Source organism: Muscardinus avellanarius (genome assembly GCF_963383645.1).
Source record: "Muscardinus avellanarius genome assembly, chromosome: 8".
In the NCBI taxonomy this organism is placed as follows: Eukaryota; Metazoa; Chordata; class Mammalia; order Rodentia; family Gliridae; genus Muscardinus; species Muscardinus avellanarius.
In genome coordinates this window covers 33,810,023-33,954,201 of record NC_137794.1, presented here as the reverse complement: position 1 = coordinate 33,954,201, position 144,179 = coordinate 33,810,023, and the positions used below count along the sequence as shown (strand labels likewise).

General features: G+C 40.3%; 1 protein-coding gene across 1 annotated transcript; it reads left to right on the top strand.

Moving 5' to 3' along the window:
* Window positions 1-72,029: 72,029 nt before the first annotated feature.
* On the top strand, window positions 72,030-128,024 carry SH3BGRL2 (SH3 domain binding glutamate rich protein like 2; the record flags this gene model as incomplete). Its single annotated transcript, XM_080700014.1, has 3 exons — window positions 72,030-72,074; window positions 110,085-110,270; window positions 127,947-128,024. The coding sequence occupies 3 exons, from the start codon at window positions 72,030-72,032 to the stop codon at window positions 128,022-128,024; spliced, it is 309 nt and encodes a 102-aa protein (XP_080556140.1).
* Window positions 128,025-144,179: the final 16,155 nt, after the last annotated feature.

Genomic DNA, 144,179 nt, shown 5'->3' with positions numbered 1-144,179 from the left:
AACACTTTTTTGTGTAGACTCAGCTTATGCTATGAGAAAATTATAACGAAGGACAGTAAGTCTACAGAAAAACATTATTGAATTATCTTTGTGGAATATGATAAACTAATCATAAAATTCATACAAAACAGAAAAAGTCAAGAATAACCAAGGAGACAGGAGAATAGCCAACATACTATTGAAGGAGAGATGCTTCCAGGATTAAAGTGTCACTAATGTGTTGCTAGTACTGGGGCAGATAAATATACCAATGAAATAAAAAATAGTAACACAAGAGACAGAACATTACATATATGTACATAGTCAGAGCTACAATTTTGAAATCGTACATGGATTAGTCAAGGTTCTCCAGAGAGACAGAACCAATAAAACATATGTACAACCATGCACTGTGTAATGACATTTTAGTCAACAATGTGTTGCACGCATGAGGATGGTCCCACAAGGATATAAAAGGCGACATAGTTGGTGTGTGATTTATAATGTTCATACCATAATAAAATCACCAAATGACACATTTCTCAGATTACATCCCCATTGTTAAATAGCACATGACTATATGAGAGGAGATTGACCAGGGGAATTAGCTCCTGTGGTTATGAAGGCTGGACGTCCCATGGTGGACCTCAGGTAAGCTGGAGATCCTGGGATGTCAGTAGCAGGGCTCTGTCTACAGCCGAAGGCCACAGAATCAAGAAAGCTGATAGTGTAATTCTGAGTCTGAGGCCAAAGGCCTGAGAACCCAGAGAGAGGTTATTGGTATAAAACCTGGTGTCCAGCTGGGCATGGTGGCATATGCTAGTAATCTCAGCATCCGAGAGGCTGAGACAGGAGGCTCGCAGTTCGCGGACAGCCTCAGCTACTTAGGCCCTTTGCAACTCAAGTGAGATTCTGTTTCCAAAAAACCCTAAAAATTAGAACCGGGCAGGTAGCTTGGATGTACGATGTCCCTGGGTTCCATCACCAGCACTGAAAACAACAACAACAACAACAACAACAACAACAACAACCACATGGTGTCCAAAGGCAGTTGGGGTTCTGACTCCAAGGATAGGAGAGAAAGAGTATATCCTGATTCTAGAGGTAGACACATTGGACATTTCTGTTTTTGTTCTCTCCAGACCCCTGGTGAATTGGATGGTACATGACCATACTGAAATAGATCTGCCCTACCACGTCCACCCATACTTACATGTCAATCTCTGGGACCACCCTCTTAGACACACCCCAAAATAATGCCTTACCAGGTCTAGGTATTCCTTAATCCAGCCAAATCGATACCTAAAATTAACTTACAGTGTGGAAAGAATGGACAGTTTGATAAATGATGCCTGGAAAATCAGTTTTGTATACAGGTCCACATAATAACCAAAAACTAAACTCTTGATGGATTATATACATACACCTTTTTAAGCCTTCCTAAAGAAAATATATTATCTTTGCAACTATCTATTACAAAAGGATTTCTTTTCTTTTTTTCTTTTTCTTTTCTTTTTTTTTTTGTTGCAGTACTGAAGATGAAACTCAGGGACATTATACCTCCGAGCTACACCCCCAGCCCTATTTTTCAGTCTTTTTTTTTTTTTTTTTTTTTTGCGGGTCTGGGTTGGAACCCAGGGGCATTTGACCTCCGAGCTACACCCCCTGCCCTAGTTTTTATTCTTTGTTTTGAACCAGGGTCTCACTGAGTTGCAGAGGGCCTCACTAAGTAGCTAAAGCTGTCTGCGAACCGCAATCCTCTGGTCTCAGCCTCCCGAATGCTGGGATTACAAGCGTGCACCACCACGCCTGGCTTCAGTCTTTTTTATTTTTGAAACAGGGTCTCATTGAATTGCAAAGGGTCTCACTAAATAGCTGAGACTGTCTGCAAACTGAGATCCTCCAGTCTCTGCCTCCCAAATGCTGGGATTACAAGTGTGCGCCACCACATCTGGCTCAAAAGGATTTCTTAAGACAAACAAAAAAGAGACACAATTCATAAGATGTATCTAAGTAAGAACTTCTGTTGATTAACAATATGAAAAGACAAGCCACAAATCAGGAGAATATATATGCATATATATAATATAAAATATATATCTTTTTTTTTTTGGTGTTGCTAGGGGTGGAACCCAGGAGCTTTCTACCTCCAGGCTATACTCCCAGACCTATTTTATATGTTATTTGGAAACAGGGTCTCACTAAGATGCTAAGAGCCTCAGTAAGTAGATGAGGCTGGCTTCGAACCTGTGCCATCCTCCTGTCTCAGCCTCCCAAGCACAGGGATTACAAGCATACACCATCAGACCCAGGAGGAGAATATATTTTGATATGTACTGGTTAAAACAAAAGATCAGTATTCTGTGTTCAAGCTACAATAAAAGATCAGTATTCAAGCTACAATAAAAGACACACAAACAAAAGAAAAATGGATACACATCTCATAAAAGAGAACAAACCAATGACTACTAGCATATAAAAACATGCTCAACTTCATTCATAACCAGGAAAAGGCTAAAATATCATCTTATATCCAAAATACTAGCCAGAAAAATAAAAAGTGATATCAACATGCTTGTGAGGATAAGGTACAATAAAACTCTCATATACTGCTGATGAGAGGGTACATTTGTCCAACCTGCTTTGAGAATAATTTGGTATTATCTAATAACTTTGAAGGTGCACTCACCTAATACCCAACAATTTTACTTCTAGGTAAAAAACTTAGATTCAAGAAATACTCATGTATATGAAACAGGACACAGGGATTGTTTTTAACATTAAAAGCAGGAACTAACACAAAGGAGCCTTGGCAGGAGATTAGATAAATAAGTTGTGTTATATTCATGCAGTGGGGTGTTTAATATCCCACAGTGAAAATGAATGGACTAGAGCTTCATGTGTCCATGTGAACAATCTCTCACACCTAACACAAACAAAAAAGAAAATGACAGAAAAATACGTGGGTTACAGTTCTGTTCAAAATTAAAAAATATGGAAAACCCAATAAATATATTATTTGGGGAGCATTAAAATTACAACAAAAAACGAAAGAATGATAATCCATAATTTAGGATAATGGTCACCTAGGAAGCCAGAAGTAATTTACATTGGGAGGAATGGTAATGCCTGGTGGGGCACACAGAAGTAGACTTCAAAAACATGTTAGTTTTTATCTTTTCTTATTTTTTACTTTTTTAAATTTTATTTTCAATTTTAATTTAATTTTGCTTTTTTATGGTAAGAGTTTTCACTGATACTCTTAGAGTGTCTAAGTGTCAGTGAAAAACAAGTTTATTTTCTTATCTATACTGCATGGATTTTTTTAATATTCTTAGCATACATGAAATAGTTCAAAGTGATTTTTTTCTTACTATATGTAATAAGTGCTATCTAAATGACTGTGTTTCTGGACTGTTTCTTGATTCTAAAGTGGGTCTGTTTGCCTAAATTATCTGAATGTTGCCCCTACAATAGTCACTGTTAGCACAATTCTGCGTAGGTACAATGGCTATAGGCAAAAGGAATTTACTCTTTACACCTCCATCTAATAGAGAATTTACACCCAAATTGTACAGAGCAAGATTACAGTGCAGAAAGTCAGGATCATTCTGCTGAAATGGAAGGTTGAGATTATGGATAAATGGGGAGATTTCCACTTTGCTTTGTGTTGAATAGTAATGGTCTATGTGTCTACAATTTTAGAATAACATTTTTAAATCCCTTTTCCTCTCTTTTTTTTTACAACTCTCCCCACACTAAGTATCTTTAGGAACATATGGTAGTTCCAAGAAAAAGCCAAATGAATATCTGAAACATTAATGCGCCATGCTGCTATCATGACAAGAATAAAGAAAACTGGGAATCCAGCAATCTCCTAACACAGCAACTGTTGCCTGCCAATTCCTATATCAAATAGAAATCATCACTTAGGGGAAGGCTGCTTGCACAGTGACTAAGCAGACAGATGGCAGGTGTGAGTCAAAACCCTCTGGGGTGCTAGCTCAAATCATTCTGCACTGCTCACAGCTACCTCACCAGTTCGACGAGAAGGGAAAGGCTGGAAATCCAACTCAGAGAAATGCAAAAGGCAGAGAAGACAATCGCAGACAGCTTTAAGGAAGTGTTGCAACTTTAAGCAGAATTCTTTGGCGCTGCCCTTTGATCTTTCTCTGCCTCCCAGTGGTGTAAGCCTCTCCTGCCTTTCCTGCTGGCATTTCCCTGTGAGGCACAAGAATTCATTATTTCTCCACTCTAGTACCTGGGCCTGAGCTGGGACCACCTGTTTCAAAGGTTACCTGGCTGCATTCCTACGGGGCAGTGTTCCAAGACCAGAGATAAGATGTCAACCACATCCTTGCCAGGCAAGCAACCAACCCATCGCGGCTGGGTCGCTGCCTCAGTGTTCAGTTCCTGGGATTGACCGAATCTACTTGTTAGACACACGGTGAGAAAGACAACAAAGAGTTAACCACTCTGTTGTATTTGCATACCTGCTTTACATACTGCCGGCCTGCTGGAGATGATTGGCTGTAATGAATATGCATGTAATTATAGAAAAGGGCCCTAGGTGGAGCCTCAGTACTGGAGGCGACAAATGGAAGCACAAACTGAAAATAAAATAAATCAAAGTCCTCTAAATATTCCATTAGGAATCATGGCATTTTGCAGAATAATCTGTTTGTTGTTAGCCTTCCTCCTGCATAGGGCACAGCTGAATGTGGGAATGGATGCTTTGTTTGGTAAGAATAACTCTCAAAAGAGCATGTTCTGTGGCAGAGTGAAAGCCGGATTCTGTGTTTGAGGCAGTTCCCGTGGGCAAGGGCTGCGGGTGACAGGAATGTCCCTAGCCTGCAGCTCACTCTCCTGAGAGTTTCTGCTTTCTAGAGGAACACCAACACTAATTTATCTATTTATAGATAGTAACATCATCTCACATCACTAGATAGATAATCACACTTTTTTGGGCGGAGGGGAGGCATTGGGTATTTTACCCAGAGGCATTCTATATCTGCCTTGTACCCCAGCCCTATTTTATTGTTTATTTTGAAACACAGTTTTGCTAAGTTGCTGTGGGCCTTGCTAAATTGCTGAGGCTGGCCTTGAACCTGAGGTCCTTCTGTCTCTTGTCTCTGCCTCCCAAGTACAGGGATTATGGGCATATGCCACTATGCCCAGTTAATCACAATTTTTTTTTTTTTTGTGGTACCGGGGTGGAGGGGCTTTTCTACCCCCGGGTTATATCCCAGACCTATTTTATACTTTATTTGGAAACAGGGTTCCACTAAGTTGCTGAGAGCCTCACTAAGTAGCTGAGGCTGGCTTTGAACCTGTGTGATCCTCCTGTCTCAGCCTCCCAAGCGCAGGGATTACAAATGTGCTCTACTGCACCCGGCTGAATCACAATTATTTTTAAGAGCATGTGCCTTTATTAGATTATAAACACAGAAGCCTTAGGAAGTCAAAATTACCTTCTTTTCTGTTTGCTCTGTTTGTGACCACTACCAAAAATTTGAGACAGACTTGTTAAATTTTTCCTGGCTGTATAGAGTTATAATTGACAGATAAAAATTGTATATACTCAGCCAAGCACGGTGACACACGCTTGTAATCCCAGCATTCGGGAGGCTGAGACAGGAGGATCCGGTTTCATGGACAGCCTCAGCTACTTAGTGAGGTCCTCTGCAACTCAGTGAGACCCTGTTTCAAAATAAAGAATAAAAAATAGGGCAGGGGGTGTAGCTCGGAGGTCGAACACCCCTGGGTTCCACTTCCATCCCCAGATCTGCAAAAAAAAAAAAAAAAAAAACCTGTATATATTTAAGATATAAAACATGATGATTTCCTATAGCGAAATGATTACTTTGATCAGATTAATTAAATATATATCACAATCCATAGTTACCATTTTTGTGTGTGGAGTTAGACTTATTAGACTTTGAAACTTTATTTTATTATAAGAAATTTATATAATATATATGCAAAAAACTAATTGTATTCATTATCACATGTAAAAATGATTGATATAAAAATGAGAGTTAGAATTTGAAAATTCTGCACAAACAATGTCAAAGAAAGTATTGGGAAAGCAGAAAAAGAGAAAAGTCTTGCCTTTAATGCAGACATTCGTAATATGAGTAGGTGGTTTGTGGATAGAATTCTTTGTGGTTAGAATTCAGGACATCCATCCTAATACCCTTATTATTTAAAAGTTTTGGTATTTTATTCATCCAAATATTTTTGCCTTTAAAAAATATTGCACTAAAATATTATCATGATTACTGGGTTTTGGGATACACCTCATATTTGCTTATGAAGCAATTGCTTCAATCACCTTACTCTAGCCTTGAACCTGATCTAAAACCTACTGCTATTTTCATAAACCTCCAATTGAAACTTGGCATTTTCTCTCAGTTGGGATATAGGCCACAAACCCTAATAGTGTGAGCATTATAGAAATTACAGATGTTTTCACGTGCCATTATGGTTGTTACGAATATTGACAAATATAATTTATATACATCACTGCTTTCCAACTGTAGTATTTGTTATATCTGCGGTATATCATGATATATTAATATATCACAAATTTATACAGTTCTAACTGTATGTCAATATAATTGGTTTCTTTTCTAATCCTATGTGCTTTATTTTACTTATTTAAATGTATTATTCCTGAATAGAAATTCATAACATGGATAGACTGTCAGAGGGTCCAGAATATAAAAAGAATAAGAACCCTGTATGGGAGAGCTGCCTAGCTAAACTCATTTAGGTTCTCTCTGAGCTGATAACACTCATTAATTCAAGCACCCTAAAACAAAGATATACTTAAATTCATACATAAATTATGAATATATGTAAATTTAAAAAAATTTTTTTTGTGGTACTGGGGTTCCTGGAAGCCCTTCTACCTCTGGGCTACACTCCCAGACCTATTTTATAGGTCTTTATTTTTGGAAACAGGGTCTCTTAAGCCAGCGCGGCTGGCTTCGAATCTGCGCGATCATCCTGTCTCCGCCTCCCAAGCACAGGGATTACAAGCGTGCACCACCACACCTGGCGTAAATAAAAAATTTTAAAATTAACTTATGGCTGAAACAAACCAAGTTAGTTTACCACTCTATAAGAACACTTAAGAGTTTGTTAAAAGTTCAAGTTTCTGGGTCTTTGAGCCCACATCTCTTAGTGCTTTGGACCTGGGGATCAACCTTGCCTAGGAGCTCCACTCCCTTGTGATTCTGAGTCTGACCACTGTCATCCTAACTGCGCCTCGAACTCCAATCCTTAAAGGCTACTGCAACAAGAAACTATTAAAACCAGTTTTTAGTGAAACCTCCAATCATCTAGAAAAAAAGTACTTTAATGTTTCTACATTTAGTACTACTTTTTTATTTCCCTCCATTTCTTCTCTTTCCTTCCTTTTAGAGAAGCTGCCTTTTAAAATTATCAAATATTTCAGACAATTAAAAAGGAAGACATCATTTCTGTGTCTCTATATGTATGCACTACCCCGCTCAAGAAATTAAACATTGCAAGTAACATTTCAGTCTGTCAGCAGCCCTGGCAATCATATGCCAGGCCCTGTGGAATTTTGTGTTCACAATTCACATGTTTATGTGTAAAATTATGCTACCTGTGTATATATCATTAAGAAGTAGTATACTGAATGCTTCTATATTTATATAGTTGGCTACAACTGCTATGGCTTGGATGTTGAGAGTCCCCAAGGGCCCATGAGTTACTGGCTTGGGCCTCAGCTGCGATGGATCTTTAGAAGGTGGGACTAGGAGATCTGTAGGTCACTATGCATGTGCCCTTGAGAGAGACTCTGGGAGCCTGGCCTCCTTGTCTACTTCTCTTGGCTCCTGGCACGAGGGCAGCAGCTCGTCGTCTCTCCACTTACTCTTCCCCACCACGGCCATTTGGACCACACCAGAGACTTAGAAGTAACGGGTTCACCTGACATGGAGTGGAACTTCTGTAGCCGTGAGCCAAACAAAACATTTTCTCTTTATAAGCTGGTTTTCTCACGTACTTTGTTATAGTGATAGAAAGCTGAATAATGCATATGTTGTATATTCTGCAGTTTCCTTTTTTTCTCAAAATATGTTTGTAAGATTTATCCATAATAATACAAATAGCTCTATTCACTCTTTATCAAAAGGAAAATAAATTTTGTGTTTTGGAATAATTGTACACTGACAAAACAGTTGCAAGAGAGAGAGAGAGAGAGAGAGAGAGAGAGAGAGAGAGAGAAAGAGAGAGAACACCATTCCCCATCTCTTCCTGGTTTTAGGTTTTAGTCCAGAATACCACATTGCACTAAGGATTCGTTTATTTTTTTGTACAAATGTACTAAATTAACTTTTCCATTTTTTGTTCATAGATATTAACTTTTGTTGATATCTTTGTGTATATATACATATATATATGTATATATATACATATATATGTATGTATATATATATACATACATATATATATATATATATATATATATATATATATATATATATATATTTGGTGGTACTGGGGTTCCTGGAAACCCTTCTACTTCCGGGCTATATTCCCAGACCTATTTTTTATATTTTTATTTGGAAACAGGGTCTTTTAAGCCAGCAAGGCTGGCTTTGAACCAGCACGATCCTCCTGCCTCCACCTCCCAAGCCCGGGGATTACAAGCATGTGCCACCACGCCCAGCTCTTTGTGTAAATTATGAGGTTCTGTACACATAGATTCTCTCTCTCCTCTCTCCTCTCTCCTCTCTCCTCTCTCCTCTCTCCTCTCTCCTCTCTCCTCTCTCCTCTCTCCTCTCTCCTCTCTCCTCTCTCCTCTCTCCTCTCTCCTCTCTCCTCTCTCCTCTCTCCTCTCTTCTCTTCTCTTCTCTCTCTCTCTCTCTCTCTCTCTCTCTCTCTCTCTCTCTCTCTCTCTCCTCTTTCTTTCTCTCTCTCTTTCTCTCATTTTTGTAATTTTTTTCTCTTTTTTAGTGCAGAAGATTGAACCCAGGGGCATTCCATCTCTGAGTTAAACCTCTGGCCTAATTTTATTTTTGAAACAGAATCTCACTATGTTATCACAGGCTCCTCCCAAGTTCTTGTATTACAGGCAGGTACCGCAGCACCCTGCTCACACACATGTACTATTCAAAGTAGTTATAACAGTATACACTATTATAAATATATGGAAGTTCCCAGTGCTCCAGATTCTTTCCAAATCTTAATATCATTGAACTAAATTTTCTAACCAAATTTATGGGTATGAAAGAGCATTTGTTGTTTTAATTTACATTTTTTATTGCTAGTGAGATTTAACATTTTTTCATGCGTTTCTCATTTTATAAAGTACTCATTTAAGCGGGGTGTGGTGGCACACGCTTGTAATCCTAGCATTTGGGAAGCTTAGACAGGAGGATTCAGGTTTGCAGACAGCCTCAGCTACTACTTAGGACTTTTGCAATTTATTGAGACCCTACTTCAAAATAAAGAATACAAAATTGGGATCCAGGCGTGGCAGCACACGCTTGTAATCCCAGCCTTTGGGAGGTTGAGACAGGAGGAGGATCGAGATTTGCAGACAACCTTAGCTACTTAGGAGGCCCTTTGCAACTCAGTGAGGCCCTGTTTCAAAATAAAAAATAATAAATAGGTCTGGGGGTGTAGTTCAGAGGTAGAATGCCCCTAGGTTCCTTCCCTAGTACCGCAAAAGAAAGAAAGAAAAAGAAAGAAAGAAAGAAAGAAAGAAGAAAGAAAGAAAGAAAGGAAGGAAGGAAGAAATCATATCCATTGCTATTTGATGTTATTATATTGATTTATAGAACTCTTATATGTATACACTTAATACCAAATTTAATGGCCATATGCATTGTAAATATCTTCTCTATTAGTGGCTTGTCTTCTTTCACTTTTTAAGTGTCATTAGTTGCACAGGTGTTTTAAGTGCTAATGTGGTTAAATTGATTCAGTCTTTTGTTTTTTTTTTAAGGTTTCAATTTCTTGATAAGATCTTTCCTAACTCTGAAAACCCAAAAGTATTCTTCTGTTTTTTTTTTCTAAAAGCTTTTTTCACTTTGCATATTTTGATTCTTATTCCTCTTAATACAGATTCTTTTGTGTATGTCATGATGTAGGAATCTAATTTCACTTTTATCCCTTATAGATACTCACCACCCTTGCAGTATTTATTGAATTGTTTATTTTCTCGTACTGATCTACAATACCTCTGACATTAAACTAAGGTTCCACATGTACTTGGATATATTTCTAGATTTTTTTTGTTATTTCTACTGCTCTATTTTCCCCTTTTGCTATCTTAATCATAATTTCATTTTATGTTGTAATATCTGGAGGAGGCCCCATTTGTAGTTTTTCTTCAAATGCCTTGCTTATTCTTTGCTCTTTGCACTTTCGTTTCATTGGAAGGAATCTAACAATGATTCTTTCACTTTAGAATCAGCTTGTCGAGGCCCGCAAAACAAAATGGAAAATGGAGGAATTAGAAACTGCATTGAAGAAAAATTCCTATCTTTGTGTTCTTTCTTTATACCCTCAGAAATGGTACTCTAGTAAGTCTCTTTTAAAAGTACATCAATAAAGATGTATAATTTTTCCAATAAGGTCTGTATAACTATTTGTAAATTAATTTTTAATAGTACATATTTAATTTTAAGTATTACATTTTAAAGGAATTTCCTTGTATAACTATTTGTCGTTGATGTATAGAAATGTAATTGATTTTTATACATTGAGACTTGCTAAATCTATTGTGTCTAATAGTTTATATCTTCAGCTTCTCATAGATTGTCTCTATAGGAAATCATTTTTTGGCAATGACAGTTTTAGGTCTTTATCTGCAACACTTGTATGTTTTATTCATGCATTTCCTTTCAAATCATCTAATTATTATAGACAATAGGATTCTATGTATAACCATTTAGTTTATTTACTGGTGTATAACAAACTTCCCTAAAACATAGTGGTCCTTGCGGAGATGTTAAAGTTCCAGGAATAATATGGTGATCATGGTTGCACAGCAGTGTGAATGTGCTTACTGTCACTGAACCATTTGCTCAAAAATGGCTAAAATGGTATATATCATGTCGCAGCCAATAAGAAAAAGCATAGTGGCATAATACCAATTTGTTTTGGCAGTATATCTTCTGAGTTTGTGGTTAGAAATTTATCCAAGGCATCGCACGGATGGCTTTAGATGTCTGGGACTCAGTAAGGATGAGTCAAAAGGCTGGGGGCTTGAAATGCCCAAGGGCTGGTTGGACATATATTTTCTCTTTGAATAGCCTCTCTATGCCTCTAACTTGGACTTTTCAAAGTATGTGGCTTTAGGGTAATTGGACTTCTTACATGGCATGTTAGTTGAACTAAAGATAAAAACGAAATCTATCAGTTCTTCTAGACTAATCTCTGAAGTACTGAGTAGAGCTTCCAATCTGCCATATTCTATTGATCTAAGCCACCCAGAGGAAATATTCCTCTCTTAAAGAGAAGAATGTCAAAGAACTACAGCCATGCTTATTCAACCATGTTTAAATTCATGTTTAAATAAAGCGTTTTGATTCTCTTATTGGTCAAAATCTTTGATAGTCTTACTAATTCATGTCTGACTGATCTATCAATTTCTGTGGGAGTGGTATTAAAATTTTTATATTATATTGATAGGTTTGTTAATATCTTCTACAATTTTTTTTAATTTTTAAAATGTATTTTTAGCCAGGCGTGGTGGTACACTCTTGTAATCGCAGTACTTGAGAGGCTGAGACAGAAGGGTCACAGGTTCAAGGAGAGGCTCAGCAAATAGTGAGACTCTCGTCAACCTAGTGAGACCCTTTCTCAAAAAAAAAAAAAATAGAACTGGGGGTGTAGCTTGGAGATAGAATACCCCTGGGTTCAACCCCCAGTACCAGAAAAAATAAAATAAATAAAACTGCATTTTTAAGCTAAGAAAGAGTTCATACTTATTTAGAATATTTTAATTTTTTCTATAAATTGTACTTTCTCATGTAATATAATGATGTTACTTACTCTAAGTACCTATTTTCCAAGGAAGTTCTGATTTATGCTTAGTGTCCTGAAAAATTAATAGCAATTTCTCTCACTTTAAAACATGTTCCACTAGGCGTGGAGGTGCACACTTGTAATCCCAGCAGTTGGGAGGCTGAGACAGGAGGACTGGTGTTCAAGGACAGCCTCAGCTACTACTTAGTGAGGCTCTTTGCAACTCACTGAGACCCTGTTTCAAAATAAAAATAAAAATTAGGACTGGTGTAGCTCAAAGTAGAATGCCCCTGGGTTCCATCTCCGGTACTGCAAAAAACAAATAAACAAAAATAAAAAAGCATGTTCCTAATATAACAGATCATTTGTCGACCTTTCTAATTATAATTATTAATTTAAAATTGTATCATTTAGGAACAATTCACCAAGAAGATATAATTATATTAAATGTTTATGCCCCAAATGTGGGTGTACGTACCCACATTTGTAAAACAAACCCTTCAGGACTTCAGGACATCAGATCTCAAATAACCCAAATCCAATAATATTGGGAGACTTCAACATACCACTCATGCCACTAGATTTATCTTTAAGGCAAGAGATGAGTAAAGACCCTTCAGAACTAAAGAAAACTATAAAACAAATGGACCTAATAGACATATACAGAATATTTGAACCAGGAACAGCACAATACACATTCTTCTCTGCAGCCCATGGAACCCTCTCCAAAAAGATCACATCCTGGGCCACAAAGCAAGCACCAGCAAATTCAATAGCTGTAATATAATTCCCTGCATCTTTTCAGACCACAATGGAATAAAGGAGAAATCAACAACAGGAAGAACAAAAGAAACTATTTACATACATGAAGATTGAATGATACACTACTGAATGATGAGTGGGTAAGATCAGAAATAAGGGGAAAAATAAAGAAATTCCTGGAATTAAATAAAAATAGAGACACGACTTACCAAAATCTATGAGACACTTTGAAGGTGGTGTTAAGAGGAAAGTTTATACCATTGTATGCCCACATAATAAGAACAGAGAGTCGCCAAGTAAACAACTTAATGACAGATCTCAAGGACCTAGAAAGACGGAAACAATCTAATCCCAAAGCCAGAAGAAGGTAGAAAATTATTAAAATTAGAACAGAAATAAATGAAATAAAGAATTAAAAAAATTCAAAGAATGAACAAAAGAAAAGCTGGTTCTTTGAAAAGATTAATAAGATTGACAAACCTCTGGCCAACCTAACCAAAAGAAAGAGAGAAGCAAATAAAATTATTAAAATCAGAAATGAAAAAGGAGACATCACCACAGACAGTGGGAAGATTCAAAATATTATCAGAAATTATTTTGAAAATTTATACTCCAATAGACTGGCAAACATGGAAGAAATCGATACATTTCTAAGTATATATGACTTACATAAATTGAAACAAGAAGACATAGCAAGCCTAAGCCAGCCAATAAGAAGTAAAGAAATAGAAACAGCAATAAAAAATTCTGCCTTCAAAGAAAAGCCCAGGCCCTGACAGGTTTCCAGCTAAATTCTACAAAACCTTCAGTGGAGAACTAATCCCAATACTTCACAATTTGTTCCAGAAAAATTAAAGAGATGTAATTCTCCCAAATTCCTTTCATGAGGCCAGTATCACATTAATTCCAAAACCAAATAAAGGTACCTCGAGAAAAGAAAATTACAGATCAATATCCTTATTGATGAACATAGATGCAAAAATTCTAAACGAAATACTAGCTACATGCATTCAAAACCATATCAAGAGAATTGTACACCACGATCAAGTTGGTTTCATCCCAGAAAAGCAAGGCTGGTTCAACATATGCAAATCAAAACATGTTATTCACCACATAAATAGAACTGAGAACAAAAACCACATGATCTTATCAATGGATGCTGAAAAAGCATTTGACAAAATCCAACACCCATTTATGTTAAAAAAAAAAAACACTGCAGAAAATTGGAATAGAAGGAACATATTTCAACATCATTAAGGCAATATACAATAAACCCAAAGCCAACATCATATTAAATGGGGAGAAACTGCAAGAATGTTCTCTAAAATCGGAAACAAGACAAGGATGCCCACTATCACCACTCCTTTTCAATATAGTCCTTGAGACTCTTGCCACAGCCATAAAACAATAGAAGGATATCAAAGGAATTCAAATAGGAAAAGAGGAATTAAAATTATCCTTGTTTGCAGATGACATGATACTTTATGTAGAAGACCCAAAAAACTCAACCAAAAGACTACTGGAGCTGGGCATGGTGGTGCACGCTTGTAATCCCAGCACTTGGAAGGCTGAGACAGGAGGATTGCACAGATTTGAAGCCAGCCTCAGCTACTTAGTGAGGCTCTGTTTCCAAATAAAATATGAAATAAGTCTGAGAATATAGCTCAGAGGTACCACACACACCAAAAAAAAAAAAAAAAAGAAAGAAATTAGAACAGAGACTGTGAAGTTATTAGAGGAGGGAGTAGGCTCAACACTACAGCATATAGGCACAGTTAGTAACTTTCTCAACAAGACCTCCAAAGCACAGGAAATTAAAACAAAAATTAACAAGTGGGATGGCATCAAACTAAAATTTCTGCTCATCAAAGGAATCCATCAAGAACCTAAAGAGAAAGCCTACAAAATGGGAGAAGATTTTTACCAGCCACCACTCTGATAGAGGGCTAATATTCAGAATATACAAAGAGCCCCAAAGACTCTACACTAGCAAAACAAATAACGCAATCAAGAAATGGGAAACTGAATTCAATAGACACTTCGCAAAAGAGAAAGAGATACAAATGGCCAATAGATACATGAAAAGATGTTCAACATCATTAGCCATTAGGGAGATGCAAATCAAAACTATGCTGAGATTCCATCTAACCCCAATCAGAGTGGCAAGCATAAAGAAATCAAATAACAACAAATGCTGGCGAAATTGTGGGGAAAGAGGAACTCTTTTACACTGTTGGTAGGAATGCAAACTAGTTCAGCCGCTAAGGAGATCAGTGTGGAGATTCCTTAGAAAACTGGGAAAAGATCCACCATGTGATCCAGCTATACCACTCCTGGGTATCTTTCCAAAGGAGTTGAAATCAGAGAACTATAGTAACATATGCATACCCATGTTCATAGCAGCACAATTCATAATAGCCAAAATATGGAACCAACAGAGGTCTCCATCAACAGATGAATGGATTGCAAAATTATGGGAAATATACACAATGGAATTCTACTCAGCAATAAAGAAGAACAAAATCATATCATTTGCAAGAAGACGGAAAGACCTGGAGAACATTATGTTAAGTGAGATCAGCCAAGCACAGAAAAAGAAAGGACATATGTTTTCTCAAATATGCTCTAACTAGGGACTATTAGGAATACCAGAGGGACTCCAGATAATGGAGGGGAACCTCAGCAAAGCTGAAGTGGAAGGGTAGGAGATGAAGAAGGCTGAGGTTGATTAATGGAGGAGCTACATTCAAATATGTGTAAAAGTATGAATGTAGCATGGTCAACCTGGACACTCATTGTTGAGAGGTTCGGGTAAGAGGAAGTAGGGGGAGAGGACACCAAGCACTGTGTGAGCGTATGCCATTTTCAATACAATCCACATAAAAATTTAAAAAATGAATTTAACAAAAGGGTATGGAGTAGGGCAGATGGTGTCCACAGCTAGATCCTACCACTGTATCATGAATTTTACTATAAGCAACTCCAGGGAGCCTTTAGTCTGATGCATTTTAGGGCAGATATCCAAGAAAAGAGATTTTTTTTCCAGACCTCAAGGTGGTCTTAACACAGGTGGTTAAATGACCAAACTTTCAAAATTATTGTAAAGAAATTTACCAGATGGTGCCTTTCATCTAAGTACTTAAAAATTGCTATTTTATGTATTTGTGCATGAACTTTCACGTGCATTCTTCATCACAAACCCATGGGATGGGAGACATTGTTCCCATTTTACAGAAAACAAATCTGAGCGATTAAGATACCTCTGTCAATGTCAGAGCTAGATGAATAAAGCAAGGCTTCTGCCATGAAGCCAGTATTATTCTCACTCTGCTGTGATGCCTCATGCCCTCACCAGACCTGCATTTCAATGAGATATCAAGCCATGGTAGGAAGAAAGTGCATTCATAAAGTGAACCTAGTGTACTTAGTGCACGGGTGAATAGTCCTCTATTATTTTAAGGATATTTTATCTATCTTCCTCTTGTCCCTTCTGAAGACTAGAAGAGAGTGAGAGTTAAGGTTACGCTGTCATGGATTGGTTCTAGAATGTCCCCCACAAGTCCTGTGTGCTTAAAATTGTGTTTTGGGGGAAGAGATTAATCATGAGAGCTCTGACCTCCACCCACGGGTGGCTGAGCGGTCTGCTGGGAGGTGAGACCTCATTGTAGGAAGCATGTCACTGGGGGCGGGCCCTGGAAGGGCTGACTCCCCCAACGCTCTCACCCCATTCCGGCTTCCTGACTGCCAAAAGCCGAGCAGTTTTACTCCACCATCTTCTTCCTTCATGATGTTTCTGCCTTGAACCAGCTGACCATGGGCTGAACCCTCTGAAACCAGGAATCAAAACAAACCTTTTATTCTTTAAGTTGTTCTTGTTGGGTATTTTGGCAACAGTGATGAAAACCTGACTAAAACAATTACTTACCTTGGATTACCACATGCAAGCCTGAGAACCACTAGAGTCTATTAAAGTATGTGTAAAGTATATACTTTCAGTTTCCCTCATCTCCAAAAAAAAAATCTCTTCACACCCTTGCACAGGATTATTCACTCTTTCCCATGAGCAGTCACTGCACTTTCTACCCGTCCTCAGCATTTTCCTATATGTTCAACTGTATTATGATTAGGATAATCTCTTCCCAATGGAGCTTATCTAACAGAAAATTGTATGGTATGAAAATGTATATAACTAAGCAACCATGGTAACCCAAATAATTAGAAGTGCACTCCTGGGGCTGTTACTCCAGTGGATGCTAAGAACAGCTCTGGTGTCCCCAGGAACTCGATTCTCAGCCTGGAAGACACATTGCAAGACCACAAGGGATGATCAAGACACTGGAAGTATATAAACAGCATGGACATGGGAAAGTAGCACATTTATATTAGTTATGTTAACTTTAATCAAGCAAAGCAATTTTATCCTGATAAATTTTTGGAGGAAGACACCCTGGAATTTGCTCATAAATAAAAGTGAGTATGTGGGTGTTGACTGTCTATTACCATTGCGGGGAAGGAAAGACTTTTACCCTACCTTGTCAGATTCTGTGGCTGGACCAGAGAATTCAGCTGACAAAAGATAGAGTAACAAGAGAAAAGCATAAAATTTTATTTGAGGTTAGTACTTTCACATGTACACAAATATCTTCACATTTAAAAAAATGAAGACCCTAAATAATTAATTAGTCCTGAGAGCATATATGCCATTTTAACACAGAGCAATAAATTGTGGAGAGAGGGCAAGATGAAGGAAAATGGAGTATGGTACAGGGCTAGTAGACTTTGAGAAAGTAACTACAAAATATATAGGGATAAAATTAACAGAACATAAGGGTCATTTTAGTAAGTTTATTTATATGGATTTATTCTGGCATCTACTCCCCATATCTGGAGATAATAATATTCTCCTTTGCCTGGAATAGAGAGGTCACCTTTTTCATGGGAAATTTATGTTCCACTTTTAGGTAAAAAGGAGGTGGTCAGAAATCTCTTCTTTCATCTGTTATTTCTCAGTTACCTTTAGCTCAAAACAATGCACACACTAAAGTGGCGTATTTGGAAGTGGCATATTCTGATCCTCTTTACCATCGATCATTTAAAACAATTAAAATTACCAGTAATAAAATAGGATTTATGAGAAGAAATTTTGTTTTATTGGAAAAAATATAAATTGCTTTCATAATAATAGTATGAACAATAATTAAGTAAATGTATGCATCCATTATATTATCCATAGATAAAGAAAAGATTACGTTATTGAGTCTGGCAGGCACTTCACAGAATTGTGTCTGGGATGGAACCAGGACAGGGATTTCATGGCAGCTAAAGTCATTGACTACTTATGGCTGGTTCTAGGGTCCCATATATATTATGCCCAGGACTGATGAGCTGTACATAGAGTTCAGAAATGTTTGAGAATTTAAAAAGAATTAATTGGTTCCAAAATAGAAAAAGACACTACCAAAGGAAAACTAATGAATGTTTTGCTAAATGTGTATGAAATGTAATATTCTACCAATTTTATTAATGTACTATTCACAAAAATCTCATTCTATTTGTTAGATGTTATCACTCGGCAAGAATTACAATTATGCTTGATGATCTGTGATAAATCAGAATAAATTGTTCTACAGTGCTTTTTGTAGTCAAATCATTTAACAGGCATAATTATTAATGCTTCAAATTTTTAACTATATATTTATTATGTTAATGGTTACAAGTGAATTTGTTTGAATGTATTTATTAAATTAAGAGGATTAGGCCCTCAGAGAAACAGGGCCTGGGGTTACAGAGTACTTAACATGGCCGTGCTAGGTTCAATATTGTTCGGTGCTTTTATTTATTTATTTATTTATTTATTTATTTATTTATTTATCTAGTGTGTGGTACTGGGGATTGAACCCAGAGGTATGCTACCTCTGAGCTATACCCCTGTCCCTATTTTATTATTTATATTAAAATATGGTCTCACTAAGTTGCTAAAGGCCTCACTAAGTTGCTGATGCTGGCTGCAAACTTGGAATTCTGTCTCAGCCTCACCAAGTATTGGGATTACAGGTGTGTGCCACAGAGTTCAGCTGTTCAGTGCTTTATTGTTATGGGAAAGAGTCCTCCTCCTCCTTTTTGTCCTCTTCCTCCTCCTCCTTCTTCTTCCCTCCTCCCTCTCCTCCCATCCCCCTTCTCCCTCTTCCTCCTCCTCCTCCTCCTTCTTTCTTCTTTCTTCTTTTCCTCCTTCTCCCTCTTAGTTGCCCAGGCTGGCCTCAAACTCGAGACCCTCCTGCCTCAGCCTACTTGAGAATAGCTAAAATTATAGGTGTTCACTACCACACACATTTGAAATAACTTTTTTCATAGTGTAAAGTAACAGTTGTTTGCTGTAGAATATGTTGATACATTTATAATCCTCTGCAGAGGTTTCTATTGCTAACATCTTAAGTGTGTCATTTTTAAATTTTTTGTTTCTATATCCCTAAAAGCACCTCAAAGTAATACCTGTTTCTTAATAACATTTGAATACTAATTTTTGCTTTGTGTGATCCTTACAACTTCATTTAATGGATGTTAAATGAGCCATTATTAGAGATAGAATCAGAATCTAGTATGTTGCGCATCAAATTATAAATACAATTTAGCCTCAAATATGTTGTTGATTCCCATGACAGCTTGACTTTCATATCTGTATTCTAAATAACTAAACATCATTGCAAAAAGATAATCAAAATATCAGTACATCATTAGTTACCAATAATTGTGTGCGTGTGCGTGTGTGTATGTATGTGTGTGTTACTAGGAATTGAACCCAGGGGCATTCATTCTACCTCTGAGCTACACTCCAGTTCATTTTAGTTTTCCTTCTGCCCCCAGCCCTATTTTTTACTTTTTATTTTGAAACAGGGTCTCACTAAGTTGTGAAGGGTCTCACTGAGTAGCTGAGGCTGGCTTCAAACATGCAATCCTCCTGTCTCAGCCTCCCAAGTACCAGGTATGAGCCACCATGCAGGGCTTCTAGTTTTTCTTTTGAAACAGTTTCACTAAGTTGCAGAGGACTTCCCTAAGTTTATGAAGCCACCAAAAAAAATTTGTTTTAAACAATGAGAGGCTTGCTGGGCGTGGTGGCGCACACTTGTAATCCCCCGGCTTGGGAGGCTGAGACAGGAGGATCACACATGTTTGAAGCCAGCCTCAGCTACTAAGTGAGGCTCTCAGCAAGGTGGTGAGACCCTGTTTCCAAATAAAATATAAATTTGGTTTGGGAATATACCCGGAAGGTAGAAAGCCTCTGGGTTATACCACAGAGAGAGGGAGAGAGAGAGAGAGAGAGAAAGAGAGAGAGAGAGAGAGAGAGAGAGAGAGAGAGAGAGAGAGGGAGGGAGGGAGGGAGGGAGGGAGGGAGGGAGGGAGGGAGGGAGGGAGGGAGGGAGGGAGGAGAGAGAGAGAGAGAGGGGCTTTTGTTTAAATCTTTTTAAATGGCAAAAACATACTTTCTCTTCCTTTTATTCAAATAGTCTTCTGAATATTTTCACACCAGGAAGATAGTTAAAGTTGGAGAATTAATTTATTTAATGTATACTTCAATTTAGTAAAGAGCTACTATGTAGAATTCCAGCTCAGAATCACCAGCAACCACAACTCCAATACAACTAAATATTCTGTTTAAAAGAAAAATGCTAAGCTGGACCTGGTAGCCACGCTTATAATCCGAGCATTTGGGAGGCTGAGACAGGAGGATTGTGGTTCATGAACAGCCTCAGCTACTTAGACCCTTTGTAACTCAATGAGATGCTGTTTCAAAATAAAGAATAAAAAATAGGACTGGGGGTGTAGTTCAGGGGTAGAATGCCCCTGAGTTTTATTTCCAGTATCGCAATAAAAAAGAAAAGAAAAAGAAAAATGCTGCTCTTAAACTAATTATGCCATTTAAAATGAATGTTTAGGAAGAATCAAACTCATAAATTCATAGGTCTTTTTACACCAGGCTATGTCAGACATCACTGATTCAACTTTACTATTTCAGTTATTTCCTAATAGGGATTATGAGAGACATAAAAGTCAGTATGACCTTGGCATACTTACATCTGTTAATACGAACACCTTAGGAGTTCCTTTGGGCCAAAAGATCATATCTGAAAGATTGTGTTTTATTCTGATGTTACGCTAAAAAAGAATGTTGAAAAAGTAGCATGATAATACTGGCTCTGTTTATTTAGTAATAATTTATTGAGGCTTCCTTTGTATTGACTAGATGTCAGTAACATAAGGATGAACATGGCAGAGAGCTCTTGGTCTTAAAAGCACAGTTCAGTAGAAGAATATAGCTATGAACTAGCAAATTCAGAGTGCAGTAAGCATTACAAAGTTAATATAAGAGCTTATAAGTAGAGGATTTAGTCTAGAATGTATCTATAAGGAATTAAAGTTAAATTGAGGTTTGAAGTATGGATAGATATTAGCAGAGGGTGTAGGGGAAGTATTTTACTCATGTATAAATACAAAAAGTCGATAAAAATAGAAAGGTTTCTCATTTACCAAAGAATAGAATTAAAGAGAGAGGATGGAAATGAGGTTAAAGAATTTGGCAAGATCAGCTTGGAGAAGATATAAGCCAATTAAAACTTGGGTTTAGAATTAAAACTAAAAGATAATTTCATATCACAACTGTATGGGTTAGGTACTTACTATTTCTATTTTAGAAATGAAGACATTGAGAATTCAGAAATTAAGTGAACTTTCTGAGCTTATGCAGCTAGTAAGCATTAGAGCTGAGAATGAGACCCAGGCCACTCTCTCAGCTGTATGGATCACAAACTTAAATGCCATCAGACAGATCAATGAGAAGAACTCGTGTGTGTAGAACATTAAATAGTGGTTGAGACTGATACAAATGAGAGAATGTAAATCCTATTGATGGATGCCAACCCCTACTTATCTCTAGCGCTGTGAGTGAATGAGAGCCCAATGTTGCTGGACATTTTTATTTTCCCAAAAAAAGCTGAAAATCAAATTCTCATGAAAATCTTATTTTAAAATATTAGCAACCAATTAAAATTTGTAAACAACTGAAAAGTAAAAACCAACTTCATACAGCCATCTCTGGAATCTATACGGAGTTGATTCCAGGACCCTGTCCACACCAAAACCCATAGATACTCAGGTCCCTTACATAAAATGGCATGGTGTTTGCACATGGAACATGAACATTCTAACTGACACTTTCAATCATTTATAGATTATTTATAATATCTAATGCAATGTAAGTGCTACATGAATAGTTGTTATACTGTATTATTTAAGAAATAATGTCAATAAAATTAAAACTTTACACATGATCAGTACCAATTCAACATTTATTTATTTATTTATTTATTTATTTATTTATTTATTTATTAAGTAATGAGGATGGAATCCAGGGATATTCTACCTTCAAGCTACACCCCCAGCCCCATTTTTTTCTTTCTTTCTTTCTTTCTTTCTTTCTTTCTTTCTTTCTTTCTTTCTTTCTTTCTTTCTTTCTTTTTTCTTTTTTTTTCAGTACTAGGGATGGAACCCATGGGCATTCTACCGCTGAGCTACACCCCAGTCCTATTTTTATTCTTTATTTTGAAACAGAGTCTCACTGAGTTGTGGAGGGCCTCACTAAGTAAATGAGGCTGCTTGCGAACCACAATCTTCCCATCTCAGCCTCTGAATGCTGGGATTACAAGTGTGTGCCACCACACCCTGCTATTTTTTATTCTTTATTTTTGAAACAGGGTCTCACTGAGTTGCAGAGGGACTCACTAAGTAGCTGAGGCTGTCCGAGAACCATAATCCTCCTATCTCAGCCTCCCAAATGCTGGGATTACAAGCGTGTGCCACCACGCCCGGCCCTTTTTTTTTATTTTTATTTTTTTTTCTATAGTTGGTTGAGTTACGGATGTTGAACTTGTGCATACAAAGTACCGACTGTACTCCCACTGAACACAGTATGGCATTCTAGAGACAATAAGTTGCTCCTACAAGTAAAATAGGAAAAATGCAAGAAAAATATGAAAACTGGAGATACACTGTTGTGTTTACACAAAAAGTAAGATCCCACTGGGCCAAAAAGTAAAATCTCACAAGGGCCGAAAATGAAATTAAAACAGAAACCCCTAGTGTAACTAGAGAAGATGGAGTGGGTAGGGGGAAAGGTAACACAGGCAACCGTTTTCCCTTCTCTAGAGTACAATCCTGCCCACCCATTAATATTTTGTGATTCCACCTTGATTGCTTCAGCAAGCAGAGTTCAGGCAACAGAAGGTAAAGCCCAGAGTCTGTGTCAGGTGAGGAGTCTAAAAAGAAACACGTACATAAATATGGGACCCCCCTGTATTAGTCTCTGTGATGAAAATACCTGCCAAGAACCACGTACAGGAGGAAAGGTCTATTTTGGCTCATGATTTCAGAGGTGCAGTGCATTATCCGCAGGCTCCAAGGCAGAAACACTATGGCCGCGGGGTGTGATGGAGGAAGGCTGCTCAACTCCGGGGAGCCTGGAAGTAGAGAAAGACCTGATGCTGCTAGGGACAGATGGTCTTCAAGGCCACGCCCCCAGGACCCCCTCCCGCTCCAGCCACGCCCACCTGCCTATAGTTACCACGCAGTGAACTCTTTCAATTATTAGTCCAACAATGGATTAATCAACTGATTAATCTACTGATGGCAGAGCCTCTATTGTTCAACGATTTTACCACTAAACAATACTGCTCTGCCAACACAGGAGTTTTTCTGGAGGGACATTCCATACCCAAGCCATAACAATCCCTAAGGGCTGCCTCTCAGAAAAGGAATGACAGTAAGCCCAGCAATTCGCAGAGGACCACAGGAAGCCAGGCAATTTCAATCCTGGGTTGGGGACAGGAAGGAGAGGAAAAATTAGTGCATGTTAGAAAGTCCAATTCAGTCTTCAAGTTTGCAGTCATTTCTCATGGAAATTGAATGTTTGAAAACCTGAAGTTGAAAATTTCAGGTTAATAGCGCCCCAGAGGACTAACAGAAGTAAATGCAAATCTTTCCGTAGATTCCCAAAGAATCCAATACAGACAAAACCATTTACAATGAACAATCTCAAATGCAAATGAAGTCAAGATGGACAGAGAACAGAAACAAGAGATAGCAGAATTCAGCCTTGAAACTTCAGATATTAAAATGTAGGACTCCAAAAGAATGCTTAATGTATTTGAAGAAGTCATTGAGACGCTCAAATATATGAACAGAAAAATGAGAAAGCATATAGTTGAAATTTAAACCTTTTTGGAATAAAATATGTAACTTAAGAAATCAAAAGAAATTGTTGAACTGGAAGACAAATATGAAGATGTCCTGAGGTGCTTTCCTTTGTCCTGACATCTCTCTTCAAAGATGCTGTCCTTGATGGAGATGCCGTATCAGCTGGGGTTCTAAGCCATCCCTTTGAATTACTACTCGTTGAGCTTTCTTCTGAATGATAAGCACAGCATGTGTCAATAAACTTTTTTTTTGTTTCTTTTGCATCTCAATCATTTTACAGGACCCCATCCCAACTAAGAACTAACATGGGTTAGGGCAAGACCTGCCTCCCCTACAATGGGCAGTGGTGGAGGAGCAGAGACCTGTTCGTTTGCATTGGGCCTGGGTGCCAGGTACATTGTGCTTGCACAGCAGCAGGCATGATAGGACGATGTGGGAGGTGGCACCTCTGTGGGGAGGCCCAGGGCAGCTGGCATTGCCAAGACAGAAGGCAGAAGCTGCAATAGCCATGGGGTCGGGTCATCAGTGCCTTGAGGAGCCCGGGTTGAGGATGCAGTGGAAGGTGAGTCTGAGTGAATCTGAGGAACTGTGTTAGTTGTGTCCAAAATATGCATGATAATTTGACATCTGATTTTACCTTGTATCTTTTAAAATTTTAATTCCTGGTAGATTAGAGATTTGTGAATGGTGAAACTTTATAGGGCAACATATCTTCAGATAGAAGAATTTCTTACCCAAAATGACAAACCACAAGTAAAAATTTTTGCTGGGCCGGGCGTGGTGGCGCACGCTTGTAATTCCTGCGCTTGGGAGGCAGAGGCAGGAGGATCGAGGCCAGCCGCGCTGGTTTAAGAGACCCTGTTTCAAAAATACAGAAAATAGGTCTGGGAGTGTAGCCCAGAGGTAGAAGGGCTTCCAGGAACCCCAGTACCACCAAAAAAAAAAAAAAAAAAGAAAAAAAAATTTGCTGGGCGTGGCAGCACACGCTTGTAAACCCAGTACTTGGAAGACAGAAGGATCACAGGTTCGCAGCCAGCTTCAGCTACTTAGTGAGGCCCTTTGCAACTCAATGAGACCCTGTTTCAAAATAAAGAATAAATGCAGGGCGTGGTGGTGCACGCTTGTAATCCTCGTGCTTGGGAGGCTGAGACAGGAGGATCACACGGGTTCGAAGCCAGCCTCAGCTACTCAGTGAGGCTTCCAGCAACTTAGTGAGACCCTGTTTCCAAATAAAATATTAAAAAGGTCTGGGAGTATAGCCCGGAGGTAGAAAGCCTTTGGGTTCCACCCCCAGTACCACCAAAAAAAAAAAAAAAAAAAGAATAAAAATAGGGCTGGGGGTGTATCTCGAAGGTAGAATGCTGCTGAGTTCCATCCCCAGTACCACACACACACACACAAAAAAAGAACCTATTGTTTGCCCAAAGATCTCATAAAGAGAGAAATTGATTATGGTTGCACAATGCTGTGTACAAACTAAATATATTTTTACCCTTTAAATGAGATAATTATAAGATATGTCATTGTAAAATTTGAAAGTTCTCAATTTCATTTAATATCAGATGGATATAAATTAAAGACAGTGATATTTTACTACAGACAGGTGTCAAAATTTTAAATTTTGGAAAAATGCCAAGTGGTATTATCATGGTGGCAGAACAGTGAGAACTCTCACCTACTGCTTAGTTAGGGAAGTGCAAATTGGAAGCACCACTGCAGAAAACACGTTGGCAATTACTCATACACACTGACCTAGAAAATTCCCTCTCTTGCATTAAGCACTAGCAGACATGTGTAATAATGTTTCTGTGGCTCTTTTCATAACAGCAAAAGATGGGTACAACCCACATGTTCACTGGATGGGTTGGGGCAAAGCAAACACTTGATCCTGGATCATTCCATCAAAACTCTCCCAAGGGGAGAGAGGACATTCTGTGTATAGAAATTAGATGCTCTTAGGAAAGGAGTATGGACAAAAACAACCACCATCATCACAAAGCAAAGACTCTTTGCAACAAGTTTTTGTTTGTTTTTATTCAGTTGGTTCAGATATCACAGGCAATATAGTAAGATTATTGAAATCTCTCAGATTCCTTAAATGCAATGCACCTTATTAGTATCTCATCCATACACCCAGATTCATGGAAAGAAAGAAGAGAGGACAAGGGCTTGGCCATCTCTTGGATATTTTCCAGGGTTGAGGATGGGACTCTGTGCATAAAGGACATTCTGCCCTTGCTCTGCAGAGAGGAAAATGAACAGTAGGCAGAAGGCAGGTCACTCTCCATTTGTCTCCTAGTCATATCTCTTCTCACCCAGAGAATCAGGAAAAGGGACAGAGGAAGACACTGGAGTCTCCATCCTCAAGCTGGGTGAGAGCCTGCAACTACCTTCCTCTCCTCCTCTGTCCACCCACTTGCTCACTCCGGGACTGGGCTGGAATTCAAACTCATCCTCCATCTTCTGTCCCTTTAGGCGTAGAAAGTTGAAACTATCTGTCTTCTTTACTGCCAGGAAAATGTACTTTCCTGTTTCATCTAAACTGGGCTCCCAGCTTCTCTTGCTACTAAATTATTTATTTTCCAAGTGTGACATTTTTCCAGTTGTCCTTTCTATTAAGAAACCTTCGTGTGTCTCACCATCTTCCCAGGTGACAACCAAGTCACTGACTTTCTTCCTCACTACTACTTCTGCTTCTGGCCAGGATACTTAAAATCATCGCAGGAGCTGGAGTCCACTGAAGGTTTTCCCCCTTCATCAACTGTAAACAAATCTCAGTGTCACCGGAAGGATTTCATGTCCTGAATCTGCAAACCTGGGTCATCCAGCAACACTGTTTATGAAAGGTGCTAAAACCCATGAGTCAGGATTTGTATACAGTTTTATTTTCTTTTTTCCTTATAGAAGGCAGCAGGAAACTCTGTAGGCCACAAAGAAAAATATTGGGGGGGTATATGGTTATGTGATACTTCAGCAATTTATGTAGATTTTACCCTTTAAAATAAAGTTTTGAGAATAAATGTGATCAGTTTTATTCCTATTACTTATTGTCACTCAGCACATTATAACATAGCTGAAGAATTAAAAAGTCCTTTTTATTGTCTGCCACAAAAAGTTTCTTTGGTCACGATTCATGTCAACTTGTAAGAGTCAACTTTTCAGAGTAGGCATTATTCTCTCTAGAAATTCTTGAAATTTTATTTTACTATAAAGAATCTTTTTTCTTTTTTTTTTTTTTAATTTATTTTTTATTGGTGCAATGTATTCATACATCATAGTGGTATAAAGAAAATACTTTTGTATACATACATGCACATATCGCCCAGTTAGTCCCCACCCAATCCCCACCCCATTCCCTCCCCATCCCTCCTTCCCATGCTTGGCTTAGTAGTTGACATCTAGTATTATAGCAATTTATACAATATTAACATTGATAATCTCACATAACAGTTTCATTTGTCTGGTACCAAACTCTTGATGACTTAAAGATAACATTTCAATATTTCTTTTTGCTTTCTTTCTTACCAGAGAATATTTTTTTTCTTTTTTTTTTTTTTAGGTAAAACTATCATACATTTATTTATTTATTTTTCAGAAAAAATCTATCCTGATATGGAATATGGACTCTAGATACCCAAAACAATCTCAAAGAAGAACAAAGCTAGAAGATGTATATTTTCTGATTTCAAACCATATAAAGCTACAATAATTGAAACAGTGTAGTACTGTTCTAAAGGCAGATATATAAACCATTGGAGCTAAATAAAAGCCTAGAGATAAATTCTTCCATACATTGTCAAGTTATTTTTGACAAGGTTTCCATGAAGTTTTGGTGGAGGAAATACTAGTCTTTTAACCAAATATTGTTGAAAAATAATAATAAATGAAAAAGAATAAAATTGGACCGTTACCTAACACATATACAAATATTAACTCAAAATAGATAAAAGACCTAAATATAAATCTTAATACTATAAGCTTTTAGAAGAAAATCTGGGTCATAAAACCTCACAACGTTGAAATTGGAAGTGATTTCTTGGATATGATTTCAATTGCACAGGCAACAAAAGGGTAAATAAACTCCCTAAAAAATAAAAAAAATATTGTATATCCAAAGACAATGTAAACAGAGTTAAAAGTATGACCCATTTCTCCCTAACTCTCACATATTAGGGAAAGCATCTGATTTCTTATTTTTTGTGCCTGACTAATCTCACTTAGCATAATGTCCTCCAGTTCCATCCATTTCCCTGAAAATGATGTAATTGAGTTTTTTTTGATGGCTGAGTAAAATTCCATTGTGTACATATCCCACAGTTTTGTAATCCATTCGTCTGTTGATGGACATCTTGGCTGGTTCCATAGTTTGGCTATGGTGAATTGTGCAGCTATGAACATAGATACACATGGATTAGTTTGGTAGTTTGGTTTCTTTTCTTTTGGGTAGATACCCAACAGTGGTATTGCTGGATCAAATGGTAGATTTGTTCCCATTCTTCTGAGGATTCTCCATACTGTTTTCCAAAGTGGTTGCACTAATTTGCAATCCCACCAACAATGTCTTAGAGTTCCCACTTCTCCACATCCTCGCCAGCATCTGTTGTTGTTCGTGTTTTGAATGATAGCCATTCTAGTTGGAGTTAGGTGAAATCTCAGGGTAGTTTTGATTTGCATCTCTCTGATTGCCAGTGATGTTGAGCATTTTTTCATGCATTTATTGGCCATTTGAATTTCTTCTTTTGTGAAGTGTCTATTTAGTTCATTTGCCCATTTTGTTATTGGATGTTTTGTTTTCTTAGTGTTGAGTTTCTTGAGTTCTCTGTATATTCTAGATATTAGTCCTCTATCAGTGGTGTAGGTGGCAAAAATCTTCTCCCATTCTGTTGGCTCTCGATTGAGATTCTTGATAGTTTCCTTTGCTGAACAGAAGCTCTTCAGTTTCATGCAATCCCATGTATTGATTCTCCTTTTAATTTGCTGTGCCTTTGGGGTCTTGTTGAGGAAATGTTTGTCTGTGCCTATGTGTTGTAGTGTTGGACCTATGCCCTCTTCAAGGAGCTTCAAAGTCTCTGGTTTAATTTCCAAGTCTTTGATCCATCGTGAGTTGACTTTTGTACAGGGTGAAAAAGTGGGGTTAACATCCAATTTTCTGCATATGGTTAACCAGTTTTGCCAACACCATTTGTTGAAGAGGCTATCTTTTTTCCAGTGTATGTTTTTGGCCTCTTTGTCAAAAATCAATTGGCTGAAAGTGTGTGGACTTGTTTCTGGGTCTTCTATTCTGCTCCACTGGTCTATATATCTGTTCTTTTGCCAATACCATGCTGTTTTATTACAATGGCTTTGTAGTATAGTTTAAAGTCAGGTATTGTGATTCCTCCTGCATGGTTTTTGTTGCTGAGAACTACCTTGGCTATTCTGGGCTTTTTGTTATTCCAGATAAATTTAAGGACTGATTTTTCTATGTCTGTGAGGAATGATCTTGGTAGTTTAATGGGCATTGCATTAAATCTGTAGATCACTTTTGGGAGGATGGCCATTTTAATGATATTTATTCTGCCAATCCATGAACATGGAAGGTCTTTCCATCTTCTAAGATCTTCTTCGATTTCTTTTTTCAGTGTTTTATAATTTTCTTTGTAGAGATCTTTTACCTCCTTGGTCAAGTTTATTCCTAGGTATTTTATTTTTTTGTGGGAGATCCTGAGTGGAAGTGTTTTCTGAATTTCTTTTTCAGTGGATTTATGGTTGGTGTACAGGAAAGCTTCTGATTTTTTAAGATTGATTTTGTATCCAGATACTTTGCTGAATTTGTTGATCAGTTCTATAAGCCTTTTGGTTGAGTTTGTTGGGTTTTCTAAATATAGTATCATGTCATCTGCAAATAGTGAAAGCTTAAGTTCTTCTTTTCCTATTTGTACTCCTTTGATTTCCTTTTCTTGCCTTATTGCTCTGGCTAGAGTCTCTAGTACTATATTGAAGAGAAGTGGTGATAGTGGACATCCTTGTCTCGTTCCAGTTTTTAGGGGGAATTCTTGAAGCTTTTCCCCATTTAATATGATGTTGGCAGTAGGCTTATTGTAGATTGCCTTAATAATGTTGAGATATGTTCCTTCTATTCCAATTCTCTGCAGTGTTTTTATCATAAATGGATGTTGAATTTTATCAAATGCTTTTTCAGCATCTATTGAGATGATCATGTGGTTTTTGTCTTTGATTCTGTTTATATGATGAATTACATGGATTGATTTTCGTATATTGAACCAGCCTTGCATCCCTGGGATGAACCCTACCTGGTCATGGTGAATGATTTTCTTGATGTGGTTTTGAATGCGTGTTGCTAGTATTTTGTTTAATAGTTTTGCATCCAAGTTCATCAGAGATATAGGCCTGTAGTTTTCCTTCCTTGAACTGTCTTTATTCGGTTTGGGTATTAGTGTGATGTTGGCTTCATAGAATGTATTTGGGAGAGTCCCGGTTTTTTCTATTTCCCGAAATAGTTTGAGTAGTATTGGGATTAGTTCTCCTATAAAGGTTTTATAGAATTCACTTGGGAAACCATCTGGTCCTGGGCTTTTCTTTGATGGTAAGCTCTTTATTGCTATTTCAATCTCTTTGATTGTTATTGGTTGGTTTAAGTGTTCTATATCTTCTTGACTCAGTTTAGGAAGGTTGTATTTATCTAGGAAGTTGTCGATTTCCTCCAGATTTTCCATTTTGTTGGAGTATAGTTTTTCAAAGTAGTTTCTGATAATCCTCTGGATTTCTACGCTGTCAGTAGTAATGTCTCCTTTTTCATCCCTTATCTTCATAATTTGGGTTGATTCTCTCTTTTTCTTAGTTAGGTTGGCTAGTGGTTTATCAATCTTGTTAATTTTTTCAAGAAACCAGCTTTTGGTTTTGTTGATTTTCTGTATTGTTTTTTTATTCTCTATTTCGTTAATTTCTGCTCTAATTTTAATAATTTCCCGACTTCTGCTGGCTTTGGGGTTCAATTGTTCCTGCTTTTCAAGGGCTTTGAGGTGTGTCATAAGGCTATTTATTTGAGAATTTTCTGTTTTTCTTATGTGAGCACTCAGTGCTATAAATTTTCCTCTTAATACTGCCTTCAAAGTGTCCCAGAGGTTTTGATATGTTGTTTCTTTATTTTCATTTGTTTCTAGAAATTTCTTGATTTCACCTCTTACATCTTCTATGACCCATTCTTCATTCAGAAGTGTGGTGTTCAGTCTCCACATGTTTATGTTGTTTCTCTGGGTCTTCTTATAGTTGATTTCTAGTTTCATTCCATTATGGTCTGAAATGACACAGGGAAGTATGTAACATTTTTTAAATTTGCTAGTGCTCATTTTGTGTCCCAGGATGTGATCTATTTTGGAGAAGGTTCCATGAGCAGCTGAGAAAAATGTAAACTCTGCTGTAGTTGGGTGAAATATTCTATATGTGTCCAACAGGTCCATTTGGTTAATGGTGTTCTTTAGTTCTGAGACATCTTTACTGACCCTTTGTCTGGACGATCGGTCTAGTATTGTGAGAGGTGTGTTGAAGTCTCCCAGTATTATTGTGTTGGGATTTATGTGTGACTTCATATCACAGAGAGTTTGATTTATGAAAGTAGCTGCCCCTATGTTTGGGGCATAGATGTTGATTATTGTTATTTCCTCTTGCTGGACTATTCCTTTTACCAGTAAGATGTGACCTTCTTTGTCTCTTCTAATAAGTTTGGGTTTGAAGTCTAACTTGTCTGATATCATAGTTGCTAATCCTGCTTGTCTTCGAGTGCCATTAGCATGGATTACCTTGCTCCAGCCCTTTACCTTGAGTTTGTTCCTATCTTTACTTGTAAGGTGTGTTTCTTGTAAGCAGCAGATGGATGGATTCTGGCTTTTAATCCATTTTGCCACTTTATGTCTTTTTATTGGGGAGTTGAGGCCGTTTACATTCAGTGTGATTATAGAGAGATAATTTTTAATTCCCAACATGTTAAGATCTTATTTCTGTTTAAGATACTGTTTATTCTTCTTTGCTTAGTTGTCAGCTGGATGGGAATTCTTGTTTCTTTGGTTCTGGCGTGTATTACCCATTTCCTCTTTGCAGTTAATCTCCTTGAGTATTTTCTCTAGCGCTGGTTTTGAAGACATAAATTCCTTCAGTTGCTGTTTGTCATGGAAGCTTCTTATTTCCCCGTCTAATTTGATGGATAGTTTTGCTGGGTAGGAAATTTTTGGCTGGAAGTTGTTTTCTTTCAGAGTTTGGAATATGTTACTCCAAGCCCTTCTGGCTTTCATAACTTGGTTTGGGAAGTCTGGAGTGATTCTAATTGGTTTGCCTCTGTATGTCACGTGGCCTTTTGTTTTTGTTGCCTTTAAGATTCTCTCCTTGGCTTCCACATTAGTCATTTTGACAATTATGTGGCGTGGGGATCCTCTTCTCTGATCCTGTCTAAAGGGAGTTCTATAAGTTTCCTGGACCTGTGTATCGACCTCTTGCTCTATGTTTGGAAAATTTTCTGCTATTACTTCCTTGAAGAGATTGTTGATCCCTTTGGTTTCACCTTCTTTTCCCTCCTCTATTCCAATTATTCTTAGGTTAGCTCTCTTGAAATGGGCCCATATTTCTTCAATGTCAGATTCCTGCTGTCGGGTTTTTTTTTCTAAATTAGAAACTATGCGTTCATTTTTAGAATGATCATCTTCAAGAAGCGAGATTCTGTTCTCCATGTGGTCTAATCTGTTGTTTATAATTTGAATTGAGGCCTTTACTTCATTAATTGCATCCTTTATCTCTTTTTGACTCTCTCTAAATTCTTTTCGAAAGTCCTCTATTATTTCTAAAGTTATTTTCCTAATTTGATCTTCTAGAGATCTTTGGGTTTCTGTGTTATCGGATTCTGATGTTGTGGGGTTGTTGGCATTCACTGCTCCATTGTTATTTCTCTTTCCCATGATTTTGGAAGTTTGTGCCTTCTCTGGGTTCTTCCCTGAGTCACTACGAGTTCACTTAAGATGCTCTGGATCTCGTGTCTGTGGTATCTCTGTCACCACTACTCCTTAACTGGGTTGTATCACAAAGTCTCAGACCCAGGGAGTCAATTAAGACTGCTTAGACCGTGGGGAGTGCCAAGTTGGGCGTTCTCCAGTGGGGAGTTGTGACTATGGTATGATATCTCTGCCACTGCCACTCCCCCACTGGGCTGCACTGCTAAAATCTCCGACCCAGGGAGACTATCTGCGCGAGTCCCTGGGAGTGCAGAACTGGGATTTCTCCCCTAGGGGCCGCAATTTGACTCACGGTTATTGAGTGCGCTGATGGAGCTGTAGTGAACTCGATGGATTCGCTGCTGCCGCCACTGGCAATTTGGCACCACTGCCACGCCCTCGGCCGTGATATGGCGTATTTCTTCTCTGGTTTTGAACTCCGCTCTGAGTCCTTGCCAGTTGTGCTGTGCCCAGCCCTTGGGAGTTTTAGATGTTCCCTGCACCAACAAAACTGCTGACTGCCGCCCGGCTGTTCAGCACCTGCTCACCTCGGCTCGCTGTCCACCCCTCCTCTCAGGCGCCTGGTGGCTGGTTGAGTGGATTGGTCTAGGGTCGTCAGGTGAACTCACCGCTGCCGCCAGCAGTAAGACACTGCTTCTGCGTCCTAGGCCGCGAGGCCAAAGTACCTCCTCTCTGGATTTGAGCTCTGTTTTGAGTCTCCCTCCTCTCTGGAGCCTGGTGCTGCTAGGGGAGATGTAGGCCGCGCCGCTCCGGCCGCTCTGCGCTGCGGCTCTGGCTGCTCTGCACCGCGGGTCTGGCCACTCCGGCCGCTCCGGCCGTTCCGCGACGCGACTCTGGCTGCTCCGGCTGTTCTGGCCACTCCGCTCCGGCTGTTCTGGCCGCTCTGCTCGGCTGCTCTGGCCGCTCAGCTCAGCTGTTCTGGCCGCTCCGCTCCGACTGCTCCAGCCTCTCTACTCCGCGGCTCCGGCCACTCCGCGCCGCCGCTCCAGCCAATTCGGGCTGCGGCTCTGGCTGCTCCGGCTGTTCTGGCCACTCCGCTTGGCTGTTCTGGCCGCTCCGCTTGGCTGTTCTGGCCGCTCTGCTCGGCTGCTCTGAACCGTGGCTTCGGCTGCTCTGCACCGCGGGTCTGGTCACTCCAGCCGCTCTGGCGGTTCCACTACGTGGCAGGCCCAACAACATTTCTTCACTCAGGAAAAGCCATGCTTGCCTTCCCCCACTTCCTCCTTCTCCTCAAAATATAAAGAATCTTGTATTTATTTTATTTATTATATGTTGCTTGCTTTCAAGAAATACTTAATATGGCTTAAAACAAAACAAAAAATAATGGCACTATAATAATAAAACGAAAATCACAAATGAAAGGAATAAAATATGCTAGTTTGGTAGCAAATACAGCTACACTGACCATTTAGTTCAGCTCTAAGTTTCTTGATAGTCAAAGTAATAAAGGAAAAAGAAATTCGACTAACATTCCTAATTTAAAAAAAAATATCCATACTTGTAATCCCAGCATGAGGGAGGCGGAAACCAAAGCATTGCAGTTTTTGGACAACCTCAGCTACTTAGTGAGGCCCTTTGCAACTCAGTGAGACCATTTCAAAAATAAAGACTAAAAAATAAGGCTGGCGGGTGTAGCTCAGAGGTAGAATGGCCCTGGGTTTCATCTCCAGTACCGCAAAAAACAAAACAAAACAAAAAACAGGTTTTGTGGTGGTGGTGGGGGGGGAGAGGACTGAATTCTGAAAGTTTACTCTAAAGAAAGTCTTTATTCATTTGATTTTTTTTTTTTTCTTTTTGCAATGCTGGAAATCATGATTTTTGCAATGCTGGAAATCACCATTCTAGCATTGCAAAAAGCATTTTATCATTTGGAAAGCATTTATTCAATATTTATAATGAGCCAAATTGTGTATAAGACACTAGGATTACAGTACTAAATATTTCTAAATGGTTTTTGCCTTTGTAGAACCTGGATCTGTGGGGAGATATGAGAATAAATGAATGAACAAATGAAGTAATGCAACTTACAATGGAAGAAGTATACAGTGAACTAAGAATAACCGAGGGCCCGGAAGGATGACATTTAAAAAACAAATATGAGATAAAATGTAGTTTCTATACATACATATGATTCAGGGAAGGACAAGCACTCGTACAGATCTGATTTTGAACTGCAATAATCCAAAATACACTAATCAGATAACTTATTTGTTAATGCTTAATAATGTGGTAGAGGAATAAATTTTGATACAGACACCAAATTTGAAATTAATAAGCCCAAGTATGAAGCTTTAGGGATAAGATAAAGGAAGGCTTCTAATGTGAGGGTAGCGGGAAGTTAGATTTTTTCCTAAGGAAGTAGCAGAATTGGTTCTAGGTATCGTTTGCAAATCTACTATTTGAGCCTTAACCCAGATGTTACAAAACGCGACTGAGTAAAATTTGGCCTTAATATTCCTTTCATACCTCCTATGTGAGTAAAAGAGATACGAGTAAGATGTACATCTTTATAACAGAAGTGTAGGTCAGACTTGCGTTTAAGGTTGGGTAATTTAGACATTAAAAACCAGAAAAAGTTATTGGGCATTGTGTGTGTGTGTGTGTGTGTGTGTGTGTGTGTGTGTGTGTGTGTCTGTGTGTCTGCTAGAAGTGAGTGTTTGGGGATGGGAAGATCACAATGGGAAGGTGGAAAAGGGTGAAGAATTGAAAAAGAAGGGAGGGAGAGACAGCTTCTGCGTTAAAAGGAATATGACATTGAAAAAAATTGACAAGCAGAAACAAGCCCAAATGCTGTTGCTATGGAAACACGGCACCATCTGTGTTCTTACCTAACCTACAGCAAAGGGTCATATAATGGGGTAACCAGCTAAATATTAAAGTGGACCTAACAGTGAAACCAGTTATTTTTCTTTCTTAAAAAGGGTAAGTCAGAGTGAAATACTGCACATCTGTCTGCTCTTCCATGCTCTTTACCTCTGAGAGCTCTCTAGGATGTCTTGATACCCTCAAGGACAGCTCCCCTTGAGGGCATCCAGAAATGTCAGAAGTCCTGATTCCAATCATTGAAAGGCTATTGATTTTTATTTATTTTTAATCAGGCAATGTCACAATGATTAAAACATATATAGCCAGACGTGGTGGCTCACGCTTGTAATCCCAGCATTTAGGAGGTTGAGATAGGAGGATTGCGGTTCGCAGACAGCCTCAGTTACTGAGTGAGGCCCTCCGCAAATTAGTGAGGCTCTGTTTCAAAATAAAGTCTAAAAAAGTAGGGCAGGGAGTGTAGCTTGGAGGTTGAATGCCCCTGGGTTCCATCCCCAGACCCGCAAAAACAAAACAAAACATATATACTGTTTCAATTGCAATTGATTTACAGTTAAAGCAAAGATAGTCTAATGCACAAAAATTATCCTTTACAAGAAAATAGCACTCTCTATTGAACAAACGCAACTCCATTTCCCTCAAATGTAGGAATGTGCAAAGAAAACACTCTCCCCAGCACAGGAAAGCAAATCCTCTAAGTCATTCACTAGAAATGGAGCCTCCTATTGCAGGTTCATGGGAATCATGGTAAGAACGGTGGCATCACGCTGGCAGGAAAATCAACCTTGAATATCTCACCTACCCATGCCCACAACATGACATTTCTAACGAAATGCCAGGCCACAGATGAGCACTTTCCAACCAGGAGAAGTCAGAACTGAGCAGGTGCTGGGTTTTGCCAGTTTGACCCCCAAACCACATCTCAATCTCTCCAGACAAACAATTCCAGATTGCCAACTATTCCTAACATTGTATTTCTAACCCTCAGTTTTCCCCCATAGATATCCTGCAGGTACTTCAAAATTCATGTTTAAAGACTAATTCAACTTTTTCACAATTTTTATGTCTTGCTTTCCCTAAGCCTGTCAATATCCAAGCAAAAAAGTTCAAAGCTACCTTCTAACACTGTGGCCATATCGCTGAGGTGAATGGGCTATCTCAACTATTTTGTCTTAGCCTAGGTTTTCATCGATTGCCCAGGCGGCACCTTTCTTCTCAAGTTTGCAGTGAAGGTTAAATGACAAAGGGTGTGGAGTATGCTCAGAACAGTGACCAGTGCTAGAAAATTGTGGAGGCTTCAGGATCGGGTCGCTTGTCAGAAGACTTCATAGGTTCTTAGCCCATCTTCTGGAGGGCAGCCCAGAAGTCTTCACATCGCCATGCCCCGATCACGCGAAGTCAATGGCCATCTGTCTGTAGCAGCGTTCCTGTCCTTGCTTCATGGTGTGAAGCACACACGGTATGTGTGGGGAGCATCCCTTCTGGATGCTGGCATGGTGGGTTCCTGGGCTTGCCATCAGAAGAATCAGAGACACAACTGCAAAGGGAATAAGAATCTATTGGGACTCCTTGCTCCAGCAGAAGGGAGGCTCACACTGACTAAGCTGTCCTGCTGGCCCCCAGGAAAAAGGAGAGAGACGGTTTTAGTCCTCTGAAGGGTGAGTAGGGACGGGCTGGAGTTTAGAAATGTTCATTTTTCTCTAGCTACATTTAAAAGGCATGCTTTTCTTTTCCTCAAAAAGTACCTTGAGAGAGGGGTAGTGACCTGGTCATCCTGGTACCAAATACTGTGCCTCTCTTATTGGTGTTCCATACTGAATACACATCCCTACCTTTGATAAGGGTGAGCTGCTATAGCTGATAAGAGAGCACATGGGGGGAAGTAGAAGAAGACACAACTCCTGGCAAGTCCCAGGTGAAGAGCCCTGGGAGTCTGCTATTTCAGAGACTCCTCAATGGAATTACCCTTTCTGTTGTTTGTCCTTGGAGAGTCATGGCAACATACCTGGCCTTAATGATCCACCTGGGTTTTTGAGGTCAGTAAGACTACTTGAGTTAGTGAGTGTGGAGTAGGAAAAGGCACATCACATATCCTGCTCTTAATAGTTAACAAGCCATGAGTAAAGCCCAGGAGTGCATCTGCCCTCTGTCCCCATGGTAGTCTCTGACTGTCTCATTTCCCTGACAGAGAATTTTTGCTCCCTTACTCTTGAGGGATGCTACTTTTTTTTTTTTTATGGGGGTCTCTGACTGTGCCATGTCAGGTTTCCAGACAGAGAGAGGGTAAGCCCTGAACAGCTACACCCAAGAAAACAAGCACATCCGTATCCCTTTGCCCTTGTACCCAATGGAGAAGGCTGCAGATGCCATAGCAGGGTGAGCCATGGGGCGAGGTGGTGATTAGTGTAGCCGTCTGTAGGAGGAATGTGAATCATTTTGGGTAGGAGGTGGAGTGTAGTAGATGGCTCCCTAAAACAACTGCATTGTTTTTTCACATCCCACAAGTCTTTTTCAATGTGAGTTTGCCACTTTTCTCCTTAAAACATGGAGTCTATTTCTCTCTCCTTGAATCTGGGCTGGCTTTGTGAGTTGCTTGGATGAATAAAATGTGGCATATGTAGGCCTTACAGCTTCTGTTTAAAAGCTTTTAAAGCTGTTTTTACACTGCCTGAAGTGCTTCTTCTAAGAACACTGCCTTAAGACCATCACACTGTGAGAAAGCCAAAGCTGGCCACTTGGGGCAGCCACATGCTGTAAGATCAACGTGCCGTTGCCGACAGCCCCAGCTGAGCCAGTTCCCAGCCAATTTGCCAAGTGGGTGCAGCCACATGAGTTACCAAGAGAGATCAACAGAAGTGTCACCAGGTGACACCATTATGAGAAAAAATAAGTCATGGAACTATTAATCACATAAATGAATACCAGCCGGCATAGTGGCGCATGCCTGTAATCTCAGTATTTGGGAGGCCGAGACAGGATTGCAGGTTTGAGGACAGCCTCAGCAAGTAGTGAGACTCATTAACCCAGTGAGACACCATTTCTAAATAAAAATAAGTAAAAAGTAAGGCTGGAGTCAGTCATGATGGCACACACTTGTGATCCCACTACTTGGGAGGCTGAGGCAGGAGGATGGTGGGTTCGCAGCCAGCCTCAGCTACTTAGTGAGGCCATCCACAACTTAGTAAGAACCTATTTCAAAATAAAGAATAAGTCGGGCATGGTGGCACACACTTGTAATCCCCGCACTTGGGAGGCGGAGACAGGAGGATCTCGCAGGTTTGAAGCCAGCCTTGCTAGCTTAAGGGACCTTGTTTCCAATTAAAATATAAAATAGGTCTGGGAGTGTAATAGGTCTGGGAGTGTAGCCCAGAGGCAGAAGGGTTCCATCCCTAGTATCACAAGAAAGAAAGAAAGAAAGAAAGAAAGAAAGAAAGAAAGAAAGAAAGAAAGAAAGAAAGAAAGAAAGAAGGGAGGGAAGGAGGGAAGGAAGAAAATAGGGCTGGGGATATAGCTCAGAAATAGAATGTTCTGAGTACAATATCCAGTACCACAAAATAAATAAATAAATAAATAAATAAACCTTCCTAATCTGGTTCCAATCTTCCACTAGGTTCTAAACTTCCTGCTCTCTGTCCTTGAAGTATTGAGACAAATATTAAGATCATAACTTCCTACCCAGAGCATTATCCAAGCCATCCTGAATTTTCAAAGTTGTAGCAAGTTTCCATAGTAAATTTTAAAATGGGAGGAATCAACTCGGCGAATACTACCTAGATTCACATTTTAATTGCCAATATGAAGTCTGTGGCATGGGAATTCAAGCAGCTGAACAAGCATTTTTATTACCCAGCAACTGTTGGTACAGTGCTCAGCACTTGAGAAATAAAGTAAGTTTTGCAAAGAAGACTTTGAACATGTGTTGGTACTCTAGTCAGTTTGATTAAACACATTTAAAACGTAAATTATTCCTACTGAGTGGATCAGGAAACAAAAACAAATGGCTGCCAGGCGATGTGGCAGAGCTAGTCAGCAGGAAGCAAATTCCACCCAGAAATGGAATCATGGTAAAAACTTTCACTTTGGTTATTTCTTTCTGGAGACTTGTTGATCAAGTGAATAATCCCCCAGTGGAAAGAATCTTCAGGCTTTTAATTTAAAGAAGCCATAATATAATAAAATTTTGCAGTCTTTTGGTGACCAATCAAAAATGAGCTGGCTTTGTGAGTTGGGAACATGCTAAGGTGCAGAAGGGCTTTTTCTAGAATAGATGGCTGGGGCACTGGTGACCCACCTGGCCCGAGTCCTTTTGATCTTGGGTGAGGATTGCGGGACATGCATTATGCTGAAGGATCAAACATGTCTGCTTTGCTTAGAATTCTGGTGATGCTTGAAAATAAAGATCAGCAAAATCTTTATACGAGAATTTTAGGCTTGGGTGGTGAAAAATGAGTTTTCCTAAATCATCTTAGTAACACACACACCAATAGCTACCTTCACCTGTATTGTCAGCTCACTGGAAAACTGCCTTTCTTCATATTGAGCATTGGATACGCTTCCGGAAAGAACCCAGACCTTTGCATTGTCACAATGATGCTTATATTACATTTCTCCTACCACGATGACCTCCAATAGGTAGTCACATGGGGTCTGACACTGGGACTTCATAGGAAAACAGTCTGGCCCTTGGTGCCTGGCTGGCTGGTGGCAGACCCTTTAGGAACCATTTTTTGTTGTTGTTCTTAAAATGCCACAGGTTACTGTCACAGGTTACTGTGTCAACGAAATTTGATCTTTGGCTTTTTGAAAAACAGAAACTGACATTCTTTCTTTTCACTCAATATCATATATATAGCCATTTAAGCTCAGGGCAGATTTCTTTTTCAGATGGGTTTATATAAATAACAGCTTTTGTTATTTCTTTACATACTAAAATCTGAATGGAAAGGTCTGGTAATATACATTGTTTGAGTAATGGTGTGACCTACCAAAGCATCCTTTTTTTTTTTTTTTTTCATTTCAACGAAACGACTTTATTTTTGGACATTCGTTATTTTCGTATTTAAACATGGGGCTCCAGTTTTGAGATAGGCATAAACATTTTTTTTTCCTGTTTGTTTAAAAGGAAACACACTTTGCTTCTTTATTAGAATAGAAACAAACATTCTTCCCAGTATATTTTGGGAACTGTGCAGCGCTTTGGAAGAGAGTCATCGTTGAATTTACTACCAGAACCCTACACATCCTTTCCCCCACCACTGGTCTAAGAATGTAAATAACCCACGTTGCTACATACCCTTTCACACATTGGCCTGGTGCTCCCAGACCCCTTGTGATCTCAGTTGATGCAGTTTGGCTCAGCTGGGCTTAACAATTTCTGCAGTTTGGAGCTACCTGTCCCCAGTTGATTTCCATAGTTTCAAAACCACAGCAGCGAAACTCTAGTCTGGCCATGAAGCATGAGTAAATAAGAAAATCTGCAGTCTCATACATAGATCCAAGGATAGAAAGCAAAAGACTGCAATATTAGACTCATAATATATAGCAGGGCAAACCTGGAAAATTGAGTGCCCAACTTTCCAGGCAGAAGACAGAATTCTTATCTGAAATAAGAATGACTCGTCTCAATTTCTCTTTTCTATCTTCATTGTCCTTATCTCCCTCCTTCCCTTACAGCCACAGTTCTGCTGAGTATTTACTACCCAGATCTTTGGCCTTGTTGGCTGGAGTCGGTCGTGGTGGCACACACTTGTGATCCCACTACTTGGGAGGCTGAGGTGGGAAGACGGTAGGTTCGCAGCCAGCTTCTCTTCAGATCTTCTCTCCCACTCTACATCATCCTGGTCCCATAGGGGCAGCTGCACCTAGTACAGATGCATTGTACCTGTAGGCAAGAAAGGTCTGTCTGGCCTCCTAAGAAGATAGTTACTAAGCGCACCTGGACCAAGATGTACCAGGATCATCCCTTCAGCACCTCTGGCTCCTTTAATCTCTAGAGTACTGTATGAGAATCCTAATACCAGTGTTTGGATTTGCTGTTAGCTTCCTATAGACAGAAAACATGCTAAATCTGCATGCGGCCCAAAGGGCTTGGCACATGGTACCTATTATGAAGAAGTTCTAAGTTAATAGGATCCAGAACTTTTTGCAAAAGAAGACTTCAAATCAAACAGAGGGCAGTGACATGGGACATTATAACAAGAGTTTTATGAAGATTCCCAGACTGCCTCAGCAGTTATTATTCAGGGAGAAAAGTCTCACATAAAAAATCTTCCTAGGAATCTGGCTTCTCATCCAGGCTGTCACTCTGACCCCCTGGAGTGCTCGTTGACACTACAGAGGTATGGCCTCATTCCTCTCCCCTCACCCAGTTTTGGTACACGAGATGTAGGATAAAGGTGGAAACTCCACCTAAGTCACCCAGGGGACTGACTCATGCCCGCCAAGGTCGAGGGACACTGCACATTCCACAGAGTATTCTGGAACGCTGAGCCCTGAGTTAAGAAAGTGGCAAGACTGATTCTTCCACACCCTGCAAAATTGCTGGGGAGGCTGAGGGTGTGGTGCTGTATGTAGGGTCCTAACACTAGGCTTCCTGTCAGGGCTGGAAGCAGGAGGGGTGGAGATTCGGTTGATCATTTACACTAAACATACACTGTTGCTAGAGGTGCCTCTTTGTTGGCAAGCAACAGAATTTCTCCTCGTGCAATAAGCTCCTATTTTATTCAGGACATTGGATATTGGAATTTATATTTAAGGCTGATTGATAGTGAAAGTAATTAGGTAGCATTGACTGCAGAATAAAAGCTTTATGAGGGGAAAACCAAAAATGTACATAAAGGGAAGGAAAGTGGTGATATCTGAAAAGTCTCTGTTTGCCTACTAAGGACATTGCTTAGACACACCAGATGCATTTGACTAAAACAGGAGGAAAGGCCATGCCAAATATTTAATTGAATTTAAAAATGTGCCCTGCGTTTCCAAACTAGGGTCTAGGCCTACAGCAGTTCTGCCCTCTCCCCCCGTCGGGAGATCCACTACTTAGAAGAGTGTTTTTCTTTCATTCCTTGGTTCCTTGTGTGTCTGTCCAGCCTCATCCATCCCCAGCCCCAGAGGATGGTCAAGTCAACAAAACCGAGTTGGCACAATCTTTCTTCTACGGCAATTATTAATGATTAATTCATGCAATGTTGCCCTAATAGCCATATTGATCCAAGCAGCCACATAGCTATATTCCCATTAGCTGCCAGGATTCTGAACACTGAGCCAGTCATGTCTCATTCTGGCTGCCTTTATCATAAAGACCATCTTATTTTCTACTAATGCAGCAAATACACTCATGGACACAGAGTTAGAAGAGGCTGACTAAAAGCTTATCCATTTATCTGACTAACGAAGGCAGGCATTCAAGTTTCATTTCTCATGCATTCCCAGCAAATAGAATTGACATCGCATCTCTGCACATGGAAAGCACATTTATAATGTCAAATTAGAGAATTTTAGAAACATCATTATTCAATCTGTTTTAGAAATATGCTTCTGAAAATAATGCCCACTTTTCTACACACTGATTTTTACGTTTGGCTCTTCAAAGATTGCAAGACATCTTGCTAACATTCATGTTCTAGAATTAAGGGAGGAACAATATTATTATCCTTTTCCATAGCGGTGAAAGATTCCAAAGAGACAAATTGAGAGAACTAGATAGAAATTAGATGAAGGCTTCAAGTCCAAGACTGCTGTGAATTCGTTAAATTACCTTAGATAGTCACTTCCCTTGTTCAGCTCACTTTTTTCAGTCATACATTTTTTCATTCAGTATACGTTTCTATGTGCAAATGTTTAGAGCCACAAGTGCCTCACAAAATACATTAGGAAATCATGATTTCAGTTTGGAGAGACAGAGAAGGCCTCACGTCCTTGAAGTCAATGGGGAGGTGGCACCTGTGCCCGCCTTATGCACAGTGGGGCCTGCTCTTATTTTGGTAACTGTGCACAGCAGTTCATAAGTCATGATCGTAATGAATATGGCCCTTTGTTATAGAAACAGATGCTTATTCTTAGTCTTATTAACTACATTAATATAAATCATCCCAGGGTTCAGTGAAGATCAAATCAAAGGCCTTGAACTTTATTTCCTGCAAGACAAGTCACTCCTAAAGTAACTCAGAATATTTTTGACATTCATGATTAGGATCAAGTTATACTTGATGCTCCGGCTCTTGCCCCTCCCTCTGGCTTCAGGGCAGGCTGGACATTTTTTAATAATTATGGTAAGTCCCATGACTTAGATCACATGTTCTGGCTGAATAATCCCTACTTGTGTCCTGCTTCTGTGTAAACTCTAACAGAAAAAGCTTGGGGTGGATCTGGGAGACAGGAGAGCTGGCTATGCTTGGCACATAGTAGGCACTCAAGTCAAATTTGATTAATTGAATTGAGCTTTATTCTAGTTTTGAATTTATGACCAACTACAGGATGTATAATTTTAGAAGGTAAGATTCTAAAACTAAGTTTATCCACATGTAAAAGTAGGAGTATTAGACTAGTTCACCTTTACTGCCTTTTTCTGCTCTAAAATCATATTATTTTATTACTTCATATTTTAGCTTTGTCCTTGATTTGGTCCACAGCCTAATCTTCACGTGTAGGGTCCAGTACCCACTGAACTGCTCCGTGAAAGAGTGCTAGGTCACCTCTCTGAGTTCATCACCGTTGTCTGTGAAAGAGAACAACAGAATCCAGGGCTGTCTTGTGACTTAAGTGAATTGAGGGAGCAGAGGTGCCTAGGAATATTCCTAACAAATAGAAGGTGCTAAAAAGCAGATAGTTCTTGTTATATGGATGGCTAAATGGCAGTTTTCCCTCTACTCTTTAAGCTAATGGAGTGTTGCTCATAGTCAGTCATGGTACCCAATGTTGAACAAATCCATATTTCAGTAACAGTTCAGCCACTTACTAGATATGTAACACTGAATCGCCCAGTTAACTACCCAGAGCTTCAGTATCTTTATCTATAAACCAGGGATAATTATGCCTCTTTCGCTGGTTCTCTGTGAGAATTAATTTTATGTAAGGAACGCCACATAGAAACATCCCAATAAACACCACCTATATCATAAACTCACGGTGTTAAGCAAGGCTCAGTGTCTGGGTTTTGTAATTTCATTCATGAAAGAGAACAGGCATGAGTAGTCTATTAAATTCTATTTTCCCATTTGAAGCCTATAATGATTTCTGCTAGCATTCACCATAACTGTTTTATATATTCCCCTGCTCATCCTTATCTGGGAAGTTCCAGATTATCAGAGATCTGGTGATATGTGGGTGGGAAATGGGTTCCAAGGATTAATATAGCTAACTGCAACCTATTCCCAGTTATAGTGCTTCTACAAGCACGACACATCTATGCAATGAGAACCAGTGAGCAAAACAAAATCATTTTGATTTGACTTTGAAATGAAGCTTGAGGGGTTTTGGCACCAAACTTTCTCTCTAATTAAGGTCTGCTCAGGATAAAGATCAATTCCTATTTTCTGAGCTCATATTAACTGAAAGCAGGAAGAGATAGCTAAAAAAAAAAAAAAAACATACTTAGTTTCGCCAGGCGTGGTGGTGCACACTTGTAATCCCAGCATTTGGGAGGCTGAGACAGGAGCATTGTGCAGGTTTGAAGCCAGCCTCAGCTACTTAGGCCCTTTGCAGCTCAGTGAGACCATATTTCAAAACAAAGAATGAAAACATAGGGCTGGGGTGTCACTCAGAGGTAGAATGTTCTATCCCCAGTAACCCCCCACACACACACCTACTTCATTTCAAAGAAGCCCATTTTGTTCAATGTTTAGATTTGCTACAAAAATATCTCAGCCACAAAATGCAAGAGACCAGAACTCATCTACTCATGGAGTATAAAATGTGTGGAGAATGTTGATTGTATGGACTTAGCAGGCAATAGTCCAGCTCACGTGCAACTGGATCCTTCTTCAGCCACCCAAGGGCATGGGAGCAACCACTGGGGACATCTGCTTGCTGATCTTGTTGTCACTGGTTGTTGTGTTAGTCAGCTTTCCATAACTATAACAAATACCTGAGGCGATCAATTTATAAAGAGAAAAGGTTTATTTGTCAATGTAGCTCAGTGGTAATGTGCTTGCCCCAGCATGCATGAGAGCCTGGATTTAATCCCCAGTACTCCTAAACAAGAAAGAAAAGAGAGACAGAAAGAGAAAATATTTATTTTTGGCTCACAGTTTCAGAGGTTTCACTCCATAATCATTTGGCCTTGTTCCTTTCAGTGAGACAGAACGGGATGGCAGGGTGAGTCTCAGAGCAAAACCAAGAGACAGAGGAAAAAGAGACCAGGAATCCACTCTCCCCTTCAAGGGCATGTCCTCAGTGACTTGAAATCCTTCACGAGGCCCTGCCTCTTAGTTTCCAACACCTCCCAATAGTGTCAAACGGGAACCAAGCCTTTAACACGTGGGCCTTTGGGAGACATTTAAGATCCAGACCATAGCAGTGAAGACGGAGGCTCTATTCTGGGGGGATGGGTCTGTGCAAGGCCAGCCTTGCTGGGACTTTTATTACCTAAAGGCTGGGGGTAGGAATAGCTCTGCAGGGCTGGTTAACCCCGGAGAAAAACAACACTCCATTTAGATCTACAGCTCAAAAGAAGGAAAGTTTTGAAGGGCATCCCTCTGCATTCTTATTCCAGCATCAAAGTCCACATCAAAACCCATCAGTTCAAATGCCTGTGGCAGGGCAGCTGTGCTTGAAATGCCTGAAATAGGTCCGTACTGACGGAGCTGCATTTACTTTTAAGTGGGTGAAACAGATTCAGATCTTCATATTATGGTTCATAATATGCATTTTAGTCCTTAGTTTTGTGAACATTTCAGGGAAATTGTGTAGAAAATGAGTTCAACTCTGTCTCTCAACATCTGACAGTACTTGTTCTCCAGAGATAAGGCTTTTATATAAACTTTAGAAACAATATTTGGTGAGCTTGGGAGCTGCCACCTGCAGTTAGTCCTGAAAAGCTATTTTTTATTTAACCTGTACTTACCTTGAAGGACGGTTGGAGCATTAAGTGATGAGAAAGGGAATCTGCTGTAACTGAGCTGTTTTTGCAGAGCAGCCGGGTGGGGGACAAGACCTTGACTGGGCAGGAACCACATCTGCTGTCCGGAGTGTGGAGAAGACACTCTGTACAGATATAAATGTATACTAGTGGCTGCAGGACAGTGTTGAACTATGGATTATGTTCTGTCTCCATAACTTCTCTGCTCCCTCCCGGGTCCACTTCTCACCTGTCTTGTATTGACTGGAGGACGGGTGAGGAGGGGCTCAGGGCAAGATGGGAAACAGGAGAGCCCCGGGCCATTCTGGGTTTGGTTTTCCAAAAGCCAAACTCCTGGAAAAGAACCAGGTTTAAGGGTGCACAGCTGTAATACCAGTACTTGGGAGGCTGAGATAGAAGGATACAGGATTGAGGCCAGCCTCAGCAATTTATATAAACTTTCAACTATTGTTTCATTGGGCGATCCTATTTCAAAATAAATAAAAAGTAATAATAAAAAGAAGAAGGGCTGGAGGTATGGCCAGGAAGTAGAATGCCCCAGGTTAGGCAGAAGTCTGGGGGATGTGGGAGAGAGAAGAAAAGGCCTCTTCCTGGATTAGGAAGGAGATTTCCTCAGGTTCTATTCAGCAGGGAGATAGTGACTGTAGCCCTCTGCTGGCTTTGGTGCAGGACTGGGGGCCCTGCTTGAGGAAGGCGCCAAGCCTGAGGAACATGGCTGTCCTAAGGAGGACACCTCAGCTCCTGAGTGCCCAGCTTGGGTGACAGGTACATGGCAGATGCAGAATCACGGACTGACCCACTGTGGGGCTCCTACAATATTATAAACCTGATATTTATGTTCCCTCAAAATTCACGTTTAAGCCCTAACCCCCACTGATGACATTAGGTGGTGGGGCCTGTATAAAATAATTTTATTATTTATTCATATATATATATATATATATATATATATATATATATTTGGTGTGTGTGGTGTTGAGGTTTGAACCCAAGAACACCCTACCTCTGAGCACCCCCAGCCCTATTGTATTTTTTTATTTTGAAACAATCTTGCAAAGTTACCACACACTGCTGGCCTTGAACCTGTGATTCTCCTGTTTTATCTTCCCAAGTATTGGGATTACAGGCATGTGCCACCTTGCTGGATTTAGAAAGTAATTATATTTAAATTAGCTCACAAGGGTGAAATCCTCATGGTGAGATTAGTGCCCTTGTAAGAAAAAAAAAAAAAAAAGCAACAAGAGAGGTCTCTCAGCCGGTCATAGTGGCGCATGCTTGTAATCCCAGTATTTGGGAGGCTGAGACAGAAGGATCGCTGTTGACAGCCTCAGCTACTTAGTGAGGTCCTTTGAAACTCAGTGAGACTCTGTTTCAAAATAAAGAATTAAAAAAAAAATAGGGCTGGGGGTGTAGCTCCAAGGCGGAATGCTCCTGGGTTCCATTCCCAAGAGAGGTCTCTCCTGTGTACATACGACCTGAGTGACGGCCGTGTGAACACACAGCAAGAGGCGCTGAGAAGGCTGCAGCCCAGGAAGTGGGCCCACATCTGAACCAGATCTGCCAGCACCTTGATCTTTGGATCAAAGAAAGAAAAATGGACCCATGATGGTGCTCAGCAGCACTCCCTGAAAGGTGACCGGTCCATGGCCGTCGGAGCTGGGACTTGAACTTGTGCCATCTGTGAGAGCCAAACTTAGGACTTTAACAAAACTCCCAGTTTTAGAGCACCCTTTGTTTGTTTAATTATTATTTTATAATCATTAGGCCCTGTAGGAGGATTAATGATTAACATACAGCACTAGATAGGTAACGGCAGAATTTTATACCTCAGGGAGATAAAAATTACATCGTTGTATGATTTGGGAAAATGAAATATTAATTTCTCTTCCTGTTTTTCTTCTCCTGCTTCTCCTTTGGCACATGTGTTATGTTCAATATGGAAATTCAGGGAAGGGAAAGGTTGGCACCAAGGGCCCTAAAGGGTTTCCTCCTATACCCAGCCATGTGGTGAAGTACTGAGCTAGAAACTGTGTCACCCTAGAACTGTGTGACCTGTCATCGCACCATCATGAACAATTTCTTGACCTGAAGAAGCATAGGAGAGCATTTTTATCATCAGAATATGAAGTTGCTGGTGTTTGCCTGAGTAATTCTTCCTTAAAAATGAAAATTTTCTGTTGATTTCTAGTTTCAAAGTTGCTAAGTTGGGACTATTCTACATATCTCAAATTTTAGAGCTGGATGATCTAGCAAGATCCTTTTTTGATGATTATGAGTCACAGTAAGAAATATATTTATACATGATCCTGTCTACATATATTTGTTGTAGCTGTCTAATATCTGATAGCGTCATATTGTCAGTTCGTTATACTTCATATTTAATGGGGTTTTTGACCCATTAAATTGGTTTCTTGACCCAGTAATGAGTCATGATTTGAAGTTTAAAAATACTGTTCAGAAAGAAATGACTCACCCAAGGTTACTTAGGAAATAGTTATAGAAAAATTAATGACAGAGAACAAGGACCTACAACTTATGTCTCCAGTTCATCAATTTTTATGGTGTCATTCAACTATTGATTCATTGGTAAACCATTATATATTCCATTTGGCCACTGTTCTTATTCATTCAAACCATTACCAGCAGTGACCATGTCTAGCTCATGGCATCAGAAGGTAGAGTCCAGGTAGCCTTCATTCTCCATATCCATTCATCGTCCACTCAACAAAACCAGTGTTTAGGAGGAATGATGCTGGAGATGCAAAGATGATCTGTCCCAATCCCTGCCCTTAAAGAGTGCCCAATCCCATAATTTCTGATGTGAGAGATTAAGCCATGGCCTAAGCAAGGGCTATGAGGGAAGCACAGGTGGGGATACTTACGTCAAATTGCGAGATCCAGGAGGACTTCCAGAAGTGACAGCTGAGTCGAGTATTGAAGAGGGGTTGGCAGCTGGCTGGACAAAGTTTGAGCAAAGCCATATATAGAGTAGAGCAAACAGAAATTTCAAGGCAAGGGGGAAATAGATGTAGTAAAGAGAGGTGGAGAGATGGGTGGAGAATCGTGAGGTCAGTAGGGCCAAACCATGAAACTATCTCTGTGCTCACACACAGAGGTTTACACGAACAGACACTACACAATCTTTCCTGAGAGCCAGGAAAGAAGTTAACCCACTGAGTTTATGCTCTCAGCTGTCTGGCTGTCTGGTAGCCAGGACAATGCAGGTGTGATGGAATGGACAGCTCAGGAGAGGCTCTCTTCTTTTCCCACTGTCAAAATTCTCTTCTTTGTAACAACATTTTCCAATCCTTGTACATAACCCCCAGTAGATGCAATTCCTGAGAAAATGTGACTTAAAAACCCACTTGAATGATTCCTCTGGCATCAGGCATCTGTGACTTTCTTGACTGATAACCTTCATTCTACCCTCAGCATCAGAAATAAGGCCATGCCTTGGACCACACTAGCACTGAAACTATTCTCAGATCTTATCCTGTGAAACTGTATGCATTCCTGTACTGCTCCACCCCACCGCCAACTTCTGGCAAGCATTTATTGAATGCTATTATGTGATAGCAAATGTATTTGGAGAAGATACCAAGTGGTATAATGGGCAATCGCTGTGCTTGGGAAGATCTCAATCATGGGACAAACAGAGCCCAGCCGGTTTGTTTCTTGCATAGGGACTGACGCAGGCGATAGGCAGAGGTAGCCAGAGAACTCATAACTCACAGCTTCAGTGATTGGCTGGGAACCATCCCACTGTTCAAGAGGCCTAAGGCTCCATGGTTGCTTTAAGTTTGGGAGACTCACAGCAGGGATCACACACTCCTGGAGTGAGAGTGGGGGCCTCAAATGAGGCTTGGTTGCAGCCAATCAGCAAGCACAGCTGGGCCATGAGTTTACACTCTGACTCTATTTGCAAGTTTATATACTCTGAAAAAAAATAGGTGACCAGCTGGACCCTTACCACCTCAGTGACCTCTGTGAAGACTATTCTGGGAAGGGCAACGACTCTACAGCCCAGGGTACCTTATTTAAAAGCTTCTGATCAGTCAGGCATAGTGGCACACACCTGCGATCCCAGTACTTGGGAGACTGAGACAGGAAGATCACAGGTTCAAGACTGAACTCAGCAACTTAATGAGGTCCTCTACAACTTCATGAGACCTTGTTTCAAAGTAAAAAAATAAAATAAAATAAAATAAAGCTGGAAGTGTAACTCAGAAGTAGAATGCTCTTGGGTTTCATCTCCAGTAATGCTCCCCACAAAAGCTTCTGTTCTTACTATGCATGAGTTACAGCACAAAATAAACTGTCAAATGATTTCTGAGTTTATGTTTTTCCTGATATTTTGCATTTGTTTAAAAAATTCTGTTTTGAACCATCGCTGCCTATTCAGGGTTTTATTTTGCAATCATGTGGGCTGTAGCTGCCTTCTTGTATCATGTTTGGGAAGCAGCAGGCCCTGAACAGCTGTGGGTGACGTTTCCTCACAGAACAGCACAGCGTGGCTCAGATCAGATGGTGGGGCAAGAGCTCCCGCCAGAAGAAACAAGAGCCTGTTTGCACTGTAATCCTGCACGTGGCATTTCTCATGACACCCAAATGAGAATGAGATGGATTCTAGAAGGGGTCACGTGGTAGCAAAAGTCAGACACAGAAAAATCATAGAAGGGAGCCGGGCACGGTGGCACACACTTGTAATCCTAGCATTCAGGAGGCTGAGACCGGAGGATCGTGGTTCATGGACAGCCTCAGCTACTTTGTGAGGCCCTCCACAACTTAGTGAGACCCTGTTTCAAAATAAAGAATAAAAAATAGGACAGAAGGTGTAGCTTGGGGGTTGAATGCCCCTAGGTTTCATCCCCAGACCCCCCCACAAACAAAAAAATAATAATCATTGTAGGGCTGAGAGCCTTGATGGCCAGGAACAGGGACCAACTTTGACCAGGATCAATGACTATGAGGAAGTTCTTTTCTAAGCTCCTTGTCCACATTTTTCTCACACTGCCCTTCTAGTGACTATGAGAGACATGGTTTATTATCCTTATTTATGATGAGGAAGATACATCTCAGTGACATTAAGTGACTTGCCCAAGATTGTGCAGGCAGGCTTTGTTTGCAACCACATCTTTCTGATTCCAGATTCATCCTCTTATTGGAAAGAACAAGGCACAAAGAGGCCAGACAGGAATCTGCATCAATCCCTGTATTCAGGGACCAAACCTCAGGCTCTTCATGGTGACAGGGGCAGACAAGGCGGTTTCCACATGCTGTCGTTGTTGTCACTGTGGGAAGATCTGCTCCCTCAGTCAGGGAAACAACGAAAAAATGCACGCATAGCTATGTTTTAGGTGCCAGATGTTATCTCTGACTCTAATTCATATATAAAGTTGCACAGATTTTTTATTATAAAGATATCACTTTTATTCAATCATTATTAACATTTAGTCAGTTGATTCTTCTATGTCTATGAGTTTATCAATCAATCATTTCTATTTTTTTAAATGAACACCATGAGACTATCTCTAAATATTTCCTCACTAAGTAGCTAAGGCTGTCTGTGAACCACGATCCTCCTGTCTCAGCCTCCCAAATGCTGGGATTACCATCCCCGGTGGCCTTTTCTTATATAACCACAAAAACATTATCACACCAAATTAACATAGTTGGGCTTAGTGGCACATGCTTGTAATCCCAGCATTTGAGAGGCTGAGACAGGAGGATCATGGTTCACAGACAACCTCAGCTACTTAGGCCCTTTGCAATTCAGTGAGACCCTGTTTCAAAATAAAGAATAAAAAATAGTCCTGGGGGGTGTAGCTTGGAGGTAGAATGCCCTGGGTTCCATCCCCAGTTACACACACACACACACACACACACACACACACACACACACATAAATTAACATAGCTCCCTATTTATAACCAAGTTTAATATCCTGTCTAAATCAAAACTTTCTGGTCTCCAAAAGGTCTTTTATAGCTTTTGTTTTTCAAATAAATACTTCACTGAGTTTCACCCATTGTGTTTGGTTAAGCAAGTTAAACAAGAGCAGTTCCCCCTCCTTTGTTTTGTTTCAATGTTGACTTTTAGAAGAGTCCAGGACAAAGTTTGTAGATTAACTCAACTTTCTGGATTTGTCTGATCGTTTCCTCATGGCATTAGTTAACTCCCCCTCTCTCACCCCCATTTTTTTTCCTGTAATGGGAAGTTGAGTCTAAAGCCTGGATTTGAGGAGGTTAAATATCCAATTAGGGCTACTTCATCGGTGTCAATTATGAGCCACTTGATGCCAGGCTGTCCAACAGCGGGGACCTCTCAGTGAGATCCTGTTTCAAAATAAGGAATAAAATATAGGGTAGGCATAGCCATGTAGCTCAGAGGTAGCATGCCCCTGGGTTCCATCCCCAATACTGCAAAAAAAAAAAAAAAATCATTCAGGGCTGGGGGTATAGCTTACTTAGCTCCGCAGCAGAGTGCTTACTTGGCATGCACAAGTCTTGGGTTCAATCCCCAGCACTGAAAGCAAGCAAACAAAACTTTGTGAGGCCATATTGATATTTCTAACTCAAATTTAATATTTTAGAATTTTTACAGTATTTTATTTATTTATTTATTGGTGGTACTGGGGTTCCTGGAAACCCTTCTACCTCCAGGCTACACTCCCAGACCTATTTTATATTTTTATTTGGAAACAGGGTCTCTTAAACCAACCAGGCTGGCTTTGAACCTGCGCGATCCTCCTGTCTCTGCCTCCCAAGCGCGAGGACTACAAGCGTGCGCCACCACTCCCGGCTATAGTATTTTATTAACTTTTTAAAATTTGCATTTTTAATTCTTCTTTGTTATGATGTCCTAATGACATTATATTCACTTTTTTGTGTGTGTGGTGCTGGATGGAACCCAGGGGCATTCTGCCCCCGAACTATACCCCCAGCCCTATTTTTATTCTTTATTTTGAAACAGGGTCTCACTGAGTTGCAAAGGGCCTCACTAAGTAGCTGAGGCTGTCTGTGAACTGACATCCTCTTGTCTCAGCCTCCCGAATGCTGGGATTACAAGTGTGCACCACCAGGTCTGGCTTAACATATTTACTTTTTAAATCAGAATCTACAACATATGTGAATTCAAAGTTGAAATATCAGAAAATTATAGGCTTTTCTCTCTCTTATCTTTCTTTTTTGGCATTTCTTTTTTTTATATTTTATGTATATTATGTTGCTTATGTGATACACAGTTGGAGTAATTTGTTTCAGTTTGATTTCAAATTTAGTTTGCTCTTGTTTTTTCTTTGTAATTACATTTTATATTTGGACAGGAAAAATATGTTCAAGCCATTATATGGCACAAATTCAAAACAACATAAAATATAGTGAGAAAAAAAGATTTTATTCTTCCATTTCCCCTCTACCCTGCCTCTCTTCCTTCTTACCACTGGATCCCTCTAGAAAACCAATTATTCTTATCTTTTAGTTTGATATTTTATTGTGTCTCTCTATATAATTCCATTCCTTTTTTACACAAAAGATAATTAATGGTATTCATGGTTCTGTGCCTTTTTGTTTTCTCACTAACAGTAAATTCTGGAGAATCTGTGTACATGCATATCTTCCTTTTTTTTTTTTTTTTTTTTTGTTACTGCATACTCTAGTTAGTGGTCCTGTACCGTTGTTGCTATTTAATCTCCAGACAAGCAGTTTAGCTTGTATCATTTCTCATATGGCCCTGTCTGTCTCTGTTTATCTGTCCTGGTCCTCATCGGCTTGTAAAGTTTTGACCCCTGCTAAAGCTTTCCAGATGGACAGAGGCAGGAAATGCCAGGTACAGTTAACTCCAGGAGGACCCACCAAGTCAGCTCCACTCTGCCTTGGAAGAGACCAAAGTAAATAGGAACGCGCTGTGGCTGCTGTTTGCCCCTTTCCAGGCCAAGCATCCTGGGCCTTTTCTTGTTTAAAGCAGGGCAGACACGCAGGAGGGAGGGAGGGAGGCTTCAGTGCAGCTTGGTTTTAACTCCTGCATCGTTCCCCTTTCCTTTCTCTAGGAGCCACAAATGGGAAGCATTTCCTTCTCAGGCTATTTTAAAGGTAATTTAAGAAACAGAAAAGAACCACCAGGTTTATTAATTTTCAGATGTCATATCATTTGGTTTAATGAAAGTGAAGGAAGATTTTATGTCACAGTGAAACTGGAACTTCTATTTTCAAAATCCAATGTCTCATGTTTCTCAAAATAACTAGAAGTGCACATTAAATGAATTCTCAGCGAGCTGACTTTCGCCTGCACGCTCAAGCACACAGCACACAAATTCACGTTTTCTTTTTCCTGCTGGGTTCCCTTCAGCCCTTGCAAAGATGCTTGGTGCTGCCTATTTATTTGTAAATAGACACCATTTTATTGTTTTATTACAGGTAAAGAAATGTTCAGTGAGATTTTATAACTTCCCCAAGGTTGTACAGCTTGTAAACAACATTATTTGCAAATGAGAAAAAGCAAAACATAAAGGCAGCCAAACTCAGAGCCCATGCTTTTAAATGTTACGCAGGACAGCGAGCACGTCACCTACACCTGCGCTGTGTTTAGATGTGGTTTGTACCCAAGGGCCCTGTGCTGGAGGCTTGTCGCTCAGTGTGGTAGACCTTCTGGTAGTTTAGCTGAGTGACAGAGAGATTGACTGTCATGGATGAGGTCCTGGGTTTGATCCCCAGCAACAGGGGAAAAATAATAAGAAGCTAGATTGTAGTGAGAGGTCCTTAGGCCATTGGAGGTCTGTCCTCGAAAGAAACTGGCTCCATTGAATGTTCCTGCCATGTGGTGCCATTCACCATGGGCCCTCATCAGGGCTGAGCTCATGCTGGGGCCTAGCCCTCGAACCTCCAGCTCTGTGAGCTTTCCTTTCCTTATAAAGTTACATAGCTCCAGATAGACCATTATAGTAACAGAAATGGACTAACATGACAATAAATAACTTCTATAACTTATAAGACACTGTCACGGGTTCAAATGGGTCCTCCCAAAATTAAAATGTTGAAACTATGTGAGTGCATTTGGACATAGGCTGTTAAAGTGTTGGTTAAATGAAAATAAGGCTCTCAGGGTAGGTTCTCGTCCAAGCTGAGTGTCCTTATAAGAAGAAGAAATTTGGTCACACAGAAGAGACAGCAGGGAGGCATGTGCAGAGGGAAGACCAGGAGAGAACACCACAAGAAAGCTTCTATGGCAAACCAAGGAGAGAGGCGTCAGGAGAATCAAACCTGCCAACACCCGATCTTAGAGTTTTAGTCTCCAGAACTTTGAGAATATAAATTTCTGTGGTATAAGTCACCCAGTCTCTGGTCTTTTGTTATGGCAGCCTTAGCAAACAATTTATTCAGTGTTGACACAGCAACGTGACACTGTGCCCAATAAGTTACACTCAGCCTAATGTAACCTGATTTCTTTTTAAGTAAGCGTTATATTAAACTTATGAACCTGTAGAGTAGTGTCAAGAAGAAATGGAGCCCTAATTTTGTCAAAAGTGGCAAGACAGATTTCATCCTGGCTTGTGCAATTGGGGAAAGAAACTCTAATAAATAAATGATGCTATAGTAAAAGTGGTTCTTTTTTTGTGGAACTGAAGATTGAACTGAGAGGCATTCCACCTCCAAGCTATATCCACAGCCCCTTTTATAATTTAGTTTTGAAACAGAGTCCTAGTAGGTGGCTAAGTCTTACTAAGTCTGGTCTTGAACCTGAAATCTTCCTGTCTCAGCCCTCTAAGTATTGGAATTCTGGGCATGTGCCACCATTTATGGCTTGCCTTGTTTGAAATAATAGATAAATGCTCTTCCTTTGGCCAATCCATGTTTTGAAGTTAATTTCTTATGATGTTTGTCCTAGTTCCTCCTTAATCTTATATAAAAAAGATGGATCAATTTGGTTAAATTTGAAGGTTTTTCCATTTTTTTCCCCTAAACTTATTTCCTTTTGATCTTTCAGTAGTGTGTGCACAAAAACACAACAATAACAAAAAAAAAAAAACTCACACTGCCCTGGAGTGTGTTAATTAGACAGTTGATGCATATTAGGTAAATGACTCTTGCCTGGCTTGCAATTGCTTATGTTTTAACACAGGCAGAATAAATTAACCAAGCTCCCAACACAACATGGATTAGCCCTTGGAGGATAACTGTTCCAAAGGAATCTCAAAAGCGCTGTGCGAGGGTCAGAACTTTTTCAGCTGGAAAGTCGGGAGCAGAGCAGAGTAATGATAATTTCCTGGCATGAAAGAAAGGGGAAGACATCCTGAGAAAGACTGGTGAACGAAGATGAAGAGTACATGTGAAAAGAGAGAAGGGAATGTGTGGAGGGGGAGGAAAAGGTGATGATAATGCAGGGAAGGGGAGGGAGGGTCTGAACTATGCCTAGACGTAGTCTGGTGGAATGAACTGTCTGCTGAGAGCAGGAAGGCGTGTTTTCCAGTTCGATGCCCTCTGTATATGGTGCTATTCAGGACTCTGATTGCAAGGCAAGCACTTTGGAAACAGTGCTTCTGTATAATAGTAGCTAACAGTGTGTCTTTTAATAGTGGCTAATAGTATAGTGCCATGGGCCAGGCTCTTAATCAAGCATAAGGCATGAATTATGTTATTTCATTCTTGCCCCAAGTCTAGGAATTAATTTGTATTATTTACTGATGTGGAAACTGAGTCAAGAATGTTACTATGGCTAGGCATGGTGGCGTATGCTTGTAATCCTAGTACTTGGGAGGCTGAGACAAGAGGATCTCAGGTTCACAGCCAGCCTCAGCTACTTAGTGAGGCCCTTTGCAACTTAGTGAGACCCTATTTCAAAATAAAGAATAAAAAATGGGGCTTGGGGTGTAGCGCAGAGGTAGAATGCCTCTCATTTCATTCCCCAGTACTGCAAAAAAGAAAGAAAGGAAGAAAAAGAGAGAGAAAGAAAGAAAAGAGAATGCTGCTATATTCTGAAAATCTGAGTGTCTCCCAAAACTTTTTTTTTTTTTTTTTTTTTTTTTGTGGTACTGGGTTTTGAGCCAAGGGCATTCTACCTTGGAGCTACACTCTCATCCCTATTTTTATTATTTATTTTTGAAACAGGGTCTCACTAAGTTGGGGAGGGCCTCACTAAGTATCTGAGGCTGGCTGCAAACCTGCGATTCTCCTATCTTAGTCTCCCAAGTACTAGGATTACCAGCGTGCGCCATGCCTGGCTCCCAAACACATTTTGCGACCTAGCTACCAATGTGATGGTATTAGAAGACTGGACCTTTTAAGAGGTGATCGGGTCACGACGGTGTAGTTTTCATGAATAGGATTAGTGTCTTTATTTAAGAGACCCTAGACAGTCAATCCTTTTCCACCAGGTGAGGATACAATGAGAAGGCAGCATCTATGAATCAGGAAATAGGTCCTCACCAGACATTGAATTTCTGCTTCCTTGATTTTGGATGTCCAGCCTCCAGAACTGTGAGAAATAAATTTGTTGTTTAAAACCACCTGGTTAATAGTAATCTGCGATGGTAGCCCAAAGAGACTAAGACAGATGCTAATTAATTCACCCAAAGTCAGGCTAAGCAAATGACTAGGATGGTCACTATTGGTTGCCACTCATCACCCTATTGCCCTTCTTGTTAGCAGTGCCCCAGGAGTTTGGATTGGTAATATGCCCACCTGTCAACCCAGTCGTAGGGAGTTAATGATAATAGACTCGACCCTATCTTGGCTCCTATACTCCTTTGTCATGTACTTTCTCCCAGCATCCTTTGCAGTTGGCCATGTGACTCAATTTGGATCAGCAAGGTCTAAGAAAGCTGCTGAGAGGCTTCTGGAAGAGTTTTTCCTCCCTGATAAGAGTAGAGCACAATTTCTGCTTGCCCTCTATGTGGGATGATGGTATGACGATGCCACCCTTGAGGCTGTGGCAGCCACCTTGTAAACATGAGCAACACCCCCAAAGAAGAGCGTTATTCCATTGAGGCTAGCGAATGGGAAGTGGACATGTCCTGGGCTTTGAGGAGACTGCTGGTCTGCTAAGACAAATCTGGACTCACCTGCCTATGCTCATCTCGTTAACTGAAATAATCAATGTCTCTATTGCTGCTGGGTGTTTGTCAGGTTTGGCTAGAGTTGCAGCTGTGTGTTTATCAATTGACATGAAACAGAAGCAGATTTTTGTTTTTCCTTTTAGGCCAATTGGATGCTACTAGTTACTGTAGACTTCCAACTCCTCCAGAACTTTCCACCCTCCAGCCTTGACTCCAGGTACACAGTTACGGCTTTCAACAAGGAACAAAGGCAAGATGTAGCAAACGGCAGGACAAAGAGACACTGGTGACTTTTGTGTTGCCTAAAATATTACTTTTTATGTTTTACTATCTAAAATAGGAACAACGATGATACATATTGTAAGCAAACTTTGATCATACTACAAAGATTCCTTTCAAAGGACCTAAATTCCAAGTCTTTTTGAATGATTTCTGCACAATCACCCACTCATTGACTATTTAGGCTTTTACCTAGGTCTTCAGTTTGTGCTAAAATGGTTTCACCTCATCCCCATTACACACTCTCTAATTTGTATGTTTTTGCATCTTAGTACAGTGCCTTCTGTCTAATAGGAACTTAATAATGCTCATGGTATGGGATTAAAATTGCTTAATAAACCGGGTGTGGTGGCGCACACTTGTAATCCCAGTATTCGGGAGGCTGAGACCGTAGGATTGTGGTTCGCAGACAGCCTCAGCAACTTAGTGAGGCCCTCTGCAACTCAGTGAGACCTGGTTTTTTTCTGCAACTCAGTGAGACGTTTTTTTTTTTTTTTTTTTTTTTTTTGGTGGTACTGGGGTTCCTGGAAGCCCTTCTACCTCCAGGCTATACTCCCAGACCTATTTTATATTTTTGAAACAGGGTTTCTTACGCCAGCACGGCTATCTTCGAACCTACACGATCCTCCTGTCTCTGCCTCCCAAGCGGGGATTACGAGCGTGCGCCACCACGCCCGGCTAGACCTGGTTTTAAAATTTAAAAAAATAAAAAATAAAAAGAAGGAGAAACCAAATAAGATGACCTAACAGAGGGGAATGGGAGGGAAAAAAAGAGAGAAATTCCACAATATATATAATGTACATTCACAGATATATCAATCACTAAGCCAAACATGAGAAGGATGGATGGGGGAGGAAACGAGGTAGGAATTGTGAAAGGGTAAAATGAGTGATATGTGCAAGTATGCCTCTATCATCTTGTATCCCATTAGAATGTATGTCAACAATGTAATAATACAAAACAATAATAAAAATTGACTGTGAAATTGTCATATTTCTTTACAAATACAGTTTTAGATGCATCAGTCATTCAAATTGTGAAAGGATGTGATTTTATTATTATTCATTTCAAAATATATAAGCATTTCCCGTGTGATATCTCTTTAAACCCATTTGGCTGTTTGTGTGTTATTCGGATTCCAAATACTAATTTTTTCATATGTCATTATTCATTTCTAGTTTAAATCTGCTAAAGTAAAATTTAATATTTTGTAAGATTTCCATCTTTTGAAATCCACAGATATTTAATTTATGGCTTAGAGTATGGTCTCTGTTGTTAAGAATTCCAAAGGCACTTGAAAGAAATCATGTTATCAGTTATTTGATAAAGTTTTCTGTTAGAATAGTAAGATCAAATTGGTTGACAGTTTGGGTAATATATTCTGTATCTTAATTTTTTGTTTATTTTACTAAAAGAGAAATGTTAAAATCTAAATAAAATAAAATAAAATAAAGAGTAAAAAATAGGGCAGGGAGTGTAGCTTGGAGGTTGAATGCCCCTGGGTTCCATCCCCTGACCCGCATAAAAATTACTTAATAATCCTTCTGTTGAATAGGTATCAAAATCATAGTTATTCTTAAGAACTACAAGGCTATATTAACATATGGCCTCAAAAGATGGTTCCTTAATAGTTCCTAAAATTTTAAATAAATGCAAATTTCTGAAGAGAGGAAATTTGATTACTGATAGGGAGCAGGTATTTAACAAATAAATGGATCTGAACCAAATGGGTTTTTAAAAATATTTGTGTATCCAACGCAAATGTAAACCATGATTAAAATAATGCCAGCCTCAGTCACTTAGTGGGGTCAGCCACTTAGTGAGACCCTGTTTCAAAATAAAAAAAGAAAAGAAAAAAAATGGGCAGGGGATATAGCTTGGAGGTAGAATGCTCCTGGGTTCAGGTCCCAGTACTGCAAAAATAAAAAATAAAAATAAAAATAAATAAGGCATTTCACTACATAGTTTTTTTTGGGGGGTGTCAAAAATTCAGTAAACTTTTCAAATATTTATTTTTTAGAGTTTACAATCAGGGAACAATTAACATGGGAAGGACTGAACCCCATTACTGAGTGCTTCATTTTGTCATAAACCCACTGGTATCTGGGTAACCAGGGCTCCTGAGTACAGTTAACTTGAATTCAAAGGGAAGTCTTGCTCTCTGACGTAAGCGTTAAATGGATTCCACATAACACCAAAATGCCTCCCCTGTGCAAGCTGCTACTTAAACCCAAAGGCTCTCCTTGCAGTGTAGATACGGTTGTGCTGCAATTTAAGTTGCCTCTGAATGAATTGGATAGAGACAGATGCAAAGAGGATAAGTGGTAACCCATGTTAAAATACTCCATGTTTTGTTCATCCTTTTGACTTCACTCTTAGGAAAGTGTTGAGGGTGGTGAAGGTGAACATTGTTCTTGTAAAATCTTACGACTTTGTGTATTAAAAGGCACTAAAAACAAATGTTCGTAATTCCCATTCAGTAGACTTTTCAACATCACAGGAAAACCAATAATACATATATTGCTTCAATAATAAAAACACTTTATGTTTGTTTAACCTGGGTTTTTAATTTTCTCTAATTTAGTCTCTATGCAAACATTTTTCTTGTGTTTTCTGTTGCAATTATTCTAAATTGCCTTTATTCCTAGAATAATGAGAAGTTATAATGAATTCTAAAAACTCATTAGCAATGCATTTATGAGAAATCAAAATAGTTCCTAAATTCAACAATAACCTAAATGCAAATTTTATGCTTATTGTAACATGGTAATTATTTATTAAGTAGTCAACTAATAATCAACATGTACAGTATTAGAAATTCCTATAACCTGTGTTACCTAGAATTATTTAAACAATAATCAGTTTGAACTTTAATGATTCAAGAATATATCCTGAAACATGATATATATATATATATATATATATATATATATATATATATATATATGCATGTATCTATCCACATGTAGATAGTGCTGTGTAGCATAGAGTGTTATCTACAATTTAAATGCCTCTAAATGAACTAGATAGATAGAGATGGATGCAAAGAACTGAATAAAAGAAGTGACAACTTAATGTTAAAGTGCTCCGTGGATCACACACACACACACACACACACACACACACACACACACACAGTCCTACAAAACAAAAACCAAAAGACCTAAAAGACCTAATATCAATTTTGTTTCCTTTAGGCACTTAAAACATTGTAATAATAGATTCAATTTTTATCTTCCCCTATGAAGCCATAATCTTTATGAAAGCAGAGACTTGATAAATTGTAGAATGTGTTGGATATATTGCAGAATCCCCAGCAACAAGTAGAGTGTCTAGGACCTACTGAACGAATATAGCTGCAAGAAATGGACTGCCAGGCCTGGTGGTGCAAGTACTTGGGAGGCTGAGACCAAAGGATCACAGATTCACAGCCAGCCCCATCTACTTAGTGCGACCCTTTGCAACTCAGTGAGACCCTGTTTCAAAATAAAAAATAGGGCTGGGGGTGTAGCTCAGAGGTAGAATGCCCTGGTTCCATCCCCAGTACCACAGAAAGAAAGAAAGAAAGAAAGAAAGAAAGAAAGAGAGAGAGAGAGAGAGAGAGAGAGAGAGAGAGAGAAGGAAAGGGAAAGGAAAGAGAGAAAGAGAAAAACTCGACTGTATGCAAGGGTTTAGTTTTCCCATGCTCACCCTGCCAACCTATCTCAAGGCCCCCTGTCGTAGTTCCCAGTGTCGCCTGGCGCCAGTCACCTCTCTTCCATCTCATGTTTTCTTCACAGTTGCTGGGGTTGACAGTGGGAATAAGCCATTGGGAAAGTGAAAGGTTTCCTTTTTTGTCCGAGAGGAGAGAGAACACCATTGGCTGGGTAGAATGTAAAGTGATTCAAGAATGTGTCCTGCAATGTTGGTTTCTAGTCCAATTTCTTTCTTTCAGATTTGCCTCCATTTTATTTGTTTAAGAATAGAGAGTTGGCCTGATGAAGCGACATAAAGCAGAAAATGAATTATCTTCTTATGAAATTTAAGCTGCATTATTTAACTTCATTGCTGCTCCATGTCACAAATATTCCTTTTATCTTAAGCATGGCCTCTAAACTTCATTACTATCAAAACAATCTTATTAAGTACTTTAACTGAAGATGGCAGTGTATGAAGAGGCTTACGCAAACCAGATCTCTGCTGCTTAGAAAGTAAAAATCACAAGCTGGATGTGGTGGTGCACGCTTGTAATCCCAGCCTTCGGGAGGCTGAGACTAGAGGATTGCAGTTCATGGACAGCCTCAGCTACTTAGTGAGGCCCTCCCCAACTTAGTGAGACACTGTTTCAGAATAAAGAATAAAAAATAGGGCAGGGGGTGTAACTTGGAGGTCAAATGCCCCTGGGTTCCACCCCCAGACCTGCAAAAAAAAAAAAAAAAAAAATCACAGACGTGAAACAAATACTTGTAGGATTTGTATATTCCATGCAGGCACAGGTTTTCTCTTGATTTATTTGGGATGATTAATAATATCTCTTGGGCTGGGTGCTGTGATATATGCTTATAATCCCAGCTACAGCAGGGGACTGAGGTAAGTGGATCATTTTAGCCTGGGCATTCAAGACTAGCCTTAGACATATAGCAAAACCCTGTCTCGAACAAAACAAAACAAGTAATAGTTATTACTTATTGAGTCCTAACTAAGCACCAGGAGCCATGTGAAAAAAGCAACTTTATACACGTCATCTCCAATAAGCACCCCCAAAACAAGGAGGTGAGGTATTTGCAAGTTCAGTAAACTCCTGAGGTCATACAGCTGTGACGTTAATCCAAGTGTGTCTCCGTGGACCGCTTACGACCTCTGGCCTACCCTTCTCACCCACAAATCCATCACTCACTAACAGCCCAAAGTACCATCATGGCTTTCAGAGGAACAAGGAGCAGGACAGAAATTGTACCAAGCGTGATGTGATGACCACAAAAATCCCTTAAGCACAATCCTTCAGGAGCTAGACAGTACTGGCTAAGGAATGTTAAGAATAGGGCATCCTTGATGAAACAAAATATCAATCAGAGTCAATGTCATTCTAAAAATAAAACCAGGACAGTTGAGACTCCAGACTCTTTATTTAATCTGCAGATAAACCTTAATGAAGGATATTTATGTCCCCTGGTTCCCCTTTTAGCTCCATAGCTTCTGCCATCGCTCTCCCCCCCTTCTCATCATTGCTAAGTTTCCAAATAAGAAAGAGGACGGAGTCATTGGGGCTCTCCATCCCCAAGCCAGTCGCTTTGACTGGTGCTTCATCCTCTACTGGGAGTGCTCTCACAAAGGTCAACGGTGATAATAAACCATCGCCATTATATCAGCGAGCACTTCTTGTGGATTTATTGGGCGCCAACCCCCAGCTCAGTGGTTTCCATCGGAGGGAGAAACCTGGAGATGCACAGGGCCATATATAGGGACTGCAGGGCAGTTTTAGTTTAGTGTGCTCAGAATTTAAAAATCAAGGCTACACTGAAAAATCAGAATAGTCCAGAGAAAAACCCAAATGAGATACGCTGTCCAGTTTGTCACAGGCCCCAGGGAGCCTACACCTTATATAATATGAATATATGGGTCCTTGGACATTGCTCACCTCCCTGGTTTATGTCACCTTAAGGAGCATGATTTACACTCCATGCTTTCTATGGGAATTATGTTCAGAATTTAATAGCTGCTAGGAAGAGACCCACTTAAAAGAGCATAAGATCAGTGGGGTGGTGGTGATGTTACGGCGCAACCGCTCAAGGGCAGGAACCGTGGCAGACTTAGAGTCTTGAAAACAGAGACAGGAAGAAAGACGGCGCCTGTCTCCTTGCTGGCATCTCTGCTTCTAACAGCGGCGGCTGCTCCTTTTGCCGCAGACCACCTTGATCTTCTCTCTCATCCTTTCAGTCTCCTCTCTCTCCCTCAGCGTGCTCAAAGTTCCTCAACCCCTCTCACCCCAGCGCAGCATCTCCTGATCTCAACGGTCCCCCAGTACCAACTGCCTTAGTCGCTACCTGTCCAATGTAAACTCATGAACAGGACCTTGATGGAACAGCAGGTATTTTCAAGCCTGGTCACGAGTGTCATAAATTACTGTCAACCTGCCGTAGGTCACGCTGGGGCAAGTACACAGATGTGGTCAGAACATCTGTGACTACACAGGCTGGGAGTTTCCTTTAGCTATTAGCTATTTCTTAGCTGTTGTCATTCTGAAACTTAAAACTCTTGGGTTCTATGCTTCTTACTGCACTTTTTCAGTTTTGTATAATTCTGATTGCTCTTCCTTGCTTTTTAATTCCTTGTTCTTCAAATTCTCCTGTCTCTTTCTATACTTTCTTCTTATGTAAAATCATAGGTTTCATAAATTTGAATATAGACACTGAGATTTCTTAAACTGGGCTTCTTGGACCTCCCCTCCCCATACTAATTAGGCCTGTGGATGGAATTTAAAAGGTTCATCACCTTGAATAAGAAAAAAAAAAATCACAGCTTTATGTTTTCACTAAATGCTAACCAAACTACCAATTCCTTTAATTATTGGTGTAAGCAATACGGTGGTGTAACAACAACACTTATGACTTTTTTTTATCAATTGAAAACATATGTATTTTCATGTTTTCAATTGTCGCAAGAATCTAAAAAATTTATTTTCACCATTAGTACTTCAGAATCTTGGTGGCTTTTAAATCTAACACTACATTTTTTATATTTAATACATTAATAAAGAAGCATACAACATTCAAAAACCTGTTTAATATTTTGATAACTGTCTCTCAATATATTAGTTTCCTTTGAAATCCTGGGTAATATGTTTCTACACAGTATTGGAAACTTTTTTGTGTGTGTGTGGTGCTGGGGACTGAACCCTTGAAACAAGGTCTCATTAAGTTGAGGAGGGCCTCACTAAGTAGCTGAGGCTGGCTGTGAACCCGGATCCTTCTGTCTCAGCCTCCCAAATACTGGGATTACCAGTGTGTGCCCCACCATGCTTGGCTTTGAACTCTTTCATTAGAAATGTTTCCAAGCTGGGCATCGTGGTGCACTCATGTAATCACAGTACTTGGGAGGCTGAGACAGGAAGATTACAGATTCACAGCCAGCCTCAGATACTTAGGGAGGCCCTCTGCAGCTTAGTGAGACCCTGCTTCAAAGTAAAGAATAAAAAATTAGGCTGAGGGTGTAGCTTGGAGATAGAATGGCCCTGGGGTCCAATACCTAGCACCAAAAAAAGAAAAGAAAAAGAAAACAAAGAGTTCACAGACAAACTTTATCAGACTGCTAAAGGGTCTCTAACATTCCCTACCCTAATTAGTTTCCTTTGAAATCTATTCTTATATCTTCTATACAGTACTGGAAACAAACTTCTTAAAGAAGAGAGGTTACAGACTTCTTCAGATTGCTAAATTAAAGGGTCCCCAACCCTTTTTTTCCTTCTTCCTTCTCTTCCTCCACTCTTCTTCTCTTTCTCTCTCTCATTCTTTCTTTCTCTCTCTCTCTCTCTCTCTCTCTCTCTCTCTCTCTCTCTTTCTCTCTCTCTCACACACACACACACACACACACACACACACACACACACACACTCCTATTATGAATTGTAAAGTGGATCAAGTCCTAGGTGACACAGCAGCAACTTTCCTAAAGCCTAATGACCTACTCAGTTTTCCGAGACCTGCCTTTAAGATCCAGCTGCCTGCTCTATCTGTAGACTTTACTCGTCAGATTGTTATCTGATGCCATCTGTGGTAGGACACTCTGATTTTGGTCTGAGATCTCTGGCTTATATTCCCAATTACTTCGAAGCCTCAGTTATTCTCTAGCTTTGTTTACTAACTCCATAGTTGCCTTGCTGGGTTCCTGGTCTGCTTACACATTTTGTCCTTCATATAAACTTTATAAAGGAATTGTTTTATTCAGGGTGGAAAAAAATAGAGCTATCACCAGGATTATTTTCTTCAAATATAGTTATTGGGATGCTTATAAAGTAAGTACATAATTATTAGAGAACATTTGTTTGCTCAAAGCAAAACCCATTCCTGGTGACTTAAAACAAGACAAGAAGTTTATAAAATGGATACAGGGATGTTACATATCCCTCAGGAGTGGGGATACAGGAAAAGGTTAAACCCCAAGTAGGGACTTGTTAGGGTTTGAACTGTTATAGTTTGGGAAACTGTCCCCGGGGACCTTTGTTAGGCTCCCAGAAACTATTTCCATAAGACCACAGGTTCTTGTTCTGAGCTAAGGATAAATATGCAATAGCCCAGACTCTTGCTAAAGATTTAAAGGGGTTTAGTAAAAAGATAGAAATACAGAAGACAGTTACAGCCCCGTGCCGTTCAGGAGTGGCATGGGAGACTGGTTCCAATGAATTAACCAAAGATTCCTGGACACGGAGTATTGTTATAGCCAGTCTCCTAACCCAACCAAATCTGCCCCCTCTAAGGACAGCCCTTTTGATGTGGGGGATTCCTTCCTGCTGGTCTGTCCTGTTTCTGGTACAGACCCCAAGTCTTTCGTTACACCCCCCAAATGTGTTATTTTATCAATGGATTCTGGTATCTCTTGAAGGCTTATGGCATCCTTTCATGATTATTGAAGTCTGGGATCTCCTGAAGGTTTATGGCATTCTTCCACTTCCTTGGGAAGCCTTATCTTTACACTGAAAAAGGCCCTGAAACTATCTCTGTTGTCTTTGCTAATCACCCTTGGTGCCTGGAATCCTGCAGCCCTTTCTCTGAAGCTCCTGGCTTCTTTTACTACCAAAGATATATTTGAAAAATTGAAAACCTTTCCCAATACTGGTACATTGATACATTTTGAAGCCTCTTCCCAAATACTGGTACAGGAACTAGCAAACTGTTTTCTGTAAAGGGCCAGATAGCAAAGGCATTAGGCTTTGTGGACCATGCAGTCTCTGTTATTTTGCCATAGACAATACAAAAGGGAATGTGTTAAAAAAAAAAAAACAACTTTATTTATAGACAGCTAGCCAAATTTGGCAAATAGGTTGTAGTCTGAGGAGTCACACAGATCAAAGCACTGCTAGCTAGGACTCTCTGAGCCTTACCCTGTCACATCCACATGTCTGCTTTGTTGTCTGGTTTCCTCTCATTGGCTTCTTTAGATTTCCTGGTTCTTACATTTGAACATGGCTTCTATCAGGGATGGATCCTAAATGTCCACAGAGGTTTATGTTTTAAAGGTTTGGTCACCAGCGTGCGGTGCTACTGGGACATGGTTAAATCTTTAGGAAGGAAGTTAGGTCATTAAGGATAGGCCCTTGGAGGGGATCTTGGGACCCCACCCTCCTCTCTCCTTGCTTCCTGCCTGCCAGTTGGTGGGTGGCCTCCTCCACACACTCCTGTGCCATGATGTTCTGCTTCACAGGCCCACAACAACAGAGTCAACTGATTGTGGGCTGAAACCAACCATGGGCCAAAAATAAGCCTTTTTGGAGGGTAGGGGGGACACTGGAGATTGAACCCAGGGGTGTTCTACTTCTGAGCTTTACTCCCGGCCCTTTTTATGTTTGTCTATATTTTATTTGTTTATTTTTATTTATTTATTAGTGGTACTGGGGATTGGGCCTAGGGGCTCTCTACCTCTGAGCTGTACCCTCAGCCCTATTTTGTTTTGAAACAGGATCTTGTTTGTACCAGTATTGGGAAATGGCTTTAAAATGTATGAATGTACCAGTATTGGGAAATGGTTTCAAAATGTGAAAATAACTTCAGCTTCAGGGAAAGGGCTACAGAGGACCCAGGTGCCCAGGGTGCTTAGCAATAGAATGGAGGAAGCCCAGAAGCCTAGGGTCTTTTACATTTCCAAGAGAAGTGAACTTCCTCAAGGATGAGGGAGAATGCCATGGGCCTCCAAGAGATCCCAGACTCATAATCAACTAACACATTCTGGAGTGTAACAAAAGGCTTGGGGTCTGTGCCTGAGATAGGGCAGGTCTACAGGAAAGAATCCCCACAACAAAAGACCTGCCCTGGAGAAAGGGCTGATCTAGTCTGGTCAGAAGACTGGTAATAAAGATACTCTGTATCCAGAAACATTTGGCGACTCCTTTTCAAGTCATCCCCTTATACTACATCTGGTATAGGGCTTTATTAAACTCTGTCCTATCTTTCCGTCTTTATAATAATAAACTCATTTAAGCTTCCATCAAGAGTTTGGGCTAGTGTTTTCTATAGCTAGCTTAGAATAAGAACCCGCGGCTACATCTCTCACTGTTACAGTTCCGGGAGCCCAACAGGATCCCCAGAACACTTCCGCAACCGGAACAGTTCACAACCCTAACAGGTCTCACTAAGTTGCTAAAGGCTAGCCTCAAACCTGTGATCCTCCTGCCTCAATCTTCCAAGTACTGGGGTTACTGATGTGTACCACCACGCCGGGCTCCTTCCCTCTTTTTAAGTTGTTCACCTCAAGTATTTATTATCACAATGCTCGAAAAGTGACTAACACAACTTCTGCAGGCAGGCCCTGAGCTTTTACATCACAGACTCAAACTCTCTGACTTTCCCAGTCCAATTCCAAATCCGTAGGACAGAGAGGAGGCCTGGCCTTGCTCAGCTCAGGTGCTCGCACTAGACCAATCAGCTGTGGCCAAGGCGCTGGTCTTACTGTTATGAACAAGGCTTTGGGGGACTATCTCTACCACTGTCGAATCAGAGCTGAGAAAAGGAGCCCAGAAAAGTGGAGAAAGCTGGGCAGATATGCCAGAGAGAGTCCTTTGTCTGTTCAAATGTTTGTTCAGCATGGTTACCTGCCGCTTTCCCCATATCCCTTTCTGAAACAATCCTAGCTCTTTGCTGTTTTGTTCTCATTCCCTAAATATTATCCATTATCCTTTATATCTGCCAGTAGAAATTGTATTCATCTTTAAAGTTATTTCTAGAAAAGGTCACAGTGTCTCCCTTCCCTTTCCTTTGTAGCCACAACACATTCTATGGGCACAGTGGGTGTATCAGTGGGTGTGTCAGTGGGTGTGTCAGTGGGTGTGTCTTGTTCTGTTGCTGTTTTCACACAGATCTTTTTGTTTCACAGACAATAGGTGTTCTGCTTACTAATGAAGCAACTTGCTCAATTTTTTATCCACTCTGGTACCTTTCACAGAGTAGGCTCTGAATTCAAATTCATTGAGTTTATATCTTCACAGCAAAACAATCCCAAACTGAAGAAAATCTTTGCTTTTGTAAAGACTTGCCTTTATATGGGAAATACGGTAACTACTTTTATGGGAACTATTTTATGTTTCATAAACATTCATGTCCATATTCATGGTAGCAAAATTAAAGAATACTTGCAGAGTGATATTAAGAACAGCAAAACTCACACTTAAATCTTTTGAAGATGATAAAGAAATAAAGTGCCATCAGGATTGTTTTTGTGGTACTGGGGATTGAACCTAGGGAGATTCTACCTCCTAGCTATATTCCAAATCCTTTTAAAATTTTTATTTTGAAAAAGGTCTCATTAGCTTGCTGAGAGCCTCACTAAGTTGCTAAGGCTGGTCTTGAACTTACAATCCTTAGGTCTCAGCTTTCCATGTACTGAGATTACAGATGTGTGCCACCACAACCTGATTGTATATTCTTTTATTATACTAAATTTAAGAAGGAAAACTACAGTAGTGGATTGGCATTAGATAAACAATAGAAAACTTGAAATATTCAAAATTGTTAAAAAAATGCTGTAAAATGATTAATATTTATGCAAAATTACCAGAGCCCAAGATCTCATCATGTAATTTCTTTCTAGAACTATTAATTAACATTGTTCCCAGAACTCTGCTAAACTCCCCTGCCAAAGGAAGAAAGTAAATACAGTACTGCAAGGAAAACTGGTTCATTTCCACAAAACCATTAGAGGCTTGAGCTTTTGTCAAACAGAAAACACTTGTTAAAGAAGTATTCCTAAAACTATTAGCAACAGCACAAAAGCTTTCTATTGAAGGACATCCTCCTGGGAGACTGCGAAGGAATGCACAGCAGTTTTGGGAAAGGCACAGATTTGGTGCAACTAACACAGAGGCAGAACCAGTGTGTGGGGTGGGGGTGGGACAGGTGGGGTCCTGATTTCCAATGTTGATAGGATTCAAATTCCGCTTGGTATTTATTTTTCTACTACAATTACAGTTTTGTTAAGAAAAATAGGTTGTGATTCTCATCTGGGTTTCTAATTTTCAGCGTTTAAAAACCAAAGAAAGAAAGAAAGAAGTCAAAAGAAAGAAATGAAAACCTCTCATTTACTTAAAAGAAATCACCTTTCTACATTCATCAGAGGTGGGGGGGAAACCGAGGCCAGCCGGGCCGCGGCCACCCCTCCCGGGCCCGGGCTGCCCCTCCGCGGGCCGAAGGTCTCCCGGGCTCGCCCCGCGCCGCAGCCCGGACTCCGGGTCTGGGCGGCGGGACCGAGTTGGGAGGCGTTTCTGGGCGGGGTGCTCAGAACCAGTAAACCACTCGAGGAAGCCAGCTCGGACTTTGAGCCCAGCCGCTGCTCCACGAACCGCAGGGATCCTGCCGCCCGCACTCCCAGCTCCTCCCGGCCCGAGGTGCCCGGGCCACACGAGCCCAGGGGCGTCGCGCAGCGGGAGGGGCCGGAGCCGGAGCCGGAGCCGGGACTACAACTCCCAGCGCGCCCCGCGGCCGCCTCCTGCCTCCTCCCGCCTTCCCCTCCCTCCTCTCCCTCCTCCCGGGCGGCGCTCGGCTTTTATCCGCGGACCGCGCGGGAGGGAGCCAGACCCCCGCGCCTTCCCCGACGGCGGCGGCCGCCGGCCGGATTCTCAGGATGGTCGTCCGCGTGTTCGTCGCCTCCTCGTCGGGCTTCGTGGCGGTGAGCGCGGCGGGGGGCGGGATGCTGCGGGCGCCGCAGGTGACCCAGCGCATCCATCCTCGGCGGGCGGCCGGGCGGGGCGGGAGCAGCGCGGGAGCCCCCGGCGCCGGGGTCTGGGGAGGGGTGGCTCAGCCCTCGGGGCCCCCTCACCCCTGGTTCTCGGCTCGGGACCTTCAGTGGGCTGGTGTGGCGTGCGGCGCTCTTTTGGGCGACTTTGATTTGCTAACCTGGCTCCTGAATGAAACAAGTTTAAATGGAACTAGCTCTTTACCCTCGCTTACCTACCAGCTGGCGACCGAGTACATTTCTTTAGTTTTGTACCTTAGCAAAGAGAATGGTAAGCCAGGTTTGTCCTGTTGTGCCTGTTTGTTTGCTTTAATTGTTACTTAAAAAAAAAACTGGGGTGCAATAAATATTTTTGCATTTTCATTAAGTGTGTGTATGTGTTTTCTTCTCTTGTAATGATGTGGCAAATTACCTCTTGTGAATCTATAAATTGTGGTCTCTAATTATAGAAGTTCTGTTGGATGAATTATGTATTTTTTGGAAGTTTTTATTTATTTATTTATTTATTTATTTATTTATTTATTTATTTTTGCGGGTCTGGGGATAGAACCCAGAGACATTTGACCTCCAAGCTACACCCCCTGCCCTATTTTTTTTTTTCTTTATTTTGAAACAGGGTCTCACTAAGTTGCAGAGGGCCTCACTGAGTAGCTGAGGGTGTCTGCGAAACGTGATCCTCTGGTCTCAGCCTCCCAATACTGGGATTACAAGCGTGCACCACCACGCCGGCTGAAGTTTTTTTTTTTTTTTTTTTTTTTTTTTTTTTTTTTAAGGAATAAAAAGTTAATTAGCCGGACATGTCAAACTTTAACGACAAATTCGGTTGTATACTTGACAGCCAAGACATGGAACACTGCCGTTTTCCAGGACTACGGATACTTGGTTTCTTTAGCTGAGAGTTAAACTGTAGTAGAGTCGAAAGACCCCTTTGAGAGATACATAATCAGATATATCAAAAAGTGCAGTATTGATTGTTTAAAGTTTGATCTGTTCAGTAGGCCAACCAGATTGTCCCAAAATGTGTTTCTTCAGTGGGGTGGGGGTGGAGGACGGAATAAAGTATTGCTTGAATATCCTTAGAAGCCACCGAAACGTCTTATTTAAAAATAAACCCCCAACCCCCATTTTGCTAGGAACACTATGTGGGACACTCCAACTTATCTTTAAGTGCAGGCATGTTCTGGTTCTCGGACTCCTGACAGTTTCTGGTATTTCTAATTCTTGGTGGTTGCTTAGTCATACCTGCCTCTTAGAGATTTCCCCATGGAAGCTGCAGTACTTGTGTTGGGAAACCTGTACTCCTCACTAACAACGCTGTAAAGCTTTGGGTTTCTCCACAAACTTGCTTCAGTAATTATTCCAATATCATTTTCTTGACAGTGGTTGGGATGCTTTATAGGATTAAGCATAGGCTACCTTGAGCAAGTCAAAGTGGAGGTAATTACTCGGCTTGTCAGTAGGTAGTATGTCCCTACATTTCTGGAACCTTGCATCCCTGTGTCATCAGTTCCATTAACAAATGCCCATTATCTTCCTGCTATGTGCCTTTTTATTTTTATTTTTATTTTTGGTGGTACTGGGGATTGAACTCAAGGACTCTCAACCTCTGAGTTACTCCCCCAGTCCAATTTTGTTTTTTATTTTGAAACAGGGTCTCGCTAAGTTGCTGGGACTGGACTCGAGCCTGCCATCCTCCTGTCTCAGCCTCCCAAGTACTGAGATTACCAGCATGAGCCCCCATACCCAGCTTAAATTTTAAATTTCATGTTACATGTTTTGCATATGGAACGAATATGAAGAAACCCAAGTTTATTACATACTAAGTAATGTAAGTTTGGATTATGTGTTCCATCTCTGCCCAAGTTTCTGTTTTGTAAAATGAAGGATTTTGATGAATAACTCAGAATTGCACTCTAGCTTTAAAACACTTTGTCCTTTGAGTAAGTGTGGATAATCCTTATAATAGCTTCTTTTATATGAACAATATACCTATTAGCCTCAAAATGAATTTATTCTTTTTCTAGGGCGTTTTGCTATGATGTCTCAGGCCCCTCACTGTACTGCCTCATAGTGTGTTTTCTGATGTGGTTTCATCTGAGCTGGAAGTTTCCACACACTTACAGCCCATAAGCACTAATTATCCATTTTAATGGTCTGCTGTTTGACGACCCAGTCTTTTCAAGTCTTTTCAAGTCATAGACAGGCCTCATTCATTAAGTCTTTCCAAATGTAAAATTATCTCCTATATTTCTTCCACTGGTATTTTTGGTTATATAGTGTAAAAATAATGATTTCTTAGAAATTATAAAGATGTTTAGATCAGACGTTGGACTGGGGAAGCTAATGAAGCTTATAGCATTAAGCTATATTAAGCTTTCGGGGGAAAGCTGTGTTTTCATTTCAGCAGCAATGGGTTGACTGTTGGTAGCGTTTTATTCAGTACCCAGTATGACCCACAAGTGCATGGGAGAACATATATTTTGATTTCCAAGTCAGTTGGTTTTAGATGAAGTTTATTAGATCACAAGGAAGGACTAGAATTTGACTTAGCTAAGCCCCAGGGTTTTCCGAAAAGATGCTCTGCTGTAATTACCTATTTAGAGAAAATCTTCATATTTTGTTCTGATTCCCCTCATCCCTGAAGCTTCAGCAGCTAGAATAGCTAACATAAAGGGTTGAGTGCCCTTTCATCCCCCCAGCTCCAGGCAAAGTCTGCTTTAATAAGAAATAAAAGTGATGCCATGTTATTACGCCATACATACCTGAAAGTCAGATTTCTATATAACTGATAATATTGCTGCCACTCATGTTATAGGGGGGATCATTTTATTTCCATTATAAAAAAATTGTATTCCTATGCCATTTTAAAATGTATTCCTTTGCCATTTTAAATTTTAATTCTGAATGTATACTCAAAAGGGGAGGCCTGGGTAATTCTGTCCAGGAAATATATTAATATGACTTTTAATTTAAAAATAATAAAATCAGTCAATTATCTCGTTCACTTATTAATTCAACACCATTTTTCAGGCTTCTGAAGCTTGCCCAGCTCTGTCCCTGGTCATATGGGGAACCAGAGGAGAAAAAGGGTGTGGTCTATGTCCTTAAGGAATTCACACACGGTGGAGAGATAAGATAGGAAAGGTAAAACCAGCAGTAATAAAGCACAGCCCAAGGACACATGTCTTTCAGGAACATTCTTGCCAGAGGTAGGAATAATATAGGCAGCAGAGGAATGCATTGCAGGATGGTAGATATGGAGGAAATATTCGAGAAACAGTGAAGTGTGCTGCTCCTGGGAGCCTTCTGCAGATGGCAAGGAGAGGAGCTGAGTTAGATTTGGAGCCTGGGAGAGAGGTCCTGATCCCATCTTGCTCTGGCTGGAAAGGGAGGAGCTTAGGATACAATGAGCTGGCTGCAGAGGTCCCCGTGGACTTTCTTTAGAGGATGAGGTGGACTCTCGAGTTCCTAAAGAAGCCCAGCATAACAAATTCCACAGTGCCCTGCAACTCAGAGATGTCTAAAGTGTCAGCTGCTTGTCTGCTCCTGGAACCTTCTGTCCCCAAGGAACAGACTTTCTGACAGGGAGGAACCCTGGTTTGTTCTGTGATTTCAGAAGAATTCTTATCTTCCTGCTTGCCTTGACTAACATTTCTCAAAAAGCAACTACAGTCTTTTACCTTTCAAGTTGCTGGGCTCAGAATTGGAGGGAAACCTAAAGAGACTTTCTTGTGAAGTCCAGCCACCTAATTTTATAGAAACAGAGATTTGAGCTTAGAAAGTAAGTGGCTTGCCCTGCCATTATTTATGCTGGTCAGTGTAGAGCTGAGATGTAATTGGAAGCCAGATTCCTTTTTTTGGTTTTGTTTTGTTTTTATTTTTTCGTGCTAAGGTTAGAATCCAGGAACATTCTACTTCCGAGCTATATCCGCTAGCCTTATTTTATTTTTTTTTATTTTTGGAACCAAGGTCTTGCTAAGTTGCTAAAAGTCCTGCTAAATTGTAGGGGTTGGTTTCGAACCGGTAATCCTCCTGTCTCAGCCTTCCAAGTACTGGGATTATAGATGTATGCCACCTGTAATCCTAACAGGTTCCTGATTCTTGAATGCATTCATTCATGGGCTCACTTATCCATGCTTTTGTTCGTATGTTGATTGGTTCATATGTTTATCAAATATTTGTGGAGAACTAAGTACCAGGAGGGTTAGGTGATGGTAGGTTCTAGGTATCAGGATGGAAAAAAAGCGTGACTCTTCCCAAATCGGTGCTGGTCTCCCTTAAACTCAGAGGCTTGACATGCAAACCATTTAATCCAGGAGATTGAACAACTGATGCTGGCTTGAGGCATGTCCATGGAGCAGGGTGAAATGAGCTGGACAGCAGTCTATGCCTGGATGTCAGAGAGCCACCATCACTGGGATCAAACAGACAAAGAAATTGGAAGCAAAGTTGGAAAATGTGAATCTTTGTTCAGGGCTATGACATTGCTTTCAAGTAAGGGAAAACACACAAACTATGCTCCAGAACTGTCTTGTTCTTTGCAACTGTAATATGTGTACCTATTCTTTGCATGATTGGGTATTATTTTATTATTTTATTTATTTTTGGCAGTACTGGGGATGGAACCCAGGGGCATTCTTCCTCTGAGCTACACCCCCGGCCCTATTTTTTTATTCTTTATTTTGAAGCAGGGTCTCACTAAGTTGCGGAGGACCTCACTAAGTAGCTGAGGCTGGCCTTGAACCTGGATCCTCCTGTCTCAGTCTCCCAAATGTTAGGATTACAAGCATGTGCCACCATGCCTGGCTATGTTTGGGTATTATTTTAAACATGCACTTACCACTCAAGATGTTGCACCCCTGTAGAGTATATTCAAGAAGCCTTAGAAGTTCCAAAGCAGTTAAAGTCAGGATGTGATCATGTAAAAAGTATTATTTTCTAAATTATCCTAATACCACAAAGAAATATTCAGAGTATTCATAGATTCTTTAAGGTTTTAACTCACTAGATTGTCTCTGTCACATGACAAGGTATTTGATCCATTTTACAGATGAAGAGAGTGATGTGAACGGACATGATTGAAATTATACTCAGTAGATGGTCTGCATTAAACCCGCCAGCACCTGCCTCCAAAGCTTTTCGAGCAGAAGTTCTCTTCTGTATCAGGGATGTGTAACATTCTGCAGTGTGGAAGATAGTTCCACACAGAACTGCCCCACCCAAAGTGCCTACAGTATCCCTGACCAGAAATGGGGGCATTGGGAGGGCCATGGTGAGTGAGGCCAGCTTGAGATTTGATCTTACAAGAAGACATCAGGAGAGGCAAGGATAGGTTCTGGGCCCAAGGACAAGGACATAGTTGTAATGGGAGGCCAGGCTGAGAAGGCATGTGTATTCATTTTCTAGGGCCATAATCAGCAAAGTACCAGAAACTGTGGTGCTTAAACAACAGAACTCTGCCTCAGCATTCTCAAAGATGGAAGTCCAAAATCGTGGACTTGGCAAGGTTGCTTCTTTCTGGGAACTGCTAGGGAGAATCTGTTCCATGCTAATCTCCGAGCTACTGAGATTTGCTGACAACCATTGGCATTCCCTGGCTTGGACATGGATCATTCTGATATCTGCCTATATGTTTACTGGCATTCTCCCTGTGTGCATATCTGTGCCTGTCTCTTTATCCACATTTCCCCCTCTCATGAGGATAGAGCCTATCTTAATGACCACTTATTGATTATCTGCAAAGATCCTGTTTCCAAATAAGGTCACATTCACAGATATGGGGTAGGAGGTTAGTATTTCACTATCTTTTGGGGGGATGTAATTAAACCCATAGCAGCATGCAACATCAGGGCTGAAAAAAAAAAAAAAGGCTGATGAAAGCTGGCGTGGTGGCGCATGCTTGTAATCCCAGCATTTGGGAGGCAGAGACCAGAGGATTATGGTTCACGGACAGCCTCAGCTACTTAGTGAGGCCCTCTGCAACTCAGTAAGACCCTGTTTCAAAAATAAAGAATAATAAAAAATATGGCTGGGGATGTGTCTCTTAGAGGTAGAATGCCCCTGGGTTTCATCCCCAGGACTGAGAAAAAAAATACTGATGGAATTTTCCCCCTCTAACTGGAAAGACTGGACAGTTTTCTTGATTTTTAAAGCTAGCAACTAGATGTTAAATTATGTGTAATTGTAATCTATGTATACAGTCATTTGCTAGAAAGATTTGGAAAAGAAAAACCTGACCTCCATTTTTCTAGTATATTTTAATATTTCTAAAATTGGATAATTTTTCATTCTCTAATAGCATTTAACCTTGTAAATATAACCAAAAGCATGGATTTCTTTATAACAAGGATTTTTTTTATCCATTTGAGTTGGACATTTTAAACATTTCAATTCATTTGGGGACAGTAAATTTTGACAAATATTTATAATAGAAAGTACAGGGTGGTTTCCACACTGTAGACAGTAATGTAAGACTACATAAATCTTGTTTTTTTTTCTTTCAAGTAAAAAAAATTAAAAACAGAAAAGGATAACAACTATAATGAAAAAGAAAACTGTTTATGAGGAAGTAGTATGAACTACCAACTAATAACTGTTTCTTCTTTTTTTTTTTTTTTTTGCTGTATTGGGGATGGAACCCAGGGGCATTGCACCTCTGAGCTACACCCCTAGCCCTATTTTTTAGTCTTTCTTATTTTTGAAACAGGATCTCACTGAATTGAGAAGGGCCATGCTAAGTAGCTGAGGCTCTCCGGCTATCTGCAAACTGTGATCCCCTGGTCTCAGCCTCCCAAATGCTGTCTTTTTCTGGCTTTTTCTATGTTTGATTTATAAAAAGCTCTGAAATGAATTATATTTTAGGCAAGTTAGAAATGGATGATAAAATCTAGATTTATAGTAAGGTTTTTAAGATAAAAATTGGCATGATTTACTGATCATTATATAGATAAAATTTTAAAGTACTTTATTTTTGAAATGTAGATTTTAAAAAACAAGATTAAGAACCTGGGCTTCTAGTATTTCCTAGTACTTGGGAGTAACCTAGTGAGACTGGGTTTCAAAAACCAAAAAATAAGCCAGGCGTGGTGGCAATCCCAGCATTTGGAAGGCTGAGACAGGAGGATTGCGGCTGGCTGACAGCCTCAGCTACTTAGTGAGGTCCTCTGCGACCTAGTAAGACCCTGTTTCAAAATAAAGGATAAAAAAATAGGACTTGGGGGGGTGTAGCTCTGAGGTAGAATGCCCCTGAGTTCTAACTCCAGTACCGCAAACAAACAAAGAAAAACCTAAAATAAATAAAAAAAAAAATAAAAGAACTTGGAGTATAGCTTGGCGGTAGATTGCCTTTGGGTTCAATTCCTAGTTCCTCAAGAAATCATTCACTTGCTAAATGCAAGCTTTTTAAAAAGTGAGTTTGCAAACTAAACTGAGGAGATCCCGTGCAGGCTTCAGCAGGAACGGCTTTAACAGGTATTATTGTGGCTGCAGAGTTAGCAACATAAATTGTCCTGATTTAAACCATAATCTGTATTTATTATCTTTCTGGGGTTAATTCTATGTTATACAGCTTATCCATTGCACAAACACAGGACCTTATTTTTCCAAATTAGAAACTTAGTGGGACTTTGCTCTTCTCTGGTGCTACAGCTGGCTGTGTTTGTCCTCCAGAGGTTGAAGGGTTGAAGCCTGGTTTCTAGTGCCGCGTTGTTAGGAGTTGGTGGAACCTTCGTGAGGAGGGGCATGCGGGGTTAGCTCTTTGTGGGTTCTGCCCTCAGAAAGGATAGCTTTTGTGGGACCTGATTAGTCCCTGAGGGAGGAGTTGCTGTACAGGAGCAGGCATGACCCTCCCTGCTCTGGGACTTCCTGTCTCACCCTGTCATCTTGCCCCTGTGCTTCTTTCTATCCTGAAGCCCTCTGTCATGACGCGGCACAGCCAGGGGTCGCTCACTGGAAGCTGAATTGAGGGGACTGCCTGGTATTGAAACTTCATCCTCAAACCTGTGAGCTAAATAACCCTAATGACCCTTTTTTCTTTATATATTACCCAGCCTCCAATATTTTGTTACAGCATTGAAAGTAGAATAATCAATCTGTGAAATGGCAATTAATATTTGAGGGAATTTTTTTACTTTCTGACCACGTGCAGTCATTTTTTGGGGGTCCCCTTTCTGATTGCTGCTTAAAAACAGTGTCCTTGAGCCTTTCTGTTTAGTGTTGTTTTAGACAATAACCATCCTGTACCATTTGTCTGTTTTTTTTTTTTTTTTCTTTTGGGGGGGTGGTAGTGATGGGGTAGCTGTAAGAGGTGGGGATAGGAGGGGAGGAGTTGAGGTTGGAATCGTGAACCAGCCAGCAACTGAGTAGTGCAGCTTCCTTTTGGTCTCCTCTTAATAGGCTTATCTGAGTTTATCTGCCAGCACTGGCTAATTACTCAGGAACTGGACTATGGTACTCTGAAGGGTTAGTATTGTTATCTCTTGTATATTTGATTGTTTTTTCCCTCAGACACTAAAAGAGAAATCAACCTAGGAAAAGCACTTAATTGAATGTTTCCTTTCTGGACTCATGAAAGCTTTGTAGTAGTCCAGAAAGTTGGACTTGTGTGCCAGCATTCAGCCCCATGGAGCCCCACCTGCCTTTTGTAAACCCGGGTACTTTTAGGCTTGTGCAGCTCCTGGGAGACTTGTTTACAATTCCCTTGGTCTCCTCTGTTTCCCTTTGTTACCACTGAGCTGGTCTGGCTGTTTGGGGCAGGTTCAGTATCTGGCAGAACCCAAGGAAGGAGGATTTCCTGGAACTGACCCCTGGAAATGGGGTGGGGCGAGGTGTGCTTCGGGTGTGTCTGCTTTGTTGTGGACCTTTGTGGGCCCTCTGCCAGCATTGCTTTGAGCTCTGAAGCAGAAGTGGAATGTTGGCTGTGACTGAGGATAGGGGGTTCTAACTATTTCAGGATGTGCTTTCCAGTTCCCACTGGGTGATGGCAGTCAGGAAACTTATTTTTTATTTTTATTTTTTATTTTTTATTTTTTGTCATCTTGGATCTAGTGGCTTTGGGAGTAGAGGGCTGAGACCAAGAGATCCAATTAGGGAACTTGCTTGACAGGTCAGTTCAGTGGTATTTGGTAAACCTAATGTATAAGTCAGCAGCTGTTGATGCATACCAGTCTAATAGCAACAACAAAGGAAAACAAAAAAGCCCAAAGCAAACAGCCAGCAGAGCTTTTGATTTTGATAGTTTGCCTTCTGTGGGTTGCACAAGGAGTGGGAGTGTGGTCTTCCTCATTCATGACATTCCCATGTGGATTGGAGTTCACTGGCTCTCCACTTAAGTTCCTTGATACAGGTTCTTCTAATAGTAGCTGGCTACTTCCCTAAGCCTGAACCCCACAATTGATAGGAGTTTGGGTTTTGCTTTCCATTTATGATATGCTATTTACTAGCTAAAAACTGGTTTGGAGTTGAGTATATACTAATACTGGAGAAGGTTTATATTCACTCCCATGCGCCCACTCGTGTCCATCTATAGGCTGTCTGTTCTTGGATGGTGGCATATGTCGTGATTAAGGCAGGTGTTCATTTGAAATCTCAATTGCCACTGATGACGGACATGACCATACACAAGTGACCTGAGATACTTCATTTTGTAAAAGTGGAATAGGAATTGTACCTTCTGTATAGGATTGCTATGAGACTCGAATGAATGAATGATTGTGTGTAGGCATTCAGCAGAGTGCCAGGTGCATAGTAAGTATCAGTGTATGTTACCTATTATAATTATTTTCAGCAGTAGTAACAATAATAGCAGTAATAAAAAATCATGATCTTGAATAGTTTAAGAGCTTTAACTATCCATAAAATTATGTAGAGTACAAAGCATTTATTAAGCTCAGAATGCATTCTGATATAATTTTAGGAGAGTTTTTAGTAAATTTAAGTGTAAAGGGTTTTCTACTTAAACTTGAATTAATAAGAACATTATAATTTGAGCATGTAAGTCCCCAAATGTACTGCTTAGAATTCTGTTTTAATCTTTGATTTTATAGATACAAAGCATGTTGTACCTGAGCCATGCAGACTATATATATTCACTGCCTACAACATGGTTACGACTATTCAAATGGCCACTATCCTTTGCTTTGTGTGGTACCTGGACGTACAGTCCTGGCTTGATTTAAGGTTTCCCAATCTTGGCAAATAGATTTTGTCCAAAATGTCAGTCTGACTGATGGACAGTGGCTGGCTGGAGAGCTGAGAGGGGTTTTGGAGCCGTGTCTGTGACCAGCAGGACAGCAGTGTGATTGATTGTCGGTGTCTGCTCTGGCACCAGGGTGGGGGAGGATCAGAATTGGATCATGCTGTCCCTGTCTTAGACTGTGACTTCTAAGTTCATATAACTGAATGAAGAACATTTTGAGTCCCTGAGTACCAGGAAGAGGAATATGAGATACTAAGTTGGATTGATGAATAATATCCCCTGTAAACATTCTCTCTTTGTCTCATACTCCAAATTGGGGGTGTCAAAGAAGGGCCAGAATGCTTGTGGAACAAAGGCTGGATGTCATTTTCAGATCTGGATATGGTGGGGTAGTTGATGGTTAAAAAAAAAAAAAAGGTAAAGGGGCTTGCTGGAAAAACGTGGAGAGAGGAGAAGGAGAAAGACACCTGGAACAGGTGGACTCACTATGCTGAGCCTTGGAGCATTGAAAGGGCAGGTAAACTTTTTTTTTTTTTTTTTTTTTACCTGTGCCTAGCTATGTTGTAAGGTTTTTCCTAATGGAAAAAATATTATTTAATCCTTACATTTGCCCTGTACACTAATGATTTATTATACACATTTTTATTGAGGAGATTAATGAGGCACAGAGTAAGTAAGTATCATACCTAGCTTCATTCAGCTCAGTGGTGGACACTGGATTCTAACCCTTGTCTTCTAATTTTGTGTCCTGTGCTTTTTCCATTACCCCACGCTGCCCACCGTAAATCCATGGGTGGAGACGAGTGAGAGCCTTGAAGCATAACCTTGCAGCTGCTAGAATAACAGCGTATGAGCTCAAGCTGATGGATGGGGATGGGGCAGGGTCCCCAAGGACCAGTTCCAGGGTCTTACGTAGTTGACGAGCAAGTAATTGTAGTCAGTGTCCCTCAGGCAGGTGAGAGCAATGGCTTTGCTTTTAAAGAGACTGGTAAAAACGGGAAGAAATGTGGTGTGAAGTGAAAAGTCATATTTCATCATCATAATAATGACTATCATTCACACCATGTGCAGGAAGTACTAGGGGGTGATGGGGTGTGTCTATATAGCGCCTAAGGAGATTCGGCCTGAGCGGCCTACGGCCTAAGGCAAAACTTTAAGTAAAGTGATTCAGCAAAAAAGGGGCAAAGATGGCGCCTGGAGGAAGCTAGGAAGGCATGGTTTCCCCATTCATTATGGGTGGGGAGACTGAGCGGTTTTTCCCTTTCTACCTTTAAAGGAGCTTTCCGCACACATGAATGGCTCATGTACTGGCCTGGGATTGGCTGTAAACTACGTGCTAGTGATCTTTATCCTGGATAGGCTAGGCTATTTCTCATGGGAATTCCCCTCGTGGTTTGGTGCTATATAATATGAGTGCTTGGAGAGAAATGAATGAGATCTTGCTTGACTTGACTCCCGGCTCGTGGGTTTGTGTTTGAGTAGTCGGTACTCATCATCTCTCCAAGCCCCGTCAGCTGTCGGGCTGGATTCCCGACAGGGGGCTTTGTGCTTGTTATTTAATTTCCTGAAAGTACCTACATATAATGGCCATTTGTACCAAATACTTGCCTTGTCATAGAACACAGAAGGTCCAGAGCCCAGATCAGTGCCATCCACTTCCTATCAGCCATGCCCCATAGAAAGAAACAGCTTAAAGGGGATTGAGAATGTCAGTGCTCTGAAGGGAACTGTTGAATGTTTTGTTGGTGTTCTGAAATTAAATGTATAATTTGCCTAAACTGTGGTTCTTCTGCTGTGTGTGGTAAACTTGAGTAGGACTGACTGGATGTGTTAAATTGGAGCGAGTGGGATGGGATGGGAGAAACATCGGCTGGGATGGCTGAAATCCAGAGGTGAGGTTGAGAGAAGATATATTTAACGTGTTTGTACCTTTGAGACAGCGTAATCGACTAGAACAAAGAGCTTTGGTGGAGATCTGTGCCCTCATCCTTTACACCTGGGACCCTAGTGGGACCGTGAGAAGCACTGATCTCCATGGCTGGTCATTCCCTGTTGTCTTCTCTGCGAAATAAGTGTTCTTTTTTATTAGGTGTGTGTGTGTGGGGGGGGTGGTGGTACTGGAGATTGAACCAGGGGCATTTTATTTACTTTTTTTAAATTTTGAAACAGTATCTCACACAGTCATTGTATGATGACCTTGAACCTATGATCTTCCTGCCTCAGCCTCCCAAGTACTGGGATTACAGGCATGCATCACCACACCCTTCTGAAACGTGTATGTTTTTGGCTAGAAGGAGTTTATATCAACATATTGCAGCCTACTGTGGGAGTTCAGTGTAAGAGAGAGAGAGTAGAAAGTTGGAGGCTAGAGGTTAGGCTTTTGGTATTGGAGGGCCTGGCAGAGACTAGACTGCCTCCGAGCATAAGGGGGAAGGTGCCATCAACACCCATGGGAAGGTAGGAGGCCCACCAGAGTGGTCAGCAAAGATGCTGTTCATACACTTCATCTGTTTAGTTTAATAGTTGCAAAATTCTGTGCTTTGTTTATCATCAGACAACCTTCTAAGATCAGCTAGCTTCTTTCCATGTAATTTACCCTCAGAACTTGGGAAATAAGAAGTTTGTGTGATACAAGTGAGGCATAGTGTGGAAAGAATGTTGACTTAAGGAGCAGAACTACCTGGGTTTATGTTATGACTCTGATGCCCTAGTGAGCGCCGAGGCTCAGCAAGTCACACTTCTGATCTCCTGATTGCTTTTTGTAGAGGTGTTGAAGCCTGATGAAATGACAGCCATTGTTATTATTATTATCGTTATTATTATTATTGCTTTTTAAACTTAATATGGTAATCACTCTCTGGTCTTTTGTGATTTTTCAACTTTAAATGAGCTATTAAGATTTAATTAAGGAAAAAATGTTCTGATAATCAGACAGTTGGTCTTGTGTAGTTACATAAAACATAGCCTTAGGAAAACCCCAGAATGACATTATTTATTAAGGCTAGTATAAACTAGAAGTCACAGTCTGGTTGTCAAGTCTGAAAACCTCTCTGCATTCACACAATATTTGGAAATTTGGGGACAAATATACTGGGAGGTATCTGTCTGGCACACAAACATGGTCTGGCTTCCCCACAGAGGCGTGTGCAGATCTCGGTCCTGATGCTTGCTCCATCACAGATACTGGCTTGGCTCCAGCCAAGCTGAGTAGGGCTGCTTCCTTGATTGGGGCTGTACCCTTGGGTTCTACCCAGCCCCTTGACATTCCCAGCTTTTCCAACTCTGAGCCACTTGTTACTGCACTAAGGCTTTTTCTTTTAAAATTTTTTTGTGGTACTGGGGATTGCACCCAGGGTGTTCTACCTCTGAACTACACCCCAGCCCATTTTTATTTTATTTTATTTTTTGTGGTACTGAGGGTGGAACCCAGGGGCTTTTCTACCTCCGGGCTATACTCCCAGACCTATTTTATACTTTATTTGAAAACAGAGTCTCACTAAGTAGCTGAGGCTGGTTTCGAACCTGTACAATCCTCCTATCTCACCTCCCAAGTGCTGGGATTACAAGCCTGTGCCACCACGCCCGGCTGTCTTTTATTTTGAAACAGGGTCTCACTAGATTGCTGAGAGTTTCACTACTTGTTGAGGTTGTCCTCAAATCTGTGATCTTCCTGCCTCAGCCTCTGAAGGAGTAGGATTGCAGGCGTGTGCCACTGCCCAGCGTGGTTGTGCTTTTTCTTAAAACAGAAAGTGTTTTTGGTGTGGTGTCTATTAAAAGTTAGAAAACACAGGATTATACTGAGAGGGTTATATATGTTGCATGAAAACTTGGAGTCAGGGAGAGAGTTTTTGTGAAAGGAAGGAAATAATAGCTCTGAATGGTTATTAGGTGTTTGTTGGCTTTATTTCTTTATGTTAACTGCCTGACTCTGAATAATCTGCTCTCGGTGAGGCGCTTACTGTAATGGCGGTAGGATGACTGCTTGTTGTTTGCTCTGTGCTCGGTACTAGTTTAGTGCCAGCCTCCCAGCCACTGTAATTTTAGACTTGCTGCCCCAAGGCTATTGTGGTGCTGGGGATTGAACCTCTAAGCTACACCTCCAGCTCAATTTTTATCTATTTGGAAACAGGGTCTCATTAGGTTGCTGAGAGTATAACTACTTTCTGAGGCTGTCCTCAAATACGCGATCCTCCTGCCTCAGCCCCTGGAATGCTGGGACTGCAGGCGTGTGCAACTCTAGGGCAGAACTGCCTTGAAAACCTTAAAAGTGAAGTTTTGATTATACTCTAAGCCAGGAGTTATCTCCTCAGAGGCACTATCTACATTTAGGGCTAGAAAACTCGTGGTCGTGGGGGGCTGTCCTGTGCTTTATAGCCAGAGAGCAGCACTCCTGCTCCCTACCTACCCACCGGGTTACCCATGTCCCCAGACATGCTCAGCTGCCCTTGGGGGTGAAATTGCCTTGGCGGAGACCCTTGCTTAATCCATGGGAACAGAGAGAAAATGCTCACAATATGAGAGGACTCAGATTGCTTTAAAACTGGAAGGGCTGAAGAGATCATTTATCTTCCCCTTCTGACTAGACGTATGCGAGCTGTTAATTAAATGCCTAGCTCAAGCCTGCCCTGCTTTCAAACTCCTGAGCCGCTGTCCTCATCCTTCTAGAGAAGTGTCCCGCAGGTGAGAGTACTGTGTTGGAGACTCGATGTCTAGTCTGCTGATCCCACAGAGCCAACGTGGAGTCTACTTCAGACAAGAGACAACTCGGAGCTTTAGGTTTTTCATCCTGGTATTATTTTTTTAATAGAGATATAATTCATATGCCATAAAATGCACCTATTAAAATTGCATATTTCAGTCATTTTTAGTGTGTTGTTTAACTAATTCACCGTGTTTTAGTGTGCTTTATAACTAATTCAGTGTTTATAACTAACTCAAAAACATTTCATCACCCCCAAAAGATAGCTCATGTCCATCAGCAGTCACTTCACCTGGCAACCACTAATCTGCTTTCTGCCTCCAAATTGCCTTTTCTGGGTATGTCACATAGAGTAGTATGAGATCGTGTCGTATGAGATTCTTTGTGTCTGGCTTCTTCCACTTACATAATGGTTTCAAGGCTTATTCATGTTGTAGAATGTTTCAGCATTTCATTCTTTTTATGGATAGTATTCTATTATATAAATATAGCACATTTTATGTATCAGTTGAATATTTGTGTTCTCCCCCCCCCCTATTTTTGCCTATTAGGAATAATGCTGCTATGGACATTTGTACAAAAATTTTTGTATGAACATGTGTTTTAGTCAGCTGCTTTGCCATTGAGACCACAATACCTGACAAGTACAACTTAGAGGAAAAGAAAGGAGGGCAGTTCATGATCAGCCAGCTCCTGTCAGGAATGGCTCTGTGGCTCGGTGGCAGAGGAGGAGGAGGCACCCTCAGCTCGGGGAGGTGGGGAGCAGAAACAGTGGGGGGGGGGAGAGGAGAAGAGAAGGGAGGAGAGGAAAGGGAGAAAAAGAATGAGCAGGGATTTATGTCCCCAGGGATCCACCCTCTCCTGCCCCACCTCTGAACCTGGCTGTATTGCCAACACATGAGATTTTGGGAGATATTTAAATCCAAACTGTAAAAATATATTTTCGCTTTTTCTTATCTAGTAGTAGAATTGGTGGCTCATATACTAAGTCTACGTGTTTTGCTTTTGAGGAACTGCCAAAACATTTTCCATGGTGGCTATTCCTACGAATACATTATCAATGTTTGAGGATTCCAGTTTTTCTGCATCCTTGTCAACACGTGTTCTTGACTATCTTTTTGAGTATAGCTGTGATAGTGGGCACATAGTGGGATTTCATTATGATTTTGATTTGTATTTATGCAATGACTAATAATGTAAGTGTTTTTTAAGACTAGTTTTGAGTGTTTGTGTGTGTGTGTGTGTGTGTGTGTGTGTGTGTGTGTGTGAGTGAAACAGGGTCTCACTAAGTTGCTGAGGCTGGCTTCGAACCTGCGTGATCCTCCAGTCTCAGCCTCCCAAGGACTGGGATTACAAGCATGCACCACCATGCCCAGCTTGATTATTATTTTTTAAAGATCACTTGTACCTCTAAATTTTATTTTCTTTCCATTCCATACACAAATCAATATGAATAACACAGAATTAAATGTTTAGAGATGTACGATTTTAGAAATTGAGTTACCAGTTCCTATATTCTAAAGAGTGATCTGTAGAACTTCTATAATTCTATAGTAGAACTTCTATTCAGCATTCATTCATGTTCAGGATATCAAATGAGTATTTGTGTCAGGATACCACATGAGTACTTGGCATAATCTTTCCCATGAAAAAATTCAAAATCTGACTGGGAGAAAAAAATGCAAAGGTAGTAGAGGACAAGACAAGGTCCTGTGGAATGTAATCCTAAAATTACCTGTCCTCTAGGCAAGTCATAAAGGCAGTATATTAGTTTGGATGAGAGAAGAGGAAGTCATATCCAGAGCTAGACAGAAAAATAACATCTCTTGAGTTGAGAAAGATGGTCACTTTTTTTTGTACTGGGGATGGAACCCTTTTTTTTGTACTGGGGATGGAAAGATGGTTGTACTGGGGATGGAACCCTTTTACCTCCGGGCTATACTCCCAGACCTATTTTTATATTTTTTATTTGGAAACATGGTCTCTTAAGCCAGCGAAGCTGGCTTCAAACCTGCGCGATCCTCCTGTCTCCGCCTCCCAAGCGTGGGGATTACAAGCATGCTCCACCATGCCTGGCAAGATGTCACTTTTAAGATTCTAAAATATTTCACTTAAATAAAAAGCTCCAGTGGAAACTAAGACTTTTTTCCCCCCCAAACATTTATATGAACTTGTGAACTGGAGCAGATGTTACTGTCTGTGTTCTTTTTGTCAAAGAAATGAATTTGGTTTGTATAGCCATGCCACCCTTTGTTTTAGACTGGAGACTACTTTTGTCATTTGGATGTATTTTTGTAGTTTGAGAACAAGACATATGGTGTTCTCAGGTCAGTTTCACACTAATGTTTTAATTGTGAGCTTGGTTCTAAGAAATAACAGAGATGAGATGATTAATAATTCACCTTTTGGATTCTTATTCCATTAAAAAACAAAACATGATTCTGTTGACAAGACTAAGTCTCTGTGTAAGATTCAGACACTCCTAGGAAAACCTTGGCCCCTCAGAGCTTATAGCGTCAGGGCCTGATTGCCTTGGTGTTTGGGCCCTCTGCAGCCTGCTCCTGGCCACATCCACAGGATCTCCTCTCACTTTTCTTGTGGCTGCTGTATAAGCACAGCAGTCTCCCAGCACACCCTCCCCTTTCCCGTGCCTTTTCTCATACTATTTTCTTTGCCTTGTCTATGATCACCCCACATCATGACTAGCTTTATTCTTTCCTGTCTTAAAATGCCATGAAGTGTTCCCCATCTCTTCTTATTTGCCCTCTGAACTGGAAGGGCTATTTTCCACACCCTCCCAGGGCACAGCCTGCAGGGCTGCTTTTCTAGCACCCTTGGTACCTTCCACTCTGGGTTCTTTTGAGTTTAAATTCTTGGAAGTCAGGCACCATTCCGTTTATCTTTATGTTCTTCTAAGTTTTCTATTAGAGAGCTTGGCACGTAGTGTTTTATTGAATGGTTGCAAGAGAAGTATTGTTTCTGTACCTTCTATATCACAGATAAGAAGCAAATCAAAAGTGTGTGCCCATGCCCAAAGGAACAGGAATGGAGTTCACAAATAGAAGTCATCTTTGGCAACATAAAGGCTATGAAGAGTATATGACTCTGGTTCTTAAATAAGTGGCATGAAAAATTATAAAGATACCTTTGTCATGTTTTTACTTTTATTTAGATAGCAGACTTCAGAACCTTCAAGTGGAATGAAGCAGGAGAAAAGCCATTGGGCCATTGGCCATTCAGAGTCCATCCTGCAGGCAGGGCCTGCCCTTGAGCATCCTCGCCCACACTTCTCATGAGACAGGTGAAGTCTTGAAGGCCCTCGGAGGCAGTCACAGGGAGGAGGGATGGTGGCCTCCTGAAGGCGGAACTGAGGAGTTCCAGAAGCACCGACTGGGGCTGTGGGTGGAGTGCAGCAGCCGCTGTGACACCTAATGACCTTAGGCACCGCATCAGAGGGCAGGCATGGGCGATTCTTAGTCCACAGTAAATTAAACCAGGCTTGGTAAATTTGGATTTGATGGGCTGTACTCAACAAAGCAGGAACAAATGTGGCACATTTTAGAAAGGCTTCTAAACTGAAAATAGTTTAAAGTAAAATGCAACAATAAATTTGTGTTTATAAGCTTCAGTTTTATAGGAAACCTCCATTTCTAGTTCCAGGAGAAAGTAGCTCGTTTGCTCCTAACCCTGCCCCCAACACTGCAACTCCTCTGCCTTCCATTATCCCTCCTGTCCACATTCTGTGATAGTACCTGTAGACTTTCTTTTCTCCTTATCTGCGGAGCTGTTAATTTTGAGTTCCTCCTCTATATATTTCTCATGCTGTGCTGTCCACTGTGGCTTTGCGGCTCTCCTCATGCACCTTCTCCCTCCCTTTGGGCTGGCTTGCCCTGTGGGCCTACCTCTGTTGATGCCAGTTTCAGACTGAACTCTCTCTTGTTGGCAAGCCCAGTGACTGCTCAGCATCAGCACGGAGGCCTTGTTTGTCAGCTGTGTTCCTTTATTTCCTAGGGAAATGTCCAGCACATCACAAGGTCTTGTAAACACCTGGTGGGTAACCATCACTTAATAATATGTTGTTTAAAAAACAACATCTTTATTTAAAAAAATTTATCAAACCAGGCTTGGTGGGGCACACTTGTAATCCCAGTACTTGGGAGGCTGAGACAGAAAGATCACAGGTTCATAGCCAGCCTCCGCTACTTAGTGAGGCCCTCTGTAAGTTAGGGAGACCCTGTTTCAAAATTAAGAATAAAAATATAGGGTTGGGGTATAGCTCAGAGATAGAATGATCCTGGGTTCAACCTCCAGCTCTGTAAAAAAAAAAAAAAAAAGACTTAATTAGGCACAGTGGCACCTGCCTGTAATCCCAGTACTTATAAGGCCGAGACAGGAGCATAATAGGTTCATGGCCAGTCTCAGTACCTTAGCCCTCTGCAATTTAATGAGACCCTGTTTCAAAATAAATAAAATAAAATATGGCTGGAGGTGTAGCTCACAGGTAGAATACCCCTGGTTTTAATCCCCAGTACCATAAAATAAATAAATAGCTTTTTTCTTTCTGTGGGCTCCTTTTCATTGATTATCACTCTCTTAATTTTAGTTGTTAATTTTAATTTCTCCACTTTTTGTTTTGAGGGGTGGAACGGAGAATTATTTGGCTGATAATACAGAGAAGTTTGAGGTTGGGACTAGAATTTGGAAGCACTCTCAAGTCAGGTTATATTATCTGGATTGCTGGAATGAGGTCATCTGTGAGAAGGGCAAGTGCCTGTGGGGATTTGAGGAAGACATGAATGCTCCCGGTGCTTTCATACAGGGCGGTGTTCAGCTGCAACTTTAGGGGACAAGACACCCCAGCATCACAACGTTGCCCAAGAAGGGAGGCTAAAGCTGATGATGTGGCCACCCTGAGATGGGAGACGGGAGACGGGAGATGGAAGGCGGGTCTGTAGAATGCAGGTCTTAGGTGTATCAGTTCATGCCTGCTATAGAAATGTCAACTAATTATATTATATGGTTATACATAACATAAAATGTAATTTTGAAAATGATCTCCCAGCATTTGGAGGCCGAGACAGGAGGATCATGGTTTGTGGATAGCTTCAGCTACTTAGGCCCTTTGCAACTCAGTGAGACCTGTTTTTTAAAATAATAATAATAATAATAATAATAATAATAATAATAAATAGGGCTGGGGGTGTGGCTCAGAGGTAAAATGCCTCTGGGTTCCATCTCCAGTATCGCAAAAAAAAAAGAAAACAAAAGAAAAGAAAATGATCTGCTTTTCTCTAAATTATATTTTAAATGTAAACGGAAGTAGTTAAGTCACATCTTGCGTCACTTCTCACGCAGCAGAGGATTGACTGATACAGAGATGTGAACAACATATTCCAAAACACTGTTGCAGAATGGCACCTCCGGACAGTGGTAAAGGCACGGCCTTTGGCTGAGGTCCTGTTATTCACATCCATGGAAAATACTGTGCTCAGCAGGATTTCCTCCCTACTGCAGGGATTTTGACTATTATAGCAAGTTTTGCTGGAACAGCTTTTCTACAAAGTATCCTCTAATTAACAGGAAGCACATGTATGGGAGTCATATATAATTTTCAGAGAGAATCTTGCCAAATAGTGGCATTGCAAATTCATATTTTATGCTTCACTGACTTTTTCTTTTAAGAAGTAAACATGTAATCTTGACAGAAAATGTAAAAACAGTAAAATCCAACCACCCACATCGTCCATCCCATGTTTCTGCTAATGTTTTATTATGGCTTCATATCACTAAGTGGTGTTTTTTTATTTTTTATTTTATTTTTATTTTATTTTATTTTATTTTTTTGGTGGTACTGGGGTTCCTGGAAGTCCTTCTACCTCCAGGCTACACTCCCAGACCTATTTTTACATTTTTATTTGGAAACAGGGTCTCCTAAGCCAGTGCGCGCTGCTGGCTTCGAATCTGCGCGATCCTCCTGTCTCTGCCTCCCAAGCGCGGGGATTACAAGCATGCGCCACCACGCCCGGCTTACAGTGGTGTTTTTTAAAATGAAGATTAAAACTAGTTTGTTAATCCATCTGTTGATGGAGGAACTAGTTAGAGCCATTACATTGCATCAAACAGGTGGGGAGGAGCCGGTGAGCTGCTGGAGCACCATGGCAGCTAGCTCCTCTACAGCCACACTGATGAGAGACCCACTCCAGACCAGATGGGGTGCTGACGTTTCCATCCTCCTTCAGAGGAATTAATAGCGTGACTGTTGCTTGTTTTTACTTTTTGGTACTGAGGATCAAACCCAGTGTTGCTTTACCATTTAGGAACATCCCGAACCCTTTTATTTTTTAATTTTGAGACAGGGTTTTGCCAAGTAGCTAGGTTGGACTGGATCTTGGGATCTTCCTGCCTCAGCCTCCCACGTAGCCAGCATTGTAGGCATGTGCCTCTACTCCAGCTGGAGCAGTTATTGAAGAGGGCTGGGCAGTATCGCATTATATGCTGAGTTTGTGGAGACTGTGATTGCATAGGAGTTTGGTGAAGGAAGTGTTCTGCCAGGGCACAAGTCAGAATCTCAGCTTGGCTTGTTCTTTTGAGCTAGATAATTCTTGTGGGGGGCTAGCCTGTGCATTTTAGTGTTTGGTAGCATCCCTTGTTTCTGCCTGCTATGTAACTGTTGTGACAATAAAAAATGTCTGTAGATGATGCCAGATGTATCCTGAGAGGGCCGAATCACCCCCAGTTGAGAGTTACTGGGGTGTGGATTTGGGACTGAGCCATGGGGAGTAAGTACATCTTGGATAGGAAGGGTTGGCAGTGTGGAGGTTCTATTAGTTGAAAAGAATCACTCAATCACTAGAAGAATGTCTGGGGCAGGGCAAGTCAAAGTGGTACATGGACAAAATTTTCTAACTATGGCAACTGTGGGTAATAGCTTAGAAACTTTTATAGCTTCCTTACAGGGTAATTTTGTTTATTAGCTATAATAATGAAAACTATAGATTTCTGTTTTGTGTTTGTTATTTCATTTTTCTGGGCTTTAATTCTTATTTTATAAAAGTATCATTCTGTGCTCTATTGGGATAGTAAAGCAAGAACAACACCAACCTGTCTTTTGTCACTGAGGCTTTGAGAGAGGCTGTGACCAGACTGATCGTCTGGGACAAGGTGGGGAAATATGATGGGCTTGGTGTGACCCAGAGGAGTGTACAGGCTCTGTGCTTCCTGAGATTTTTCAAAGGCCTGATACGTGTTGGGCCCGATATTTAATAAGTATTTGCAGGATGAATAAATGTGTGGAAAACCTTCAAGCAGAGAATGGCCCGGGGTAAGGAAGAAGCATCCTCTGGCTGCTTTGGGGTTGTGAGTGATTGTTAGAAGGATGAGTTCATGTTAGACAGTCTGTCTGTGTTTCAGTGGCTTGGCTATGTCCATTAGACACATCTTCTAATTACCTACCTCTGAACCATAATTCTGAACTGACAGTTGCTGATTGAAAGCTGTAATTTATGCATTTTAGACCTTACCTGTGGAATTATATGTGTCTTTGCCTCTTAGGATGGTAAACACTTTAATAAAAGTTATCTTGGCACAAGGTAACTTTTGTGATTATTTGTTGATGCTTTTAGCTATCCTTGAAACAAAGGACAGTACATTTTGGTACATTTGCATTTTCTTTGAGTAGAAAATGGTGTGTGTCCTGGGCATTGTTTCGGTGGCGGGGTCTGTGCAGCTCTACTCATCTGGCTCAGAATAAGCGGTGATGTGAGTTGTGAAAGCAGATTGCTTAGTGTAGCCATGGGCCCATAGCTTCTTTAGACCTCTTTGTGGAGGTTGAGTTTGCTGAGATTGTCTCCTGTCCTCCCTTTATTCTTTGTTTCTTCCTTTCCAGAATCATGATCTGGGCATCAGCAATTCCATAGCCACTGTTTCTGCAACTTCATCATTTGCTGAGGCAGTGTGCAAGTGACCTTAAAATTAAAGAGGGATAACATATATTCCCTGCTCTCCCAAAATTCAAAATGACTTTCCTAGACAAGAGCCAGCTGCTTAGACAATAGCAAAACGAATACAGCTAGCATATTCTTGAGCAGTGTAGGGGAAGGACGTGAAGAAATTATGGCCTTGGATGGTGTTACATGAGATATGGGCTCTAAGTTGGGCTTGTAGTGAGAGCAGAACTTAAACACTGAGAAGAAAGGAGGGCACTTGAGGCAAGAGGAATGGAGGAGACCAAAGAATCCAGGGGTCAGTCGCTGTGGTGAAGAAGTAAACCTAGGGAAAGGAGAGGTGGGGGAGATCACGTGGAAAGTCAGTTGGAACCAAATTGTGATGAGCCTCAAGCGCCCAGAGTTTGTCTTCTTGTTGTAGTCTAAGAAGCTAGACAAGTGATATGTGAATGAAGTTTTAGGATACTCATGGGTGTAGAACCTATCAGAAAAAAGATGGCGTAGAGCACTATTGAGAGGAGCTTAAGAAAGAGTGGGCCTGAAACCAAAGAAGATCTAGAGAGCATCCTGTTGGCCAAGATACCGGGATGACTGAGGCAGGTAGCTCCTCGGGGTGTTGCACAGTTCCCGCAGCAGCGAGAGCACAAGTCCTAAGTGCTTGGCAGGATCCTGCTTACATCATCAGGTTTGTGGATGCCCCGCTGCCCGTGTATTCACAAGCCTGAGTAAGCAGGTACAGGGGCAGAGCCTCCATCTCTTGGTGGGCAGGGCTATGGTGTCTCATTATCATGGTGCAGGTGAGCGGAGGGGGAGAACTTGTGGACTTTTTTTTTTTTTTTTAACTTATCACAGTGTGTGAAGGAAGAGCTATTTTTTGTCACTAATCTTCAAAATTAAAAAAAAAATGCTTCAGGCCAGGTGTGGTGGTGCACGCTTATAAGAAGCTGAGTCATGAAGATTGTGGTTCGCAGACAGCCTCAGCTACTTAGTGAGGTCCTTTGCAACTCAGTAAGACCCTGTTTCAAAATAAAGAATAAAAAGTAGGACTGGGGTGTAGTTCGGAGGTAGAATGCTCCTGGGTTCCATCCCCAGTACCGCGCCCAAAATAAATAAATAAATAAAGCTGGGGTCTTGGAGGTAGAATGGCCCTGGATTCCATCCTCAGTACCGCAAAAAAGTAAATAAATAAATAAATAAATAAATAAAGCTTCAAATCAGTTGCTGCTTATTTTCAAACACAGTTGTTAAGAAGTACTTTGGCTTAAAATTCTATTTTTTTCCATTTTATTTGTGAAATGTGCTTGTACTTAGTGAAGGCAACCTTTTCTTTTGAAAATAAAAGTAAAGATATTATATTTGTTGCGGTATGATCACATAGTCATGTATTTTTTCTTTTTTCTTTTTTTCACTAAAAATGAAGTGAATTTCCAGTCTTTCCAGTAAACAGATGGAATTTGTGTGGGATTTTGTTTGACAGCATGTCCACTGTGGCACGGGTTCGGAATGTTTTTGTTTGCCGTTTTTGTTGTTGTTCCTATTCTGTTTTAGTTCCTGTTCTGTTTTCTTTCCGTATGGCTCTGTACTCTATGGGTGAGCGTCGATGGTGAACCCCTGGTGTGGCCCAGAGTCATCATTCCAGCCGTTCGCTGTTCTGTAGGGTCCACTGAGCCCGAGGTGAGCTGTATCAGATGTACAGTGAGTTTCTCTTCTAGGCTCTATCATTCTTGTATTCTCCCTATGAGCTTCAAAAGGGCCAGCAGATAGGCCTTGATATGTACTTCTTTGTTTTCCTCTTGACAAACTTTGATGCACACCTGAACAAGCAGGGGAAAGGACCAGGTGGGGACAGAGGTGTCATCAGCCTGCTTAGCGGCGGTGATGTTCAAGTTCCCCTTTTACCTGCATTGCTTCTCCGTAAGATTCTCTTATGGCTTTCCCTAGGGATTCATCTGGACACTCCTGTCTCACCTGGTTTATATCCTAGCAGGAGACATACCATCTAATGAGCCTGTTACTTAATTGAAAGTGTAGTGAACATTACAAAGAGGGCCTTAAGAACACAGTGAAGATGTGTGCAAAGAACAGACCTTACCTGACCCGGGTCTTTTTGGCAGGGAATACGTACTTGAAAGGGGGCAGTGAGGCTGAGGCTCACTGTGAAAAGACTGAGGGAGAGTGGACAGAAAGACATTTCATGGGCTTTTGACCACTTTATGTAAAGTTCTGATGCAGGACGTTCAGGAGAGCAAATCAGTGAAGGGAGACCTGGGTAGTGTTTTTAGAACAGGGGGCTTTTGATCTGTGTGAATCACTTGGGAACTTGTGAGAAAGGTGCATTCTGGGCTTTTAAAAGCAGTTTTATTGAGATGCAGTTAACATCCTGTACACTTCACCCATTTAAAGTAGACAATTCAGTGGCTTTCTGGCTTTCAGGATATTTGCAGAGCCATCAATCTTAATCCTGTGATGTCCAGCCCTCTTTTGGAACATTTTTATCACCCCACAATAATATCTCACAGTCAACCCTTAGCCATCACCCCAGGCCTCTTACTCTCCAGACTCTAGCCCCAAGCAGCCCCCAGTCAGTCTGTCTATAGATACCTATTCTAAAATCTTCTATCAATGGAGTCAAACGATTCGTGGTCCATTATGACTGGCTTCTTTCACTGGGCATACCACGTCCAAAGTTCATTCATTCTGCAGCATTTATCAGTATTTCATTTTTATGGCCAAATAATATTTCTTCATTTAAAACTATGAAATGCAAATTTTTGAGTCCTATCCTAATCTTACCGAATCAGAAACTCTTGGGGGGGGGTGCTCCCCCTTCTATAATCTGTTTCATTAAGCCCTCCAAGTGACCCAGATTCACCTAGGGGTCAAGAGATACTGCGGCCAATGGAGAGGGCCGCAAGCTGGAGAGGTAGGTGGTTCTTATCCTACTGGCCCTTGGCGCAGTGACCTTCACCTAACTGGGGACCGCCATGAGGACATCTGTTAACTCCCTTTCACATGGCTGAACTCTCTTGTTCTCCCTCTTCTACTTTATCATTTTAACTTGACTGTTTCTTTTCTCAGTTCCTGTGCACGACAGAGATGAGAAAGCTCAAAAAGGTCACTCTTGTGATTATACACAGATGAACAGTGCCTGTTTGTTCTGGGGTTTGGCTAGTATAGACAGGGTATTTGAATTCCCTTCTAATGACAGGTCTTGGGTAAGGTGGTTAGAGCCACACACAAGAAGCCCCTTTTCTGCCCCATCTCTTCCAGTTAGCTTTGGCCTGCTGCACAGGCTGGCAAAGGAGTGTGGCTGCTTAGCATACGCCTGGGTAGAAAGTCAAACCTCACAGCATATATTCTGCTAGGGAGCACCGAGCTCATGCATGCTCCTGTTTGAAGGGAAACTCGTATGCAAGTGTAGCTCCCCGAGGGTAGGTCCCCTGGCACCATGAGTCAAAGGATGATGCCCACCCTGCTCTACACTGCCCGTGTCAGTGCTGCCAAACCCGACGGGTATGTGTGTGCAGACAAGTGTGCAAAGCTTCCATTTATGTTGATTGTTTCTCTAACAGTGGTAAGGTTTCGACTGGTAGGCAGTACTGCTCCATGCTAAATGGTCAAGAAAGTGGTAGTGTTATTGATAACAGAAACAGAAGTTTGGGGGAAAGAGGCAGATTGAGAGGTTGACACCAAGGATTTTGGTTGTCTTTGGCCTTCTGTTTTACCAGTGAAATTTGAGGTGATGATGGGACATGTAAAGCATAAATTTCCAGAAAGACATTGAAACTGTGGAAGTGGCCCTTGTGAAGGAGACCAATTTCAAGGAGCAGATTTTAGGTAAACTACCACCAAGGTGACAGCTGAAATCGTGGGAGTATGTGATGTCAAGGACAAAAGTGTTAGCATAAATGGAAAACAGACTCTGAAAGATTTTTGAAGTGTGATCATGTCTCCATTTGACCAGATGCAACTGTATGTGGGCACTGACATCTTTTCTGCCTCTAAATTTATTACCATGTCACATTTATATTAACCCATAGAAAATATAGTAGTTATAGTAGACTTCTACATTTATTCTGAAACTGGTTAATTTTCTAGAACTTTCTTTTTATTTTGGTAATTATTGTAGATGTGCTAGAATGTTTACAAGCAAAGAATATCAGACCTTAAGGTACATTTTTAGAAGATATAGTGGGACGTATTTTCCTGTATTTTTGCTGGTCTTATAAAATAGGAATTTAAAACTGGCCCTTTAACAGCCGGGCGTGGTGGTGCAAGTTTGTAATCCTAGTACTTGGGAGGCTGAGACAGGAGGATCTCACAGGTTCAAAGCCAGCCTTAGCTACTTAGTGAGGCTCTTGGCAACTTAGTGAGACCCTGTTTCCAAATAAAGTATAAAATAGGTCTGGGAGTATAGCCCAGAGGTAGAAAAGCCCCTGGGTTCCACTCTCAGTTCTACACACACAAAAGTAAAAAACAAAAAACCTGACTTTTATTTTATTTATTTATTTTGGTGGTACTGGGGATGGAACTCTGGGGCATTGTACCTTCAAGCTATACCTCCAGCCCTATTTTTTAGTCTTTTTTTTTCCTTTTTTCTTTTGAAACGGTCTCACTGAGTTGCAAAGGGCCTCACTAAGTAGCTGAGGCTGTTGGCCAGCCATGATCCTCAGGTCTCCGCCTCCCAATTACTGGGATTACAAGCGTGCACCACCATGCCTGGCTTTGTCTAATACTTTTATTGGTATGTTGTAATTATACATCATAGTCTACTTTGTCGCATCATACATGCACACAGCACTTGGTGTGTTTCCCTCTGCGCCCCACACTGCTCCCGCCCTCATTGCGTATGTTACTGTGATTGGTGGTGATACCTTCATGTATGGAACACACTGTTAGTCAGCTTTCTGTCACTGTGATAAAATACATGAGAAAAACAACTTAAAAAAGGAAAGGTTTCTTTGACCTCATGGTTTCAGAGGTTTAAGCCTATGGCCACTTGGCTCTGTTGATTCTCAGCTTATGGTGAGGCAGAGCAAGGGAAGGGAGCGTGTGGTTGAGCAAAGCTACTCACCATATGTCGGCTGGGGTGGGGGGAGAGAGGAGGAGGAGGAGGAGAGGCAGCTGGCGGGACGAGATCTGCCCCTCAGAGGCAAACCCTCAGTGACCACCTCTTCCAGACAGGCCGCCCTTTTAAAGTTTCACCACCTCCTAATAGCACCACCCGCTGGGGCCCAAGCTGAAAACCACGTATCATCTCATGTGTTTGCACACTTACGTCTCTCCTGGTTCCCACAGTTCTCTAGGGTACTGTTCCACAAAGATTTTTCCATCCCATATGCCAGTAATAAGAAAAATTATTTGAGCACATACTGCTATGCCAATGAAATAGGTTCATTATAAAATGTGCTCAAAATAGTAATTAAGTGATGGGTTACAGTTGAAACAATAATCTTTAATTTTATTTCTTAATGATAATCCATTTCTTTTTTTCTCTCACCAAACTTTTTTTTAGTGAGAACAATGTGAGCTAATGATGGGTATTATAATTTCAAAGTTTGCTTTTAACAATTGTCATTGATGAAAAAGATAATTCACAAAAATACCTACATGCAAAATGAAGGATTCATATCATTAAGATTCAGCAACAGTAGTAATCATTGCCTGGTCCCATTTGTTAGTCATTTAAAGGTTATTACAATTTTGGTATTTAAAATTATATTATCCTTCTTGATGTTGTTATTCTAGGAAATAACTTTAAGATGTTACATTTTTATGCTAAAAATTCACTGACATTTTCCATTTGAAAGACTTAGGAGATTAGAAAAATCTATGTCTAGGTATTCATGGTGACAACTTTTATAGATGACAGCTAAAATGACAATATCATTTCTTGTGGTACTGGGAATGGAACCCAGAGACATTCTACCTCCGAGCTATACTCCAAGCCCTATTTTTTAGCCTTTTGAAACAGGGTCTCACTGAGTTGTGAAGGGCCTCACTAAGTAGCTGAGGCTGTCCGTGAACCGCAATCCTCTGGTCCCTGCCTCCTGAACGCTGAAATTACAAGTGTGCACCACTCCGTCTGGCCCCAAACACTTCTTAAAATTCACTTTGTAAAATAACTTACCATGAGCTAAAAGGTGATATTTGATATCATCTGTATCCTGTAGGACAAATCAAGTAGATGGGGTAACTTGCCTAGTACTTTCTGCCATTTGCATCCTCTTTATGGCAGATAATGGCAAGTGAGTCAGAGGCCAGGCATAGTGGCACATGCTGGTAATCCCAGCATTCGGGAAGCTGAGAGGATAGCGGTTCGCAGACAGCCTCGGCTACTTAAGCCCTTCGCAACTCAGTGAGACCTTGTTTCAAAGAATAAAGGATAAAAATACGGCTGGGAGTGTAGCTCAGAGGTAGAATGCCGCATCCCCAGTAACCGCCCCCCCAAAAGAAAGCATTTGCCATGAAACCAAATATCTTTGAGGGACCTATTCAGTTGCTGTAGAGTTGTTGAGGTCTTTAACAAAAGAAAGAGCCTCCAACCTGGTCTCCCCTTTTTACTTACAAGAGTTACCTTCAGGCCCTGTACCTCCCCTATTCCAGGCCAGCCCCTCCTTTGCAAATGTGTTCACATTATAAGAATATCTGTCTTCTGTTTCTTCTGCTTGCCTTTTTCCCATCAGGTTACATGAAAGGCCCTGGTCAGCATTACATGTACCTTCAGTTAGAAAAAAAGGAAGCTGAATGTTTGAAGTGTAAGTGTAGGTGAAATAAAAACCTATTACATCAAATGCCTAAAGCCTTTGAAAATGACTAGAAGTCACTTCTTATTTTTGCCAAAGGCCACATCTCAAGCAAAGAAAGAAAAGCTGTTTGGATTAACAATTCAGCAAAAATCTATTACTGCTGAACTCTTTTGTTATTTTATTCTCCATTAGGCCTATTTTTTTTAAAGGCACTGGGTTCAATTCACAGATTTGGAAACTGAGGCTGAGATCAAAGCTAAGAAATTTCCTTTTAGATTATCCAACTGACAGGATTCTGCCTAAAACTAACTCCAAAGTACATGTGGTTCCCCCACACCCCAGTTTTTCTCCCTGTCTTCTAATTTGTGCCTTATTTGTCTATAATTATGCCTCCTTTTCCATGATTGCTCATATTCAATCTCAAATTGATTCCGTGTCCTCATTTACTGGTGTGTCCACAGGTCCCAGGTGCTGCTGTGCACACTCAGAATTCAAACAGGATGAGACATGTCTGGAAGCCTGTGGAAGGAATCGGCAGGGGCTGCTTAATTATTTAATTTAACTGGCAGCCTCCTGGGAACCAGCTAATCCTATGAGAGAGAGCAGAGGCATGCATGTTTACTTAGAGGTCATTGCTGCAGAGTAGAGGGGTCAGCCTGCGTCAAGTACAACGAAATTTATTTAGCCTGTCTTCTGATGTGCTCCCTGGGGACACCAGGGGCCAGGAGACTGCCAGTGAAAGTTTCAAGCATTCTTCACAAAGATTTCCATGGGTCACTGAGCGTCCATGCTTTGCCAGCAAACTGCAGCCCAGCTCAGCCAACTTACTGCCCAGAGGCCTGTGGGCGTGGGTCCTTAGGACTTGGATACAGGCCTTAGGGTCCTCAGTAGATCCTAGAGCTGAAAAGATAAAGGTTTATCTATGTAGTGGTCAAGAAGGCTGCTTCAAAGCACATCTGCAGAGCTTGCTTCTGAGCTTCTGGGGACATTTGGGAAAATAGTTAAAGATAATAGAGTCCTAAGAGTCTAGAGAAATACCAACATTTTGCTTGATTCTGATTTGCCATTAATTTGCAAATGTGTCAGCAATTTAACAAAACTATGTGAACAAAACAAAACATGAAATGTTCTTGCAATTTTTTATAAGTTAACTGACAATAGAATTTAAACGTGCAATCACAACTTTTTTCCTCAAGTCTTTGTTAGAAGTGCAGTGTCTTCTTATTCTGGGTCTAGAGATCTTTCCAAATTATTTTGGCTATTTATAGTTAGATATAATATCCTAGACATGCTACTTCTTAAATTCATGCAGTTTGGGGATTAAGAAATAACTGGTGTTTGGTCCACAGTCCTATTGGGCTAAATATCAGTTACATTAGCTCCTAAATTAAATTCCCAAGTCTGTTTGAGTAGCTTCTCTTGAACCAACTCTAGAAATCCCCGAGACACCTTTAATCATCCATTCAGTTAATATTTATTGAGAACCACCTGAGTATGCCAGCCCCTATACTCTCAGACTGGCATCACAGAGAAAGAGGGAAGAAAAAAAGTGAAGAAGACACATAAATAAACTCTTAATAAATTTCGGCAATCCAACACACACATGGCGGTCAGAGAGCTCAGACCCCAGGCTGAGAGAATGAGCTCTGACCTGAGTTGACCGCTGCCCTTCTAGCTGGGAAGGTTTGGTGTACTCATTAACAAATGTGCACAGAGTGTCTGCTGTGCGCCAGGCACCACTGGTGATAAAGCAGTGGGCAGAAAGGACAAGATCCTCCACCCTTGGGGAGTTTCTTTTCCAGGAGGGGGAGGTAGATGAACAAATATGTGAAACATGGAGCTGGGCGTGGGAGTGCACACCTGTCATCCCAGTACATGGGAGGCTAAGACAGGAGGGTTTCAGGTTCCAGACCAGCCTCAACAACCTTGCAAGACCATGTTTCAAAATAAAAAGGGTTGAGGTGTGGCTCATAGGTACAATGCTCCTGAGTTCAATCCTTAGTACCCAAAGTAAAAACATGACACATTATATGCTAAGTGCTATGGTGAAAAAGCATTTTCCCTGTCCTTGGGAGGCTCAGAAAGGAGGATTGCAGGTTTGAGGCCAGCCTCAGCAACTTAGTGAATTCCTTAGCAACTTAGCAAGACCATGTTTCAAAGTAAACTTGATGGGGCTGGGCATGTAGCTCAGAGATAGAACCCCCCTGGGTTCAAAAAGGAAAGAAGGAGTGGGTGACTTTGAACTGGAAATTAAGAGCGAAGTTCTGAGATCTAGCCCTGTAGCAAGTGGATAATCTTTTTCTGTACAGGGCAGCTAGTAATTACTTAAGCCTTTGGGGACCATGCACTCTCTGTTACAGATACTCAATTCTGCCATTCTGGCCTAAAGCCACCATACATATGTAAATAAATGGGTGTTGCTGTGTTCCCATATAGCTTTATTTATGGCACTGAAATTTTTATTTTATAATTTTTATGCCATTAAATACTGTTAATATTATTTTTATTTTTTCTCAACTCACTAAAAATATAAGTTTATTTGCAGCTGCAGGCCATACAAATATAGTCAGTAGAGGCTGGATTTGGCCCCAGGATGTGTTTCTCCTACCCCCCTCCCCACTAACCCAGGAGATTCAACAGTATCTCTTTCTTTTAGTTGCTTTGCATGGTATATAATGGCATGTGTTGGAAAATTAATGTGAAATCAGCTTTCAGCCATTTGTAGATGTCATTTCGTTTTAGGTTCTACACCTTGGTTGTTGATTTATCCAGAAAAAATAAAAATCCATCTGTTTATCCAATGACAAATTCTTGAATCACTCATTTACATTTAACTTATGTATTCCAGCTTTTATTTGCAAGCTTTCCTATGAGGCAGTAGCTTTCACTTTAAAACCTCATCCTAGCCGGGCGTGGTGGCCCAGCCTTGTAATCCCCGCGCTTGGGAGGCGGAGACAGGAGGATCGTGCAGGTTTGAAGCCAGCCGCGCTGGCGTAAGAGACCCTGTTTCCGAAAACAAAATAGGTCTGGGAGTGTAGCCCGGAGGTAGAAGGGCTTCCAGGAACCCCAGTACCACCAATAAATAAATAAACCCTTCATCCTAATGCAGTATTTCTGAAGACATTTTAAGTAGCAACTGAGAATCTTATGAGGCGGTATTGCACTCGGGTACAAGCTGTAGGAAACTGGACAAAGAACGACTTGCCTAATACAGGAAAGTTTAGAATAGGCTGTACAAGAAAAGATGGGTGGCAGCCGCAAAATGTCAGCGAGGCCCCAGGCCCCTGCTTTCTGCTTGACCATCAGTAGCATATGGTGTTTGTTTTCACATTTGTGGAATGGTTTCTGCACCTCCAGGCTCCGTGTCTGCAGCAATTTTAAAAGGAAGGAAGGAGAAGGGTGAGGGCAAAGGGGGGGCTTTGTCTTTTAATTCATGAGGCGGAGACTTCCCAGAGATGTCTGCCTTATGTCTTTTTTATTTTTTAGTATAGTTTCATTAGTGCATTGTAATTATACATCATAGCGAGGTTCAGAGTCGTACACACACACACACACACACACACACACACACACACATCTCTGTGTGCTTCCCTCAGGCCCACCCCTCCCCACACATAATAGTGAGGTTGGTAGCGGTGCCTTCATATGTGGGCAGAGCATAATTTCAATTCTCCTTTTCATTAGTTCTTCCTTTTCCCTTCCCCACCCCTCCCCCTGTTGTTGGCCAGAACTGTTTACAGGATCACCTCTAGCTACTGAGACATTTGGGTAAACAAGGTTTTGTAGATGAGAACATTACTCTCCCAAACAGAGCAGACTTCCTTTATTAAGAAAGGGAAATTGGTTTCTGGGTAGAGAGCCAATGTCTGCTGTGCTTCTAAACGGGTCTACATACACACCAACTCATAAGTTCCAGGTACCTTCCATCATGGACAAATTAAAACAGATGAGGCAGCGACTCTTGTCCCACAGTTTACTGCTTTGGCAAGTTCTTCACAGATCTGGAAAATACTGGCTTTCAGGTACATTTCATGTTAAAAAAAAAAAAAGTTGAAGTCCAGGCAGAGTGAAACTTTGCATGGAGGAAATCATTGAGTTCGGTTTATTCCTTGGACCCCGGGATCCGGCCCAGCACATGAGGTGCCCTTGGTGGCTTCCTGGTGCCAGGTGGGAAGCCTTTCTTCCCAGGCCCCACCCAGCAGGCCAGATGGTCGGGTGCAGCCCTGCCAGCCCGGGCTCTGCAGCTCCACCACAGCCACCTCTTGCAGACCTTAGAAGCACCCTGGGGAGAGGGGGTGACATTCATTCCTTCTGATGCTGATGTCCTAACAGCCTTTCTCTTACCTTGTGAATCAGTGATTTGCTGTAGTAGTAGCTAATTTTCTATGGCCTTAGTTTCTTTTTTTTTTTCCTCTTATGCTTTCTTTTAAGTGTCAGGGATCATGGAGGTCAGTTAATCATGAAGTGTGTCCTAAAGTCACACTTCATGTCACCTTGGGGAAACTTGGTTCATGTGAAGCACAGCATCTCTGTGTCATGAGCCACTGCCATCTGGCTGTTCTCTACCTGAAACTAGGATGCTGTCGCTGTCTGCCTCTTTGTCTCCTGGTGTGTGTGTGTGTGTGTGTGTGTGTGTGTGTGTGTGTGTGTGTGTGTCTGTGTGTGTATGTGTACATTGCTTCTATTTAATCTTTCAAATGCTAACACTTTTTTTTGGCGAGTCTGGGGATAGAACCCAGGGGCATTCAACCTCCGAGCTATACCCCTTGCCCTATTTTTTATTCTTTATTTTGAAACAGGGTCTCACTGAGTTGCAAAGGGCCTCACTATGTAGCTGAGGCTGTGCTTGAACCGCCATCCTCCAGTCTTAGCCTCCCAAATGCTGGGATTACAAGCGTGCGCCACTACGCCCAGCTAAATGCTGACACATTTTTAATATTCAAAAAGTTTTACTGCTGGCACGGTGGCCTATGCCTATAATCCCAGTTCTCGGGAGGCTGAGACACAAGGATTGTATGTTCAAGGCTACCCTGAGCAACTGACTTAGAGCCTCAACAACTTAGCAAGATCCGTTTTCAAAATAAAACATAGGAAGGCCTGGGGTATAGCTCATAGGTAGAATGCCCCTGGGTTCAATCCTCAGTACCAAAAATAAATAATAAACAAACAAACAAAAACTCTTCTCCTACTTTGTTCCCTTCCCTCACCAGTTCCTACTTCCCTGGCCTTTAAAAAAAAAAATTCTTATATGACCTTCAAGAGTTTTTTCCTTAATATAAATATAAGCAATTATAAATGTATTTCCAGTTTTCTCCTTTTTTCCTAAATAGCGAGCCTAATCTCTATACAGTTCTCCTTTTTTTTTTTTTTTAACCTACGGATAACATCTTGCAGATCTTTTCAGAGAAGTGTTAACAATACATATAGAGTGCCTCCTTTTTTCTTTATAGGCTGCACAGGGTTTAAGTGATCCCTTTGAAAGGCAGACCCAGCCTGCCTCCGCTGCTTCCCTCATTTCAAGAGGTATTATCACTTAATTTCACTCTTTCTAGTGCTCTGCCAGTCATCACCATTGTTGGTAGGGAACTATCCTTTGCTTTTGGAATAGCATTAGCGCTATGGGTATTTTTGGATTTTAGTATTTTATGATTAATTTTCCACATACCATCTTAAGACACTGGCCAGAAGAAGGGAGGGGCGCTGAGACTCTCCTCAGACACCCCCAGAGGGGGCGTCAATTGGTGTGGCCTCATTGGAAGCAGTTACGATGGTTCCAACAGGAACATGAAAAATGTCTCTGCTGTCTGACACTTGTGTTCATTCGTGGGCTTTGACCTAATGTAGTATTGAAAGATACAGTCAAGATCGACGAATAAAGCTGTTTCTACGGTCTAAATGTTTTGTCTCTCCAAAATTCCTATGTTGGAACTAATTCCCATTGTCTAATGGTATCAGGAACTGGGCTTTTGGAAGGTTGCTAGGTCATGGGGCAGACCCTCACTGATGGTTTTCTGCTTTCCTAAAAGAAGCCACAATGAGCTGGCGTGTGGCAAAAAGATTCCACCTGTGAGTCAGGAAATAGACCTTCGCCAGACACAAATTCTACAGCACCTTGATCTTGGACTTCTCAGCTTCCAGAACTAAAGAGAAAGTTCCGTTGTTTGTAAGCCACACAATCTATGGTATTTCATTATAGTGACCCAAACACACTAAGACAGATGGTCAGTATTGGATGTTTTTTCTAGTAGTAAAAGTGATAAGTACACAAAATACCCCAACAATAAAGTACTAATTCATTATATATATATATATATATATATATATATATAGTGAAATTTTCAGGCAGATACTAAAATTCATGCTTTTGAAAAATGTGTAATATCTGGTGATAGTACTTATGATACATTATTGAGGTGAAAGGGACAAAACACAGTTTTATCAAGTGTGATCTGTGAAAGAAAAGACTGGTTTGCTATGGGGGATTGCAGCAATAGATGTGTGTGTGTGTGTGTGTGTGTGTGTGTGTGTGTGTGTGTTGTCTTTGCTATATTCCAGTAGTGATAATTAGTTTTTAAATAGCCACAGTTTAGTGTAAAGGTAGATGTTATATGTACACACATTATTTGGCAAACCAAGTTTTATTAGGTATCACAAGTTTTTATCACTGTCATGAACATGTAAATATTTGAACATGTAGACCTCTCAGATAGACAGAAACTCTAGACCTGACCCTTGACATTTTGATAGTGGTTGCTTAGTTTGTTTCACGAGAATATGTACTAGTTGTAGGACCTACCTTGATCTCTATAAGTAACCACAGCATGTGTGTGTATATATGTATTTATTTATGTATGTGTTCCTGAGTGTTGAACCCAGAAGAATTCTGCCTCCAAGTTACACCCTCAGACCTATTTTATTTTTTACTATTTTAAAACAAGGCCTAACTAAGTTGCATAAGGCCTAACTAAGTTGTTGAAGCTGGCCACGAACTTGAGATCCTCCTATCTCAGCCTCCCAAGTAATGGGATTACAGGTGTGCACCACCATGCCCAAATATAAGTAATAACTTTGACCTTAATTCACCTCATTTGCAAAAGAGGAACAATAAGATCTACCTTATGGGCTTCTACAGGGGAAATTAAATTGCATGGATAATGCTGTTTGCAAGTGAAGTTTTAAAATAATATAACCACATTTCTGAAATTATATATCAATGAGGGGAAAATTAATAACTTTTTCAGGGATGAGAAATGGCTGCATTCATGAAACTGGGATAATGCATGAATTACTGATTTAAGTTTGTAGTCATGCAGTTATTCTCTCATCTAGAGATGTCCTGTCTGGTTAGCACTTTTTGTCCATACTAACCACACCGTCTTTGCTGGTCATTCATGAACTTCGACCTAGTGACCAAAAGCTTTTGCTTAAGGCATATAACAGATTTTCAACCTGAGAAATGCACATCATTGAGACTTTTTGCAGGGAGTTTCGATGGGTAGAAATAATCAGTGCATGAGAGTTTGTTTTTTAAGGATTTTATTTTTATGACAAGAGGTCTTTCTAGATGCTTGACCTCTCAAAAAAATTCTTTCTCTAAGGCAAACTTTTTTCCTTATATCTTACATGCTGTGTTTATGACGTTAAATGGTGTTGTCTCATCCAGATTAGTTAATACATACCACTAAATTGAGAGGGTAACTCCTGAAAACCTGCGGGTGTGATCACAACAACTCCTCCAGAGCACACCTGACCCCTAGTGACTGAAGAAGGAAAAGAAAAGGGTCAGAGGAATGGAAGGGGTTAAGGAACATTTTACTGTAAGGTGGTATGCGGGGTTTACTCTCACTTTAGAAGTGGAGAACATCTTCCTCTCGTGAATTGATGAAAGGAGTTTTTCATGACAGTGGTTATAGCTGTGGAATATCTGAAAGAAGCTGCTGAGGGGAATAAAAATGTTGCTGATCTCATAAATCAATGAAATGTTGACATCCCAGATGCAGTGTATGTGGCTTTCAAATGGTGTGGGCAGAAGGAGCTTTCATGACTATAAATGTCAACTCCTCGCAGAATGGAAGGTGGGGTGGGGAGTGGTTATGTACCACCGAGAACTAAGTGAATCTCTCACCTCAGTCTGTTCTTTCCCGTCTGAATTGAGTCTCGGCATTCTGGGAAGTCGAGGTAAAGGAATCTCTGTGTTGGGACCTGATTTGTCCTGAGCCGGCTCTCCACTGAGTGCTCAGTGTGGGACACCTCTATAAACACCACTTATTTGTGCGTCAGTTACCTCTGATGATGAGAGATGGAAATATACTTGTTGTTTCAGATGAGCATTACACCTCTTTTGTCTTCTCTCTTTAGATAAAGAAGAAGCAGCAGGATGTGGTTAGATTTCTGGAAGCCAACAAAATAGAGTTTGAGGAGGTGGATATCACAATGTCAGAAGAACAGAGGCAGTGGATGTACAAAAACGTTCCCCCAGAAAAGAAGCCTGCTCAGGGCAACCCTCTGCCACCTCAGATATTTAATGGCGACCGATACTGTGGAGTAAGTGTCTGGATTGTTCTCACACGGCTTCCCTTTCTTGCCCTCACACACGGCCAGCTGGAGTGCAGCTGGGCTTTTATTGTGAAGACTGTGAGCTCCCCACGCAATGCCTCCCGTCAGTCACAGTCACTGTGAGTGTAGTTGTGTAGTTGTATGGAGTGTGGACGGGTGCGAGTGCGGCTGGCGGTCTTCCTGTTCTTGTCTGGTTTGAGGAGGGCATAGAAAGGGAAGCTGTGTGCATGTGATCATTACATTCTAGATCTTGAAGCCTATCTCTTGATTAACACATTTTGGGGGGCAGACTAGAAAAGGCAGTTATTTTTTGCATCTTTATCCCTCTGTGGTTTAAGTAACTATGCTAGATCATTACAAATCAGAGTTCTGTTTTGCAAAAATGATTATTAACCAGAGGGATCACAGTAAACATCTAAAATTCATTAGGTACCTTCCTGGTTTATGTACTATATGAAAAGATGAAGATAATTTTGTCTTAATTATCTACCTACCTTCTTACTCCTTAGGTTAAGAAAAATTTGTTAAGAGACTTATAACGAGTAGGCTAGGGTTTTCCTTTTGCTGTAGCTCCAAGTACTTAAGTCAGTGTTTATTTTGGACTACAGTTCCTTTGAGGATAGCCTGGAGAAGGAGCTGCAATGTCAATGTGCTTGAGACAAAATTACTAGCTGGGTTGCTATGTTGGGGGGGGGTGATGGATAATAGTTTCTAGTGTCTTTCAAGAAAACAGTTCCTCCCCCCAGGTGCATAAGAGACTGAGAAGTTGTAAAGTAAAGCCACAAATAAGTCATGTACAGCTTTCTCCCCTGTAACATTGTGAGGACAATCTTAAGCATGGTACTAGACATAAATTTAAGTCCTGGGCCGGGCATGGCGGCGCACGCTTGTAATCCCCAAGCTTGGAAGGCAGGGAAAGGAGGATCACGCAGGTTCGAAGCCAGCCTCACTGGCTTAAGAGACCCTGTTTCCAAATAAAATATAAATTTGAGTCCTGGTACTTTGTTTTGTTGGCCAGGATATCTTTAAAAATTTACCTCTTTTTATCTTTTGTGTGTGTGTGTGTGTGTGTGTGTGTGTGTGGTACTGAAGATTGAACCCAGGGGCATGCTACCTCCAAACTATACCCACAGCCCTATTTTTTTGTTCTTTATTTTGAAATAAGTTCTAAGTTGCAGAAGGCCTCATTACCTGCGATCCTCCTGTCTCAGCCTCCCAAGTACTGGGATTAAAAGTGTATGCCACCACGCCCAGCTGAAATTTATCTATTTTTAAGCCTCAGTTTTCTCAAGAAAAATAGATAATAAATTTAAATAACTTCTTAGGAGACAATAGTGACTGTTTCACCATCCAGGACACTTGTGGATGTTTTTAAAGCTCTTCTTAAATACATTATTCTATGAAAGTAAAGGTTATCATTTTTATAGAGTTTTAAATATCACAATCTCATTTTTATTGGGGAAGTGTATGATGGCCAAGGCATATACTGTTCATGACCACAAAGGATAGAAAATATACTTTGTGCCTGCAGACCAAAATGAAATAATAATAAAAAATATTTGTAAGCTGTTGAAATAAAGCCATTGAAAATGCGTGTAAGTAGTTGAAAAGAAAGCTATGCATCAAATAGTGCTGGAAAGCTTAAAACAAATATCCAGCACTTTTCTTTCCTTTAGACTTTTCATGTGTAAAAATGTCCTTGTTCTGGTTTTACAGTTTGAAGGGTAGCTTTCAAACTAGAAATCTAGTTTGGAATTTTGATGGTATTGCTTTATTGTCATCTGGTCCCTAGTGCTGCCGCTGAGATGTCTAATGCAGTTTTCCTTCATCTTGTATATGTTTGTGTCAGTTTCTTCTAAGCCAAAATTTAACATCTCTTATTCATTTGTGTATTCTAAAACTTTTTGGTGAATTACTGTTATGTAAACTATTTTGCACTCATTGCTGAGCCCTCAGTGTGCCTTTGTAATCTGAGAAATTGCAGTTGAGTTATTAAATATGTTCTTGTACTATTTTTTTTGAAAACCCTACTTTTCCCCTGTTCTCTTCCTTACGAGTGCCTATTAACTTGGGTATTAGATTTTTACATTAATCTTCTAATATTTTAAACTGTTTTTCTGTTGTCTGCCTCTTTGATAATTGTTCTTTTGTTTTCAGGGGGTTTCTTTAATATACCTATTATTTCTTCATTAAAATTTAATGTAATTTTCCCTCGTTTCTTGCTCTTTTATTTTTTGCCTCTTTAATAATGATGTGATTTTATGATCTGAGTGCAAGATCTTAACTCAGTAAAGATATTAGATGTAATGTCTTTGACATTTTCTTCTTTTACCAGTAAATGTCCCTGTATCATCTGACTTCTTTTTCTTTTTTGGTGCTGAGGATTGAACTCAGGGTCTTGCACATTCCAAGCAAGCACTCTACCACTAAGATATATCCCCAGCCTGATGGGTCTTTTTCCTCAGGTGTGGTAAGCTTTCCTTAGATGTCTAATGATCTTTGTCTTTTGTTCATTTAAGAGTCGAGGCAGCCGGGCGTGGTGGCGCACGCTTGTAATCCCTGCGCTTGGGAGGCTGAGAAAGGAGGATCTCACAGGTTCGAAGCCAGCCTCAGCTATTTAGTGAGGCTTTCAGCAACTTAGTGAGACCCTGTTTCCAAATAAAATATAAAATGGGTCTGGAAGTATAGTCTGGAGGTAGAAAAGCCCCTGGGTTCCACCCCCAGTACCACACACACAAAAAAAGAGTCGACGCAGCCAGGATTCGTGGTGCACGCACACTTGTAATCCTAGTATTAGGAAGATTGAGACAGGAGGGTTGCAGTTTTGAGACCAACATCTACAATTTAGTAAGACCCTCAGCAACTTAGTGAAATCCTGTTTCAAAATAAAAAATCAAAGGACTGGGATCAGTTCAAAGAGAGAATGTTCTGGGATTTAATCCCCAGTACAAAAAAACAACAACATCTAGACTTGAGGCTATAATTGACAGGTATTCGTAGAGATAACATCAGAATTGTAGGATTTTTTTTCTAAATATGAAAAAAAAAACCTCTTGGGATTTTTTAATAGAGACTACATTGACTCTACAATTAAATTGACTATATTGCTAGGAATACTACTGGCAGCTGAACAGTATTGTTTTACCGGGTATGTTGTTGTGTGCCTGTAAGCCCCAAATATTTGGAAGGCTGAAGTGGGAGGATCACTTGAGCCCACAAATTTGAGACCAGCCTGGATAACATAGTGAAAACTCCATCACAGAAACATAAGCAAAAAAATCTCCAAACAATAGTAAGAGTTTCAGTCTATGAACATGGGACATCCACTTCTGTTTTCTTTTATTTCTTTCAGCGTGTTTTGTAGTTTTCAATGTATAAGTCTTTAATCTCCCTGATAAGGTTTATTCCACAATGTTTTATTCTTTTCTATACTGTTATAAATAAAATTATTTTCTTAATTTCCTTTTCCAGTTTCTCATTATTAGGATAAAGAAATACAACTGATTTTTTGTAATGATTTTGTGCCCTGTAGCTTTGCTGAATTTGTTTTTTAGTTCTGCTATTATTATTATTTTAAATTGAGTTGTTTAGAAATGGAAATTCAGTCAAGCTGAATTTGGCTGAGACACACTAACCAATTTGTCAATTAGGCACCAAGGAGAACAGAATGCAGTGGCTGTTCAGATAGGGAAGTTGATGCTGGTTTGGGCAAGGGTGTCAGGAGCGGCTGGAGTGGGGTGGGAAGTTTGGTTAGAGTTAGGTAAAAGACTGTCTTAAAGAAAGGTCAGCTATCTGAAAGACAGATGGCAGACTTTACAGAATGGTTACCTTTTATGTTTTAAGATTATTGGCTTTTTATATATTCCTTTAGATGGTATTTGTAGAATATTAAGTTTGGTTAAGAACTGGACATATAGATAACCAAATCAGGAGACAATAAAGCTGTTGACTAGTTTTGTTTAATAGTGATTTAGGACAAACTATACGTGCCTTTCTACATATTACCTTGGTTAACTGAAGCCTGAAAGTAGGCTACAGTGACAGTTTAAACTCATTTTCAGGAGGAGAAGAAAGGATAAATAACTAGCAGTGGGCTTTATATCATCCATCACCTCTCCTTTCTTTCCCATCAAAGGAGACTTTGAGATGTGTTAGACTCTCCCAGCCACTGGCAGAGGCTCGTGCACTTACCCCACACTGACCCAAGTGTATACAGTGGCAGTTGTTCTCAAGTAGAGTGCTTATGTGAGACTTTTGAGAAGACTGTCAGGACTATATATTTTAAGTGTATTTGATCTCTTTTGAATCATGAACAACCTATTCCAGTAATTATGTTTCCACAAGCCCCTGATTCGTAAGCAACATTTCATTTTAAAAACATCTACTACTACTCCACATATATTCACTACTATTCTCTATCTCTCTGTATATATATATGCAAACATAATAAATGACTTTCAACCAAAGCCTCACAAGAAGTTGTTGGAAAGAAATATTTAAAAGTTTTCATACGGAATTAATTCATTATCTGGAATTATTATTATTAGTGGTTCTTATTCGCCCAACACTGAAATGAATATGTAAGTAGAGAGACTTAGGAGCAACAATCAGTTTTACATTTCAAATAAGGCTGCAAAGCTTATACATACTTTCTTCTACATACTTTCTCTTTTCTTAAAAGTAGCTTTAAATTTTGAGAAGCATACTGGTGATCATAGTATTTATAGGCCATTTTGTGCCCTGCTCTATTCTCTAACAAAAATAGATCCTAGGTCCTTGTCAACTTATTTTTTAGAGGTTGCATACTATTTTCTCTGGTGGACTATTAGAATTAACTCAATCACTCCCTTACTGTGGGCTGTTTGGTGTGTTTCCAGCCACTTGAAATGCCGGTTCATTACTGACAAGCCGCTCTGAAGGGTACAGTAAGTTGAATGCTGTTGGGGGAGTGCCTTCTCATTTTTGGCTACTCCATTCTTCTCATTGTCCTTAGAGTTCTCTGCCAAAAAAATGTTTTGGGGTATCTAATCACCAAGAAAGTGGGGTTATTGTTTTTAGCCACAGAATCTGGGATTAAGGCAAAGAAAATTCACTTGATAAAATTAAAGTTAGTAAAAGTTAAAACTAAAGGATTATTGCATACATGCTGGCAAAACCAGAGTCATGCCCAGGGTCATAGAATATAGTCTGCCCATCTGCCCAAAGCATCCATTTGATTTGATGATTTTAAGCACATTGCAATGTGTTTGTATATGTGTGTATGGTATGAAGGACTGAACCCAGGGATATCCTGCCTCTGAGCTATACCTCCAGCCCTCTTTATTTTTATTTTGAAACAGAGTCTTGCTAAGTAACTGCAGGCTGGCCTCTAACCTGTAGTACTCCTGTCTCAGCTTCCTAAGTACTGGGATTATAGGTGTGCACCACTGCACTCGGCTACAATATTTTTAAATAGCAAAACAAACTGATATTTTATAGGGCAGGATGGGCCATTTTAATAAACTTTTAATATTAAACAAAGCTTCAGAAAAATTTTATATTGCAGGAGCTGTTTAAAAATTTGGCATCCAATTCTCTAGATCAGGGATCAGGTGATCTAGGAGAGAGTCTGGGCTTTGTGGCCTTGTTTTCTGTTGCATATTCTTTTTGTTTTGATCTTTGTCTAGTTGCTTTTGTTTTCCAACCCCTTAACTATGTAAACATTTCTGTAGCTCACAGTGTCTTTCATAGCTTACTCCTGCTGTGGATACATTCATGTTTCCCTCTGCCACTTGGATTTCTAAAGAGGTCATGTTTGAAAAATGGTGGGTTTGCTGTTTCCTAGTTCTCCTTCCTGACAATAAAGCATATCTTCTGGCAGGATGGAGTAGAACATGATGAGGGGAAGAAATTCTGACCCTCACCGTCACCTGTCTGCTGTAATTATGTGTCAGAAGGTCTATTCAGAGTCAGTAGAAATAAAAAGGAAAGCTAAAGTACTAAAATTTCATCTGCATCCACAGGAGACTGTGCTCTAAGATATGGGTATCTTTGAAGGTTAATGCCTGTGTCATCTACCTGATACTTACAGTAGAACCTTGAAAATTCCTCCACCTCTGACCCATTTTTCTTACCTCACACACCAAGGCCACCAAATTCTAATAATTCTGTCTTATTTCTTTCTCAAAACAAAGTTCAGATTGCATGTTATTACACTTCTATCTAACTAGGACTTGAGTTATTGCTCCCTTCCCCACTCCCAGTAAGCCTGTGCCTTTTTATTGCTATTATGATATTTATCTCATAAAAGTTTCCTTATGTATTTGCCTTCAATTAGTCGCCAAGCTCCTTGTGTCCATTCACACTGAGCATTCTCTGCAACCAATTTGTTTTAGTATCTGGTCCTTATTAACATACTAAGAACATGGAACATACTTTCCAAACATTGGTAAGTGAACAGGTGAGCACTTACACAGATGCCCCCCTGTTGCATCCACCCTCATTGAGATTTTGAGCATTTTCTATATGTAGTTTGAAGTGTGTTAGGCCAGACTGTCTTTATTTTTGTTTTATTAATAAAGGCCAAATCCAACTTTGTCAAAAGCAAACTGAATGAACCTTCTTCTAAACATCTACAATTAAACCTATTTGAAATGCCACCTCTGCTAAAAGCTCACCTATTCCACAGTGTAGAATTTTCTTCTTAGAAAACCTTTTGTTTGAATTTGAAAATCTGTATTCCAAGCCCTTTAGTCTAAAAGATCGGTTTTCTAATCAAGAAGACTCTTCTCCATCAGGTGTTTTACTGTAAATATTCTTATGTGGCATCATCCCAGATACTTGGGAAGGTAAATCAAGTAGTGGGGAAGAGATGGAATAAATTTCTCTTTGTCATCAATTGCTAATCAGCTTGGGCATCCAGAAGCATAACATTTCCATTCTCTATTCTTTTTTATCTCTTCTGTATAGTGATAGTTCTTATTTTTCTGTCTATAAATGTTTAATCTTCCCTTTTCACCCCACTGAGATGTTTATCTTGATATTCTACAGTGATGAATCCCTTGAATGTGACTGTCATAAAAATGATGACTTGTGCTGTGACTATTGAAAACCTTCATCCACTGAGGCCACCCAGTGACAGTTAGCAGTACATCTGAATACTAAGACTGTTGCTTTTCTTTCTGTGCCTTCTGAAGTTAAAGGTAATAAAAGGAGAACAAAACTGTTAAGGCCATGTTAATATCAATATTAAAACAACAATTCTTGTTTATAGAAAGAGTCAGAAATTAGCGTGTTGGTGAACACTTGTAATCCCAGTACTTGGGAGGCTGAGAGAGTGGGGCCCCGGTTCACAGACAGCCTTAGCTACTTAGGCCCTCTGCAACCTAGTGAGACCTGTTTCAAAATAAATAGAGCTGAGGGTATAAATCAGGCATAGAGTGTCCCTGGGTTCTATCCCCAGTACCACAAAAAAGAAAGTAAAAAACAAGAAGTTAGTTTTTCTTTGTCCTTCTTTATACATAACTGCCCCCATTTTCCCAAGATGTCTCCTCTTTGTTAAGTTCTGTGTTGTTGTTTTTCTAAGTTATTTCTACTTTATGGTTAAAAGATAAGTGTCCTTTTTTATTTTAAAATTGGGACAATATTTCTTATTTGATAGATGAAGAGAAATTTGCATTCTTAGCACTTCTCTCCTTTCTCCCCCATTTTGTTATACAGATACACATTCACACACAATATTGCTGAGGTTTATTTTTATACACTCTTCTGTAATCATGTAGTGTTACAAAAATATATCATATATTGATATAATTCTATAAATACCATTCCCTACAAAACTGTTCAATAGTGTGAGCAGCCACAGAAGAGGGCATATAATCCTATTTTACTAAATCCCTGACTTAAAGGAGAATGGCACAGATGTCAAACATCCAAGAGATTCGCCTTGTAAAGTTTAGGTTCTGATGTTGTGGGGTTGTGGGCGTTCATTGCTCCATTGTTACTCCTCTTTCCCATGATTTCAGAAGTTTGTGCCTTCTCTGGGTTCTTCCCTGAGTCACTACGACTTCACTTAGGGTGCTCTGGCTCTCGAGTCTGTGGTAATCTCAGTCACCACTACTCCTTTACTAGGTTGTATCACAAAGTCTCAGACCCAGGGAGTTAATCGAGGCTGTGTGAGACCATGGGGGTGCCAGGCTAGGTGTTTTCCCATGGGGAGCTGCGACTAGGGTGTGGTATCTCCGCCACCGCTACTCCTTCACTGGGTTGGACTGCAAAATCTCAGACCCAGGGAGATTATCAAAGCTGTGCAAGTCCGTGGGGGTGCAGTACTGGGATTTCTTCTTTAGGGGCCGCGATTTCATTTACAGTTATTGAGGGCGCTGATCTGGAGCTGTCCTGGTTGTGGTAAACTCACGCTGCCTCTGGCAATATGGCACTGCTGCCACGCCCTCGATAGGCATGAGGCTGGCGTATTTCATTTCTGGTTTTGAGCTCCATTCTGAGTCCCTGGAGGGCATGATGAGCTTGGCCACTGGAAGTCTTAGACATTCTTTGCACTGAAAAAACTGCTGAATTACACCTGAATGATCCACAGCTGTTTACTTCAGCTCCTTGTTTACCTTTCTTCTCTGGAGCCTGGTGGATTGTTGAGTGCGATGATCTGGAGCTGTCGCTGGAGCAGTCAATTTGCCGCCGCTGCTGGCAATATAGTGCTGCTGCCGCACCCTTGGCCGTGAGGTTGGCATGTTTCTTTTCTGGTTCTGAGCTCCGATCTGAGTCCCTTTCTTCTCTGGAGCCTGATGCTGCAAGAGAAGATGGCGCCAGCGTGGCTCCGCCATCGCAGTGCAGGCTGGTTTCTTTTCTGGTCTCTGGTTGTTCTTCTAGTCTTCTTTTTCTCTGTTCCTTGTATTTACAGTTTTTATTTCTCTGCTGATGGTGTTTTCTGGCTATGAAAAGCGCTAATTTTGCAGTAGAGATCAATTGTTAGCAGGACTCGTAAATGCTGCTTTTCTCAGTCGCCATCTTCCCAGAAGTCTCGCCTTGTAAAGTTTAATCATTTCACTCACTATGGCTCACACTTGTTTGTCAAAGATATGAGAAATGTACCTTTCTTGCATTTCTTTTTATTTACCTGGACTACCTAAGTCTTATTCTATTTTGTTTTGTTTTTGGTACTGGATATTCAACCCTGGAGCATTATACCTCTGAGCTACACACTCAAGTCCTTTGTATTTTTTATTTTGAAATAGGATCTCACTAAGTTGCTGAGGCTGGCCTTGAACCTGCAATCTTTCCTGATGGACTACATTCTTTAAAAATATTTTAGTGGATATGATATGTCTACTTGGTAAACTTCCTGTTTTTTAAAAATCTTCATATGACTTTCTTCTTGATGATTTTGTTAGATATAAAGTTCTAGAATTAAAATCCCCTCAGGAAGCATTACTTCATTTTTCTGTATTATATTGCTTGAAAGAATTCATGTCTACAAGATTAAATTCTTATAGGTATGTTGTTTTAACTTCTTTCTCTAGAGGGTTTTAGGTTTTGTTGTTTTGGAGTTCTGGAATGTGATATTTTTAAAAAAGGTTATTCTCATCAGGTGTTGGAAATTTTAATCACATCATTTTTCATTTGGGAGAATTCTATTATTTGACTTTTTTCCCCCTCCCTTTCATTGTCTCTTTAATTCACCTGCAGGATTTTGTTTTGTTTTGGCTTGGTTTGTGGTGATGTTTTACCCATATGCTTTAACTATGTAATAATTTCCATCTTAGTCTTGAGGCTGAATAAGTCTCAGAGGCATTCTTAAGTTTTTAATCTCCACATCAGTAGCCTGGTTTTTAGTCATGTATCATTCTGTTTCTTTAATCTATTTACCAAATTTCTTATTTAGCAATCAAATATAATTTCCGGGAACTCTTGTTTTCTTATTCCAAAATAATGGCTTATTCTTAAGTGGATCCAGTATCTTCTTTATTCTCCTTAAAGATATTAGTTAAAAGCATCTTTTGAAGCTTCTTATGTTCCATATGCTATCTCTAGGTTCTCCAGCATCAGTCCTGGTTTGAGTTTCATCTTTCTTTCTTAGGAGCTGGCCTGACTTTCCCCCAGACATGCACAGGCTGCTTTCCCTTTGGGTAGGAGGGCTAAATAAGACTGTGCAGGCCAGATGGCAGCAGGGACACAGAGTGCAGCCCCTTTAGATGCAAATGAAAGAGAGTGTTGTGAAGGCAACAAAGGACCCTGCCCTCCCAGGATAAACCTACTTCCAGTGCTCCCTTTCTGTGTCTAATATGGAGCTTAGACTGACCGTGGACTCTGCTGGCCTCTCCCGGATTCTGAAGTTTCAGGAGTGTGCAGCAGCTAGCATTCAGCATTGTTTTGAGAGCATGTCTGGGGAAAGGATGACTGCCTTAGCCATTACAAACACACTTCTTCTGCACTCAGGTGTTGGCCTCATCACTGCCTTGTCCAGATGTTGGTATTCATCATCTCAGGGTGCTTCCTGTGCAGGTTTCTTGGAAGGGTTGTTCTTCTGTTGTTTTGGGCTATCGTTTTCCTTGCTATTTTCTGTATATTTGCTTTATATATTTTAGGTATTTCTTAAAATATTTATTGCCAGTTCCCTTTCTGAGGTTTAACACAAAAATATTTCCCCTCCAGTTTCATTTGGCCCCTGGGTAAGAGAAGATGTAGGTGTATGAGTTTACACCACCACCATCGTGAAGCAGTGTAGTCAGAAATATTAAGCCTGAATTAGGAACTCAGCTTTGGGCTTATGCATATTTCAGTGTTTGGCTAGAAATTGCTGAGTGAAGCTATTTAGATAACTACATCTTACTTATCTCACCAGGATTGGAACTGCCAACTATTTTTTTTCTTTCTACATGAAGATTTCATAAAATAGAATATAGCATTAATGGTCCTTAATCACCATATCAAAAATTTCTGCTCAGAGGCTACCCTCAGGCAAGAAAGAAAATTTAAACGTAAGGAGAAGCTCCCCATTTTAAATAGCAGCAGCAAGTTCGGTAGTCTTCCAGGTAAACCATATTTCCTTTGACTCATTTAGACAGATTGCTGCCACCATTTCCTTTTGGTCACATGTTGTTTTTGTCCCCTGCAGCCTCCCATTTGGTCATGCTCTCAGCATGTAGAAACAAAACAAGTCTGTCACTTAACTGTGGTTGATTGAGCCTCGGGAAGCAATAGGGCTTGGCAGCGCGGCTGCCGTGGGCTTTCCTAACTGTCTTCCCAGGGAACACTGAAAGGGCAAAGAACTATAAGATCTTTGTCTCAAATGCTTGCTTAGTCCACAATAGTCCACTTGGGGTGTACCGATAACGCCCTTAAGTGAGCGGTGTAAAAGAATGAGACTATTGTTAACTCTACCTGTTGTAGATACTATCATGACCTTATAAATGTGTCTGACATTGGTTTTCACCTGAACTCAAACAGAAGCATAGGTTACAGAAGACTTTTTTCTTTTCTTTTCTTTTTAACAGCCCTTTAGCTTGCTTTTTCTTTCTTAAAATTATAGCATTTAGATAAATGTTCCCATAGTGAATAAGAATGCCAAGTTAAGCTGTTATCTATATAGTCCAGAAAATTTTTTCCTCAAGCAATTGGCATTAGAAATAAAGTGAATTTTTCATCCTTTGTCTTCAATGTAATGAAAATGTACAGGCATGTGAAACTGGGTGCTTTAATCTTGCATATGATTTGTACATTTGTATGCTTCTGTAAAGTCAATATTAACTGATATTTCTATGCTATAGTTACAGAAGGTTGATTGTTTTGAAATGTGCAGTCTGCTGATGTTTATTTACAAACACTTCTAGAAAAGTGCCTTTGAATATAAGGAATTCAGCAAGCCTATTTAGGAACCTATGTGAGTTTTTTAATCATAATGCTTTTAACTTTTTTTTGTTGTTGTTCTGAGGGTGGAACCGAGGGGCTTTTCTACCTCCAGGCTATACTCCCAAACCTATTTTATACTTTATTGGAAACTGGGTCTCACTAAGTTGCTGAGAGCCTCACTAAGTAGCTAAGGCTGGCTTCGAACCTGTGCGATCCTTCTGTCTCACCCTCCCAAGCACTGGGATTACAAGCATGTGTCAACATGCCCAGCTTGCTTTTAACCTTTGTAGTAGGAATTCTGCTATATTTTAAAGAAAAATCTAGGCCTAACATGTAAAACAAATTTGATAAGAAAGCAGAATTTTTTTTTTTCATTGGAGAATGTTGTGGCTTAAGGTTGTAACATAAGAAGTTACATCACACTGGAAGTTATTAAATTTCTATGACTATGTCACTCTTAAATGGTTTTACATCATACAGTTTAACTTTGAAAGGATGTAAGAACTTTTAAAAGGTTCTAGATTCTAAATCATCATCATCTCTTTTTAACACATGACAAGGAAAATAGTTTAACCTCTTGATTACTTTAGGATACATCGATATACTTATAAGCCTTTGAGTTTCAGAAAACAAATTTTGACACTATTTTTCAAAACTGGTACATAATAGCATAGAGATAATATTTATTCAAACTATGCTACTAGTATTCCATTATCTGAAACATAACAGGTCATTTATTAATTACCAAACATAATAATTAGACTTGACAAATTTTATTGATAACCTGATATGTGTCAGATACTAGTCAAACTATTTTTTAAAGTACTGGGGATTGGCTCTAGGAGTGTTCTGCTTCCAAGCTATACCTATACCCTTTTTACTTTTTCTAATTTTTTAAGGCTTTTTTTTTTTTTTTTTTTTTGTGTGTGTGTGTGTGTGTGTGTGGTACTGGGGGTGGAACCCAGAGGCTTTCTACCTCTGGGCTATACTCTCAGCCCTATTTTATATTTTATTTGGAAACAGGGTCTCACTAAGTAGCTGAGGCTGACTTCAAACCTGCACTATCCTCCTGTCTCAGCCTCCCAAGCGCTGGGATTACAAGTGTGCCCCACCATGCCCTAATTTTTTTAAAAATAGGGTCTTGTTAAGTTGCTGAAGATCTTATTAAGTTACTAAGGCTAGACCTGAACCCATGATCCTCCTGTCTCAGCCTCCCAAGTACTAGGATTACAGGCATGTGCCACCATGCCCAGCCAGACTTTGATTTTTAAAAATAACTTTATGTAAACTATTTTGCTTTTAAAGTTAGCTCATAAGTTTGAATTTGTTACTTTTATTTAAAAAGTTAAACATAAATTTCTAAACTCTTTGGATGCTCCAATTCAATATTCAGGAAAGAAGCCCCCTGGCCATAGTGATATGGCATTGAGTTAAAAGTTTATAATAAAATAAAAATAATACTTTTAATTGTTATGACAGAAATATGGTTTAAGAGAATTTTTCTTTTTTTAAATTAGAAATGTTATTTTGAGATTTCTAAATGTCTGACTTTCTAAATACTTTGTTGGCAACTAAAACTTCTAAAAACAGTTTTAGTTCAATATGGATAAATGATTTGCTGATAATATTACATATTTTCTCAACCTATATACGTGTGTATATATTCAATAGGTGTTTTTTATATAAATTAAAGCTGTATATGAGTTTACCTTATTTCCAGTTTTGTGATTTAGGGTATTATGATTATATTAAGATTAATATTTTAAATATAAGCACTGAAACCAGAAATATGTATTATCTTATTGCAACCTTTCTTTTACTCTTCTTTGTACACAATATTTTTATGTTACCACTACAACTCTTTAAAAGTAGAATTCTTTTTCCAATCTATTTTTTTATTTTTATGTAGAACTAATTAAAAATGGCATACATTCAGTCTGTGCTTGGTGCCCTCTCCCCCTCCCACCTACCCTTCCCTCCCTCCCAACAATGAATGTCCAGGTTAACCATGCTACATTTATACTTTTACACATATTCAGATGTAGCTCCTCCATTAAGCAACCTCCGCCTTCTTCCTCTCCTATCCTTCCAGTCTAGCTTTGCTGAGGTTTCCCCTCCATTATCTTCTTATGATATGTATTGAAATTGAGTGAGCCATTGCTTCTCATTTTTAAATGTTTTAGGTTATTAGTTTTTCAGTGCTGTATTTCACAGACATTGAGATTTTTAATCAGGTAGAAGCCTTTAAACTCAAGAAGAGGGCAGCATTTTGATGACTGGGTTACTAGCCCTGAGTCTTTTCCTCTCATCTGACAACTAGGCTACTAGCCCTCAGTATTTTCTCTTCATTTACATTGGAGAGGGACAATGCTTAAAATAGGCATCTCCAGGAGCAGAAATATCTAGGCTAGACATTGCACTTGGACACAATTTAGTCTGTTAATGAGATGCCCCACTATTTCATAGAAGTCCAGGTTTAAAATCTGAAGTCTAAAGGACTTTGGTAGTGTCTGATTCAGAAGAAGAAAGTCAGAGGAGGCTAGATGATCAAGCTCATATGACTCAGAGTGCACTGCTAAGCATTACAACCATAGTTTATGATGGCTGAGCTTCTACCCCACTCAGATTTTCAGAAATGAGTCTAAACTGGACAGTGGCTGGTACAGGTGGAAGTATAAGACCTTTCTTCTCTCCCAAATTGATGAGTTAGGCAGAATCAGACTATATAAGGCCATTTGTTTAATTGCCATATTAAGAGTTTTAGAAGTCTTGAAGCAAAGGATGTAAGTATAGGGTGATGGGATCTAGTTGGCATTTTTCAGAGATCAGTCTGTTCTCACTTGACAGAATGACATTGGGAGAATCAGGTGCGATTTGACAAGTTTGAAAATGGAGTTGCTGTTACAGAAGTCTAGCTTGGATTAGGGTGATGGAGACAGATGTAGAACAATGGAGAGGCTTAAGAGTTATAAGAAATAGTGCCTAAGAAAAGAAAGGAGTCCTGTTATGCCTCGGTTTCTGACTTGCAGAGCTCAGTAAACGGGGTGCCACTTTCCAAAATGGCCAGTATTATAGAGTGTGGAAGATTGTGGATAGTGGTTTAAACCTGTTTTAAGAGTCTATGAACAGTTTTTTTTTTCTTTTATGGAACCAGATCTCAAAGGAGAGTTTAGAGTTAGGAAATGTGAGTTTAATTAGAATGAGATTACCTAGGAAAAGAATTATTTTCAGTTAAGGCAGTGTATGATACAAATAGGAACATGTACCCCAAATTTCCTGTACTGGATATCTAAGAGGATGGAATAAATATTCCTCTTACTGTATTCAGTGCAAGCAACAAATTGTCAAATGGAGAGAGGGTATTGAACAGAACTATTTCTTGAACCTGGGTCAGTGAAATGTTAGTCAACTTTTTTGAAATAGCTCTGTGATAAACAATGAAACAACATGTTTAGTTCATGAGATATTTGTCTGTATTATACATCAAACTTGAACCTATCTGTGATGCCATTAGGATCTTACTTTATCTCATAAAATTGCAAATTTTTAAATAAGTTCTATTAAATCTTTTACAATTTATAGCCACTAGGAACCGTCTACCACCTCATTGATAACTTCTTTACTTGGATGTCTCCATTTCTCAAACTTAGCATATTCAGTTCAACTCCAACTTACTCTCAAATCTTCCTCTTCAGTCTTTTTTATCAAGTCAGAAGGCCTTGAGCCACTTTTAATTCTTACATCTTCCTAATCTCCACATCTAATCCTAAACCAAATATCAATTCTGCCTCCAAAATGTTTCTCCAGTCTGTCTTCCACTCTGTCTCCACTGTCTCTCTCTGGTCCAGGCTGTCACCATGTCTCCCTGGATTACCATGGTAATCTCTTGCCTTTTCTTTCTGGTTTCCTTCTTGCTATCCCCTTTCTAAACTATTCTCCATTTAGCTGTGTAGATGCTTTCTTAAAAGAACTTAAATCATTTTGCTTTTTTGCTCAGAACCCTTACATGATTTCCTTTGTGACTTAAGATAACACTCAAAATCATTTTCTTGGTTTACAAAGTAATGCATCATATGCTGGTCCAGATCAATTCTGCCAACTCTACTTTACTAGCGCTATTCCCTGCCCTGAGTGGCCCTGTCCCAACTCTTCCTATGACTGACTCTACTCATCCTTCAGATTTCAGTTAAAATACTGAGCCTCTCTTTTTAAATATGTTGGTTTTTCTTGGGTTGGTCAAAGAAGATCCTCTCTTGAGGGCTGATTCTAAATGATAGAAGGAAGCCGGGCGTGGTGGTGCACGCTTGTAATCCCAGCGCTTGGGAGGCTGAGACAGGAGGATCGCACAGGTTCAAAGCCAGCCTTAGCTACTTAGTGAGGCTCTCAGCTACTTAGTGAGACCCTGTTTCCAAATAAAGTATAAAATAGGTTTGGGAGTGAAGCCCAGAGGTAGAAGGCTTCTGCATTCCACCCTCAGTACCACAAAAAATAAAAAATAAAAAATAAAATAATAGTAGGAGCCACCAGTGCAAAGACTGAAGCTTAGTGGCCATGAATTAAAATCACAGCTGCCTTCAAAACCATGAGACTCAGCTTGCTAAAGATTTTGGACAAGAAGCTCAGGCCACAGAGCCAAATAATTGAAAGAGTTTTCATCAAATGAGACATGCTTTGTGAGAAGCAAACCTATACTCCACAAGGTGTTGACCCATTTAGATCTGTAGACCAGTCTTAGAAGTACTTGTGATACCACTCGATTGGCTGAGCACTGGCCTCATTGGGGCTCGATGACTGAAGCAGGGTACTCCATGCCTTTGTCCTCTTGGACAGGCTGTGTCATAGAGTTAAAAAAAACAAGTATGGATTTCAGTACCAGTGGAACATGGCCCCAAATCTCAGCTCTCTACTTAACTGTCAAACTTCGGCAATGTATTTCTTTTCTTGGATCTTTAATCTTGAAGATCTTCAGTCTTCAATCTTGTAGGCTACTGTTAAGGTTAAAGAATGTATTGTTTGTAAGGCCCTTCACATGAACAAAGGCCTAAAAATGTGTGATCATTGTCTGCTTTGTGATGTTTACCCTTAGGATAAAGTTATCAAATTAACGAATTATAAGACTGCCTTACATCAGCATAAGAACGAGGTAGTATAATGTGCAAACTTAGAGAAGGAAAGAATTGATGAACATACTACCAGAATTCCTTGAGGTTTCTCTTGTGAGAGTGAGAAGAGAAAAATGACCCGGTGTCTGAGGCAAAAATAAATGTAACAGTGAATAGTTTCTTTTAGTTTTTATTTGATCTTTTCATTCTCTCTGAAGACATAGTCTCAAAGAATGTGGAAAACTTCAAAAGCAGAATAGAAGCTCTTGCATTGACACATGGATACCGTTGTGAAATTCTGTTTACCACAGTGATCTTTTTTCCAGCTCTAGATTGCAAGATACCAGCAGTGGAATTGCAAGGTCTCCTTCCATATTGAATCCTACAGTAGAGTCTTAGGTCAGTGCTATTCCACACAGACAAATGTTAGATTGGCACTTCGGTTAAAGGAGTGTGTTCCTCTTTCAATTCCATTATCAAATGTTTTGCATTTAACTCTGTCACAGGATTTCAGTTAAAGACTTGTTACATCATACTACAGGAAAAATTTAAGCTCTAACAGATTAAATCCAGTAGGTATATGTTGCCCTTCCCTAGGCTACAGAGAGCAATGGTAACTTTTTTAACTTCATAAAGAATTTTCCTAAAGCACCAACTCTAAAAATAATTGTTTGCTTTTGTGTACTGATTTTATTTTCCCTTCTTTTTTTTTTTTAAGGATTACGACAGTTTCTTTGAATCAAAGGAAAGCAACACAGTTTTCTCATTCTTAGGCCTGAAACCACGGTTGGCATAAAAGGTAGGTTAATCTTTCCTTATTATTTTTTGAAAATTCATCTTTCTTCAAGTGTTCTCAGGGATTGACGTTGAAAGTGTTAAAGAGATGCACATAGAGTCCCTAAATTTTTAAGTTTTGCTTTCCCAAATGTATTATTATAGACTATCAAGTGTTAAAACGGAGAAATAAGACTAATTTCTTTCCAGTTTCCAGTTGTTATTACAGATTAGTACACTAGTGTATTTATAATTAGTAGCCCATTCTTCCAAGAAAATCAAGGTAACAAAAATTAATAGCTGCTTTCTATTTAATATAGAGTAAATGCTGTAATTCCCAAACCAATCAAAATATTTTTAGAGCCCCTTTTAAGTCATATGTCTTTTTGAAAATATAAAAGACTCATGCTTATTTCATTTTTAGACAGCACATGGGTTTTCTTTAAAAATAAAGAAGGTATTTCTTTATCATATAAGGTGATAATTTGATTATTTCACTTTAAAAAGTTTTTATTCTGATTATAAAAGTAATCTAGACTCATTTAGAAAAATACCCAAAAAAGTACAAAGTAGAACATTAAAAATCACTATCCAGAGCTAACCCTGTTGATATTTTTACATGAATGCTTGCAATCTTTATGTATATTGTAATTGGAATTCTGACTCTATTTATAATCAAGGCTGAATTCTAAAGTATCTGTTCTTAACACAATTGAAATGGCAGTGCATTACTGGGACCTTTGTTCTCTGTAAGTAGTAGGTGTTTTGAGGCTACCCAGGATTTGTACCATCTTTGGAACACCTGGGGGAGGAAGGCAGAGACCATCAATATATAAATTATACACCAGCACCCGCAGTACATATTACCCAGTGTGAAGTCTTGCTATGTTTTTACATCAGTAGGTCCACAGATGGTTGTGGGTGGTTTCCATGCACATGTTTTAAGCAGAGGCAAAGCCCACACATAAAGTATTTACAGGTTCTTAAAACTATTTTTGTAATGATGGAACATTGGAGTACTTGTTAGAAAAATTAGAGTATTTTTGTAATGTTTCATATATATTAAACAATCTTGACTTATCTTCAAAGAAGTAGAAAAAACTGGGGCAGGGTTAATCTAATGTATGCATAAATCCAGTAGGCATCATTGTCTATGTAAAAGCCTTTTTAAAAATACTATGTCCTTCACATCTTTGTTCTCATTTTCCCCAAAAATGTAGATTTCCTAGAGACTCTGCAGGCTAACTTTTTTTTTATTTTTTAAACAATTTAAGGGTGGGGGTGTAGCTCAGTGGTTGAGTGCTTGTCTACCATGCACAAGGCCCTGGGTTCTGTCCCCAAGCACTGCAAAAATAAAAAAATAAGCAAAATTTATTCTCTAGGATTTCTCAAGAAATATATTATTTGTAAAATATACATTCCCCCATCGCTTGTAGTTGTAGTGTTAAAGTTGGTTTTTGTCCCATTGTAGAATTGATTTGATTTCAGTAGACCTTCTAAGAGCAGTTAGGGCCTTGGCTATCTCTGCCCATTCAGCTCCCGCCTGTCCCTGAGCAGGGGCACTGGGGCCAGAGCAGACGTCTGTGGTGCAGCGTGTGTGCTCCTCATTCTCATGAACCAGCCAGGGCCTTAGAGGTTAATAGCAACTCATACTTCATCTTTATACCAGAGAAGTAGAAATATCTGTGTTTTAGCATTGTTGTTGAAAGATTTGTTTGCAGTTTTCTTGGCGATTTGGGGGTTCAGTTCATGAGAGGCTGAGGACTACAGATCTCAGGGCACGGCAGCGGGAAGTGGAGTGAGGGAGAGTTCAAGCTTCTTAAGAGGAAGGGAGGGTGGAGGGACCACATATGATCCCCAAGGGCGGGCGCGCGCAGTGTGTGTGTGTGTGTGTGTGTGTGTGTGTGTGTGTGTGGTGTGTGTGTGTGTGTGTGGTGTGTGTGTGTGGTGTGTGTGTGTGGTGTGTGTGTGTGTGTGGTGTGTGTGTGGTGTGTGTGTGTGTGTGGTGTGTGTTGTGTGTGTGTGTGTTGTGTGTGTGGTGTGTGTGTGTGTGTGGTGTGTGTGGTGTGTGTGGTGTGTGTGGTGTGTGTGTGTGGTGTGTGTAGTGTGTGTGTGTGTGTGGTGTGTGTGTGTGTGGTGTGTGTGTGTGTGGTGTGTGTGTGTGGTGTGTGTGTGTGGTGTGTGGTGTGTGTGTGTGTGTGGTGTGTGTGTGGTGTGTGTGTGTGTGGTGTGTGTGTGGTGTGTGTGTGTTGTGTGTGTGTGTGGTGTGTGTGTGTGTGTGGTGTGTGTGTGTGGTGTGTGTGTGTGTGGTGTGTGTGTGTGTGGTGTGTGTGTGTGTGTGGTGTGTGTGTGTGGTGTGTGTGGTGTGTGTGTGTGTGGTGTGTGTGTGGTGTGTGTGTGTGTGTGGTGTGTGGGTGTGTGTGTGTGTGTGGTGTGTGTGTGTGGTGTGTGTGTGTGTGGTGTGTGTGTGTGGTGTGTGTGTGTGGTGTGTGTGTGTGGTGTGTGTGTGTGTGGTGTGTGTGTGTGTGGTGTGTGTGGTGTGTGTGTGTGATGTGTGTGTGTGGTGTGTGTGGTGTGTGTGTGTGTGTGTGTGGTGTGTGTGTGTGGTGTGTGGTGTGTGTGTGTGTGGTGTGTGTGTGTGTGTGGTGTGTGTGTGTGGTGTGTGTGTGGTGTGTGTGTGTGTGGTGTGTGTGTGTGGTGTGTGTGTGTGTGTGGTGTGTGTGTGTGTGGTGTGTGTGTGTGTGGTGTGTGTATGCTTTTTTTTTTTATATACTGGGAATTGAACCCAGAGACATTCAACCTCCAAGCTATGCCCCCAGCCCATTTTTTAAATTTCTTATTTGGAAACAGGGTCACACTAAGTTGCTGAGAGCCTCATTAACTTGCTGAAGCTGGCTTTGAATGTGCTATCCTACTGAATCAGCCTCTCAAGTACTGAGATTGCAAGCATGTGCCACCACATCTGGCTCAAACTCTGAATATTAATAAATGAGCTCTTTAGAGGACATTCTATATCTAACTATAACAATCTATACGAATAATTCAGACTTTTCTCCCTTTTTAGCCACTTGTTTTCTTCCTTAGTATCAATTCATTGCACAGTTTAAGGCTCCAACAGGGTGTTCACAGATTAAGATACTAAAAGATGAAACTCCTCCTTTCTTGTCTCCTTTCTTGCTCCCCTGCGGTATGCACCACAAAGACAAGGCTGGAAGGCCATCCAGGAAGCATGTGATAACACCCTTAGCATATGAAATTGCTCTAAATAGAAGAAAAGAACATTCCTGGACCCCACGGGCATGGGTGCAGTGTAGATTGCAATCATGATGCTCCCAATTGTAGACAGGGCAGAGGAAGGCCAGAAGTCGCCTAATGGTGGCCTGCAGGCCAACTGGGCTCTAGATATGTTGTTTGTCCTTCACAGAATTTGTGAAAATAAATACTAAACGGGTTGCTAATACTTAAAACACACTTTCTGATTTTCTTGAAGTTGGAAGGCGTGGAAACTCTGGGGTGGGGTAATACTTTGTGAGTGGCTGGAGCCAGCAGCAGCCTCCACAGTACCTGCCTAACCCTGAGAAGAAGAGGCCTTCTCACCAGTAGTTTGCAAGTAGAGATCCATTGTTTGTTATTTTAACGGACTCCAAGTAAAGCCTATCATAGAAGCCTCTGCTTCCAGACCCCCGCCATTTAGGGGTGATGTTCAAAACACAACTGTTAAACACTCACACTGGCCCCCCAGAGCAGGAACAGGTCATGGAGGCTTCCTGTGCCAGGTGACAGCTCCTTAGTATTTGGATGGTGGGAGGGGGCGGAGTGGCACTTGGGTGATTAGGGCAAAGATTGCTTACTAACAAGTATGGCCCACCAGTGCTGTTCCCCACAGAGTTGCCATAAGCCAGCACCTCTGCTGGCCCCGTTAGTGAGATGGCACCTACCACCCACCCATGAGCAGGTAGAGCAGGATTTTTGAGAGGAGACTAAGAATGTTATAGAAAACACACAGCTTTCCACATGTGCATTTGGCAGGTTGAATGGGCATGACTTAAATCTGGGCTCTAATTCTGAAACTCAGGATTTGCTCTCTATCAGTCCTAGAGATATTCTATCAGTAGGGGCAATGTATTATGATTTCCAGCATCTCTTCCTGACATTTAAAAAACCACTGCCAAAGGCAAATTTTCTCATCAATGCAATAATTGACACTTTTTAACATTTTTTTTTAATAGGCAGAAGCTTCAGAAGAATGGAAGGTGACAGAGATGCATCTTGGAGCACCCCCTGGCACTCAGCATACACCTGCTTACGTAATGCATCACGGTGACAGAAGCCACGTGCATCATCAATAATTTTGCTTGCCACAGAAAGGGTGTTTTAGGAATATGTGGGTATAATGGGGATTGCATGATTGCTTTAAACCAAATCAGGACTTTGGATTTTCTTATTTTTTTATTTGCCTGCAGTTGACCACTCACCTGAAAGTACTGTCACCTGTTCCAGGTGTGCTTCCTTAATGATGGATCGATAAGTGGATGGCACCATCACAGTGAAAATGTTGGATCTGCCCTACTTGTAGTAGATACCAGTATTGTATAACTCTGCTTCCCTTTAAGCTGCCTGGATTGCATCCTTGAAATTAGTCTGCCAGGCTATTAGAATCTTTGAATCAGAAAGGAAGAATGCGATGCTGGCCGACAAAGGGCATTAAAGATTTTTGCTGCAGAATCACAAATGTCACTCTTCCAGCGCTTTGCAATAACACTTGTTGAAAATGTTAGATGTTCTAGGCTCCTTTTTTGCAATAGAAACTCTTAACCCCATAAGTCTTCTAAGTGTCTACAAATGTTTCCAAAAATGAGTATTGCAATATTGCATGACCACAACCAAGTTACAGGAGTGAAAATTCTTAGTACTTTGGAAAATATCTCTCTCAAGAGGAAAGTTTCACCTAAATGCACAAGACTGCTTGAAAGATAGATATTAAGAGGTGCACTAATTAAAGAATAAATTTATAAGAAAAATATCTGACTAGTAGCTGAAGGCATTTGCAGCTCTAGCAATTTATATATACATAAGTACACATATATTTTTAAATGCAGCTCTCCTAACTAATAACTCTGTAATAGCTCTCCTATTTTGTGAAAGGATTATATTTTTTTGAGGAAGGAAAATTTCAGTTAGATATATTTTGTGAACCCTTGATGAGGCATATTAAAAATAACAATATTGTTATACAACTTAATTATTTTTCTGTGTTACTTTTCATTGTTCCCCTACTTTGCTTATATTTCTGCCACTGCATATAGTCTCAGACCTTTTAGAGTAATATAAACGCACAGTCTCATTCCATACATGAGCACAAGTGAGTTTTCAGAGCAACATATATGAGGAAGGTGTTGTGGAGAGAGGAGCTCTATATTGTACTTGGCAAGCACAATCTCTGCTCGCATTGGAGTAGATGCTGATAAGCACTGAACATGCCTGTTTTATTAAGGCAAAGATGACCTTTCTATATCCTTATAGGTTTTAGAGTTAAATGCCAAATATGGGAACAGCCTTGAACAGGATAGACTCTCAGAGACTTGACTAAAATAGTGACCTATGCCCAGCATCCTGATGCTGAACCTTGAATTATGATTCTGAGAAGGAAATTTATAAGATATTGAAAGAGCAAATGGATTAAGCCCTCCCCTAATGTCTCATCCCATGAGAAATGTGGACTATTCTAAAGAACTTTTTGAATGCTAAAGCTGAAATTACAGCCTGAGGTTTGCAGTTCAGTATTGCAACCAGAGGAGAAGCGGGACAGATTTCTTATTGACTGGAGCAGACACATGACCCACAATTTTGTCTTCAAGAAAAGCTGTTGTCAAATCATGGATATTACTGATTAGTTGGCATCAAACAAGATCCAGGTCACGTTCCATTCTATAAATCCCAGGGACTATCCAGGAATGTCTTTTCCTAACGATATTATGATTGAGTATGTGAGTCTTCTGATAAAATGTAGAATTTCTTTTAAGAGGCAGCAATTTGAACCGGGCGTGGTGGTGCACGCTTGTAATCCCAGCATTTGGGAGGCTGAGACCGGAGGATCGCGGTTCATGGACAGCCTCAGCTACTTAGTGAGGCTCTTTGCAACTCAGTGAGACCCTATTTCAAAATAAAGAATAAAAAATAGGGCAGAGGGTGTAGCTCGGAGGTCAAATTCCTCTGGGTTCCATCCCCAGACCTGCAAAAAAAAAAGATGCAGCAATTTAAAAATTGTCATGTTGTAATTACTCAACTTCTATTTAGTGTATACTTGCCAGTGAGCGCCAAGAACCAACTTGGTAAGGTTGAGCCTTTGCAAGTTCTACGATAAAGTTGTAGTATAAACACATATGTGCTAAATGGAGAAAGCTGCCCCAAACTGTCTTCCAAATTTTGAGGTAATTTTAATACACCTAGTATGATTGTAATTGAATGTAGTAGGTAAATAAGAGCACTAAATGACGACCACAGTTACACACCATCTTCTTATCATGATTTTTTTTTTTTTTTTTGATCAGCTAGGAAATACAAGAGACCAGGCTGAAGTGCAGTGCACTTGGTGTGGCAGGTTAAAAGCACAGTGCATGGCACTTACCAAGGTACACAGGACCTCGTAGCATTAAACTGCTGGCCTTCAGAACCATGTTGTGGTCAGAGAATAGTGTGTCCTTAATTGTACTCTTTGACCAGCTGAATTCCAAGCACGAAGTAATGATTTTCTTTTTTCCTTTAACTCGCTGCCTTTAGATTTTGATAATCACAGTCTTTAAAACTTAGGAAAGAAGTGGATTTGCAGGCACAGATGTAATATCAAGGGCATTTCAAGGCAGAATTTTAATTTCCTGTAGGATGCTTGTTGGGAGGAAATGCACTGCTAAAAATCAAGTTATTCCATTTTAAAGTTCGATAAAATATAGAGTGCCATCCTACGAGGTGTATGCAGAACAGGAGAAATTTTAGTTGGGGAAATACATGTGTTTTTAAAAATTCTGGTATTTTATTAAAATCAAAGAGGAGAAAAGGAAGCTATTTTGTCTTTAGGGTCTTAATAATATTTTGGATTTGTTTCTGTTTTATAGTTTAATTCAACACTTACACATAGATTTTTTATATTACATGAATTTAATAATGAACTAAACTATTTTTTTTCTTTTGTTATTGAAAGGTACCAAAGGCTCTTTCTCTTTTATATTTTTGGGGGGTCTGGTTTTACTGTGGGGTTTTTGCTCTTTTAGAAATACTTTTCATTTAATATTTTTTAAATGTCAGGGTCCACTTCAGTCTGCGTGATTATTGTTCTTAGATTTCAGTTTGTATATGTTTGTCTCTAAAGGTATTGATGGAATTTTAGATTTTATATTTAGCATTAAAGGAGAATAAATTCCAGAAAACAAGAATTCTGAAAATGGAGTTTTTGTTTCCTCCCATTTCTCACACACCTTTTCTACTTTTAGCTCTGGGTTTGGCTGCAGCATTTCTGCTTAGCTGGGAAGCCCAGTGAACCCCATTAGTGAAAGCTGTGGACACTGTAAACCCCAACCCCTGCAGACACATCACATCACCATTCGAAGAGCCATGCAGGTGGTCCTGCATGAGTGTGCTGGGAGAATGTAGAGTCATCTCAGACAGTGACACGGGCCAAGGATAGAGTTAATCACTCAGCCAACTGGGTTGGTTCAAATGGGCCGTTTGGTCTGAGTGAAGGCACAGCTGGTAGATATGTCCCCATATCAGTTGCAGAAAATAAGGACAGGGTGGCCACTACTTCTTTTGTGAGAATTCCCTTTGAGGCCGCCAGCCACCTCTGGAAGCAGAAGAAAACAATTTTGAAGGCAGTCTCTGAGGCTGATCTCATCACTGAACTATTTCAAACCTCAAAACACCAAGACAGTGGGAGGTAGAGAAAGGGATCAAAGAGAACAAGCTGTAAGTTTTCAGAAATGTGCAAAATCATGAAACCAAATAAGCAGAGCGGTCACTGCCAGCTTGTGACCCAGATTTGCAAAGGTTTCTGACTTGTAGAAAGTTTGGTTATTCTTTCCATCAGCATCTATTGTACCCTTAGAATGTGATGGGTTTTATCTGAGCAAGACAATAGTCTCTACCCTCAATGATGAAGGAAATAGCAACAAAAGCAACAGTTATAGCCAGGGGTAAATGATAGAGCCGAGGTAAGTTCTCAGCAATCCAGGCCATGGTTCATCATCTGGAACATTACATGGAATCTTTTCCTAGTTAAAACCATTGAATTTTTAAAATTTCATACTTGCAATGGAAGACATACATACACATCTGTATATACACAAATACACTTATGCCTACATGTATATGTATATGCTAAAGTATAAAGAGTAATAACAGTTGCCACCCACCTTCTCACCCTCCTTTGAGGCATCATGTGCTCTTCCCTGAGCCTGTGTCCCTCCCAGTCAGGTAAGGGAGCCCTGTTCTGCATACATGTTGGTCATAATCTTCCTGTTCCTCATCATTTTGCCTCTGTGTATGTATCCTTAAAAAATAATAAATGGAGTGAAACTGGATGTATTCTCTCTGTCACTTCTTTTTTATGTTCACTGCAATGAGAATTTTCACTGCGAAATATCACCTTATGTGAATACATCATAATTTTTCCCTTCTGCAACTGCTAGTTATTGAACTGCATCCTTGTTTGAAAAAGAAAAAGGAACTGTTGCCATGTACATCCTTTTATATGACTTCTGGTGCACTTACGGAAGAGTCGATGTCTACCTCAAATAGCACTACTAGGTTGCACAATAAAAGAAGACTATCAGCTTTAATAGACAAGGTCAAATTGCTTTCCAAGATAATGGTACCAATTTACGTTCCCACCACTATGCTAGAATTTTCAGGACCCTAAGTCCTGACCAACCTTTGGAATTTCAAAGTCAATCATTTTGCTAAGCTGGAGAATACAAAATGTACCTCACTGTGGTTTCACTTGGCATGCTTTTTTTTTTTTTTTTTTTTACTATGTTTAACATATTTATTGTGGGAATTTCTTTTTCTAAGAAATGTCTAATAGCATGTTTTACCTTTTTACTATTCAGTTGTGTTTTTAGTTGCTAATTTTAAAATTTTTTTTCTACTTGTTATTCAATAGTGATTGGTTTTGTTGTTGTTTTCTTTTTACAGTTCGCAGTACCTGGCACAGGCTAGGCCTGTACTTCTTCAATGATCTACACCCCCTGCCCATGATTTAACTGTTAAAGTGAAGAAAATCAGATTGAATAGAAAAAGCTTCTGAAACTATTTCCAGAAAAGCATGTGAATTGTTGCTCTATTTAGAGAAAATAAAGTTAAATGCATATATTTTATATTTTGTGTGCTGACTTTCAGCTTGTCAGCCAAGAGACATACTTTGGACACCTTTCTTTGCTCTGGAATAGTTCCTTCTGTGATGCTATTTTAAGGCTTATCGGTTCCAGTTATTTGGCAGGAAATTAATATCATTCGTGTTATGATTCAGTTTTCTGCCATAGGATTTCACCAGAAGGAAATCTTTATATAGACTTCACATTTACATGTACTTATTTCCTTAGTATGTCAACATATAATCAGCCAATAGCAATAAGCCATAGTGATGTTATGCTTAAAAGAATATTAAAAATTATTTCTCTGAGCCATAGGAGATGGTATTGCACCTCTACTCATAAATACTCCTTAAACTGAGTGAGGTAGATCAGTATCATGCTGATGATACCCAGTGTATTGTGGTGTCAGCCTGTTTTACATGTGTATGAGATAATTGATAGGTTGAAGAACAAGATCACTAGAGTTCATTCTTACCTTCTGGGGTTCCTGCAGACTCGGGATGATTTTAATAGACCACTGAAAGTGGCATTTGAAATTGCACTAACTGAAAGCTTGGCATTTCATATAATGAACAAAGCAAAGATTTAAACATCTTGTATAATGCAGCATTACCTTTGTAATATGCATCATTTTGGGCCCCATAATAATAAAATCAACTCTAACCAAAGTTTCCACTAAAAAACTCTAGTGTAACATCTGTACCAGTGTTATAAAAAGCTCTGTAGTAGAGAACAGCCTTGTCTAGTGCGGTACCAGCAAGCCACACACAGCCACTGGGCACTTGAAACGTGCCTAGCTGAAAAACATATTCCAGATTTTGCAGACTAAGTATGAAAGAAATAATGGGAAATACCTCATTAATAATTTTATATTGAGCTGGGCGTGGTGGTGCATGCTTGTAATCCCAGTACTTGGGAGGCTGAGACAGGAGGATTACAAGTTTGTAGCCAGTCTCAGCTGCTTAGGCCATCTGCAAATTAGAGCCTGTTTCAAAATAAGATAATAAAATAGAGTTGGAGGTGTAGCTTGGAGGTAGAATGCCCCTGGGTTCCATTCCCTGTATAAAAAATTAAATTGATTACATATTAATATCTTGGATATATTGATCTAAATATTAAAGTTACTCTCACCTTTTTTCCCTTTTTTAAAAATGTAGCCACTAGAAAATTTTAAATTACATCGGTAGCTTGCATTATATTTCTACTGGACAGCAGCACTGCTTTATTTCAATCACTTCACCTGAATTTACAATAGAGAAATAAATACCTCTAAAGCTGCTTAGGTTTTGGGCAGAATGTCTTCTTTCTTCATTTGTGATACTGAAAGGATGTGAATATTTTGGGGAGCATAATTTTCCAATGCTACTGCCAGGCTTTTCTCATTTTGCTTCTTGCCCCTTGAAGCATTTGTGTGGTGAAAGAGAAAGTCCTTTTTGCCTGGAATAACAGAGTTAACAAAGCAATATTGTGGGTTGTCGTAATATGTGACATCTCTTCATGTCTCTTGTTACCCTGACATTTTATAAAACTGATGGCTTCTATTGAATTGGCCTGTATTTGTTAACTAAGTCATAGTGGTATTTTCTGGGTTTTTTTTTAAGAAGGTTTAATGAAACACACAGATACCGTCTGTAATCTGCAGAACAGTGATGAATATTAATAGGATTTAGTCCGAGATTTTCTATATCTGTAAAACTCATTTGAGCTAATAAGACTATATGGATAATCTGCCTTTAAAAAGTTTCTGGTCTCATTGCCAAATATTAAAACAGAATGTTGTTAATATTGTAGGATTAGTCTCCCTTTCTCTGCCCAGGGTTTTTAACATTTTCTTTCTGTCATTCTCGTAGAAAAATAATTTTGGGGAAAATTTATAATATTTTTGTCATTAAAACAGTTGAGGGTAACATATTCCTCCCTTAAGAGGAATTTTTTTCATATTGTGTTTAGATTCTTCCCTGAAATAAGAGAGTGAGTGAATTATAGCTCTCACAAGTCCAAGAGATGCCAGCCATCTGCCTTTCTGCAGCTAGTAATCCTGTTGCTCTTGGTTTCATTATTGTCATTCTAATGAGTTTCCACACCTGTGTAGTAGGATTTAGCTTTGGGGGATGGAACTGAACAACTTGTCCTAGAAAGGATAGACAAATATTCTCTTGCTAATTTGATTTAGTTCATTGATATTACTATCCCATTGTTTAAACTCTCTTTTCTTTTTCTCACCACCAGTCTAATTCATGTCATGTGCTAATAACATCACCAGGTTAAGATTTGGGGTCTGAGAGAGCCCCACAGCTTTGCCTAGGGACTGACTCCCCAGAGCAATAGCCAGGACTAAAAGACCAGCGATTTGGTGCTGACTCTGTGACCCTACCTACCCAGACTTTTTTTTTTCCCTGCTCTCCCCACCCTTCTTTGTGGTTAGCCACTCTTAAACAATGTGCTCCAAGCCACATCCTAGCCAACTAGTAAGGGTAACAGATGTGGTGATAACACAGTATTTTCACTCCCCAGAGGGGACCAGAAGGATAATGCCAGTTGCAGCTTCCTTATTGGATGTCCTGTTTCACAGGCCTCATAAGTGTTTCTTCTTAATACTATATCCCAATCATACATGGGGGCTGAATACTGACAGGTTTCCTAGCCAGTCATAAGGTGGCTCTGTAATTTAGCAATTACATACTTAGCAGCTAAAATGACCATGGCATTCAGATGGCTTCTGAGTGGCATCGTGATTCATTTGGGGCACCAGGCTTCTCCCTATGAAGATCTTGCAGAGTGACCCAGGTCTCTCAGGACAGCTTTACTTGAACCCACAGACAAGTAAACAGTAACATCTTCATTGAAGATGGGCAGAGACACTGCTGGAATCAGATAAATGCACACAAAATGACAAGTCAATCACAAAGAGCCGGAGGAGAGGCCTACCTCCAGAGACAGCTGTCTCTGGAATGCATCATGTTTAGCAAGGCATGGCTGTTTGGTGTTGATGAAGATCTGTTTTCCCCATTACTGAAAACATCTTAGTAGTCATCCTCATGCTAATGGGCCTTTGCTGGTCAGTGTTTTCCATTTGTGGTTGTAATTTACATTCTAATTTTTTGTTAATTTTATTAGCCTCATATGGTAATTTACATGACTTATAGAGAAGAGTCACCAGAAAACCTGTCCAGCCAAAGCTTGAGGACTCTGCTAAGAAATCACTGTCTTCCTTTATACCTTGTCTTGTGTCTTTTTACTTGAACATCTGAAGCGGGGGGTGGGGGTGGGGGTCGTTTCTAAAATCAGTAAGGGCATAATTTCCAGTCAAAAGTGAAACTCAAATATACTGTTATAAAAAACACACCCGTGTGGACATGATGGCACATGCTCGTATTCCCAGTACTTGGGAGGCTGAGTCAGGAAGATCACAGGTTCTTGGCCAGCCTTAACTACTAAGGCCTTCTGCAATTTAGTAAGGCCCTATTTCAAAATAAAAACAGGGGTGAGGGTGTAACTTGGAGGTAGGCTGCCCCTGGGCTTAATCCCCAGTACCACAAATAAATAAATACTAAATAAGCAACACATCTATTCCCTGTCTTATGATAAGGCCATTTTATATAGTAACTGATACCAAGTATTATATTCATGTTTGCATGATATTGTTGAAGAAAGCATAGTACTCTTTCTAACTTGCCATAAACCTTTGCAACTTAGTATTTCAAAAGCTGCCTTTTTAGTGCATTTAATTTTATTTGGCTTGGACTAAGAGAACAATTACTTGTATGTCCCCTTTTTTAGTTCTCTGCAATAAATTTGCCATAAAAGCTCCTTCTGAGGTTAAATGAAATACATGGTTTATTAGTATGTATTCAACAGTCTATTTGATTTTTAATTATGTGGCCATGCACTGAAAAGTCTAGTTCTTTTTTGTATCATTGGAGCTTCGATTCCTTATATATTCTTTTCTGCTGACAATTACCAGTTAGTAAGTTTGAAATATGTTGTGTTGCTCAAAGACCAAATCAAGGAGATAAATATCAAAAGCAATTTAAGTGGGAAATATAAGGAGTTACTAAACTCTGGTAAAAGAATGTCTCTATGATGTAAGAAGACTACATTTTACCCTAGAGGTAATGAATTTCCAGGGAAGGACAAACCTGAAGGGAGGCTGGGGGCTGGCCTCTAGACCTCCTTGGAGAAGTTATGGTTGTATTCCCCTGCACGGCAGAGAAGTTGGCCTAGCAACAGGAAGCAGCCCTCTGTGTGCAGGCAGAGCAGCAGTGGGTTGAGCGTCCTGCTTGCAGAGGGAGGGGTGGCCGTGCGGGCAGCAGGTCCAGAGCACATGGAATTCACATCAAAAGGACATGGCCAGGCCAGGCTAGGGCTGCAGGGCTTCTGAGGGACCACATGTTCTGGGGCCCTGAGCCAGGGCAGCTAGTCACACCACCAACCAACCCACTGTGTGACAGCCACACATAGCAGAAGAGCCCTGTTTCTCCAGCACCCTCTGCGGAGAAAGCATAACGTCATGCTGGCTGGAGAAGAGCAATGCTGAAAGGAATTCTGTCCTATATCCCAAAGCAGCTTCTGAAGAGTGAACGTGCAGTTAATTGATGACTAGCACATTTCATAAAAAGATTCTTATAACGACCTTGTCTGGATGTTCATTAAAAGCAAAAGGATCATGGGTATCCTGTAATGTACAGGTAATATAATTGAAATTTTCCATTACAGGCACTACTGATGCTTTGTCACCAAGTATCCAAAACCTCATTTTGGGAAGTTAGTGGTTGACAAGTGTCTTGTCGCAGACATCGTACAGGAAGACACAAAGTTGAGAAATACAACACGGGATTCTAGTCATTCTTACTTTGGGATTATATGCCCAGTCCCATAAAGCTGTTGAAATTCAATTTCAAGGAGGAAGCATGGTGCTGAAGTGTATACTGGCAGCTTATGAAAAATAGCTCCTATAATCAGTTACTGAGAGTAATATGCACTAACCTACTTTAGAACCTTGTTCTTAGCCTAGCTCTGCAACCTCTGTAATTCCCAAATGACAAGTATGAAGAAGCCAATAGTTCTATAAAGGACCTAGCTATTGGCTCTCCTTGTGCTTTTAATTTACTCCTGTGGCAAGGACACACCATCCCTTACCAGTGCTTAAACCCAAAGGCCTATTTTATTTTGTGTTGTGGCGCTGGAGGTTAAACCCAGGGGCATTCTGTCTCCGAGCTACACCCTCTGCCCTATTTTATATTTTGAAATGAGCTCTCACTAAGTTGCAGAGAGCTTCACCAAGTTGCTGAGGCTGGTTGTGAACCTGTCTCCGCCTCCCAAGTACTGGGATTACACGTGCCGCCATGCTGGACTCTTCTGTTTTGATTTCTCATCAGTATTTTAGGGCTTGTGTGGCATTAAGACATGTTTACCAAGTCAAGTGTAGCGACAGATACTCAATGCATCAGTACCACTCTGAACCTTGTTGAGAGTATGAAAGTAACATCAAGGGTGGCTCTGTCGCCTGGGGAGCTTGTTGTGCAGTGTAGACATCGTCGTGGTTGATCAAGCCCACCTGCTGGAAAAGCTGCGGTGCTGCCACGGGCGCTGCACCAGAAGCCTCTGGAGCCTTTAAACCCTCAGGCCCTATGTGTGGCCTTTGCCAATGCCTCCAAGTCAGTGCTTGACATTGGTGTTAGTTCCAGGAGTGAATTACTCTCACCACATGAACCCAGAGTTTGTCAAGCATTAATAGGTATACTGTGGACAAATAGGGAGATTTGGAACTATTTCTTATTTTAGCAAAATATTAATTAACAATCTATTTTCTCCAATAGCTGGACAGAAGGGTTACTGCTGGGTTTACAAAGAAAACACACCAAAAGCTGATGCCTTTCTTGTGTTACTACCTACTTTCCCAGTTTCATTGATATTGTTTTATTTTCATGCACATTTTTGAATCCTGAAACTAACACAGTTGATTTGTTCACTAACAAACTTTGGGTTGTTTCTCTGCAAAAAAAAAAAAAAAAACAAAAAAACAAAAAAACCTGACTTTCTTGGGTTTCTTATTAATTTAGCTCTAAAGTCTGAAATCAATATGAATTGCTTATAGAAGCCTGGCAGCTTAGCAGTTACCAGATATAGTCCTTAATATGAGCTAACTGCTGCTCGGTATTTTTCTTGGGTAAAGCAAGTGGGTGGATGATAAAAACAGCATGTTCTCCCACCTTACAATAACCTTGATCACAGTCAGAGTTCTTTGCTTAATGATAACTTGGGTAATAGTCAAAGTTGTTGGAAAATGACTGCATACATATTTTGATTAAGAAAAGATCATTTTTTTATATCTGTGTGTGTATTTACACATATATATCTAGTGAACATTTGTTCTAATTTTTAGTTCTACTAAATCTCAGTTTGGGAGAGGGAGGGTAGAAGATATCTTTACATGGAACGTTTTTCCCGGTTATTTCATTTAAGTTTTGGCCTTAGTTAACAGATATAAAATGCAGTTAATTACAAAATAACAAGAAGCATTATTAGGAGAAAATGGCAAGGAGGATTGGAGGAGACTGATGATTTTTTGCAAAAGTTACTATATATATATATATATATATATATATATATATATATATGTATATGTATTTGTTTTGTTTTGTTTTTTTTTTTTTTTTTTTGCAGGTCTGAGGATGGAACCCAGGGTCTTGCTAGATCAATGAGAATCTTGTGCCATTGCTGAGACTGTCCGAGAACCTGTGATCCTCCTGTCTCAGCCTCCCCAGTACTTTGATTACAGGTATGCACCACCATGCCCAGTATTTTTATTT